Source organism: Anastrepha obliqua, chromosome 2, assembly GCF_027943255.1.
Source record: "Anastrepha obliqua isolate idAnaObli1 chromosome 2, idAnaObli1_1.0, whole genome shotgun sequence".
NCBI lineage: Eukaryota > Metazoa > Arthropoda > Insecta > Diptera > Tephritidae > Anastrepha > Anastrepha obliqua.
In genome coordinates, this window is record NC_072893.1 from 18,905,409 (window position 1) to 19,026,420 (window position 121,012).

The 121,012-nt window shown below is 35.9% G+C and overlaps 4 protein-coding genes across 6 annotated transcripts; 3 read left to right on the forward strand and 1 right to left on the reverse strand.

The window, feature by feature from the left end:
* Positions 1-3,225: 3,225 nt before the first annotated feature.
* Positions 3,226-77,858, forward strand: LOC129237919 (innexin inx1). 3 transcript variants are annotated; one of them, XM_054872907.1, is made up of 6 exons: positions 3,226-3,985; positions 48,746-49,348; positions 59,438-59,545; positions 75,229-75,384; positions 75,467-75,819; positions 76,830-77,858. In XM_054872907.1, the coding sequence occupies exons 2-6, from the start codon at positions 49,100-49,102 to the stop codon at positions 77,050-77,052; spliced, it is 1,089 nt and encodes a 362-aa protein (XP_054728882.1). In that variant the 5' UTR covers positions 3,226-3,985; positions 48,746-49,099; the 3' UTR covers positions 77,053-77,858. The 3 variants fall into 3 exon arrangements, with proteins under 3 accessions (XP_054728882.1, XP_054728881.1, XP_054728883.1); XM_054872906.1 differs by having other exon boundaries at positions 3,226-3,981; XM_054872908.1 differs by having other exon boundaries at positions 3,226-3,581.
* Positions 77,859-83,231: 5,373 nt separating this feature from the next.
* LOC129236915 (ras-related protein Rab-21) lies at positions 83,232-84,608 on the reverse strand. The gene has a single exon (XM_054871216.1). The coding sequence runs from the start codon at positions 84,391-84,393 to the stop codon at positions 83,710-83,712; it is 684 nt and encodes a 227-aa protein (XP_054727191.1). The 5' UTR covers positions 84,394-84,608; the 3' UTR covers positions 83,232-83,709.
* A 3,507-nt stretch (positions 84,609-88,115) lies between these two features.
* Positions 88,116-105,612, forward strand: LOC129237146 (zinc finger protein 236-like). The gene is made up of 9 exons (XM_054871642.1): positions 88,116-88,306; positions 90,987-92,441; positions 92,516-92,898; positions 92,961-93,239; positions 101,698-101,797; positions 101,860-102,225; positions 102,400-102,999; positions 103,063-103,433; positions 103,503-105,612. The coding sequence occupies exons 1-9, from the start codon at positions 88,190-88,192 to the stop codon at positions 104,443-104,445; spliced, it is 4,614 nt and encodes a 1,537-aa protein (XP_054727617.1). The 5' UTR covers positions 88,116-88,189; the 3' UTR covers positions 104,446-105,612.
* LOC129236917 (protein CutA homolog) lies at positions 88,395-89,529 on the forward strand. The gene has a single exon (XM_054871217.1). It carries the CDS (start codon positions 88,772-88,774, stop codon positions 89,300-89,302), a length of 531 nt encoding a protein of 176 aa, XP_054727192.1. The 5' UTR covers positions 88,395-88,771; the 3' UTR covers positions 89,303-89,529.
* Positions 105,613-121,012: the final 15,400 nt, after the last annotated feature.

Consider the following 121,012-nt stretch of genomic DNA (forward strand, 5'->3'; position numbering starts at 1 on the left):
AACCATGAATCGTCTTACAAACGAACAACGCTTGCAAATCATTGAATTTTATTATAAAAATGCGTGTTCTGTTAAGAAAATTTATCGCGCGCTTCTTCCATTTTATGGTCAGTTTAATCGACCCACTGAAGCGGCTAAATTTAGAACCAAATTTACATTATTGGACATCAAACCACCAACAGCTTACGTAGAGTGCGAACTGAAGAAAATATCGCAGCTGCAGCGGTATCGGCCAGTGTTAATGATGACCATCAATTATCGATCCGTCGCCGTTCGCAGCAATTGGGCCTCTGTTACTCAACAACGTGAAAAATCGTGCGATATAACGCCTTTAGATTATTTTTTGTGGGGCTATGTTAAAGTTCATGCCTATTCAGGCAAGCCTGCTTCAATTAACGCATTGGAAGACAACATTAAAGCATTTATATGTGAGATACTGGCCGAAACATTGGAAAAAGTATGCCAAAATTGGACTAAGCGGATGGACCATTTGAAGCGCAGTCGCGGTCAACATTTGCATGAAATAATCTTCAAACATTAAATTATATGGACTGTACTATCGATTTAAATAAAAATTGCATGCATTTTTTCAGAATTGTATTTAGCTCTTAAAAAATCACCCTTTATTTCAGCCGTCATAAAATATATTTGCCGTTCGGAGTCGGCGTAAAACTGTAGGTGCCTTAATGTTTGAAACAACATCAAGACTTACGCGACAAATAGGAGGAGGTCAAACACCTAACAGAAATGTACTCGCCAATTATTTATTTAATTAATTTTTTTTTTTATTTTAATTTAATTTTATGTTATTTAATTTTACAATAGTTTATTATTTATTTAATTAATTTTTTTTTTTATTTTAATTTAATTTTATGTTATTTAATTTTACAATAGTTTATTATTTATTTAATTAATTTTTTTTTTATTTTAATTTAATTTTATGTTATTTAATTTTACAATAGTTTATTTTGGTTTAATTTTGGTTTTATTTTATTTAGCTTAAGTCAACTTAATTTAATTTAGTTCAGTTTAATTTGAATTAAGTGAACTTTGTTTAATTTAATTTAATTTAATTTAATACAAATTAACAAATTAATTTAATATTTTTTCACTGTAATTATTATATTTTATATTAATTAATTTGTATTTTATTTTATATTATTTTATTTTTCATAGTATTTCAATTATATTTTTTTAATTATTATATAATATTTAATTAAATCTTACTGTTGTCATATTTTAGTTTATTTCTAATTTAAATTATTTTTACCTTTGCTTATTAATTTATTTTTTCTCTTTATTTTGTTTTATTAATACTCTTGTCTTTCATTTTATTTTTTTTTATGCCTTTCTTATTGTTTTTCATTTAATTTATTTTATTATTGTTTACGTTTTTATTTATTTTTTTTTTTTATATTTTAAGATAATTATTTATATTTTATTATATATATTTATATACTTATATTTTATTTTTTATAATTTTGTTTTTCGTAATATTTTATTTAAAATTTTTTACATTTAATGTTTTTTTTTGTTTTATTTAATTTCATTTTTTTCTCTCAATTTTTATTTTATTTTGTTTTTTTTTCATTTTTTATTAACTTTTCTGTTTTTCATTTTATTTTGTTTCCTTTGCTATTTTTTTCCTGTATTTTATTTTATTTTTGTTTTTATTTCACTTTAATTTTTTATATTTTATGTTTAATAAATTATGTTTAATAAATTTATTTCTTATATTATTTTTCTCTTTCTTTCTAATTTATTTTGCTCTACTTTTTATTTTTAATTTTTATAATTACTCCTTTTAATGATTATTTTATTTTTTCTCTTCCCTTTAACGTTATTTTTTTCATTTTGTTTTATTTAAAAAAATTTTTTTTATTTATTTCATATCATTTTTTAATTATTTTATTTTGTTATTTTTCTGCTGTATACTATTTTTTTATTGCCCTTTAATTTCTTATTTTAAATTCATCTAAATAATTTTTTTTTTGTTTTTAATTTATTCATTATTTTATTTTTCTCTTTTTTCTAATTTATTTAGTTTTATTTCATTTTATTTTTTTTACTTTTATTACACATTTTTTCTTTTTTTTATATTACTTTTTTCTTGGCCTTTAATTTATTTTGTTTTAATTTTTTATATTTTATCTTAATTAACTCTTATTTTATTTTTGGTTGTATTTTAATTATATATTTTTTATTTATATATAATATATAATATTATATATTAATATTTATTTATAATTTAATTTATAATTTAAAAATTTAATTTTATAATTTTACTTCATTTATCTATTTTTTTTATTTTATTTTACTTAATTATTTTTCCGTTTTTACCTTACATTTTTTAATTTATTTTTTATGTTTATTTTATTTTATACTACTTTCTGTGATATTGTTTAAATATTATTGAGTAACGTCAAATATCACTCATTGAGCGACCCATTCAACGAGCAGCTTTGTATGCTCACTTAGAGCACAGAGCGCAGTTAGCTAACGAAGAGCGGCTCAAAACGTTAGTTTGGGGTAAAATTTCGCATATTTCCAAATCTATGCACACTTCAGTATCAAAAGTTCTATCAAACAACAGATGTTGTGCTTATTTGTGCATACACTCGCATTTGTATTTATACATATATGTATGTGTGTGTGTGTAATGTGTGCGCAGCTACATGGTGTCTCAGCTGTTTCCACCCTCCATTAATCGCCAGCGACAGCAGCCATTGAGCGGCTTCTATTGCTGACAGGCGGTTGTTTGATATTTGAGCGTTTTCAAGCGCACGCATACAAACACACTTAACGCTCATACATACATACATGCATGCGTGTAAATACACCCTTATAGAAAGAGCATACAATGTTGGTCGCCGTTTGAATATACTCGCGCTCAACTTAATCCTAAATAAAAACAACAAATATTTGTAAGCATGAATTTTCGAGTTTTACGTTGCGATTACTCTTCGTCTCCGCATTTGTGTACTGTTTGGATGTATGTATATGTGTATGTATGTGTGTGTGTGTGTGTGTTTGTATGTATACATATGTATACTTAATATGTTGTGTTCTCATCACTGCATTTGGCGCTGTTTTAGTCGTCGTCGTTGTTGTTGCTTTTGTTTGTCAGCAATTTTTGTAGTACGTTTTGTGTTATTTCTCGTCTCGTTTCGAGCTTCTTCCACACCAGCCACTGTACAAGCAAATTAGTGTAGTATTTGTGTTGCACAGTACTCAGAGCTAGCCAGCACAAGACGGCGCGTGAATACACAGTGTCGAGCCAGCGTATGAAACAAGCTCACCGCAGCAGTCGTCAGACTAGCCAGCGAGACTCTAGCACAAATAGTGAACGATTACGAGATTTTTGTTTTTTTCTCATAATAAGAATGATTATATTTTAGAAAATCTTTGTACAACGAATTTACCACAAGCAAAAAACAAAAAACAAAATCTCAGTGTTTTAAAAACATTTTCAAATATTCAAATAAATAAATACGAAATATTGTGTTTTGAGGCGTAAAATGTTGCCATGGATTTTCGTGGTATTTAACGCGGCGATCAAGTGAAAGAAAAAACTATAAAAGGTGTGTATTTGTATTCATAGTTATTCACAGCAGCTGTCTTGATTAGCAGCTACGAAGTGTCAAAAATCGCAGCATGCAGCTACTTCCTTTGATCCGGAGTGAAAGAAATTGCGCCTTTTCGGCTACGAATGTTTGAGGAAGTCGCGCAACTTAATCCTTATCAGCCAAACAGCTTAGCTATCTGCCAGCTTACACACACACATACATACATATGTGGACGGTGCGTGAGTGAGTGGTTGTGTTTTGAACAACAAACATAAATACATACAAAAGTGCAAGAAGAAATAAGAAACGGTTGTGCGCGGTAAATAAATAATAATAAATTGCATAGGCAAGGATTTATAGCTGCTGTAGAAATAGGAGAATCCCAAGCGCCAATATTTGTGCGGACAGCTGTTGTGTAAGTACGTTTGCATACTATATACATATGTACATGTCGTATGTATGTATGTGTCATTGTACATTTGACAAGCACTGCATTAGATATTTTAGCACTCAAAATGAGATATTTTTTAATCGTATTTTTAATGCAACTACTAGAAAATTTTGCATTTTAAGATTTATGTCACGTTTTCACATTCTCGATTTTTGGTCCCTAAATTTTAGTACGCTTATACAAGGTGGCGCAAAATGTATCTTCCCATAGGAAGATTTACAATTTTTGTAAATGAAGTCCCACGTCAATCATATTTGACACTTGTGAAGTAGACAGTTGCAGTATACATACATACAAACAGACAAGCAATGGAGGTGGAGACATGGAGACATGGGCCTGAAGGTCAAAATAAAGATTTCCATTACTCAAAATTATTTCATTTTTTATATTCTTTTTATATTTTTTTATACATTGTTTTACTCTTTCATCGGAAGTCAAGTATCTTGGTGTAATACTTGACCCCAAGCTCCACTGGAAGCTGCACATAGAAAATCGAGTTAAGAAGGTCAGTATAGTCTTCTACGCCAGATCTCCCCTTCTTTCGCTGTTATTCGCACTGACCCCTCCATCCGCAAACTGTGCTTTGAGAGTTGTGCTAGGGCTATCTTTCCGAGCAGGCGAGACTGCAAGGAGGGGAGAGTCGGTACGGATATAGATACCTCTGTTTTCACTGATGGATCCAAAATGGAGTCTGGAGTGGGAGCGGCGGTTTACTCTAAATCAGCCATCATTTCGGTCTCCTTTAAACTGCCGGAAACGAACAGCGTTTTTCAAGAAGAGGTCTTCGCGATCCTGCAGCCATGCAAAATGCTTCGGGATCGCTGTTGGGAGTGTTGGTTGATCGGTACTCATGCGGAGAAGCTTGGAATTCCGTACAACCCCTATTGCAGAAGCTGTGGGGATCCTATAAAGAGAGAGAGAGACTGATGAAAAATTTCTCTGCAAATGTCCGGCTCTGGCGGGTAGGCGCTTGAGATTCCTTAGCGTGCGCTTTGAGGATAACTTGAAGAAATTCTCCAGCCTAGATCCCTTTTCTCTCCTCCACTGTATCAGCAGCACTGGATGGATGTAGAAGGTTTTCTTTCCCCAATAATTTTTTTTTGCACAGGTAATGGTCCACATTATGGTATCAAAACGGCACGTAAGTGCTACTTGAAGTGTACCTGGGGTACTCTTGCCATCTTACCTACCTACCTACCTTATATTTTTTTTATATTTGCTTTTTATATAAATGTTTTTTTAAATTTTCTTTTTTTAATTTTTTTTTGTTTTGTTTTTATTTTTTTTTTTATTTTTTTATTTTTTTATATTTATTTTTTTATATTTATTTTTTTATATTTATTATTTTTTTCATTTAGTTAAAACCTTTTCAAAAACAAAATTGCATGATTAATTTTACGCCACTTTGTGTTCCACATAGTTTACATTTTTTACATTTCACCCCTCGCACGTTTGCCGGCTGTCAATTTGAGCGGCTATCGATCTCTTTGTTGAGTTGCTTTAAAATGGCCGAAGAGCAATTAATTTTAATTTTTGATATTTTTTGAAAGCAAAAATTCGAATAGAAAAAACAGCTCATACGAGGTATGTTCAAAAAATAAGTTGAATTTTCAGTTTTCTCAAAAAATATTTATTTATTCATCAATTTCTATTTTATCTCCTTCAAAGTAGTCCCCCTCAGATATACCCCATGATTAGTACCGGGAATGTTTAAATAAAACAAAACAGAGTTAAATTTCTAGCAAATTTATTTTACCTCCTTTAAAATATGACCCGTCTGAAGCCACTCACATGTGGCAACGTTTAACCCAGTCCTCCATGCAGGTAAGGTAAGTTTAGAAAAGTGCGAGAACCGTGAACCGTGTTCGAACCCTCTGGGATGACAGGCTAGTGCACTTACGCTAGACTACCGAGGCCGCTCCTCGCACATGGGCTGGAAAGTCCCGGGCCTAAAAAAGAACACATTTTTTTGCTCAAAATTAGCTTTATTCATCAACGTAATTTCCATCAAGAACAATGCAATCATTCCAGCGCCGCTCTAACATTTTAATACCACTTTTCTAGAACGACTTATTTTTTGCCTCAAAATAGGGATCAGTTTCAGCGATAGCCTCTCCATTCGAGCGGAATTTCTTACCGGCAAGCAAAACTTTGTTTGGGTCTGCGAACAGCCAATAGTCGCTGGGAGTGAAATCTGGCGAATACCGGGGAGGTGGGAGCAATACGAAGTTCAATTCATGTAATTTGTTTGCCATCGTTTTGAGTGACTTGTGAAACGGTGAGTTGTTTCTTTGCCATATACAGACGTTTCTCTGCAATATCGACCTTCAAACGCTCCAATTCTTCTTCTTCTTAATTGGCGCGATAACCGCTTACGCGATTTTGGCCGAGCTTAACAAAGCGCGCCAGTCGTTTCTTTCTCGTGCTAACCGGCGCCAATTGGACACACCAAGTGAAGCCAAGTCCTTCTCCACCTGATCTTTCCAACGCAGAGGAGGCCTTCCTCTTCCTCTGCTACCACCAGCTGGTACCGCATCGAATACTTTCAAAGCCGGAGCGTTTGTATCCATTCGGACGACATGACCCAGCCAACGAAGCCGCTGGATCTTTATTCGCTGCGGTATGTCTATGTCGTCGTAAAGCTCATACAGCTCATCGTTCCATCGCCTGCGATATTCGCCGTTGCCAACGTGCTCCAATACGCTACACAATATTCACGTTGATAGTATTTCCCTTCTCAAGATGGTCGACCAATATCACACAGCGCACACCCCAAAATACCGAGGCCATAACCTTTCCAGCCGATTTTGTGCTTTCGGCCATTTTGGACGAGGTTCACCAGTTGCTGTCTACTCAGATGATGATCGTTTTGATTCTGGAAGGAAGTGATGGAACCATTTTTCATGTATTGTTACATATCGACACAAAAATTTCGGTTTATAACGTTTGAACATGGCCACACACTGCTCAAAATCATCAACACCTTCTTGTTTTTGGTCAACAGTGAGCAAACGCGGCACTCACTTTGAACAGCGCTTTCTAATGGTCAAATGCTCATGCAATATAAAGCCAGCGCCTTCTTTTGATATCTTTACGATGTCAGCCAACTCGCGCAACTTCACTTTGCGATCGCTCAAAACGAATTTTTTTTTAATATATGTTCTCTGGTGTTACCGCCTCATTTGCATCCGGTGTCTCTACGACCACTTTTGAAGTCAGCAAACCATCGTTTTATTGTTGTTTCTGATGGGGTGCAGTCCCCATAACACTTTGCAAGCCATTGCTTCGCTTGAAGGGTATTTTTCCCCATCAAGAAGCAGTGTAATGAAATACTTTTTGATCCCTTGTTTGAGAAATAACAAAAGTAGCGTAATTCTTAGCACAACAACTCACGAACTAATGAATAGAATATCATGAAATTTTTGCAACTGTCTTTTTAAGGTTAGAACTAACTAAATAAAGGTGTGTTAAAAAGAGGTGAATGCAATGCAATGCAAGTACCATCTATGTGCTAGACCTGGGACTTTTCAGCCCATGTGTTATTACGATCAAACCTGTTTTTTTTTTTTTAATTAATCTACAGCGAAGGCGAGCTCCACAATGTCTTTAATTTGCGGTCGCCAGCCACTCAGTACTCACTTTCCAGTTTTATTTTTTCCTATTTCATTTTCCACTGCCAATTCATTACATATTCAAATCTCTGTTACTCACTTCTATTATAGAATTATTTATTCACTTTAATCACCGGCAGCGAGCTATAATTAATCATCATTCCAGCTGCAGTTGTTATTATTGCATATTTATTTTTTTTAAGCCCCTTTCCAGTCATACTTGAATAACTTAAGAGTTGGAAAAACACAGGAAATCACCTGCATATTTGTGCCAAATTATTTGCCATTTTTTGTAAAATCCAAATTGGACCAAAAATTAAAGCGCTCCAATCACATTCACGAATATCTAAGATCATAAGTTTATATGTATGGGTGTATGCATGTGAAATACTAATATTTGAATGTGCATACAAGTACATATAAATTTATATTGGTTACACATACGCGCGCACAAATATTTACATATACGCCCAGTGGGAAATTGACTTCCTTAATAGATGAGGTCAGTTGAAAGAAAATTCTAACACAGCTCTGATAGTTACTCCAAACAATATTTCGTAGTCCAGAAACATGTTTCAAGCTTAAAACTTAGAGTAACTAGAATGACAGGAAATAATTTTGAAACATTTGTGTATTACAAGAAATTACGTACAGGGAAAAGGCGTGACGTAGGCGTTATACTCATATCAAAAGGGGAATCAACCAGTCTTTTCAAATTAGGCAGAGAGGTTCTACGAACCCTTATATATACTGAGTTATTAGTTATCTTACTACACTAGATTATTCAATAGGTTTTGCGATTCGATAGGAAAAACACAATGTTACAGTTTAAAATACATTTTACTATTCATTATAGTCTCCCTCAGGGCGAATCTATTAAAGGTGGTATCGGTAAATCAGCTGGTTCATTTTATTTTTTTTTTTTTCGCCGTGTCCATGTAGCTGTCAGCATAGCATGAAACAAGGCGAATTCATTCTTTGTTTTCTATGTACTTTGCCGCGACAATCAAACGTACAAAATATTGTTGTTGGTATATTGCTACCACCTTTAGTGAAAGCGTATTAGTCTCCCTGAACATCAACACTTCTGTTCCAACGGGATTGCACTTTATAAATTCCATCGCTAAAGTGAGAATCTGGAAGGGCTGCAAAATACGCTTCCACAGCTGTTGTGAGCTCATCATTGGATGAAAAACGCTGCCCATGCACGAATTTTTTTAGGTCTAGATACAGGTGGAAGTCGCTAGAGGCCAAATCTGGTAAATCTTTAATTCATGGATTTGCCAAAATGCTCTTGTGATAATGAAAAAGAATTTTTTTCTTTTGCAAACTGGGTCTTTTCCTCGAAGTTTTTCGCTTCAGCTGGTCTAAACGGTTACAATAATATTCAGCATTTATTGTTTTACAATAAAAAAATTCCTTTCGCATCCCAAAAAACTGATGCTAACACCATCTTGGCCGATTTCTGGACACGAACTCGTTTCGGAGCCGAAGAAACTGGTTTAGTCTCATTACCAAGCTCAGAACCGCAGAACCAGATTCACAGCGCTCTTTAGCCTCTTGTTTTGAATTGGGATCATTGTGATAGCCCCAAGATTCATCCATTCGATGTTGCTGAGAAAGTCGCATTCGAATGTATTTTTGTTCCATTGTTAGCGAATGCGGCAGCCATTGTGCACACAGCTTTTTGAAACCCAATACTTCAGTCAAAATATTGCTTACACTGCCCAATGAGATGTCTAGGGCTTCTACTAAATCTCTTTCAGTCACTCGACGATTTTCCCCATACCATATCCTATATTTTTCAACGATATTTGGTGTTGTTGACGTTTTTCGACCTCTTTGACGTGGATTGTCTTCAAGTCTTGTACGACCAAGCTTAAATTCAGAAATCCATATGTCTTATTAATTGATGGCGAAAAGTCCTTCTACACTTTCGACATTCATTCATAAAGTTCCTATTCTTTCAAAAGTAAAAATTCAACCTAGCACTTTTCTTGATATTTCAGTTATATGCTTTAGTTGTTGTTTTTTGATTACAGTGTGATTGAAATTTTGACAATGGAAGTGGTTGTTGTTCCCGCGAACTCACCTTCTATGGAATCGACAAAATTTGGTTACAAGGGGAAATCTTTAAATTCAGGCATCTTTGGCATCTTTTCGCAGTGTGTGGCCTATCCCCCTCCACTTCCGTAATTTTATATTGTTGCTCAATGGCTGCAAGAGAACTTTTCATCTAACTCATCTTTGCTGATGGCGTTTGGCCACCACACCTTGAGAATATGCCGGAGACATCTCTTTACAAAACTTTAAATTTTTCCGGTAGAAATCGATTTGAAGGAATCAGTTGTTTGGCTGACATCACATAGGTCATGACGGCGGTTTGTTTACGAAAAAACTGAAATTGAATTGGTGATCAAAAATCATTCATATTAGAAAAATCACTCTGGGAAATTTCATTTTATAGTATAGAATCCATCACGATTTGATTTTTAAAATGCGCTGACATTATCCGTTTAGACAAATTTTCCGATGGGAATGTAAAATACACACTATTGGTATATATTTACACTCGGCATCAGGTTTTGAATTTCCAAACAATTCCCTCATACATTTGCACCGAGTCTAAAAAATGCAGGGTAATTATTTCTATATAATTACATAATTACTCATTTAGTAGCTTATCAAAGCATAAAATCATACCAGCTATGCATATTCATATGTATGTAGATATACATATATGGACATATATTATATTCATACATATAAATCTTGGTGCAAACTAAGGCAAATAAGCAGACCTTTCCAGTGAGTTGATATGCAAACTGCAGTTGCACTAAGTTGCAATTATTTCAAAATTTGCTATTTGCGTCTTAGTTACACACACACTTTCTTGGGTATATATGCACATACATACATATATATTATATATATATATATTATATCTATCTAATAACTCTGTTGGGTGTTTGCCATTGCCTGTCGATGAGCGACTGCTATTAGAAAAAGTTTTCTATCAATTGGGGTTTCGTAACCGGGGTTTCGAACTCGGTCACTAGCGCAAAGTAGTCATTCGCGCAACGAAAAAATTTTAAGATACGCAAGTATGGCAATTATTAGCTGAAGACGCATGTCGTACCCTTGATGATATGTCCAATGAGTTGGATGTTGACAGATCAACCGTCAGTAAACGCTCGCACGCGATGGGACTGGTCCAGAAAGCAGGTAACTGGGTGCCACATTAATTGTAGGAGAGGAGTATCGAGAGACGTTTGGTGACGTGTGAGATGCGTCTTGAACGGCAGAAGAAGAAAAGAAAAGGTTTTCTGCATCGCATCGTCACTGGCGATGAAAAAAATCCGAAAAAAATATGCATGCCTCAAAGGTTATGCTGTGCATCTGGTGGAATCAGAAGGGTGCCATCTATTATGAACTCTTTCAACCATCTGAAACCGTCACTGGCGATCGTTATTGACTCCAGCGATCGTTATTGAACAGAACTCTCAAAGAAGAGCGGCCGGAATGGGACGGTAGACATGGCAAACAGATTTTGCTAAATCGATCCAGCAATATTTAGAGGGACTGAATTGGAAAATCTTGCCCCACCCGCCGTATTCCCTAGACTTTGCATCTTCGAATTATCATCTGTTCCGATCAATGCAGTCAGCCCTTAATTGAGAGCGTTTCACTACTTACGAGAGCATTGCAAACTGGCTCAATGAATGGAATAAGTCAAAAGAACTCGAATTTTTCGTCAGAGGATGAAGTCACAAGAACTCGAATATTTCGTCAGAGGAATCCGTATCCTGCCTAAAAGATGGAGTAAAGTTGCAACTTCTAATGGCACATACTTCATATAAATCATTTATTATTTAATTGTTTAAGTAATTCGTAACTTTGGCTAAGAAAGGATGGAAACTTATGGTATTCCTTACTTATTTTCTAAATTCTAAATTCCGATTTAAAAGTTTGAAATTTTGGTGAGAATTTTCCGATTTTTGAATAAATTTTTAATTTAATTTTTCTTAGTTCTAAATTCTGACTTAAAAGTTTGAAATTTTAGTGAGAATTTTTCGATTTTTGAATAACTTTTTTATTTAAGTTTTCTAAATTCTAAGATCTGACTTAAAAGTTTGAAATTTCGAGGAGCATTTTTTGATTTTTTAATAACTTTTTAAATTATTTTTTTATTTTTAAATAATTTTTTTATTTAAATTATATTTTCTAAATTCTAAATTCTGCCTTAAAAGTTTGAAATATCGATGAAATTTTTTTAATTTTTGAATAAATTTTTTATTTAATTTTTCTAAGTTCTAAATTCTGACTTTAAAGTTTGCAATTTTGATGAGAATTTTCCAATTTTTGAATATCTTTTTTAATTATTTTTTCTAAATTCTAAATTCTAAATTCTAACTATAAAGTTTGAAATTTTGATAAATATTTTTTGATTATTGAATAACTTTTTATTTAAGTTTTCTAAATTCTAAATTCTGACTTAAAAGTTTGAAAAATTTTGATGAAAAGTTTTTGATTTTTGAATAACTTTTTTAAATATTTTTTCTAAATTCTAAATCCTAACTAAAAAATTCGAAATTTTGATGAGAATTGGAGCATTTTTGGAATGAGGAGCATTTTTTGATTTTTGAATAACTTTTTAAATTATTTTTTTAGTTTTAAATATTTTTTTATTTTTAAATTATTTTTTGTAAATTCTAAATTCTGTCTTAAAAAATTTGAAATTTCGATGAAATTTTTATCAATTTTTTAAAAAAATTTTTATTTAATTTTTCTAAGCTCTAAATTCTGACTTAAAAGTTTGCAATTTTGATGAGAATTTTCCAATTTTTGAATAACTTTTTTAATTGTTTTTTTCTCTAAATTCTAAATCCTAACTGAAAAATTCGAAAATTTGATGAGAATTTTTTGGTTTTTGAATAACTTTTAAAATTTTTTCTTCATTGTAACTTTTGACTAAAAACTTTAAATATTTTATGAAAATTCTTTGAATTTTGCTAAATAAAAAAAAAATTATTTTGAATGATGGAAACCTTTATTTTCACCTTTTCGCGCTCCATTGCTTGTCTGCAGCTCTCTAGCTCACAGGTGTCTAATTTGATTGGCGTGCCATTGATTGACGCCATTCGCAAAAATTATAAGTTTTCCGATATGATGATTAATTTTGCGCCACCTTGTATATATATGTATCTATTTCTTTTTTCAACTTGACTCAGATCATTATTATCGTCTTTGAACTCTAAATTTATAATTTGCTAATAATATTTTCCCTGTTGTCACTTACCCCGCTCTTGTCAATTTGAAGAATTTCACACCTGCAAGATACCAAAAAAGTTTTATTTTTTTTAATTATTCAAATATTACAATTATAATAGTTGTTAAGCACTGCCTTTTTATATACATACATAAATATGTACTAGCTGTTGTTATAAAAAATTGTAATTAAAATTTTCTTGAAAAAAAAACAACACAGAAAAAATATTATATTACCCTAAAGATGGGTGCCAGAAAAGCCCGTCAATGCACCGCAGCAATAGGGACTGACTACCTTAGTACAGACCAAAAAAACGGAAAAAAGAACAACAAGAGAGATAGCAGTAACAACGCGAGCGCAACAACAACAGCGCAGACATTCCAAATACCAAACCAAACAGCAACCCAAACATGACTTGGAAGTGGATGTAGTGCGCGTATTAAATATCAACAGCAGCTGCTGCTGCCTTCGGTTGTTGTTTTTGTTGCTAACTTGATTTTAGTTTTCGTTGTTAACTTTACCATTAATGTTGTTCTTGTTGTTCCTATTATTAGTTGCTATGCTTCATCGCTGTTTGGCTGCTGTGCTGTCCCGCCAACATTAAATGCTACCTTTACAATTCATTTCCTTTGTTGTTGCTATTTTTGGTTTTTGTTGCTGTTGCTGTTGCTGCCGCTGTTTTCAAGCTTTTGTTATTTTCGTTTTGTTTTTCTACTTCATTTAGTGCAAGTTGGAGCAACAGCATTTGTGGTCAATTATACACAGAATTCATACAGCAACTAAAACAACACTAGCAATTGCAAAAACAAAAACAATAACCAGACAATGTAAGTTTGTATGTCCTAAAATGAAAAATGAGTGCAGCAAACTAAAAACGGAAAACAAAAAAAAATGCATCACCAAAGACACAGCATTCAAAAAATGGGCACAACAACAACAACAACACACTCGTTTTTGATAGACATGCAATACATTTCCGTTTCATTACCAAACGTTCGCTGGTGCAGCTCACAATGAGGCCAGGTGGCTTGAAAGTTGCCGAAGGCGAAGTGTAGTAGAAGAGAAAGGAATTTGAATTTATCTGCTGCAATGAATAAAATCAGTTCAAGGGGCAAATATTATACGATTTCAAAACCGCATCCTGTTTTGTGTCTGCATCCTTCGAAGCAGCCGTCAGCCGTCTAAACCACAAAAATCTTAAAAGCTATGCTGGTGTAAGCAAAATCAATAGTCGATATGAAGAAATTTCCAAAGTTTGAATAGAAAAATATTTTTCATATTTGCAAAGCTGACCAACTTCCTTGGCCCGAAGCCCGTTCTGCCACTCGCTTCTGCAGTCATCAAAGCCACGGTTAGCTAACGGGTTACTCTAACCCAGAAGCGAGCTTTGCAAGCTTAGAGAGGCTGCAGATGGACAAAACTGATGTTACCTGTCATGTCCGACCAACTGTCGCAGTTCCCCTGTCACTAAGCAGATGAAACTGCAGGCAGCTGGTTGGACTGATGACGGGCCACTTTCTATGGGCAAAGCACAGGGAAAAGGTGACCATCTCAGACAGTGCACTCTGCCCAGCATGTGGAGAGGAGGATGGGACGGCGAACCCCTTTCTGTGCCCGGCCTTCGCTCGAATCAGGCTTGAGGTCTTTGACACTGATGTGTTAAGAAGAATAGAAAATATTTCTCGGCGGAGAAATTACTAAGAGATATCCTTTCCAATATCTTTTATTCTATCATTGCTGGTTAACTGTATTCTGGCAAAATAGTAATGATGTCAGAAGCGTCAAACCCATCATGTCAGCGTCATCATTTTTAGAGTTCCAGTGTGGAGCTTAGGGCGACAACGAATTTCTTCCATTTGGGTCTGTTTGCGGCAGTCTCTTAACTTCATTCCAGCTAAGCTGCTTGGCGCGGGTTAATGGCTCAAGCAGTCGTCTCCAGGTATTTGCTGGTCTTTCACGTCTGTGACTTTCTTGGGGTTCCATTAAAGCGTGATTTGACGACATGCCGATGCACATTATTTAGTGCACTTTGCCGGAATAAATTTTTGACGCTGCGAGGAGTAAAGATAGTGCGAAATTTTCGTATTTGTCTTAAGGGGACGCAAACTTAACTCTATCCGGGGATATGAAGTATCTGGGAGTAATCCGTGATTAAACCTTGACCTGGAAAACCCCATTATCGTACATCACAAAGAAAGCTTTAAGAGCAACATGCAGGTGACAAAGGCTTTACGGTAAAACATTGGGTCTGTGGCCAAAGATGATGATGGCATGGTCTTATAAGACAATAATAGTGCCAATGATCACCCACGCCTCTTTGGTATGGTGGCCAGAAGCAGACCAAACTATGACTCAGATAGCAATTAAGTATCGTAAGATAAGATATGCAGAATAGCTTGACTGAACGTGGCGGGAGCATAACGAACTCGCCCTAAAACGGCTTTAGGAATGGTCACGGGACTCCACCTTGTAGCCAAACGGTCTGCAGTTAGTGCAGTCCTAAGGCTTACTAATCTATTTCAACTTAAAGAAGGCAATCTTACAAGTCAAGTAAGAGCATTCTGAGTTCCATCCTGAACTCTGCGTGCCTGACGACCTATGACAAGATGGAAAGAAAACTAGAATTCTCCAAGAACTTGAAGGTGGTCAGCAGTGATCGCTCAGCGTGAAAAAATAATGAAATATCTTTAATGCAGGGCACACACGTGTGGTTCACTGATGGGACCTCAAAGGAAGGCAGCAGTGCCTGGGATGAACCACATTTCAAGATTGGTCAGGGAATATTTTAAAATTCTGGAAACTCTCTAGCATCAAGAAACTTTGTTACTCTAATGTGGATACCAGGACAAAAGGGGCACTTTAAGGAAAAAGGATGCAAACACTCTCTTCATAGGTACTTTTCTGCGGGAAAAATGGGAGCTTCAAAGTACCTTTCTACCTGAGCGGGAACAACGGGCATGCGGCAATAGAAAAGACTCATCAGATCCAGAACGTATAAAGGTAGAGGCAATCTTAAACCTCTGTGATCAACATTCCTCTCGAAATCTCTTGGCATTTCACCATTCTCGGACATTTCTAAAAGTTACGCCGTCTTGAGAAAATCTGCCTCTACACGAATTTTGTAGTTTTTACAATTTAAAAAATGGATTTGAATTTGCAATAACGAATTGATATTAAATTTCGCGTTGAAAATGGATTCGATGGTGCGAGAGTCTTAGAAAAACAGTCGTTTACGGGTGGAATGAATGCTTTAGAAGAGATTGTGAGTCTATCGAGGATGACAAACGTAGTGGCAGTTCGTCGACATCGAAAACTCGATGAAAACAAAAACATAATAAAGTTGGCAAAGGACTTGAACATTCCTTATGGATCCATTCAGGGCTTTGTTTCGTAATGATTCGGTTTACGTTCATGCAAGAAATGGATCGTGTGGATATCGCCAAAGACATGATCCCCAAACCTGAATCCGCCCCAACATTCATCAAACGCATCACTACTCGAGACGAGACGTGGGATGACGTGGATTTATGAGTACAACACTCAATCCAGACATCAAGCGAGTGAGTGGAGAGCTCCAAATTGGCCAAGACCAAAAACACCACGTCGTTTTCAGTCTAAAAGGAAAGCAATACTCACGGTTTTATGGATTATAACGGTTTTATACATCAAACATTTTTGATAGAAGGTCAAACAGTTAACGTTAAGTAATTCGCCAAAAAAGAGAGGATTTGTGGGAAAACAACTCGTGGATTTTGCATGATGATCACCGAGATTGATCAGAAAATGTCTGGCTTCTCTCTTGATTGCATTCCGGTCACAGCAGCATAGAGGGAGCTGGCTAGATAGGGAACTTTGGAGACGGTCTCGTCGCAAAATGAGAGGATTGCGGTTCCCTTAAGAACCTGTGGTCTGCTCCTGGAAAGATGGGTATCGGGGCAACTCAGCAAGCGCGGAGCTTGTGCGCAAATGTGCAAGGTCGCGAGATGCTTTTGGTCACGGGTAGATCGGGGACGCTCGAGAGAACTCCTAAGGCTAATAAAGCCGCAGTCTCGAGTTTGGTGGGTATCCTTACCGGGCATTGTCCGTTAGGTGTCCATGCGATGACGCTTGTGATTGCTGTCGGAGGACGATTGCTGTCCTGAGCTATCTTAAGGTCGAGGTGGAATCATCTCAGCACCTTCTTCTCAGCTGCCCTGCTCTCAACTGACAATGATTTAGACATCTGGGCAATCACTTTTTCGCTACATCTGCGGATATAGCGGTCTTAAATATCATATATCTGATGCAGCTCATCAGTAGCTTGATGCGGGTAATAATTCAGACACCTTACGTCGACGCCAGTGCTTGGTCATCATTCCCTGATCCCAAGGCTCTTTCTTCCTTCCCTTCTCCTTTCCCCTGTATGGCATCACAACGGATGAATTTTGAATATTTGTCCAAGTGGGCCGCAAGCAAGGGCAGCCATTTAACCTAACCTAATCTAACGCACCGTCTCACGGTTCCAACATTATCCGTGAATTTTTGATCAGAAACGAAACAAGTACCACCCAGTAGGCATCGAATTCATCTAATACGACTTCCTACGATTTTTTTCTGTTTGATCGAGTCAAAAAACTACTACGGAGAACACGTTTCTGAAAGGAAGTAATGGAAAAATGAAAGACGGCTTTGACGGCTTTATTGAAAATAGAGTTTCAGAAATGTTTCGGGAGCTGAATCAAACGTTGGCTTAAATGCGCTTAAGCGCACCTCTTAGGAATCATCTTGTATTTTGAATTTTTTGTATATAATCCGGGAACTTTTTGATCAAGCTGGCATACATTCAAAAAAAAAAACTAATTGGCGCGTTCACTCCTGCTTTTATGTGTGGTGTACGTCTTGATGTGGTTCCACAAATGGAGGAACCAAAAGTTTTAAGTTGATTCCGAGCGGCAGATATTTTTTATGAGGAGCTTTTTCATGGCAGATATACACTCGGAGGTTTGCCATTGTCTGACGAGGTGCGACCGCTATTAGAAAAAACTTCTTCTTCATTTTGGTATTTCGCCGAGATTCGAACCTACCTTCTCTCTGAATCCCGAATGGTAGTCATGCACCAACCCATTCGGCTACGGCGGCCGCCAAGGGGCTACCTATGCCATATATAGAATAATCTGGGAAGTTGGAAATGGTGCCTCGTAGGCTCATAGAGAAAATCATGAACCTTTGATGAGTAGCCTACTTTGCTTACCCAAAGCAAAAGTCCAACAAAGAAACTTTTACGCAAATTTAATTGGTCACCAACAGAGTTCAAGAGACAACGATAAAACAAAAGCAATTTCCATTTTGCAAGTTCAAAAAAATTTGTTAATTAACAGTTTATAAAATTTAATTACAAATGGCACACACACACAAGTGCACTCATGTATGTGCCATAAAGAAAATAACACAAATAAAAAACAAAAATGTCACAAAAAAATCGAAATTGTTTTTCTTTGCACAACTCAACATACGACAAGAATTCCATTACATCGATGCCCATAAAATGCAACCAACTAAATTTAGCAAAAATCAATTTAAAATAAAATAAATGCATTAAAGAAGCAGCAAAGCATGCATATGTATGTATTTGTGTATGTATGTATGTATGATAGTAAAAGCGAACATAAATTGCATATTCAATTGATTTCAATTAACCTTTAGGTGAGTCACTTGACCACATCATAACCATCACTAGTCATTACTGGCCTAGCAAAGAGGGCACAGTTTTACTTTGTATGCAGCCACATAGATATTAATGAATGTTTAATAAAATAAATAAAAATAATAATATTAGTCACACGTGTGAAACGTTGGTGGTCAACATAAATTGTCAATTATGAAATAAACAAACAAATTGTCACAGGCATTTTATGATTTACCTAAAGAGTTGCATTTCATTTGTTTATAAATTAAATAACAGTAGTTCAACCGCAGGAACGAGCCATGCAAATGCCGAATCGCATGCCGGTATTGTAGTGATTAAATAAATTTTGTGGTTTGCTTCGAAGGCAATTTGCGGATATGAATTTGTAACTATGTGAGAAATAATAGACTGTGCACACTTTATCAGTTAGGGTAACGGATATATGTACATATACATACATGTTTGTATGTAAAATATATATGCATGCATAAGTAGATATGTAAGCACCTAAAACATAAGCGAAAAACAGTTCTCAGCTCACATACTAAAATGCGCTTCCCAACTTTAGCACAGCGACTTTTGGGCAAATTTTGATCATTTATTTGTTTCTTATTTAATTTTAATATTTTTGTAGATAAATATAGCTTACTCTAATACAAAAACTTTATAAATTCAAGTTCCTAAGTTTGTGTAAATTTGGAAAAAAATTCAGTTACTTTTCAGCATTCCGAACTTTAACTTCAATTTAAAAAACTATTCAACAAATTTATATAAATACTCGTATTTCAAGCTTTTTTATTAGAATTTTTTCACAACTTTCGAGTATGCAGAATTATACTCCATTGAATTTTGTTTTAATAAAATGCAAGTTTTATGTGGCTCATAAGTCGCGTTGATTTTTGGCAATTTTTTTTCTTGGCCGTGTGGCGCATTTTTTTCATATAAAAAAAATCAGCATTTCTTATTTGGAGAAAATGCACAAGACGGTGAGCAAAAAAAATTGTGAAAAATCAACACGATTTTTAAACTACTTAAAACTTGCACTTTATTATACCAAAACTTAATAGACTATAACTCTGCATACTCGAATTTTTTCTAAAAATTCGGAATAAAAAATTGTACTGCTGTTGAAAATTTTTTGAATTTTTTTTTTTCAAATTTACACAAACTTAGAACTTAGATTTATAGATTTTTGTAGTAGAAAGAACTATATTTTCATTAAAAAATTAAGATTAAATAAACAATAATTAAATGCTCAAAACTTTTCAATAACTCCCTGTTCTATAGCAATGAAGTCACATAAGAAATCTCAAATCAAAAACTCAGGCATTTGTTAAAGCGAGAAAATCCGCAAGACGATGAGCAAAAAAAATTTTGAAAACTCAACGGAACTTTTGAGCCACTTTTAACTTGCACTTTAAGTGGCTAAAAATTCTCGTTGATTTTTGGTAATTTTTTTCTTAACCGTGTGGAGCATTTTTTCCATTTAAAAAAAACTCAAGCAATCGTTACATGGAAAAAATGCCCAAAAAAAATTGTGAAAAATCAATGCGATTTTTGAGCTACTTAAAACTTGTATTTTATTATAGCAAAATTGAATAGGCTACAACTCTGCATACTCGAGAATTTTTTTTTTAATTCGGAATAAAAAATTTGGACTGCTATTGAGAGTTTGTTGAATTTTTTTCTTTTCAAATTTACACAAACTTAGGAACTTAGATTTATAGAGATTTTGTAATAGAACGAGCTATATTTCCATTAAAAAAATATTAAGATTAAATAAACAATAATTAAATGCTCAAAACTTTTCAATAACTCCCTGTTCTATAGCAATGAAGTCACATAAGAAATCTCAAATCAAAAACTCTGGCATTTGTTAAAGCGAGAAAATCCGCAAGACGATGAGCAAAAAAAATTTTGAAAACTCAACGGAACTTTTGAGCCACTTTTAACTTGCACTTTAAGTGGCTAAAAATTCTCGTTGATTTTTGGTAATTTTTTTTCTTAACCATGTGGAGCATTTTTTCCATTTAAAAAAAACTCAAGCAATCGTTACATGGAAAAAATGCCCAAGACGGTGAGCAAAAAAAATTGTGAAAAATCAATGCGATTTTTGAGCTACTTAAAACTTGTATTTTATTATAGCAAAATTGAATAGGCTACAACTCTGCATACTCGAGAATTTTTTTTTAATTCGGAATAAAAAATTTGGACTGCTATTGAGAGTTTGTTGAATTTTTTTCTTTTCAAATTTACACAAACTTAGGAACTTAGATTTATAGAGATTTTGTAATAGAACGAGCTATATTTCCATTAAAAAAATATTAAGATTAAATAAAAAATAATTAAATGCTCAAAACTTGTCAATAAGTCCCTGTTCTATAGCAATGAAGTCACATAAGAAATCTCAAATCAAAAACTCAGGCATTTGTTAAATCGAGAAAATCCGCAAGACGATGAGCAAATAAAAATTTTGAAAACCTCAATGGAACTTTTGAGCTACTTTTAACTTGCACTTTAAGTGGCTAAAAATTCTCGTTGATTTTTGGTAATTTTTTTGTGGATCGTATGGCGCAGATTTTCATTTAAAAAAATCTCAAGCAATCGTCACATGGAGAAAATGCAAAAGACAGTGAGCAAAAAAAATCGTCAAAAATCAACGCAATTTTCAGCCACGTAAAACTTGCACTTCATTGTAATAAAATTTAATAAACTACAACTCTGCGTACTCGAAATTTTTCTAAAAAATTTTTCTAAAAAATTTCGAATAAAAAATTTGGACTGCTGTTGAAAATTTGTTTTTTTTTTTCAAATTTACACAAACTTAGAAACTGAGATTTATGGAGTTTCTGTAATAGAATGAGCTATATTTTCATAAAAAATACTAAATTTAAATAAGAAACAAATAAATGGTCAAAACTTGTCAGTAAGTCGCTGTTCTTAGTAACAAATTGCACTCAAATTTCTCTTCACAACTTTTTAAATGTATGTACGTAAGCATAAAAAAATGGAACTAAAAACCCTAAAAAAATACGCACATTGCAATATATAAACCTATACATATTTGCAGATAAGTTTCAATATGCTCATACATACATATGTACAAACATACATTCATTAGCAGTTGGCATGCGATTGCGTAACCTTGACATTGATCGGCGTTTAAACCAGTTTAGCGACAGCAACGGTTGCTAATCTGTTATACATATAAACATATAATATGTTGTATAATAAAAATAATTTGTAAATTGCTGCTGTTTTTTTTTCATCATTCTCTGGCAACCTGATTGCACACCCACATAGCTGAGATAAATCAATGACATATGAAAGCTTGCACGGGGTAGATTAGCTTCTAAATGCATGCATACCATCTACAGGTGCTTAATATGTGTGTGAATATGTGTGAAAGCATATATATATATACATTGCATATTACATAAGTATTTACTTGCATTACATAGGAGCAAGTACCCTGCAGGAAATTCACAAGTACTCAACTAGTGCGTTTCTAGAAGGTTTAAATCACAGTTAGTTCCCATTTTTTCTATTTTCCTTATACGAGTAAGCGTGATTGATAAATATTTACTACTAAATTCAGCGAATGAAATCGCATAAACTTCGCAACCTCTTTTCAATAGTTGGACACCCAAGCGCTAAATTCGATAAATTTTATCCTATTACTCGTATCAAAAAACTGTCACCAAGATATTTATTTATCTAACCAGTTGTTTATTACTAGCGGTACATTGACGATTAAAAAAAAAAAATATTTTTTTTACAACTCGGTATTTATTGAATTGAGTTCTAGCAGTTCCAAAATAATCGTAAGTCCACTTATTTTTGAATCAACAATCAACTTCGCGTGGCCACAGACTTAAGAGGTTATATACAGGGTGAACGATATGAAGTGTTACCTATTCAAAACACCATAACTTTTTTGTGTGAAATTAGTTTTTATTGATTCAAAAGGCAAAAATGTTCAAAAATGATTACAATTTTAACATATATTCACTTCCGCTCGATATGACCACTTTTCGCCTTGACTGTAGCCTTCAACGGTCAAAAAATGAGTTGCATGCTGCACGAATGTGATCTTGAGGTATTTTGGCCCAATCTCGTATAATCGCTTTTTTCAGCGCTTGCTTTCCAAAATGTACCAGATGGAATAGTCCATCGGATTTGCGTCTGGCGAATTCGAAAGACATTGTGTGGACGAAATGAAGTGTGGAACATGATTTTTTAACCATTCTTGGTTCACACGAGCTTTATGAGACAGTGCCGAGTCCTGTTGGAACGTCCATGGTCTACGACCGAAATGCAGCTTCTAAAACATTTTCCCGATAATAAGTCGCATTCACTTTGACACCAGGCTCGATATAAACGATTGGAGAGCGTCCATCAGCGGTCACTGCGGCCCAAACCATTACTTGCCATGGGAAATTGCTTCGAGTGACCATACGTAGGCTCAAATTCTCGTATGAGCGTTCGGTCAAGTAAACACGATCATTTTGAGTGTTTATGAACTGCTCAATTGGGAAATTTTTTTTTATCAGAAAGCACCATGTTAGGAATTTTGCACCGAACTTTTTTTGCTGGGGGGAAAGATCGTGTGCTTTTTGGAACTTGGAAGTCTTGACCTTGAGCTCAGTTTTCAATATGCGTCGAATGCTGTCTTGCGGGATTTTCAGTTCTTTGGCCATTTTTCTTCCACTTCGAAGAACGCCGAACCATTTCTGGCGTTGTTGTGGGTTTTTTGGTCCACCTGCGTAGCGTTTTGCAATGCTACCAGTATCATTGTAACGTTTTATACGGCGATACACAAACATTTTATTCACTTTGAGGTGACTGAGCTCACGAACAATGGCTGGTTGTGATTTTCCAGCCAAATATAACGCAATCACACTGTTACGTTTGAATTCCATCACAGAAAAAAATAATTCAACAAAACTGAGACGCAAATGCTTTTGATGGCTTATAAACAATATATTGAACTTTCATTAAAACAATTTTGACGTTGATGTCATCAGCTGTTTTACAGGTACAAGCAGCGTGAAGTTGGTAACACTTTATATCTTTCACCCTGTACAGTTAGAAAGCCGAAAAAAGCTAATTTTGCGGATTTTTTTCTGAGAAAACTTTTAAATTTATTGCGCTAAAAATTTGTACACATATTATGTTATCTTTTATCTGTATTTTAAGACTTAGTATTAGTAAAAATATTTATTTGGAAAGGAGCTACAGCTGATCTCCGGGAACTTCTCTCAAAGAAGACGTTTTGCGGTGGCGGCGACTATATCTCAGAATTGGATCCTCTGATATTAAAAAACCAAACAGATTTCCTTAAAGTTATGTTAAATCTAGTAATTAATCGAAAGAATAAGAAAAATATTTTTTTTAGAAAAAATGGCGGTTCCTAAAAAAATCGATTTTTGACCAATATTTCGGCCTTAAATTGCTTATAAAAAAAAAATTTTCGGTGAGAATTACTAAAAAATATATTCATTTATTTTTGGTCACCGACTGTGAAAACTCCATTTTGAGAAAATCGCGCTGCCGCTCCGGCTTTGTACTTTCAAGCACTCTGAAGCGCCTTTCCAACTTCGAAAATATTCACCGAAACGGTATTAAATTTTCTGTGTGCATTCATAATGTGCATCTTAATATGTAATTACATTAAGAAAATAAAATACAAAAAATCGATTTTTTGAAGATTCTAACTGTATATAATCCCTTAATGCGCGAAAAACGCAATTTTATATCTACACTTTTTGGTTCTGACACTGGCTCAATCTGGGCGAAGTTTGGCTTCTTCAAGTTTTTTCGGCAGGGAATGTTTGACACAACCTGGTGCTTGCATTATCATACCGAAATTGTAAAATCCACTCATAACATTATTTTTTGCTATTGAATACAGTATGAGGGTCATTCAATAAGTCCTTAAAAAATCGGTGAGATGTTAAAAGCATCGAGAACGGTTAGTAATTAATATGCGCCATCCTTCACTAGAGAGCTGTTTCAATTTGGGTTATATTGTTGTAATAATACAAATAAAAACCCTTGTTATTTTTATTATCGGTTGAAGCAGAAACTTTTGCTTATTTATAGGAATGAAAAGAGTGAGGTCAAAATCATGTAACTTTAGTTTGAACTAACATAGGTATATCGTAATCACCAAGTTTGGCCCCTAACGACGATTTTTATTTCCACACTTGTAAAAATTGCTCAGCCTACAACGGCTCACGGTCAAATGTGGAGATCATCACCGAAACAAATACCAATTTCGAGTACCTTTCGAAGTATCTTTCAAAGGTTCTTGGGTTAAGGGAAGCTTGCAAGATAATCAGAAATCATGCGCAACAACTACGGCAGTATATATTTTTTCAATTAGTCAAGCAGCCATCTTAGCTTTAAAGTCACCTGAAATAAATTCAAAAATCGTCAGACAATGCAAAGAAGTGTTAAATGCCTTAGTACGAACGACAGACATCACCCTCATCTGGGTACTTGACCATAGGAACATCGAAGGAAATGAGAAAGCTGATGAGCTGGCAAGACAGGGGGCTCTACAGGCTCTAGAGTATCCGAAGTGGGGGCAGCCCACTGCTTCCCAGCGCGTAAAAAGATGGAGTGGCCGTATAACGATAGATGTATAAGCTGCAATCAAGAAGATTCTGGCGAGACAGTCTTCCACCATCTCTGTGTGAGTGCCCAAGTCTGGATGCTCTACGTCAAAGGATGCCGGGGGAATTCTCACTGGGCAACTTTGTTGAAATTGCAGGAAAGAAAATAGATGGCATAGGCAGATTTATACTCAAATCAAATTGGTTTGACATAATAACGGCAGTGGTTCTACTAGTGGTGTCCCAAAATGGTACATGTTGTGCTAATTGAGTCTGGGTTGTGTCACTCAGGCAGCATCTCTACCAACCAACCAACCAACCAACCAATCTTCCGAAGTCTTACTTTTGGAAACATGTTTGGAGAAGTGTACAGAGCTTAAAAGAGATTATATTGAAAAATATAAAAAAAAATTCTAAAATAATATTATAAATAAATAAAAAATTCTAAAATAATAAATTAATAAAAAATTCAAAAATATATAATTTTTTTTCAAATTTTTAAAATAATGTTTTGTTTTTACCTTTTTCTATAAACTTATTGAACCGCCCGCGTACTTAAACATTTAATATATATGCAAACATATTATCGCACTCCCGGCTCAGAATTCGCTCTAACACCTATTACATACACACATACATACAAATATGCCGTGGATGTGTGTACTCGTACTTGCAAAATGCAACGCTGTCAGCACGCCATACCCTATAACAATAGAATTTATATTATAATTAGCCTGTCTTCACTAACGTCACGCCTCATGCTTGGGCAGCATCACTTCAAAGCTGCAATTACTTAAATTTATACTCATACAGTGAAGCCTCGATATAACGAGAAACTAAATATAAAAAAAATTTTGGCGAGTTCCTTGGTAAAACTCGTTATTACGAAATTTCCGAAATAAAAATTCTATATTAAAACGGCGATATTTTGAACATGAAGACCTTTGGAATATATTGACAGTTAAAGTTCCGTTAGCAAAAGCCTCTACATGACGAAGTTTAGTGCGTTTTTTCTTTAGTTTTGGCAAGCTTCTGTCAAATGAGGGTAAGAACGAAAAACCCCCTCAATAAACCATAAACAGTTCTCATCCGAGGCTTTGTTGTGTCTTTCATTGGAGAAAGATTTTTACGTGGCGGATCCCAAACCGAGCGCACAAGCAGAATCCTGGGTTTATTCGCATTCTCACATTAGATCGCTCCGAAACGGAAGTTTAGGAGCTATACAGAGGATGCTTGGGTGAAGCCCGGAAGTTGTGAGATGTTTGGACGGTATGCAGTATAATCGTCCTCGTCGTGGCCATACCTAAGTGAATGGCAATGAGGTACTCTCCCCACTTGCGGGGATTTCTACACACGGAATCATCCTATGTAAAGCGCAGAAGCTTGGACGATAACAATATCCGATGAGGTGAGGGGTGTTTAAAAAAAAGATTCTGCGGAACATTTTTGGGCATTCGCCCTTTGGCGACGGCGAGTATCGCAGGCGATGGAACGATGAGCTGTATGAGCTTTACGACGACATAGACATAGCGCAGGAAATAAAGATCCAACAGCAACGTTGGCTGGGTCATGTCGTCCGACTGGAAACAAACGCTCCGGGTCTAAAAGTATTCGATGCGGTACCAGCTGGTGGTAGCAGAGGAAGAGGAAGACCTTCTCTGCATTGGAAAAATCAGGTGAAGAAGGACTTGGCTTCACTTGGTGTTTCCAACTGGCGCCGGTTAGCACGAAACGACTGGCTTTGCTGAACTCGGCCAAAATCGCGTAAGCGGTTATCGCGTCAATCAAGAAGAAAAATACCCTAAACAACCTAGAAGCACTGAAACACACAAACACAATTTCTTATCTGAAATAAAGCATAAAAGTTATTTGTTTTTATTTATTCCTAATTTTAGTTCCTCTTCTTCTTACACAAACCAGTTGGAAATTTAATTTGACAATTTCCACAAACTCATCCGAACTATTTCTTGGTGTCCTCGAGCCAGTGAGAAAAACAAATTAGTTGCTATTTTGAGAAACTATTCTGAGTAGAGAATATCCACGGAGAACGAACAAAAGAAACACAAAATGGGCAGTTTCGGACAAGGATGATAGATTACCACGGTTGACCTTCAGCTAGGGTGAACAACTGAGCGAGTAACTTCGGCTACTACATCATCAGGTAGTCGGCAGCAGAATACCGCACGCTCATTTCTCACGTATTCACAGCCTGGTCCAATCAGCCATTGTTCAGACGACAACAAACCAACGAGAGAGCGAGGACTGTATTAATTTGTTTCGTACATCATCAATACAAGCTCAGTTTATTCGTAAACAAACTGTCGTCAAAAGATGATAGAATACAAGGTTGCGTCTTCCGAGTTCGCTGTGTCGTCAGGGTCCATGTCGAAATTGCGAAAAATAAAGTAAGTATTTTGCGAAGACACCACTTTCGGTGATCAATTCCTCTATGGTTACGTCAGCCAATCAGCTGATTCCTTCAAATTCGCTGAGACCCGGTTAACAGTCTGATATTGGCCACACCTTCTAAATTTTATCACTGTGGTTTCAGGAACCTGCGGGCATTATATTTTTCCTTATAGTTTTATATGGAAATAAAAACCAAAAAACTATTGTAATTATAACCGTAATACACCTGAGGTAAATGAAACTATGTATCATATTTTCAGTTTTCGTTTTATCGAGGGGTTGATATTCTTTAAATATAACGGCACTATAGTTAGATAAAAGGAAGCATTTCTCCAACTCCTTCGAGGTTTTACTGTACTACTACATTTTATACTATACCGGCGCAATTGCCTCAACTACAAGCGTTAGAGTGTGCATACAAGGTGGCGCAAAATTAATCATCCAATTTTGTTTTTGAAAAGTTTTTATTAAATAAAAAAAAATATTTTGAGTGATGGAAATCTTTATTTTGATCTTTACTCGCTCTGTTTGTACACTTTTTTTGTCAGCGGAGGTTAAAATCGAAAATGTCAGAAGTATCATCAAAGGTGCCGTCACACCACTCCCACTAACACTATAACATTCCTACTTCTCGGCTGATTCCAGCCTGGGACTTCTGAAAGCAGTTTGTACTTTTCAAACACACCAGGTACCTACGTCCAGGTACCTCTTCTAGTTGCGTATAGGGATTATACGCTATCAAAAGCCTCCAATACTAATTTGTGACCAATGAGGCATCGGAAATTCGCAATATCGTTGCTCGATTTCGACTCGGCGTTTGTTTCGGTTCGTCTTGAGATTTGCCTCAGGCGTTCGCGCTTGTCGTCTGTTCGTAAATACAGTCACCCCCGCAGGAGGCCTGCCTCAACATAGCTTGTCTATATGACGCATCTGTTAGATGTTCTCACTCGGTCGCTTTTGCCTAGCGCAAAGCGGAAGCGCTCCCATTCTCTGTTTCGAAGTTTTATTACGGTCCTTGCTGCAAACTCTTTTACTGCTTCCCATTTCCCATTCGAACTCAGCATTTGCGTTATCTGGTGTGCAGACGACACCGAGGACATTTGAGAGCTCGGAGCGCTCTTCGTAAAATCTAGCACAGAGAAAAGTCTTATGTGCTGCACTCTCATCTTCGCTGAAATTCTATGCAGATCGAATTATTTGCTAGATTAATACGGTAGAGGTACACAAAAAATCCACCATGTCCGCTAAGAATCTGGGTTAGACAGAAATCTGTTTCGCCATGTTTCCTACTTATCCATTCCTCTAAATTACAAAATTTCAAATATTTTAGTCAGAATTTGTTGTAGAATTAAGAAAAATTAAATAAAAAAGTTAAGAATTTAGAAAAAATAAATAAGAAAGGCATTCAAAAACCAAAAAATTTCACACTTTTCAGTCAGAATTTAATATATTGCAGAATTTAGAAAAATTAAACGAAAAAGTTATTCAAAAATAAAAAACTGTCCACCAAAATTTATAATTTTTTTTGTCAGAATTTAGAAAAAATATATAAAAAAAAACACTATTCTCATCAAAATTTCAAACTTTTTATTCAAAATTTAGAATTTGAAAAAAAAAAAATTATTCAAAAATTAAAAAAAATCTATCAAAATTTAAAACTTTTTATTCACAATTTAGAATTAAAAAAAATAAAAAAGTTCTTGAAAAATCAAAAAATCTTCATCAAAATTTTAAATTTTTTATTCAAAATTTAGAATTACAAAAAAATAAAAAAGTTATCCAAAAATCAAAAAATCTTCATCAAAAATCAAAAATAAAAAAATCTTGATCAAAATTTCAATTTTTTTATTTAGAATTTAGAAAAAAAAAATCATTTAAAAATAAAAAAATCATAATCAAAATTTCAAATTTTTTATTCAGAATTTAGAACTTAGAAAAATTAAATAAAAAAGTTATTCAAAAATCAAAAAATTTTCATCGAAATTTCAAACTTCTTAAGCCAGAATTTAGAATTTAATTAGAAAAAATAATTAAAAAAGTCATTCAATAATCAAAAATTTCTCATCAAAATTTCAAACTTTTTAGTCAGAATTTATTATTTAGAAAAATTCTGGGTATGCAAGCAATGGAATGCGTAAAGAAAAACCAAAAAAAAATATCCATCACTAAGAACTTTTTTCATTTAATAAAACAGTTATTCAAAAACATAATTGGCTGAATAGTTTTGCGCCACCTTGCATAATATTGTGGCGGTTTAAAGTAACACAAAGTGCGTGCTGGAATTTTAGAACTTTTTTGGAAAATTGTTTGTTGTTGGCGACTTTTTGCATTTTCTCCATATAAAAATATGTTTTTCTAAAAATCTCACAAAAAGTTTGAAATTTTTATAAAAATTTATTGATTTTTTATTTTGTGCAAAATTCGAAACTTATTTATTTGGTGATATGATTTTTGTTGTGGCATGGCCTATATTTGCATAAAAACACAAAAACAAAGATAAATTAATTAAAAAATTAACAAAAATAAAATTTTTTTATAAATTTTGCAATAAGTCGAGATTAGAGATTAACGAACGAGGAGCCCATTCTTAGCCAAATCAATAGCAGAAAGTGGTGATGGATAGGTCCCACATTGAGAAAACCACCAGACAGCATCACGAGAATGGCACTGGACTGGAACCCGCAAGGGAGCAGAGGTCGCAGTCAACCAAAACAAAAAAAAACACTTGGAGAAGGTCGATGCTGCCCGAACTAGCAGATGCCGATATCTCATGGGACGGTGCGAAAACAACAGCACAGAGCCGTGTACGATGGAAGAGTCTTGTCGAGGCTCTATGCTCCCGAGAAGAGTGAACAAGGACAACAAAAGATATTGTGCGCACAGGTGTTTATTTGTATGTCGTCAGCATCAACGTTTTCATGTGTTGTTGGCAGGGCCAATATAATTTGTCGTGCAATATCTGGTTTCGGCTGTTGTCGATTAAGAATTAAATAAAAGAAAAAATAGTTCTCGTTTCGTTTTGTTAATTCCTATAAAAAATTCCCCACATTCATGAATTACCCAAACATCTTCTTCCGCGTCATATCTATTTCTTGTTTGTGACTACTTTCGATTTTCCAAAAAGAACATTTTTGGAATTTACAGAACATTTTTTTCTAATGACTCAATATCTCTACATATTTTAAGCTGCATAACTGTTTAGGTTTTCTAACAAAATTAAATTAACACATGCCGTCAAATTTGTTCAATCAGCGTGAGTAATAACGCGCCAACGCTTCATCGCCTTATTTGCATAAATCATTAACAGCTGGTGTCTGTGGGATTTTCTCAATCACTTTCAGCATCGATTTTTTGTCACTTTCAACACAGATTTTTTGTCACTTTGAGCACAGATTTTTTGTCATTTTTAGGTCTGCAATGGCACTCAGGTCCGCGAGTTCAAGTTCTGTTTTCCCTGAAATTGTTTTTGCTTTTCGTTTTTATGATTAATAAACTTTCTTATTATGCATACATACATACGTACAAGTTAAGCAAAAATAACTGCTGATCATCTACATACGTAAACGAACATGGTCTCTACTGTCTAACTAGCGAACATCATACACATACAACTCTAAAGCATCCCATGCAGTAACAGTGCAAGTGTGAGTCGGCTGCTGTGAGAGCCAGTGCAGTTAACACCAAAGATCATTTGCATGGCTTGCATTTACTAGGCAAGTGTGAGTGGACTGCTGTAAGAGCGAACAGAACAGTTAACAGTAAAGAGCAATTAAGTGTGAAGTCCACCTTCATCCGATTAGAAGTAGTTAATGGGAGTTCTTTTCAAATGGACCAGCTTGGAGATGACTACGTTTGCTAGCTTTGCTGAGCTTACAAGATTATTGTAAATTCTTTTGTTAAGAAATAAATATTTTATAATTTACATACTTACAAACATTATCCGAAACTTTCATTCTACTGTGCCTTTGCTTACTACTATTTCTTGGAGATTAAATGATGTATATTTGTGGGATTGTAACTAAACAGCCTATTTGACTTTAGCAGGTTTTGATTTTAGATAAATAAATCACTTTCTTTCACAGACATTTTTCATATTTTTATTAAATTTTATTGCAAATGATTTTCAACCTGGAACTATGAATAACAAATACTTTAAATATTGCATAAGAACCCATTAAAGCAGTGCTTATTGGGTAGAAAATACTAAGTTGACTTAAGGGTTATTCTAGTGTAGAATTTAAAAAAAATCCAATTTTTTTTTTACATACTTTCAAAGTTTAGACATTTAAAAATATGTCATTAAGAGGATTTTTTAAAATTCCTATTGTTTCATGAGTTATAGCCATGACATGGCATCGGTTCCGATCTGCCCGCTTTAACTCAACAAACGCGTTTTTCTCAAAACTCTCTTTTCGAGCTGGCGGTAAGGATATCTCAAGGTCTAATAGACCGATTCACTTCAAACTTCGGGAGAATGTTCTTTAAAGATTTCTTCTTCGGATGACAATAGCACGAAACTATAACTTTTCATTAGGATTTTCAAAAAAAAAAAATCGGAATTGTCAAAAAAATGGAATATTCAAAAAAACAAACCTTTTTTTCAAACAGCCGCCATATTGTGAAATTTTTTTTTTTAACTTGTCCAAGGCTCTTTCGATAGCGGCATCTATAACAAATAAGGATCCGTTTCGTTTTTATTTTTCAGATCACCAGGAGGGTTGAAATCATGCACGCCAGGACACCCTCTTTCTTTTTGGAACCCTACTTTGCGGATGAATATAGAATAGTTTATAAAAAAAATCGTATCTGTATCAAATAAGGTGTGAGTGACTGTAAGTTGTTTGTCTAGTGGTTGTTGTAACAGTTTTGCGAATACTCATTACAAAACTTCTTTACGCACAGACTGTAATTAGTTTTTACACAGCCGATCTATTTGTATGTATCGGGAGATCAGATTGGAGGTAATTTTTCCGATAGGGTACTTTTAATAGATCACGCGTGACTACTGTCACACTAAATACCTACTTTTTTCCGTATATATATTGTGGCCGTAAAAGAGAGTTTTGCCGAAGATTCGGAAGAGTCGATTCGGTGCCGATCTCAACAACTTGTCCTATCTTATGGCACTACTTGGGCGATTTTCTATAAAGGCATTGGTTTGAAAGCGTAAAACATCCAGCTAGTCTAAGATTTGAAACCAGCCGATCTTCCAAAGCGTCATAATTACAGTCGCGGGCACTGAATAACTCGCCGAAGATCCGCATTTTGGTACTCGAATTTCGTTCCGCGATTAGGCCCATTTTTGGCTTCATGGCTACGTCAATAAGCAAAATAGCCGTAATTGGGCTGAAGAGCAAGCCGGAGTCATTTAAGAACAGCTATTACACCATGGAAAACAACCTTTTGGTGTGACCTGTGAGCTGGAGGAATCATCGGCACATATTTCTTCAAAGACGAGGGGGGCGCCAATGTAACAGTGAATGGCGAACGATACCGCGTCATGATAAATGACTTTTTGATAGCAAAAATTGAATCCCGTAATCTCAACTTTTGGTATTTGGCTCCAACAAAACGGCGCTACCTTTCATACAGCCCGTGAAAAAATTTATTTACTGCGTCGTCGTTTCGATGAGGAATTTATCTCACATCTCGGAGCAGTAGATTCGCCACTAAGAACGTGTGATATCACACCTTTGGACTTTTATTTGTGTGGGTATCTAAAGTCTAAATGCTTTGTGGGTAAACCAGCTTCGATTGAGGCATTGGAAGCCAACATTTCTAAACGAGATACCGATCGAAGTCCTCCAGCGAGTTGCGAGTCATTCAAAATTTGTGTCTACAGATAACCGAACTACGGCGCAGTTGCGGTCAACATTTGAAAGAGATTATCTTTAAAAACTAAATTTCATGAATGGTTCCAAACAAAAATAATAAAGATTGAATCTTCAATTTCAATTTGAATTTTCGTTGCTTTAGTTCAATTTAAAATCCGGTAACTCTAAATTGATCACCCTTTATCAGCAAATTTCTAATAACCTTGTGCACAAGTAAGTGGGTAAAAAAATTCACGGATATGCACCCTCGCCCAAGAGTTTAAAACCACTGGGTCCTCCACTGGTATAACTACAACCTGACGCACAGCAGCAATTGGAGCAGAAGCTCTTTCAAACTCTTAAGAAAAGGATATATGAACCTCCGTGTGTATGTATGTGCCTGCATATGTATGTATGCATGTGTGACATACACATGTTATCCAAATTTCTTTGAATTTCTTCCGCAACTCATGAGAAGCCGCAGCAGCCAATTAATTTAAGACAGTTTTTCATATGCAATCATTGATTACTCAGACAAAAATTTTCCATTTTTCACACATGCACTGATAAAAAGCGACTTTAAAAAAATAATAAATATTAAATTAACTGCAATTTGTGCAGAAAACGCAAAAGTAAAAAACAAAAAAATAAAAAAATTAAAAAAAACAAAGTACCAGACGCGCTAAATTAATAAATTCATCCGAAAAAGGTGGAAAAAAACACGAAATTCTGATTCAATTTCCAATTCAGTTATGCGCAATCGCAACAATTCACTCTCGCCTGCCATTTCATGACAACAAAGTGCAATGCACTTTCGACTGAGACGCTACTGGAATTTTAGGCGCGCGAGTAAATTAAAAATGTTTAACGCGTTCCGCGTTTTTCTCTTCTTCTTCTTCTCAATTCAATCATTCATTATTTATTTGCCGCATTGTTGTTGTTGTTTTTTTATGAAGTAATAAGTGCGAATTGCGGCAATAGAGCAGTCAAGTCGATCATAGCCGGCTGATTTGCATAGGAAAAAAGCCGGCAGTTGTTGTAGTAATAATTTTAATTGAATTCAGTTCGTATTTTCCAGTGAATTTCGCAAAAACACAGCGAAACGTGTCAGCCGTACGGCTTCGACTTTGACTTTGTCAACTGCTGCTTTTTGCATGGCGACCCACATATGTGTGTGTGTATGTATGTATGTACAATAAGTATGTGAGTGACTAAGTCGTACAATAATATTTTTAGTGTCATAATGACTTGCAGGTTTTTCTTTTTTAATTTTATAAGAGTACTCATTTTTGCCATTATTACAGTATTACATGCATAGGTACGTGCATACATACATACATACATACATATATATATACAGTGAAACCTCCCTTAGGCGGACACTCACCGTCGGCTGATTTTTGTCCGGCCAAGAGAGGTGTCCGGTTATGGGAGTGGGTAGCGATTTTATGAAGTTTTGAATTTTTAACTAATATAATTAAATGCTTACCAATTGCTCATTTAAATAAAATATATTCATTAGATTGCTCACACAAGATTTGTGTTTATTAATTCCAAAATTCATACACATGCATACATATCTCATATAAAGTAATAACAAAAATAAAAATAAATATTTCACTTAGAACAAAGCATTTTTGTTTGATTATTTAAAAACTGGGAAATTGTCGATTGACGTAAATTTTGTTGTTTATTTACAAGGAAAATATTTTGCACATGGCTCTCTAATTCTTGCAGCAATTCAAAAGCAACCAGGTCTTCGCTGCAAAATCTTTTCAAATTTGAAATAGCCCCCAAAGCAGTTTCGTTTGAGTTAATTGGGTAAGCTTCTTCGTGAACGCTCACAGTATCAGTATCATTAATCGTTTCAAAACTTTCAGCCATTACAACGTCCAGCTCTAACTCAGAGCTCTCGGTCCATACATTATTATCAATTGCTACGAAGTCATCGCAACTTGAGTGACTAGACTCTCCAAGGGTTTTTGATAATTCCCAAATAGAAGCAATCGTTGCTAACAGCAAATCAGCTTCGGGCTCGAATTCAGCTGGAACATTTTTATTTTTGTCAAAACCTGCTTTCTGGAAGCAATTTTTCACGGTTTCCGGTTGAACCTTCGCCCATGATTCTTTTATAAAATGTATTGCTTCTAAAACATTAATATTTTTGTTTGACGAACCTGCCTCCATGCTAACCAAGATATTTTTTACTTGAAACTTTCGATAATGAATTTTAAAATTTTGGATAATTCCTTGATCCAAAGGTTGGCAAACTGACGTCGCGTTACTGGGAAGAAAAATTAACTTAACATTTTTCAAACTCATATCACGTGGATGAGATGCCGCATTGTCAAGAAATAATAGTACTTTTCTATTTTGCAACTCCATTTTTTTGTTAAAATCTGTCAACCACTGTGACATCACCATCCATCCTTTCTTATTTGAATACCAATGTACTGGCAGTTTTTTAATATCAATTGATGCAAACGCTCTCGGCCGTGCAGCTTTCCCAATAACAAGTGGTGTTTCTTTCTCTCCTTCCATATTAGCACAAAATATGACAGTCAGACGCTCTTTCGAAAGTTTGCCTCCTCGACATTCCTCATTTTTTAGAGCCAACGTTTTGTTTGGCAAAGCTCTAAAGAAAAGGCCTGTCTCATCAGCGTTATAAATATCCCTGGGGCCATATCCAATTAGCATTGATGGTAGTTTTTCCAAAAATTGCTTGACATCTTGCATATCAACAGCAGCACTTTCACCACAAATGCACCGAACAGTTATGTTATGTCTGGTTCGCCATTTTGGTAACCAGCCATTAGAGGCCACAAAATTATTGACACCCTGTTTTAAAGCGATATTTCTAGCCTTTTCCTGAATTATTGGCCCGATTATTGGAACATTTTGGCTTCGGGCCCTACAAAACCACTCGTAACACATCTCGTCAATTTTTTTTCCCACCTACTTTCATAGAGGACCTTTTGCTTTGAATATTGTTTCCATCCATCCATTTCGCTCGGATATCTTCTTTATTTTTAACGATGTGCGCAGCCTGGGTTTTTCCAATTTTGAACCTTAAAACAGATAATATAAGGATTCTGTACATAATTAAGTTGATTTTCTTTTTCATTGAAAACTGTTTTTACCTTCCGAATTTAAATTAGAACGATGTTTTTTTTAGTAAAACTTAGCTTTTGGCTAATGCTCGTGCGGACATATTGTTTTCCTCACTAGCGATTATGATTGCAATTTTCTTTTTCTGATTTATTATGAAACGAAATCTCTTTGTCCGTTGACAGGAGGTTCGCGTCCGCTTAATAGAGGTTTTTAGTCTAATTTTATGACAAATCACTGTCCGCGTCCGGCCAAGAGAGTGTCCGGATAAGAGAGGGGCATTTGTTCTGAAAAATGCACTTAAAACTTGGTGCATGAAAAAATGTCCGCCCAAGGGAGGTGTCCGGTTATTAGAGGTGTCCGTTACGAGAGGTTTCTCTGTATATGTATTAGGCTAGTGTATTTCTCAAAAATATAATAAATGTAATATAAATATAAAAGCACATACAGTTTGTCAAGAATATCTTTGCATAGTGAAGAAAAATTTTAATTTTTAGCTTTGATCGAGAATTCCAACAACAAATAAAAAAGCAAACAAAGAATTTATACACACATTCCATTAATGTACTTGTCTACGAGTATTAGGCGCCAACAGTTCTTAAATAAACACACACATTACAAAAACAACAACAAAACAAGATGTTTACTCTTTTTAAAAAGTGTCAAAAAAATCTTTGCATAACTGATGTGAAAACAACAAAAAATGCAGTCTTTTGGGGTTAATAAAGGGTGGTTAAATTTTAAGGGCCGATGTTGAATGTGAACCACTCCTAAACGTCAAGTTTTTTTCTGCAATTCATTTGACATTTTTCAATTTCAGACTAACAGAATTTGAACCATGGAAAGATACACAATCGAGCAACGCGTTAAAGTTATTTAGGCTTATTATGAAAACAGGCGTTCGAATCAAAATGCATATCGCGCACTTCATCTTCAGTGATGAGGCACATTTTCACCTCAGTGGATTCGTCAATAAGCAGAATTGCCGCATTTGGGCGAATGGTAATCCAAGAGTGATTTCCGAAAAACCAATGCACCCACAAAGAGGCCGGTCAGGCAGTTACTGTGAATAGTGTTCGCTATCGTGAGATGATAACGAACTTTTTATGGCTCGAATTGGAAGATATGGATGTGGACGATATGTGGTTTCAACAGGACGGTGCCACTTGTCACACAGCTAACGAAACAATGGCTCTTTTGCGCGAAAAATTTGATGTCCGAATAATCTCACGTCGCGGCAATGTCAATTGGCCGCCAAGATCATGTGGTTTGACACCGTTGGACTTCTTTTTTTGGGGTTATTTGAAAGAAAAGGTGTACGTCGATAAGCCAGCAACAATTCAAGAGCTAAAGGATGAGATAATTCGCCACATTAACAGCATAGAACCTCAATTATGCCTCAGCGTCATCGAAAATTTAGACCATCGGACGGAGGTGTGCCGCCGAGGCCGCGGCGGGCATTTGGCCAATATTTTATTCTATACGTAGTTCAGCCATATCAATATTATCATAATAAAGAGAAATTACACTAATTTTCTAAAAAATTGTATTTTATTCAAAATTATTACCGGCTCTTGAAACTCAACCATCCTTCATTTTGTATGTCCTCCTTGGGCATCAATTACCGCTTGAAGACGACTTCGCATTGATTTAATTAGTTTCGGAATATCATATTCCAATGCTATTTTTCCCCCACTCTTCTCTGATGAATCTAATTAATTCAGTTTTATTAGTTGGCGATCGTTTTCCTACCTTTCTTTTTAAATGAACCCACAAATTTTCGATTGAGTTAATGGCGGGACTTTGGGCGGGAGTATCAATAACTTTGGTGCAGTTGTAGAGTAACCAGGACCTGCATAAATAAAATTTATGTTTGGGATCATTATCTTGATAATATTTGTATTTAAATTTGTTCGAGTTTTCCGGGTCAACAAAGCCGAATTATCTAATACTGGAAGTTAATTCGTTTTTTAAAATATCAAAATATACTTCCTTGGTCATTATTTCGTCTAAAATTTTGATTTCATCCACTCCCATTGTTGATATACAACCCCAAACCATTACTGAGAGTTTTCCAAACTTTACGGTAGGGATAAGATTTTTGTTTTGTAGTGCTGTTAGAGGCTTACGCCAAACTCTCTGGGATCCATCATGTTAGTAGAGCATCATTTTCGTCTCACCTGAGAAAATATCGTCATCCCAATACTCTGTGGGAAGTGATATGTGCTCGGTGGCAAATCGCAATCTTTTATTAACGTTTTGTGCTGATAACAGGGGTTTTTTCCTAACCACTCTTGAAGACTATTTGTGTTTTTGCAACACTTTTCGAACAGTTTCATGAGAAACTCTTAACCCGTAGTCTTTTTCAACTTGAAGAGCTCATCCTCTTGTACTGCTTTGCGGGCTATTATAAATAGTTTTAATAAATAGCACATCCTAAACAATTCCAAATAAAAGCAAAAATAGTTAACAAATTAGATAGTTAAGTAATAATATTGTTTTACCAGATTAGTATTTTTTACTATATCAACCGTTTTTGATTACTACTTCAAGCAGTCGCTCCATGCTTTCTAAAAGCTGGTGACATCTTTCCTTTGGAATCGAGTGCCAAGCCTCCTCAACTGCGGCCAACAAATCATCAAAATTTTTAAAACTTTTGTTAGCGATTTTGACCTTAACGTCATTCCATAAATTTTCTATTGGATTAGGATCAGGGCTCTGCGCCAGCCAATCTAGTACATTAATTTTTTCTCTTCTGAGCCATTGCTTCACTGTCTTTGCAGTATGCTTAGGATCATTGTCCTGCATAAATGTCCAATTTAGTGGCATAAACTCAAACACAAATGGCTCCATTTTATTGTGGAGTGCTGGAAAGCGTAATTTTACGATGTACGAGTATTTAGTCCATCGCGCTCGAGCTTAGACTATCTATTCATCTTCCTACTAGAAGACAACAGAGGACACATTTAATCTAGTATATCCACTCCACCTTTAGTTTGATTACGATATAAAACCATCTCTGATTTTCTGATCATTTCATGCCCACTGACATCTTTAGCGCAAAATGATAACAAGTGAACCATTTTAGCTGGCTTCGGCTTATAAGGTGCAAGTGCAAGGAGTCCGTCAAAACAAAACATAGGTGTTCCCATTGGCCTAGAGCGACAGTTTTTCATCTCTTCAGGTATCTCGCGTTTGTTTGATCGCATCCTTCCTACAGTCGTCAGTTTATAAAGTTCCTGAAGTAAGGCTTTTGCCAAAGTGATAGAAGCAAACCCATTTTCGCATGTAACATTACGACAGCTATCCTGTAGGGGCTTTGATAACTCTCTCACGTGATATGAGCGTGATTGGCGGGAGTGTATTCTAAAGGCGTTATATCTCTTCAGTGCTGCGAAAAAGATATTAAAATAGCGGTTAAAATGTACCAGAAGGGTGGTTTAGAAGGCGGGGTGAAGTAGTTGAGCAGTACTTCTGCAATGGAAAGCATTGAATATTCCAGAAAGACTCCGCTCCAGCCCATAAGGAAAAAACCACCCAGCGGTGGTTAAAATCAATGGGTTCCAAGCCGCAGAAGATTGGACGCTCGCGAAAACCAAGTAATTATTCATGGAAGAAGCTTCTCAAAGCAAATGGTTGCTTGTTTTTTTCGGAAAATCTAGTCATATTACAACTGTACCACTAAAAGCCTTCCCCCAGCGGTGCAGGTGTTAGAATATGCCCGAGGTAAGGTATGCCTGTCGTAAAAGGCGACTAAAAGCTAGGTTTACCAGTACCTGAGTAGTATGGGTGCTCAACTGGCAGTGTCTTCGGGTACGATGTCTTACCGGAGACCATAACTCGGTACCACGGGGAACAGGAGCCCTCAGAGTACGCTCTGACCTGTTCTTGGGAATGGCCCTTCGGGGAGGTTTTCGTGGTGGCTGTGATTGAGACCTAAAGCGCGGTTAGAGCCTTTGGCTCGATGTAGAGTTGCATTGTAACCAGGTGCCGGGACCTTCAGAACGGCAGAGGTTTGGGTAGGCCTCGAGCCCCACCAAGGCGGTTAGTGTGTACATGCCACACTGCCAATTGGTACCTTAAGTGCTTTTTGCATTTTTGGGGCGCTGATCAACGCATTTTTTTGATCCGTGTGCCCTTGGGTACCGTAGGTTTGAGCTGTCGCCAGCAGGTACTCACGTTAAAAACACTAGACGCTTTACCACTAAAGGCACTTAAGTTTGCCAGTTTGCCTTCGCCAAGACAATGTGAGCTCTCACGTATCGGCTCACACAAGAGAGTTTTTGACCACTCAAAAGCTCGAATTAATGGGTCATCCGCCTTACAGCCCTAATTTAGCAGCTAATGATTTCTTTTTGTTCACGAACATTAAAAATAAAATTCGAGATCTACGTTTTTCAACGCCTAAAGAAGCTATTGAAAGCTTTAAACCCACTTCTGAGTTATCATTATTAGGCGCAAAATATAAAAGGCGACCCTTGTATTCATTTGAAAAAGTGACGGAAGCGCTTCGCTTGCAAAGGAAGTGTCGCAATCCGACAGGTGCAATCGAGGACAACATTTATTACAATACCAAGGAACTTTCCTTAATTATATTTATATTCCTGACTTCAATATGAGACCAAATTTTACTTACGTATTTCTGGTAATTTTAACAACGTGAAAGCGCTAAATTGTGCTTGATATATGAGTCCAGGTAGCTGCCAAATCAGCTCTTAGATGAAATAAACTCAGTCAGAAAGACACATAAAAGTCACTCGACCATATTGGAGAAATTCACAGACACTCCTTGAAAAACATACTTTTTTAATACCACAGATTAGGTAATAAAGTTGGTGGAAGAGTCTACCCCGAAAAACTGGAGATAAAGCAATCATTCCGCCTACTCGATAACTGTAGTGTATTTCAAGCGGTTACTATAGAACTAAGGAAAGATTTACAGCGATAAGCACGAGAGTATTATCCACCAGGAATGTCGTCATTTATCCAAACAGCCAGACAGCAATAAAAGTGCTAGAGTCCAAAATGCCCTTGTCAAAAACAGCCATAGAATCTTATAAACTCCTAAACGACTTATCCCAGTATTTCAATGTAGACCTCATTTGGGTGCCAGGACATAGAAATATAGCAGGAAACTGTATAGCGAATGAACTTGTCAGGAAAGGCACAACCCAAACTATTGGATAAAGCATTGATACCCATGCCCATAGCCACTTGTAAATTACTGATAGACAGAGAAACTTTTAAATTAGTAAATTAAAAATGGTAAAACCTAACAAATTGACATGACCGAAGGTTAACAGTGGTCGTTCAAAATGCCTGCTAAAACTCAACAGAGAGAATACAAGAACTTTTATAGGTGTATTAAGCGGTCACCAAGCTAGAAAGCTGAGAGTTCCATACCACGATTATTGTAGAAGTTGTAGAAGACACCTCTTTTGTGGGTGTGAAGGGTTAGCTAGAAGAAGACTTTACATGCTTGGTAGTACATTTAGCGAATATAAAGCATCTTAAACTAATGAAGTTAAGCTCGTTTATAAAAGCCAGTGTAAGGAAAAGTTACAGTGGTATCGCAATGGGCCTACGACAGGTATAAGAGTGTGAAGACCTACCCTACCTACCAACCAGAGTAAATACTTAGAAAAGCATCATATTTCAGACTCTATTTCATAACTGAGGAAATACGAGTACACTATTTTCTAACACTTTTTTGAGCTCATAATGATGGTTAGAAGTCAGAATTATTGTACTCTTAAATGAGCTAGAATATTTACAGTGGCGTCTGTTTCTTCTTACGCTAGTATTCCACGTGGAACTGTATGGAAATTTTTCAATTTCTGGCAGACAAACAAATTTTAGATTGTATGTTTTTTCATATATATGTATGTATATGTATATGTGTATATATATGTGTAATACATTGTGTATGCGATATGTAGTTGGAGCGTCACATTTAGTAGCTGTGCCATCCATGCATATCTCTGTAAGTGGTAATGGCGCCGAAGACATAAGAATGTGATTCATTGTACTTAATCTGCTGAAAATATTTATTTTCGAAATGACGGCAGTGTGACTTAAATTCTTTGGAAATGTCTCACAAACCTGGCTTTACACATAGATAGGTGCTGGAATTTTTATTACTTAATTGTAAAATATTTTTTATTTTTTTCTTATCTACTTCATCGGATGTACGCATTTGTCTGAAGGGGCAGCCTTCAAGTACTTTGAAGACGTGAAACGCAAGCATAGAGTCTTTTTCTGCTGCCACCACCAGCAGGCGCCACATCGAGTGCTTGCAGAGCTGCAGCGTTTGTTGTCATTCCGAGTTTCAACTAGATTTGTAATATTTATGTAAAATCAGCTTTATAGCTCATCAGAATATTAGAAAATCCACCTATGTATCTCTCAAACACTCTAAGGGTCAATTTATAAGATGTTGGCCGACGATAAGTTTTTGCGCGATGAAGGACTTCTATAATGAAGGAATAAAGTCATCTTACCAAGAACAAAACCACCATTGCCCACTTAGCCAAAGGTGTAAAATACTGGTCTAGCGAAGCGCTCGTATATTACGTCCAGAGTTGGGCATTTTGCACTACCGCGAACTTGCACTCTCACTATTTTTTTGTGGTAGTTAAAATAAGGGATGAAATCCTATCACTTAGTCCTCAGTTTTTCAGTGTTTTAACTATCCGCTTATTGCATTAAATATTTAGTGCTCTATGCCCAACCTTGATTACGTCCCTTTGCAAATCAATCAAAGCGTTCGTAAGTACATTAGCGAGCAGATGCAAGGTATTTTCACTGGTTCGCTGCGCGCATTTAAGTATAACTGAGAAAGTTATGGGAATCCTGATATGCAACTTTCAGGGATTACCGAGCATAGCCTCAGCTATTAATAAAAAAAATAAGAGCAAATCTGAGAAGCGGTGTTTTTCAGAATTAACTAAAAAAAATTTTCCTACAAATTTTAAGCAAGAACATAAAATTTGTTTCTAAAAATTTTTTTTAAGTATATTTTAATTAATAAGAAATTAAAAAAAATGTTAATAATTTTTTTTTTTTTGGAAAATTTTTTTCTAAAGCTATTTTTTATCCTAAAAAATTCCAAAACAAAAATTAACTACACTTTAAATTTTATACTGATATTGGGGGTGTGGGTATTTTACAAAAATGACTAGCAAAATATTTGTTTTCCAAAAATTATTAACGATAACAAAAAATTTTGTCCAAAAAAATGTTTTGAAAAACTATTTCTTATCCTCAAAAATAAAAGAAAAAACTTATCAAAATATTTTTTTTGAAAAAAATTTGTAGATTTCCAAAAGTGTTACAAAAAAAAATGTAAAAGTTATTTTTATTCTAAAAAATTAAAAAAAAAATTAAACTAATTGTAAACAATAACATAAAATATTTTTCCAAAAAAAATCTTCTCAAAAAGTATTTTATATCCTAAAAATTAAAAAAAAACACTTATAAAAATATTATTTTTTGGAAAAAAAATTTTAAATTTCTGAAAAATAACAAAAAACTTACAAAAGAATTAAAAACAATCGAAGATATTTCACTTTAAAAAACCCCTATACTAAAATGAGAAGTGTAAATATTTTTTAAAAATGGGAAACAAAATATTTGTTCTCCAACAATTTTGAACAATAACATAAAATATAGGATTTTTCAGAAATGAAAAATGACAAACAAAATATTTGTATTCCAAAAATTTTTAACAATAGCATACAATTTTTTCCAAAAAAAATGTTTCAAAAAGTATTTCTTTTCGTAAAAAGTAAAAAAAAAGCTTATTTTGTGAAAAAAATGTTGTAGATATCCAAAACTGTTGCAAAAAAAATTTTAAAGTTATTCTTATCCTAAAAAATTAAAAAAGAAATTAAACTACCAAAAATTGTAAACAATAACACAAAATATTTTCCAAAAAAGATCTTTCCAAAAAGTATTTTTTATCCTAAAAATTAAAAGAAACAAAAAACTTTTATAAAAATATTTTTTTTGGAAAAGAATTTTTAAATTTCTGAAAAATAACAAAAAAACTTAAAAAAGTATTAAAAACAATCGAAAATATAGTATTTCACTTTAAAAAATTCTATACTAAAATGGGAGGTGTAGGGATTTTTCAAAAATGAAAAATGACAAACAAAATATTTGTTCTCTTAAAATTTTGAACAGTAGCATACAATTTTTTTCCAAAAAAAAACCTTTTAAAAGCATTTTTTATCCCAAAAAATGAAAACAAAAAAAAATTTTAAAAGGTTTTTTTATCCTAAAAAATTACAAAAAAGACAAACAAATAATATTTTTTTGGAAAAAAAATTTGTAAAAGGTTTTTTTATCCTAAAAATTTACAAAAAACAAACAAAAAATATTTTTTTGGAAACAAATTTTTAAACGGTTCTTTTTAATTCTAAAATATTACAAACAAAACTTATGGAAGTATTAAAAAAAACCGAAGATATTTCATTTACTCGAAGCCCAAGAGTAAATCAATTTTCAAAAAAATCACTCGTGATATGGAATCGTTGAGGAGTTTAAGATATTGTAGTTTCCAAGTAAAATAAATTCTACGAGTATACTACTTCAAAATTATAATAGTGGCAAACGCAGCTGAAGAGTGCGAAAGAACTAAGAAAAATAATGTAAAAATGGCGAAGATTTGCAAACAAAAAATTAAAAGTTAGGTTAGGTTCATGTAAACAAGGCAGATAATAGAAAATGCAGTAAAAAGAAGACTTTTGTTGCAAACGAAAAATTAATGAAAAGTCTCTGCATTTACAGCAGTTCAGCCTCTGATGCTGAAGTAACAGGAACAGAGTCGAGTAACAGCAGCACAGAGGGGCACTGCGCAACCGTCTCTGTTTTCTCAACCAAGTATTTTTGGTAGTTTGAAACGGAGTTAGGAATGACCAAAGCTTGTTAATTTTATATATATATATTTATTAAATAGAATATTCAAGAATATCTAAAATGTGAATATAAAGTTGCATTATAAGCTCACCCAAGGCGTATCTATAGAAGGTGGTGTTATTAGAGTAGTTGATTTCTTCTTCTTCAACTCGCCTTTAACTTAGAAATGCCAGTAAAACGGAATGACATAAAGTTATTTTTGTATTGTGAGTGCGCGACAAACTAATTTTATATATTTGTCATTCATTCTTCCCCTTGACAGTTCTAATTTAAAAAATTAGATGTTGTTGCTCGAAGTCCACCATCTCGCATAGATTTGCCTTGATCCCACTTTGGCTTATACTTTATGTTAACTCTCGGAGTAGAAGATTCATTCTTTACATACAGAGATTTCCTAATGTTAATACTTACCTTTCTTGCATTCATACTTTCTTCTCTTAATGTTACTACCAAATCTAACATAACAATAACATACCTTTGTTGCTGCTAATGATTATTTATACTCACACATATACACACATACCTGTATCTTTCCTAATGTTAATCGATACTTGCTTACATAAATCTGTAATTGCCTTCCCTCTGGGACCTATGTTGCTCAAGTTGATCTCTGTTTTTAAGTGAGAGTTTGTATTTGGATACTGACGAATAAAGTAGTTTCATGCAAAATATCTCCTACTTCGTTGCAAAATCTTATACATAGCTTATATTTGTTTAAGTAAGTAATAGTGCGGATCAAAAGAAGCAAAAGAACCTTAAAAGTCTTGTGAATATTAAAAAAAAAGTTGTCTATGATATTCCCGCAGAGCCACAGCTACAAATTAATCAAAAATGCGAGCCAAAACTATGCGACGGAGAGGGTTTGGAAATGTCTCTAAAAATTACAACTTCTCATATCTCCAAAGCCGTTAATTAGCGAATCCATGTTTATTAAGACTTTTCTGTTTCTTTTAGCTCATACGGCCTATTACCTAAGTAAATCTTTTACTTTCTTTGTTTAACACCCTGTACAGTTGTATACTTGTCCTAACCTCTATTGATACGAACCCCTACGATTTCTTTTCATAGAGACTCGTAGCAAAATTATAATCACACCTCTATTTATTTTATATATTAGATTATGTTAAGTTAGGTTAGGTTATACTGACTGGCCAAAGCCACGCAGAGGTCATTTTGATCCCTAGCGATACCAGATTAGAGTCCTATTTTAGCGAAAATATGCATCACTTTTTTTGCAATACAATATACACAGTTTCAAAAGAAGTACACAATTTTTAAAAATTTTATCTTAACTTTCAAATTTTCAACCAAAATTTTGGAATTTCATTTGCCATAGAATGAACCTTTCATTTTTGCCAATTTTTTATATTTTTTTTGCAGTGCTAGGCTTTTTTTTCTCATATAAAAAAATCAAGCTTGTACTTTGTATGAAAGGCGTGACACCTCAGCGAGAAAAAATATTCAAAAATCAACGGTATTTTGTAATCGCTTGAAACTTGCACTTTGTTATACTAAAACTCATAGACTATAAAACTGCATGCCAAAAAAAAATTCCAAGGCGAATCTATTAAAGGTGGTGTTGGGCAAAAAGTAAGGTGAATTTGGTTGTAAAATGAAAAATCTTTATATATTCTTGTAAATCAATTTCATCCCCTTCAAAATAATCCCCTCTCGATGCAATACTTTTATGCCAACGATTTTTCCCATCCCCGAAACATGCCAAATAGTCCATTTCCGGTATAGCCATCAACACCTTCTTCGATTCAGCTTTTATCTCCTCAATCGACTCGAAACGCGTTCCCCGGAGTGGTCTCTTGGGTTTTGGGAATAGCCAGAAGTCACACGGACCCAAATCAGGCGAATACGGTGGTTGCGGAACGATATGCATGGAATATTTGGCGAAATGGTCACGAAGAACGAGTGCAGTGTGAGACGGTGCATTATCGTGATGCAAAACCCAAGAGTTGTTGGCCCATAATTCTGGTCTTTTTAGACGAATTGCTTCACGTAAACGACGCATAACGCTCAAATAATATTCCTTACAGTTTGGCCAGGTGGAAGGAATTCATAGTGCACCACACCACGAAAATCGAAAAAAACTGTCATCATGACCTTTATTTTTGAACGACTTTGACGTGTTCTCTTCGGTCTGTCCTCACGTTTAGCACGATATTCGCTTGATTGGTCGGTTGTTTCAGGGTCGTAAGCATAAATCCAAGTCTAATCTCCCGTAATGATGCATTTGAGCTTGTCCTGATAGTCTGAAAGCATTGTTTCACACACATCAGCGCGACGACTTTTTTCCAAGAAATTGAGAGTTTTCGGTACCAAACGAGATTTGACTTTTCGTAGGCCCAAATGGTCTTTCAAAATGGTTTTCACAGATCCTTCTGATATTCCGATCATATCAGTGAGGTCTTTAACAGTCAACCGACGATTTTTGAGCACTAACTCCTTCACTTTATTGACGTGTTGGTCATCTGTTGACGTCGATGGTCGTCCGGAGCGCTCCAAGTCATCAACACGTTCTCGACACTCTTTGAAGTCTTTGTACCACTTATAAACATTTTTCTGCGACATGGTCGAATCACCAAATCCCTTCTGCAACATGCTAAACGTTTCCGCAGCCGAAATTTCATTCCGCAAACAAAATTTGATGGCACTTCTCTGCTCAACCAAATCAGACATTGTAAAAATCGAAAAATGCACTCTTGGTCGTTTGGTAAACACAAGCGTAAATATATTACTGATAATGACATTCACATCAAAGTTGGCCCAGATGATATTAACAGTGCTGCCAACTCATGAAAAAAATAACTAGAGCGAAATTTTAATCCCGCGAAGTTTGACAAATAAATTCCCCTTACTTTTTGCACACAGAGTTGTTTTTTTTCTTTCGCCGTGTCCATGTTGCTGTCAGCTCAAAATGAAACAGGGCGAGTTTATTATTTGTTTTCTAGTTTCTCAATACTTTGCTTTGCCAATCAAACGTACAGAACAGTGTTGTTGGTCTAGTGCCACCACCTTTAATGAATGCGCCTTGAAAAATTCTAAAAAGTCTGGTTAAAATGTTGAAATATTTGAAAATTTTGTGCAAAGTTTGAAACTTTGCGTTTTGTGGTTTTTGTTTTATTTTTACAAAAATTACGTAGGCCAGTGGCACGAATTATTGGTGATTAGGGCAATAATAAATACTTCTAAGTACTCATTTATGCATTTAAGAAAATCATTTGCAAAACAAATCAATTAGTCATTGTTTCCGAGATTATTTTTCCGCTTCATGCAAATTAATTATTTATTTTCTTCTTTCACAGCTGATATGAATTTGCAAGAGCGTTTGATGTTTCTACGTCTGCCTACATACAACCATACTTCGATAGTGACTCATTTAACATTCGACTCATACAACAACAACGATTGACCTTCGGAATATTGCACTTAGAAACGAGGAAATTCATTACTTTGATTTATTTAGTTACTCACTGCCATTTGGATTGGCGCTGCTGATTACAAGGACAAATATTCCAAGGATTTGCATTTACACACTGCCAATTTGCTATTCTATTTTATACCTAATCTACATTGCGAGAGAGCGAGAGACAGCTAGCGAGAGAGAGCGAGAGAGATCGCAGAATATTACGTCACTAAATTGAAATTAATGCAACAAAATGTATAAGTTACTGGTCGGTTTGAAATCTTATCTGAAATGGCAGCCCGTTCAGACGGACAATGCCATCTTTCGACTGCACAACTCATTTACGACCGTGTTGTTGCTCACCTGCAGTATGATCATTACGGCCACACAATTTGTAGGTCAGCCGATTAGTTGCATTGTGAGCGGCATACCGACGCACGTGGTGAATACGTTCTGTTGGATTCACAGCACGTTTACGATGCCAGACGCATTCAAGCGACAGGTGAGTGCGAACAATTTTAAGTTGCATAAATGCTTATCTATCCACTTATTTCTATATATTTTTATTTGCTTTTGTGTGTGTATGTTTGCGGGTGGTTAGTAAGCACCGCGACGATATTAAATTACCGTCACTCATAACAAACTTCTCGAATTTAAACATAAAATTCGTATGCATTTCATAATACACACAGAGGGATTGAGTTGCATGTATGTGTGTGTGTGTCTTCACTCAAAAGTACATATATATAATATATAAATAAAATATATATGTATAAAAGGGTGCTTTTATGATTTACAGAGCTTTTTCTTTCAGCTTATGAAGGAAGTTCTTCTAGCATTGGCATCACTAGTACCAAAAGAACAGTGTAATTACTCTTGACTTAAACGGAACTTTAAAAACTTAATCCTTTTGCACTACTAAGGCCATTCCATGACTTTTTTATATAGAATGGTCTGTACCTCCAAAATGACAAGCACTATTAAAATATAATATATTAGTTTGGAGAAAAAGAAATACATTCATTTCCCGGTAGATGGCTGTGGTGATCGATATTTCATAAAAAATCGATCAAACAATTTAAAGTTTTTGCTCGTTGCCTCCGTGACATATCGCACTAAAACATTCGTTTGCTGTTTTTTGGTTTGGTTCATTGAGTTGTGAGTTACAGGGTGTTAACAATGGAAGTCAACAATGAGAAAATTGTATGCATTTAAAGTTTTTCTTTGATAGAGGCGAAAATGCATGTCAGGCTGCTGATATTGTGAATGGGGTTCATGGCGCCTATAAAGGGTTGCCCATATTCGACGGACCCATCTGGCAACCCTGTATCTTTTGACAGAGACGTCAAATCGCTTAATAATATACCGCGTTGGAAGCGTCAGTCCAAGCAGATTTTTACCATGGAACAGTACACGCCACGCGAGCGCTCCCAAATTGTTGAAATTTACATTAAACAAAAGAAGTCAAAAGAAGAAGAAGAAGAACAAAATCATCATGTCCGATGAGGCTCATTTCTTTTTGAATGGGACGGTAAACAAGCAAAATTGCCGTATTTACGCCACTGAAAATCCTCACAAAATTCAAGAGGTACCTCTTTACGACGAAAAAGTCACTGTTTGGTGCGGCGTTAGTGCGAAAACGATTATTGGGCCGTTTTTCTTCGAAAATGAAGATGGTCAAGCTGTTACCGTCAATCAGGAGCGTTATCGCGATATGATAACCACTTTTGTGATGCCAATTATTCGTCGAAAGCGTATGAGGCAGTTCTGGTTTCAACAAGACGGCGCTCCACCACACACAGCTCGCACCACAATCGATTTTTTGAAGAAATTGTTTCCTCGTCGTTTTGAAGTCGAAAAATGGCGATTTTGACTGGCCACCGCGTTCGCCCGATTTAACGCCACCCGACTTCTTCTTGTGGGAATATTTAAAATCAAAGGTTTATATTAATAAGCCAAAGACCATAGAAGAGCTCAAGAACAACATCCGTGAGGAAATAGCCGCTATTCCAGCCGAAATGTTAGCTAAAACTATGGAAAATGCTGCAAAACGGGCACAATACGCCGTACAGGCTCAAGGCGGCCATTTGAGAGATATCATATTCAAAAAGTGATGTCAACAAATCTACTTGAACCAAATAATATGATTATTATCGTTAACATCAAAAAAATTGTGTTTCTCTTTTATTTAAAAAAAATACATGGGTCTGTCGTATATGGGCACCCCGCTACTGTAACAGCTAATTACGTGCAATTTTGGTTTCGTGAATTCCGTGCATGTATTTTTGATTTCTTTTCCACAAATTACAACAATATTTTTAACATATACTACTAAATTCTATGATTTCGCATTTAAATAAAGAAAATAACAATTTTTTTTAGGTTAGGTAAGCCAAGTTGCTTGTCTAAAACAAGACAATTGTTGGCCGTAAGGCCCATTGTGATACCTACATTTGATTTTCATCCCCTAACTAAGTTGCTTAAACCACTTAGATCTTTTTAAGAAGGCAACTAGCCCCTCCAGTGAGACATTTTGCAAATTTTCCAGATCTTCAAAGAAATAAACAGCAAGATATTTGGCTTTCAAAATATTTGGCTTTCAAGATATTTGGCTTTCAAGATATTTGACTTGTTTGAAAACTTGGATATTCCACCATTAAGGTCATCCGATGGCGAGCAGCAAGCCATGCATTGTACGAATAGTGCGTAATAAATACTTAAAAGCAAGGCAAGCATTGAAGCAACCGAAGCATTTTGAATCGTCGTTCATAATTGCAACTTGGTGGCTTCCGTATGTGAAATTTTCATTTCGGTGCACAGACGGTGCAGATGAAACATCGATGAATGCAGTGACGACAATCATGAGAGCTTCGTTGTCGAAGAATTTCCGGAAGATACTTAATCATTTTCTATCTGTTAATTGTCGTTACAATTAAAATTTTCCCAACACTGGCAAGCATATTTGCATATTGCATATTCCATTGAAAAAAAATCCCAAAAAGTTTCTCCGCCGCTCAGCGGTGGCTTATAATAGGACTCTTCCATTTTGTAAAAAAAATTAACAAAACTCGACCACAAATTTGGGAGAAGTTTATAAACATCCTTATAAAAACCATTTGCCGTTCGGAGTCGGCTTAAAACTGTAGGTCCCTCTAATTTTGGAACAACATCAAAACGAATGTCACAAATAGGCCAAACACCCAACAGAAGTTTAAAATAATAAAATAAATTACGATAGGGTTTTCCAATAAGAGGTGTTATTTTGATATTCAAATATGTCCGCGATAGCCTCACGAATACATCTTTGAGGTCTTGAATCGACCCTGGCTGTTAGCGTAGACCTTCTCTTTCACGTAGCCCCAATGAAAAAAGTTACAAGATCTCGGTAGCCAATTGTGATTACCTCTTCGAGAGATAACACGGTCCGGAAACTTATCTCGTAAAAGATCAATGGTGTCGTTGCTTGTGTGGCACGTAGCGCCGTTTTGTTGAAAAAAAAAACGTTGTCCAGATCAATACCATCCAATTCCGGCCATAGAAAATCGTTAGATAACACCTGTTACTCGAAAACCCTTTACTACTAAAACATTCCTGTTCTTATTACTAATACTAAACAGTAAAGTAAGGATTAGGCAAATTTTTGGTTGCTTAGTTTTCTGCTAATCTCCACATCCTTGACGTTATAAAATCCTATCGCAATTCCAGTATTACCCTGCCTCATGCGTACAAGTAGCTCTAGTTGCCTCTTGTTGTTAACTTTTGGCTTAGAATTTGGCAATTTTTACCATTTTATTCCATTGAAATGTTTAAATTCTTACACTTTTATGGACTGCTTCCTCACACTTTGCTGACGGAAAATTCCTTTAAAAATGCCATCAGATTCTCTCACACTATATCCCTTTTTCACAGCTCGTTTGTGATAAGAGTAAAGAGAAGATGGAGAAATTTCTATAAGAATTTTTATTTATGAAAAGTAGAAAAGATAGAGAAAAATCTAGCATGAAGTCTCTATTCAGAGTCGGCTAATAAGTTGAATATAGCATAATTTCTAATTCCTTTATAGTTTAGTCACAAGGCAATGAGGTGGTACTTGACAGCTAAAACTTTACCTCAATGATTTAGAAGTCAAAAATAGTTTCTTTCTTCAAGCCATCCAGAAAAATGTAACCAAAAATTTCTTTCATTAATTGTTTATAAATAAAGCGGTGGCATTAATATTTATGAATTATTAAAAACACGTCGTCATAGTCCACTGGTCAAGCACCGCGCACACTTAGATACTTAGTATGTACGTATGAATGCATGCAAGAATATTTATAAATATATTCACTTAAGTATCGCTAGACGGAAACGAGCTGAATTCAAAACCGCCACAGCGGCATGCCCCATGAATGCGCCGCCGATAAAAACAGTCGCTTGGTTAGGAGGCCGATTTTCGCCAACTATTCATGATTTTTTCCACAACGTCAGAAGTGCGCATACATACATACATACTCATGTAAATATATATGTATACAATAAATGTAGTAAAGAAACATGTGCAGCAGAAACATGAGAAGAAGAAAATATGAAAAGAGAGTTGTAGGCGGGTCGACATAAAAGCATTAATTTAAATTTCGCACGGCGCGCATTGTGTGCCGGCACACAGCTACTGCGCATGCGCAATGATTCGTTTTGCAAAAAGTCGGTTCACTTGTTTTGTGCCTCTTTTTTTTACTTTACTTTAATAAATCGAAGAAGTTTGCAAAAATACTTACACATAAAAAAATGTATAAAGCATTGCGAGTACAAACATATAAATATTCTTTTCAGCAACTTGGTTTTTTTTTATTCAATGTCTGCAAGAGGAAACGTTAAACCGACAAGCAGAGGCCAGAATCGTAGGTTGTAGCAGTGAGTGCTTCGCAGAATAGGAAATTGGAGAACTTTCAAACGTGCTTTTGTGGCGCGCATGCGTCTGGGGTTTAGAGGAACATAACGTTTTTTTTTGTATGTACAACTGTGTGCAAAATAATAGCAATGGCATGCATGTGAAAATTTTATTAAAAAAAATATATACAGGGTGAACGATATGAAGTGTTACCTATTCAAAACACCATAACTTTTTTGTGTGAAATTAGTTTTTATTGATTTCAAAGACAAAATTGTTCAAAAATGATTACAATTTTAACATATATTCACTTTAGCTCGATATGACCACCTTTTGCCTTGACTATAGCCTTCAAACGGTCAAACAATGAGTTGCATGCTGTACGAATGTAATCTTGAGGTATTTTGGCCCATTCTCGTATAATCGCTTTTTTCAGAGCATCCATACTGACATATTTTTTTGTCCTCACCTTGCCCTCCAAAATGGACCAGATGGAATAGCCGGACCAGACGAAATCAAGTGTGGAACCTGAATTTGTAACCATTCTTGGTTCACACGAGCTTTATGAGACGGAGCCGAGTCCTGTTGGAACGTCAATGGTCTACGACCGGAATGTTTGCATGTCCACGGCTCTAAAGCAGCTTCTAAAACATTTTCCCGATAATAAGTCGCATTTACTTTGACACCAGGCTCGATAAAAACGATTGGAGAGCGTCCATCAGCGGTCACTGCGCACAGTGGTCAAGTAGCCCGACGTTTTGGTCAGAAAACAATAAGTCAAAGAGAAATAGTACGATTTTGATGAAATTTTTATATTACATATAAGGTTTTTTGTGTCGCTGATTCTGAAAATGAAATCAGAATTTCAAAATTCAAAATGGCGGACAGTTTTTGCGAAAAGTTTTCAGTTTTTACTGAAGTTCACATTACAAAGGTTTTTGGAGTCTTTGATTTCGACAGTAGACGTACGATTTTCAAAAGAATATGCCACATTAAAATATGTCGTGAAAAATAATACACTTGAACTGAAAGCGACTATCATACATTTATTTATGAAATGAACTTAAATTTTAATAGGAAGAACATACATTTATTCATATCTCCTCGTCATTGTTCACATCAAGGATGCTGTCTGAAAACTTCATTAATGTATATAAATTAATATAAATATATTTATATTAATGTAAATTTATGTACACTATTCACCGTTACGCTCGTTGAATCGTCCAACCAGCTTTTATTATTCTCCAGGAAACGATTTTTCGTACTGCGAGCATTTTTCCATTTCTTTTTCAAAACAGAAATAACTTTTATCAAAGCCATTTTTGATTTTTCTTCGATAACATATGAAGGTGTTGCGTCGTCCACTAGTTTATTACAGATAATTTGTATTAAATTATCAAATTTTTTTGACAGAAAAACATCATGGATGGCATCGAATATTTTCCTCCTTGTCCATGAAAAAATTTTTCTCTTGAATCTTATTAAAAAAAAAAATTACTTTAAAATAATAATTTAATTACCATTTAAAAATACTTATTATATTAATTATTTTCTTATTATTATTATATGATTTTTTAATATTATCAAAACATGATTTTTACCACTCTTTTGCATTTATTAATAATTATTTATTGTTTTAATAACAATATTCACTATAGAAATTGAGATAAAAGTAGAAATAAACACTCTGCATTCCTAACATTTCCCAGGCATACACACAAATAAAACCAGTTTCGATCGCCCCCCTCGGCTCAAATGCCCCAACACGCGCTTCAAGCTCGGGAGCGACCTTCTGCAAAGAAAGCGTATTTTTGACGAACGGGGATAGCGCGGGAGCAAGATCTAAACGGATTCGAAATCTGTATACTTTTCTGCACTAGGAAACGTAAATATCTCCGTGGCAATTCGTGGCAATAAAAATAATTATCTACGAGAAGAAGTGCAATTGAAAAAAAAGGGAAAAAAGGCTTGTACTGCGTCATTAATATTGCCTCTAAAAATACAGCAATATGGTTACAGTAAAGTATTTTCGTAATGTACATACCTTTCCGAACAACATCCATTTTAGTTTGCCCCTTTTTCGTTGAAAAATGGTGAATCTGCAACTATTTTTGTGTGGCGCTCTAAAACGTGCATGCGTACTGTCTCGCGCGAGTCCCGACAAACGGCACTTTTGAGCGTTCACCACGGAACATCTGTTCAATGTAAACATCTGTCCCTTTGGATTTTAATGCTCCAGTGCCATCTGTTGACGAATATATGAAGCTTTACCTCAAATGGTAACTTTCGATTTTGGGATTTTTGGCCAAAACGTCGGGCTACTTGACCACTGTGCTGCGGCCCAAACCATTACTTGCGATGGGAAATTGCTTCGAGTGGCCATACGTAGGCTCAAATTCTCGTACGACCGTTCGGTCAAGTAAACTCGATCTTTTGAGTGTTTATGAACTGCTCAATTGGGAAATTTGTTTCATCAGAAAACACAATGTTAGGAGATTCGCCACGTTCGTGCAAGCGCAACAACTCCTTTGCTCTTTCACACCGAACTTTTTTGTACGCTTTTACGTCAGGCCGTTTTTGAGCCGACGTTTTATGGTTACAATAAAATTATTTTTGCTAAGTTTGTGAAGCAACTCGTTGAAGCTCAATTTTGCAAAAAAAAAAACAAATTATTTCTAAATTATTGATAATTTGCAGAGTTTTTTATGCAAATCGCACATTATTTGTTTGTTATTTGCCCGCTGTTGCTTGTAAACAAAGAAATTGTCATTAATTAAACAGAAATCGCGTGGGTTAGTGCCACCCAAAAATATGATAAATATTAAATAAGGCAGTGGATTTTTCAATAATTATTAGTTGGTTCCTTTATACAAATATTGACGGTACACGCAGTGAAAAAAAGGGAATTTAATTTAGTTTTAAAAGTTTTTAAATTTGCATTACTTAAATGAGTAAGTTTGTGTTTTATTATTTTAAATAAAAATGTAGTGAAAGTGATGAAGTGAAGTTTGATGAATCGTAAAATCTCGAAATACTGATTTCAAGAAAAAAAAAATAGTTCGGCAACCCTGTACACATACAGTGCCGGTGAAAATAATAGCACCAAAACAAGCAGCTCACTTTATTTCACAGTAAAACTTGACTAAAAGGAGTTTGGTTTGCAGATACTTTTCTCTTGTCTTACTGACAGTCTCTGTGATTTGGGAGAGCAAAAAACAGAACTAAAATGATAACGGCTCTTTTCAAAAAAAGCAAAGCAGCCTCTTTCGTTGAGGGCTGTTGCCGGCCAATGCTTATCTGATTTCATGGAAAGTGAGAAACCATCAGCAAGCTGAATGTCTCACTTTGCTTCTCCGTGAAGGAGTCATCAGATTTCCACAGCTTTGCGGTTGAATCCCTTTTCAGGATCCTAACCAATTTTGCCGTGTCAATCAGAGATTCAATACCGCCGCAGAATTCCCTAAAAGAAGCCCTTTTCGACTCACGAATGTAGTTCCTCTTTTTGTAGTTCCTCTGAATATGACAGTATCGCTCCCAGTCCTCAGCAAGATTAGTCTTGAGGACCCGGTTTAGAAGTTTTCTCAACTCACGCCTCAATGTTTGGAGCTCTCGGTTCTTGGACAGGCTGACTCAAAACATTCAACTAAGGCAGCGCTGAGTTTCTCAACTGCCACCTTAATCCCCTATTCTTTCCGAAGTCTTGGTTGTGTCACGTCAAAGCACCGCAACGCCTCCCTAAACTTCTGCGAGTCTGTTTTCCTGGGGTTTCTGGATGGCAATGGCATTTGTGCCTCCTCGCCACACTGAAACTCAATATACCTGTGGTCCGAGCACAAATCTTCGGCAAGGACTCTTCAGTTCCTGATTGAACACCCAAATTTTGAATTTGATAAGGTGAGATCAATCACCTACTGCCTTCTAGCAGTAAAAAACGTGAGCTGTCTGCCCTTGTTGTGTATGTTTAGGTAAGAGGAAGCGATAAACTCGAATAGCCGAGAGCCCCGCTCATTGCATGTGCTGCTGCTCCAGATTGGATGCTGGGCATTAGCATCGCAGCAGAGAACGAGGCCCAGACTGCGCCGCTCACAGAACCTTACGAGACTGGTGGCCTTCCCAGGTGGTGGCATCGTAAAGAAAATAAGCAGATGCAATCACAAATCTCAGCCATCCGCTTCTAGCCTTATAACACACCTCAGCAGTACCAGGTCCTGACAACAGAATTGTTCAAGACTCGTCACAGTGAGATGGGACGTTCCTAGGTCTACTCGAACTCCTGTCATATAATACCGTGGCCCCTTTCAACGCGCTAAAGCCACAGAGGTGGCCCCTAAAGACCCAGGGCTCTATCTAATAAAGGATACTCAACAAAGTATGGATTAAAAGTACTATTGTTTTACATTTTTAAGTTAATTTTTTGTTTTCGTCATTTGTTACCGCCTTATTTTGAATGAAATAACTTATTAATTGAATATATTTTGAAATATGGGGTTTTTTTTATTCAAAATATGTTCATAGATTAATTAATTAAGTAAAATTATTTTATGTTCAAAAAATTTAGTTCTTTTCAAACTTTTTAAAGTTTGAATTTCGCAACACCCTGTGGTACTATTATTTTCACCGCAGCTGTATGTACATGAAGTACCATAAATGTACTTGCAAAGACTTGTATTTCACTTGAATTTGCGCAGTTGACAGCTGTAAGTGCCTGCTTTCCTTATGTTAAATGACTTGTAATTTTTTATGCTTAGCTTTATTGTTCATCTCATACCTAGAAATTATTTCTAAAGTACAAGCATTCATATTTTATAGGTTTCTTTGTGCTTCGCTCTAAAAAATTTCTGTTTGCCGCTAAGCACACGCAGACTTTTGCGATTCTAATAAAAATAATAAATAAAAAGAAATGATCTGCTTGCTTTTGATATACTTTAAACTAAAAAAAAAAACTTTTATTTATTGGGATTTTGATGTCGGGTATAGAACCTCACCCTAAAAATCGCTTCAGCAAAACAGAATGCAGTCGATGTATTGCATGCGGAGTCACGAAATAAACAAAAAATGTGTGCGCCCTAATTAAAGACGAGGCGCGCATGCGTAACTGATTGCGCGTATATAGAAAAAAAAAACGAAAAATAAAAAAGAAGACCAACGGGGATAGGCATGTCAATGCAAGGGAACCAGCAGACTAGTAATTATTATGCTACACAACAAATTCCCGCTGTCAAACAAACACACAAGCAAATAAAGCCTTATATATTAATTTCCCCTACGATGCGCAAGTCATAGTATTTTTTTTTTATATTTTTTTTTAACTTTTTTTTATTTTTATTTTTTTTTTTAATTTTTGTTTTAATTTGTTGTTTTTTATCTTTTTTTTAATTTTTTTTTTTTTTAATTTTTTTTTAATTTTTTGTTTTTAATTTTTTTATTTTTAATTTTTTTTTAATTTTCTTTTAATTTTGTTTTTAATTTTCTTTTAATTTTTTTTTTTAATTTTTGTTTTTTTTTTTTGATTTTTTGTTTTTAATTTTTTTTTAATTTTTTTTTTTATTTTCTTTTATATATTATTTTTTTTTATAATTTTTGTTTTTTTGTATTTATTTATTTATTTAAATTTTTTTTTTTTTGATTTCACACAAAATAGATTGCCCAAACTTCTAAGTCTCTAAATCACTTATTTACAAAATAAAATCTCATAAATTTCCTTCCTCTCACCAACAGGTCGGCCGCGAAGTTGCTCATCCCGGTGTTGCCAACGATTTCAACGACGAGGATGCCAAGAAATATTACACGTACTACCAATGGGTCTGCTTCGTACTCTTCTTCCAGGTAAGCGAGTGCAAAAAAAAACTTAACAAAATAAATAAAGCAATGAAGTGAAGTGAACTGCGTCCAACAATGCCCCAAATGCTGCATACAACATCTCTAGTAGCCAAACCACATCAGCTGCATCATCAAGAGATTTTACCTTTTAAAGCTCTGGAAATTTTGTGTGCCCACAAGCTAAGTAAGACGCCTCGTCCACCTCCTCAGTCACATTTTGTCTATCGAGAAAGCGCAACGAAACGATCTTGCCACAATAATGGCCTGTCAAGTGGTCTGGTTGATTAGTTGAAGCGCTTGTTGTTGCCTTTTGTGGCTATTTGAAATAAAAATATATTGCATGTCAGTGCTGTTGTTGCTGCTGGCCATTTACTTACTTTGCTGTCACTGGTGAGTTGTTAGAAAATATCATCGGCATATTTGGTTAGCGTACACCAGCTGTGCATGTGCCACAAGTCGTGTTGATCAGGAGAAATGTGGTTGGCGTAGTACATAAATTATTTATGGTTTGGCTGGAGGCAGTGCTGGAGGCAACTGGCCAATGACTTACTTGCTTAAAAAAAGCTAAAAAAAAGTTATGGAATTTTTTATGAATAAATATTCAATCTTTTTTCTGTGAATTCGTGAGCGATCGCGTCAGAGAAAGCAAATGAAAGTTTTGGAATCAAATCGTATTCAAATTCCATTCAAATGGTAACTTTTAGATGGAATAATCACATCCTTGATACATTTGTTGCACCTGCATATTCAAAAATAAGGCTTGACTTTCGAAAACTACAAATTTTCTAAATCATACGAAGAATTAAAATCAGAGACTTCTCTCTTTAGTCGGTTGTTAAGACAATTCCTCCCTATCTCGGTCTGCCATGATTTATTTTTTCCTCTTCTAAACTAGTTTTTCTCTGATTATATAAAGACGGCAAAAATTATGAGCGTTGCCTTTTAAATTTTGCGTCTAATAATGAAAAATTATCATAAAACCATTATGAAAATGGGCTTAGGTTAAGTTAGATTAGGTTGACCTGGCTGGCTGAAAGCCATCACATAGACCTATTGGTTCTTAGTGTTACCAAGTGGTGCTAGACCTTTACATTTTTTTGTAGTAGACATCTTGTAATACGTGTGCGTCTCTTGCGAATCTAAGTAAACTCTGAAGCTCTAACCCTGAGACACATTCTAACCTCTCGTATTGTAGAGCTCCTAAACATTTAAATCGGGTTCTAGCTAATGCAGGGCAAGAACATAGAAGGTGTTCAAGAGTTTCCCTCTTTTCTAGTTCATTGCAAAATCTGCAGCTCTGAAAAAGGGTTTATTGCTTTTCAAAATATTCTCCTTGGAAGCCTCTAAACTTTTCCATTAGCTTGAACGAAATTGCAATTCACTTTTGCCACTCAGACGAGGATACCTCAAAAACGAGTAGTATGAAGGCTTACGCGTTGAAAAATGTTGACTTTGCATTTTATCTGTGATGATTGGGAATAAAAAAAATCATTAAGTACCAAATCAGCGCTGTGAAGTGGATAAACCATTAATTCAAACTTTTGAGTGCTCAAAGAATCTCTTGTGTGAGCCGATACGTAGGAGCTCGCATTGTTTGTTCCCACGGCAGTTGGTACATTACCGGAACGACACGAATTTATATCAGGCAAAAGACTGTCACTCCAGCAGCATTCCTCATTCATGTATGGACAAAGTTTATGGCTGCTCTAACAAGAACAACAAGTTCGCTTTGTTTTGGTGAAAGATGACTCGTTTTTGGCGGTTGATTATCCTACTAATTCTCTAAAAACTTCAGGCAAACACACACAAACAAAACAGATGTTTCGAAAAAATAGGCGAGCATTTGATTTGAAGTGCTTCACTGCTTCCGCGATCAAATTTTGTATTAGTTTCACATGAGACCCTATCCGGCGCTTTCATGTGACACTGCGTGCTATTTTTTATATTTTTAGAGAAGCCTGATATTTAAAAAATTATGTTTGGTCCTGTGTTTATAGCCTTATGATTTTTACAATTTCGATTCCGCCATACAGCGCCCTGCCGTACAAAAACATGAGCCATACAAATATCTGCTTCGCCTGCAGTGAATATTTTCATTAAATCCGCTTGATAGTCAATGTCTTAAAAAGATTATTCGATTACAAAAATCTCAATAGTGATTCGAATGTAGTAGATTGTGCCAGTATAATTCCTTTAGAGCTTCTTCCTATTCTTTTGATAGGGTAGATGGTGCCGGTTTACCCACATACGTCACAGAAAAGCTCTCCACCGATAAAGTACAATAAATTGATGATGCTTTCTTTGCTAGTTCATCAATCTCATTTCCTTCAATGCCCATGTGACTTGGTACCCAGAGAGTAAATGTTTGGCTGATAATGCCAAATGTGTTGAACTTGCTAAGACACTTCATCTCAAGTTTAAAGATTGTCTGATGGAATCTGAGAGTCTGAATAGCTGTCAAAAAAAATTAATCCTTAATAGGAAACCAGTTCAGATAATGACCTCTAAAATGTTTCGGATCTTAGTCCTGGAAAAACTGAGCACCTGAACAGGTGGAAATGTAATCATTTTCCATGATACTATGCTGTATGAAGATTCCACACCTAAATTGAAAGTTGCCTTGAAAGCTTTACTGCAGTTAGCTAATTGTCGATCAAAAGACATCTTGCAACTTTAAATCTACCAGTATTACTTCAGAGGTAGATTGAAAAACCTATAATAAATATATTAGGTTAAGTTAGGCTCGACGAGATTCAATGCCCGAGTAACAATTAAGTGCGATTTTAGTACAGCACAGTCTCCAGATGAGTTTCGTGAGTTCTCGTGCTATCCGACGCCAGTTGGACACACCAAGTGAAGCTAGGTCCTTCTTCACCTGATCTTTCCAACGCAGAGGAGAACTTCCTCTTCCTCTACTACCACCAGCTAGTATCGCATCAAATACTTTCAGAGTCAGACCGCTCGTATCCATTTGAACGACATGACCCAGCTAACGAAGCCGCTGGATTTTTACTCGCGAAACTTTGTCTATGTTGCCGTAAAGCTCATACAGCACATACTCGCCGTTGCTAACGTGCAAAGGTCCAAAAATCTTCCACAGAATCTTTCTCTCAAAACCTCTAAGGGGCGCTTAATCGGAGGTTGTCATCGTCTAAGCTTCTGCGCCATACGTTAGGACGGGCATGATGAGAGCCATGTAGAGTCCTAGTCCCGAGATGCGAGTGCGCCAACCGTTTGTTTGATGACAGGAGGTACTTCGTTTTGTTTTCATGCACCATCAGACCCGTTCGTATTGCTTCTTTATCCAGTTTGGAAAAGGCAGAACTAACAGCGTGGTTATGGGATGTGTATTTGATGAAGACACCCGAACGATGGCTGACTTAAGATGGTATTAGACGCTTCGTACAACTGATGAAATTCATCAGACTTTTAATATCATACTCGTATTAGCAAGCGTAGCAAGAAGAGGAGAGCCAAGATACTAGCTTCCACCGGGCAGTTAAGGAGAAACTGCTAAAATGATTCCACCTCATCTTCCGCACAACTGACGCAAAAAGGGCTCACAGCGTGTATGCCACGCGACCAATGTCCCGTAAAGGTACCCACGAACTTTAAGAGCTCAGATTTTGTTAACCTCAGAAGATCTCTCTAGCACCTCCGATCCACTCGTGGCCAGAATTCGCGTCGTTACAAGTTTGTGTACTTGCCCAGCGTGCGCTGAGTTGACACTAAGCACACCTCCACAGGGGCAGACCGTAAATAGGCAACGGGATTCCGATCCTCTCGTTTCGTGGATTAACTACTTCACAGGTTCCCTGTCTAGCCAGCTCATCCGCCTTGCACTTTACTGCAATGTCGCTATGACCAAGTACCTCGATGAGCCTTATATCAAAGAATTCTGATGCATTCGGCAGTGAAGTCAGACGTTCCCTAACCAGTTTTCCCGTGACAGTTTTTACAAAAGTGGGCAGCCAATTAACAGCCTCTTTAAGGCCCTCGCCTCATATGAAATGGTGTTTTTTGAGTGTTTTTTTTTTAAGTGTGTAAAACGGAAACGAAAACATATTTTTTATTTTTGGTTTCAGTAGTTTATTTTTTTATTCATTGTTAAAAAATAAAAATTTTTGTTTGGTCGTACGAGGTTCGTTCAAAAAGTTGTCAGCCTTCAAAAAATGGTCTTCCAAAAACAGGTATGTCGCTGGCGATACGAATTACGGGACTCACAGAATAAACACCATTTCAAATGAGACGAGGGCCATAATTGTGGCTATTTTTGCTTGGAATAGACTACAGTGGTCCGATAACCTGAACTTGAGTCTGATGAGGAGCTCCTTTCAGAATATTCCTTCCCCACCCCTTCCCCTGTTCGGTTCTTCTCACTCCGTTTTTTTTTCTCCGTATGGTATCGCAGTGGATGAATTGAATGATCAGCCATTTACCCTACCCTAACCTATAGGGACGCTGAAAGTCCTCAAAAATTTAGAATTGAAAAATTAAAAATAAAATAAAAAAAATTCTCCTTTTTTATTTTTGATCTAAGCATTTTTTTATAATAAAGTATAGTAATGTTGTTTAAACAATTGAACAAATTTAGAAGGTACCACACATTTTTTTTTGGAGCCAACCTAATGTGTCACGCACGTGTTTGAAGAAAATTTAAATCAAATTAATATTTCTGTATTGATTTTTTTCTGATTTTCCTGAAGCCTGTTGGACGATATTTTCGGTGTCTGATGATCGTGGCGTTGACCGCTAAATACACTTTGTAGAAAAATAATAGTCAGCATTTTGCGCACAAGTACTCGTAGCTATCACGCTGACAGCAACACTTTAGCAGGCAAATGAAGTACGCGAAGAAATCAGAGTAACAAAAAAAAAAGTTAAAAAAAATAGGGCACGAGCGCGGCATTTTTTTTTTCATTTTTTTGGTTATGAAGACTTTTTAATTTTAATTTCCAAAATGAAAAAAAAATTAAGAGATGAGAAGAATGCGCATAAGGTTAATAGACAAAAAGTAATTCAAATAAAAAATAGAAAAGACATTTAAAAAGCTCAACTTTTTCTATAATTTTATATAAGTAGGTGATCCACCGCTTACAATTCATTCCTCTTCCATGGTAGCTTTCAAATGTCTGTCAAATTTTTCATTTTTGATTGATCACGCATAAAAAATACGCCACAATCATTTGGTAATAAAGAAGCAAAAGAAGGTAGAAAAAAAGGAAAAAATTAAAATGAAATAAATTGAAATTTAATTTGAAAGTAGCGTTCGCGACTCTTTTAACTACCCACGATTGTTCGTAAGTAGTCAGAGGTGAACGCTGATCATTGCTGTGAATATATTAAATCAAATTAAAAAAATTTAAATCAAAAAATTTAGAACGCACCCATACATACAAGCTCACCGATACATGGACCGACATTTGGACAATAGTTTGATTATTTTGCTTAAAAGGTAATCATTTTTGCATGATCCACTAACGACCGCAGATTGGCGATTTTTATAGAGGACCTGGTTGATGATTTAGCAGCACACACACACATACGAGTACATGAATTTGAAATACATGCATATGTATGTTAAGTTGCTTTCATAGCTCGTACTTTGCTGGTTGTCTGTAGAGTACAAAAGCAACTCAAGCGTCTGATTTAAAAAAAGAAAAAAGTTTCAATTTCATATCAATTGAATTTAATTGAGTGCGTACAGTGACTCCGAATCTTTGTCAGTCAAAAGACCATATACATGCACACATGCATGTGTACACACACAATACAATACGTGAATGTCTTTGGGTGTGCACCCAACAAACCTTTTTGTTTGATATCTACCTGAGATGCATTTGAAGTGAAATGACCTTTTCAAAACTCCAAAGAGCGACTCAAGAATTGGAATTTTTTTACATGAAAATTTCTTAGTTATCAAGTTGAGAAACTAGTAATTCTCCACTCGCCCTCAAAGGGATTTCTCCCATTGGCAGGTTAGGTTAGCTTAGGATAAATGGCTGCCCTTACAAGGGGCCCACTTGGACAAATATACAAAATTCGTCGTCAGGTAGTGGGGAAAGGGAAGGAACGGAACCAAGCAGGTGAAAAAAAGGAAGAAGGCGCTTTGGATTAGAGGATGACGGACAACGGTGGCGATTTACGTTCTTATTAATCGCCCCAAGCTAGTGATGAATTCCATCATATGTCTGATACTTAAACCCGCAATATCCGCAGGCGCAGCGAAAATGTGAAAGCCCAGATGTCTAAATATTTGCCCGACGAGAGCAGGGCAGCTGAGAAAAAGGTTCCGAGATGATTCCACTTCGTCCTCAAGACAGCTTCTGCAGAAAAGACTAGAAGCAACCGCAAGCCTCAGCGCTTGGACACCTCACCTAACGGGCAATGTGCAGTAAGGATACCTACCGAATTCGAGAGTTGCAGATTTTTTAGCCTTGGAAGTTCCCTCGAGCGCCTCCGATCTACCCATGGCCAGACGGATCTCGCGACTTTGGACGTTTGCTCACTAGCCCAGCGATCGCTGAGTTGACACAAGGCTCATATTTCCAGTAGCATACCACAGGTAATCCCTTTTGCGATGAAACCGTCTCTAGAGTCCCCTGTCTAGCCAGCTCATCAGTCCAGCACATCAGCCCTCTATGCCGCTGTGAACGGGAATCCAAATGAGCCTAATATCGAAGTATCATCCGATTAGATGTCTCTTTCGTCCAACTTCGACCGATCCGTAAACATATTTGCCATGCCCTGCCTCCAAATGTTGCACACCGTCCACTCCTCCCAAATGAAATATTTTAAGATCAGCAGGAAACAGGTCGCATCCCCGCCGAAATTCTCAAAAAAGCTACCTCCTCACCCTATAATTGGATTACTCATTTGTGCAATGCCAGCTTAACCAGAAATATCTTCCGAGCTCAATGAAAAATGACAGAAACAGCGCTCGACCAAAAGCAAATTTGTTCAGCAGTGAATTCTGCATTCTCCAACAAATTAAAGCTGGGGTCCAACAGGGCAGCATATTAGGTTCAATCCTGTACCTAATCTAATACACGATCTGCCAGCCACACGATCTGTCAACTGCAACAGAAGCCTTAGAAGAAGCTCCAAATCGGCATAAATAAAATCTTCAAATAGCTCCGAAGTAGGCGCTTGAAAGTGAACGAAAAAAATTCTCCACATGAGGCCTTTAACCCACAAGCTTTACCACCTGCCCATAAATCAACTTAAATCTTATCACAACCAAGTAAGGAAATGCAATTGCCGCTCATTTAACCAATGGCGGATCAGCTATTAACCCACAGGGAGTAGATTAGATTAGATTTGTGGGGGACTGGACAAGTCCAACCACTCAGTCCGTACCATTGTACTACACCCGGATAGATATATGTAGAAAGAATAGAGACAGGAAAGATAAAAAGTGGATGGTCCCCACAGGGACCAGAGCCAATAATCGGAATCAGTTCTATAGGAATCATGAATTGGATCAGCGATAATGTATGCAATTTACATAAAGAGCGATGGTCCAGTCTAGAAGGCTACAGAACTGCAAAGTGTTTTGTGACAAGCCCGAACAGAAAACTGTCGAACTTTCTTCTAAAACTTGGGAGAAAAGACGTTCGGTTGATGGTCGTTATTATAACAGGACACAACCGATGGGGTCAGCATTTGACCACCATTGGAATCATTGATGGCCCAGCGTTCTTGTCGTGCTTGGAGGAGGCGGATAACGCTGAGCCTTTTCTCTGTGAGTGTCCTGCCTTTACTAGAGCAAGGCTACGAATTTTGGGTTTTGATGCCAAGAGAATGAGTAAAATTCGTTCTCTCAAACTGGAGGATATTTTCAGATTTGCCAAAGAATCTGGAAAATTCTCAGAGGACTCGCTGTCTATATTCTATCCTATCTCTCTGTCTCTGTCACTTCTCTTCTTTCCTCCTCGACTATCCATCCTTTTACTTTTCAGAGCTTTGAATACAATAGGATTTTCTACCTGAGTGTCTTAGGAGTTACTATTCTCTCGATGCTTCTTGGCTCGCCTTTCTCAAATTTCAATTTCAATTGGATTAATATTTCTAAGACCCTTATTCGACCAATCCTAACGTATGATTGTGAGGTATCGACTCTTAAGGTTGATGACTGCGAAACACTTATTGGCTGTTAAACCGTGAATACCCCCCTCTCAATGGACAACTAGCTTGTCCTGTACAAATCTGTGCTCAAACCAGTCTGAACTTATGGACTCCATCCAACTGTTTGGCACAGCATTAAACTCAAATTTGGAAATTCTGCAAAGTTTTCAGTCCAAGACTCTACGCACCCTGGTAAACGTTCGCTGGTACGTGACGAATGCCCAAATTCATTGAGACTTAAAAATTCCTCAATAAAAGAGGAAATAAAAAATGTGATCAGCAAATTCCGAGATCGTCGTCAATCATACCCAAATGAACTGTCTTTTTCAAGTGGAAAAGGAAAACACCGATCGAACTTATCGAGCTACCTATAAAATGTTAAATTTATTTACTTGAACGGAAATTTCACGGGGCACAGGAAATATGCCTTCAATACTTAAATCAAGGACACTTTTTAAATGAATTCAAAGATTAGAAAACAATCTTCTATGCATTAAAAGTATAGACAGGATAAAAAAAAAAAAAATAGCAAAAAACTCTTTTATATAAAATAAAATTAATTGCAAAGAAAACTTAAGTATTGTCGTAGAGTTGTTAAAGATTTAATCACATCAAATGATAAGAAATACTGAAGTTCATCTTATCTTCAGCACTGAAGGTTAATCAAACGCTAGAGCATATTTTCTCGTGTGTTTGCTGGGCATCTACGTGATTTTTATTTTTACTATTTTTATTTTTTTCTTATTCTTTTGAGGTAGGTACATATATGCTTGCGCGTGGTACGGCGTACAGAATTTTGTGTGCCTTTCTGTTCATTTGACACAATAATAAAATTTTACTAAGTAACCAAGTTGAAGAAAATGCCATTGTAGTTACTTACCCGTACACACATTTCACAAAAACCAAAAACAAAAATACAACATAATGAGGCTATCATCCGGATGAAATGAAATGAAGTAAAGTGCTCGCAGACCACAAAAAAAGGCAAGCAACCCCCGCAGGAAAAGCCTGAGCAAGTTTAACAAGCTTCTATTTATCCTCCTCACCTCCTGAAGAGGACTCTACTATTGCGTGCTACATCACTATTGGGCTATAGCAGTGCATATCCGCTAGTATAGCCATAGATGCCACGAAAGTTTTATACTATTCTGCTCAGAGTGAATTTTACAGAATCAAATGTTGAACTGGCATAATTATAGAGTTTCGTTTACAAGCAACTTTTACCTTATGGCAGTGGGAGGTGTTAGGCCATTTGGAGGCAGAGCCTGGCGAACCTATTCGCGGATGGCTCAAAATTGGATGGAAGGGTTGGCGAAGGAGTATTATACAAGGAGCTCCCCATCAGACTCAAGTTCAGTTTACTGAATCACTGCATTGGCCAAGCAGAGGTAGCCGCAATTGAGGCCCTCGCCTCATTTGAAATGGTGTTTGTCCTGTGAATCCCGGAATCTGTATCGCCAGTGACATATCTGTTTTTGGAAGAATATTGTTTTAAGGCCGACAACTTTTTGAACGAACCTCGCATTGCCAAAAAAAATTTTTATTTTTTAACAATGGATCAAAAACTAAAACAAAACACTGAAATCAAAAATTATTTTTTTTCTTTTCCGTTTTACACACTTTGTAAGAAACACTCAAAAAACCGTTTTAAATGAGGCGAGGGCCTTAAAGAAGCTGCTGATTGGCTGCTCATTTGTGTAATAACTATCACGGAGGTTGGGAAGAGTGGGTACGGGACGATGTAAGACAGGGCGAGTCTATCCATGTATACATAGATGGCTCCAAGCTCGAGGAAAGGGTGGGCGGAGGTGTACAGGGTGTACCTGTACACTCCGAGCATCTGGAGATCTCCTTCAGTTTTTGGCTCCCCGACTACTGTAGTGTCTTTCAGGCCAAGCCGTGACACTGCTACAGTGTGATGCTATACCGGAAGATGATATCTACATCTGCACTGATGACCAGGCGGTGATAAAATCCCTCACAAAGCAGTCGACAACCTCTGAGGTAGCCACGAAATGCCATACATCTCTTAACGGGATGGCTGAGTCATTTCATTTAAAGGTAACATGGGTCCCTGGCCATTGTGACATTGAGCGTAACTGCAGAGCCGATGAACTAGCGAGACTGGGCACCAATTTGACCGATGAGTACATAGACTATGACATAGGCATACCCTTACAAATATGCAAGCAACTTATCCTTGAAGAAATCGTAAGGAAAGCAAACGAAAGATGGCGTAATGAAGCCACCTGCAAAATCGCCCATCAACTGTGGCCGACTCTCAATGCTAAACGCACAGAATCTTTGTTAAACCAAAATAAGCACAGTCTTGGCACACTGGTTTCAGTCATAACGGGGCATTGTCTAATAGGTAGGCACGCCCAAAGAATGGGTGCAAGCGCATGACTTCTGATGAAGTTGTCTTGATGAGGAAGAGGAGGAGACAATCTTACACCTTCTGTGCCATTGTCCTGCTCTATCCAGATGGAAATTTGCTATTCTAGGCAGACAATTTTTTAACAAATTGGAAGATCTCAGTTCTGCAGAAATAGGAGGTATTCTAAAATTTTTGAAAAGCACACAAATTGGTTTTAGGAGAAATAGAGAAAAGCTCCCCACGCGGCATCACAATGGGCTATGACCCTGAGTGTGTCCCACAGGACAACCGCTTCAACCTAACCTAACGTAACCTTGAATGCCTGTGGTCTGTTCCTGAAGAGGTGGGCCTCCAGTCCAGTCCGCTTCTAAGGCCGCGAAATCTGGCCTCGAGTGGATCGGAGGCACTAAAGAGATCTCCTGAGATTAACAAAATCTCAGCTCTCAAAGTACGTGGGTGCCTTTACAAGACATTGGCCGCGACGTATACATGCTGTGAGACTCGGTATTACTAAGAGCCATTTCTACGTCAGTTGTACAGAAGTAGAGGTGGGATCATCTCTGCACTTTCTCCTTAACTATCCTGCTTTATCAGGGCTAAGATTTAAGTATCTTGGCTCTCATCTCCTTGCTCCAGCTGCTGATATAGCAGTCATTGATATTAAAAACCTGATGAAGGTTTACGAAGTGGTTAATACCCCCTTAAATCAGTCGCCGTTCGAGTGTATTCACCAAATACAATAGGGCATCGACAACTGGAAGGGCTCTAAGTTCATTCCAAGTCTTATAACAAAGACCTCATTTCCACCTCCATTGAACGGCGCCAGGTGGTTCGTGGTCTGCCTATATTTCGTCCTATCTATCATATTTCCCTACTGGGTAGATATGCTTATGTAATTCTATATTACATATATGAATATTATACTTAATTTGATCACACGTTTCTTTCCTCATTTATTTTCGAAAATTAGATTTTGTGTAGCTTTATGTAGTTGGCAAATTAAATGATCTTTATGTCATAAAGCGAAAATGAATTCATTAAGGTGCAGTGGCAGCCAAATAAAAATTGGCCGTTTCACAGATTGGAGATCTAAAGAGTTTGCTATTTCTAAGGAATTCATTTTGGGCGATAAATAATGTTAACTACTCTCATCGTATTTTAGCGTACAATTACCTCGTTAATTAATTGACATACAAATTGACAGGCCTTGAAATCAGTCGAGTCTTTGAGCAGATAATTTAAGTTAAATAGTTGTGCCAATATTCCCTGCAGCTTTCTTATAAAATTTGAGACTTAGTTGGGTTGAAGTCCCGGCCATAGGCTTTTGATGCTTCCCCACAAAAAAAAATTGCTGAATGGACTGTTCCAAAAGCAACAGTCATATTTAGGTCCCATTGTTAACAAATCGAATGTCTTCAAACCGAGACCTCTTCAGCATCAACACAATGAAATTGCGACACTTGTGCCCAATTCTAAATTCCAAGCAGGTTAATTGGAGGAAAAAAGAATCCAGCAAAATAACCGCGATATAGACAAATAAGAGACACCGAAAATAGAAATAAGTTTAATTAAATTACTAGCTAATCAAAACGAATTAACAAATAAGAAAAAAATCACAACCAAATAAATTTTATATTCATGCGCTCACGAAGTCGAGACGTTAGTTGAATTTTTTATTAGTTATTCGTTGGCGGGATGTGGCCAGTTGCGTGTATATCGAAAACAGACAAACTCTGGTGAGGCAGTCAAGTGAGTGGACGGACAGATGTGTGGCGAGACATTCAATGCATGTTTGATTTTAATTGCTCCAAAAACAAGGCAAACCGAAAATCACGAAATCAGTGCCATAACAGCAGCGGCAACATGTGAAAAAGTAACACTGGCCAAGCCATTCACATCCCATAGATGGCCAGATCAATGACCACATTTGGGGCACAATGGTGTTGTCATGTGTCAAATGCAGGACAGCACCACTATTCATGGCATGCGTCCATTGGAAGTCAGCGCAACGAAGTGATTAACAAGCGTGGCAATGGCATGTGGGAAATGTTGCCTTCGGTTGTTGATAAACGGCAACGATCAGTTGAGTAGTGAGAGACTATCTTTTACGAGCGACGAGAGGAGTTGAATTTAAGCGTATGTGACATGAATTTACAAGGTGTTCTAGAGGAATCATGAATTGGCAGAACTGTAAAGTGTTTTGTGACAAGCCCGAAGAGAAAACTGTCGAACTTTCTTATCAAACTTAGTAGAAAAGGCGTTCGGTAGATGGTCGGTTTATTACAGGACACAACCCACGGGGTCAGCATACATATGACCACAATTGGAATCATTGAGGACCCAAGCCCTCCTCTTGCTTAGAGGACGCGGATAGAGAATTTTATCTGTGACTGTTCTGCCTTTACTAGAGCAAGGCTACGAATTTTGGGTTCCGTGGTGCAAAATTAATCATCCTATCTGGAAATATAGTCGTAAGTCAGTCATATTTGAGACTTGTGACCTAGACCGCTGACTACTGCAGTATACAAACAGACAAGCAAAGGGGCGCGTAATAGCCTAGACACACACTGACGTTAACGACTAAATTAGGAATTTTCTCAGAAATTAAGTGCAACTAATGCGGATTGAATGATGGGCTTCGCGCCAACTCAACGAGCGCTGGGTAGTACACAAACTTGTAAGGTCACGAAATCCTTCTGCCCACGTGTGGATCGGGGGCGCTCGAGCGAGCTTCTGAGGTTGACGAAATCTCACAACTCGAATTTCGTGGGTTTTCTTACAGGACACTATCCGCGAGGTGTGCATGCTGTGAGACTTGAAACTACCTCGAGTCCTTATTGAGTCGGATGTATGAAGATCTTCCCCTGCTCTTTCTTGGCTAAGTTTTAAGCATCTTTGATCTTACTTCTTTGCTACGCCTACTGATATAGCTGACCTTGACATTAAAAATCTGATGAACTTCATCAGCAACACAAAGCGATTAGCGTAGCACAGTCATCGTTCATAATTCACACACACTAAGCCGATCTTCCTAACCACCTCACCCGCACCTCTCTCCGCCCTCTCCAGTTTTCCTAACTTCGTTCACAATGGTACCATAAAGGACGAATTTGTTTTTTTTTTTTTGTCCAAGTATGCCCATTCATTGGACAATCTTTTTAACCTAACTTAATGCGGATTGACAACTAGGCTTAATTCTCATAATTTAAACGGGTTAGGGAAGTTTTCGTTGGCAACATTGCCGAAAAATGGCAGTCAGTATCTAGGGTGAACGAGAAATAATGAATCTTTTAACGAGAAGAACAGAAAGACTGGGTGCAATGTTAGTTTGCACTTCCGCACGCGAGGTGCATCAAAGCTTTTGCTTCGTAGTTACATATTCCCAAATCTTTGAGATCGTTTTACACTGCGTCTATCCATCGGTTTTTCGCTCTGCCTTCGGCCTTTACGCCCATTAGCTTTCCAGTCATAGCGTTCTTCACGATCCTTCCCTTTGTTTGTTTATTAATGGACTCTTACGACACGGCGAATTCGAAAGGCGCAATCTCTCTCTCTCTATCATTCTTGGATGGTATTGGTAAATCACCTGAGATGTTTATTTTTTCTTTCGTCGTGTCCATGTAGCTGTCAGCACAGAATGAAAAACGGCGAATTCATTATTTGTTTTCTACTTTGCTCATATTTTTCCCTGACAATCAAACGTACAAAATATTTTTGTTGGTCTAATGCCACCACCCTTAATGAATGCGTATGAGTATCAGGGCAGCTCATACCCGGTTTCGTTGCCTGCGGTTCATTTGTTACTGACAAAACTAACCAATAAGAAAATCAGCTGTTCACTAATCCGCATAACAACCGCCGCCTGTCACACTACTATTTTAATCAGAACTAACTGCGCCGGTAATACCGATTAACATTGCCGTCTATCTAAGCTATAAGGATCAAAATAAAGATTTCCATCACAAATAATTGTAAATAATTGTTATTTAGTAAAAATGTGTAATTGTGACAAATAGTGGCAATTAAGTTTTGGTGTTCATGTACTAAAAAAAACTTGCTAGTAGGGGCAAGTGAGAAAGCAAAATTACATTTAATTTTGAGGGGAAGTTGCAAGTTTTTACTAAAGAAATTTTTACTTGTAAGGTCTCGCAAGTGAGAGAAACAGCTGAACGCAAAGTAAAAATAAGAGGTTAGGGGCAGTCAGAGACCCGAAAAAATTATGATTTTCAATAATTTTTTTTTGCTAGTCGATTACTTTATTTTTCAAAAATAAAAACATAGCATTAATACATCATGTTTTGACTTGACTTAGACAAAATTTTTCAAAAATAAATTTATAATTTAAATTTAAATTTTTAACTTTTACTCTGGACCGCCCGAGCGCCATCTGTTAATTGTTGAATAACTCGAAAAGTATTTGTCGGATTCACTTCAAATTTTCACACAATATTTCTAAGATATTATACTTTAAGAAAATGTGAAATAAATCCAATTTTTTGAAAGTTCTGACTACCTATAATCCCATAAGTACGAACTAAAATTGAATCAAAATCTAAATACAAATACAAATGGTGATTAAAATTGAAAATGTAGGTAAATATATTTCAGATAAAATTTATAAAGTTTATTTGAAGTCATACATATATCAAATAGGAATCGGCCAGTGGTATGCCCTTCTCTCTAAAACACAGCCTTTAGTCACCGTTGCTACAGTTTCCGAAATACAAATCAAAGCATTGAAGGTATTTAGAAAGTTGTGATTGCGACAACAATACAATTCCTAGCGGAATATTCTTCATCTGATCGCGATGATAAAATGGAAAAAATTATTGTGGACAATATAAAATCTTGTGATGCTAAGCTCCTTATTTTGCATTTTATTTGCTTTATTTTCTTTAAATTTTTACGAGGTAGCTCAACTTTTTTTCATTTTTGTGATTTTTTCCACCAACAACTTAATCAGCTGTTTGTATAAATTGCAAATTATTACTAGTTTTGCGTTCATGTTTTTTTTTTTATTTTTTTTTTTATTTTTCTCTTTGAGAGCGAGTTCACGGAAATTAAGTTACGGGCAAGTTATTGGATCATTTTTACATGAACAGACCTTTTTTGTAATACAAGTAATTTTCATAACGGTTTTCAATCACCCATTAACGCGCTTATAATTCTCTTTGCATATTTTTAGGCCATTGCTTGCTACACGCCCAAGTTCTTGTGGGACAAATTCGAAGGCGGACTCATGCGCATGATCGTAATGGGTTTAAATCTGACGATTTGCACGCGCAAGGAGAAGGAAGCCAAACGTGACGCATTACTGGACTATTTAATCAAGCACGTGAAGGTAATTTGAATGCACTTTTCCATAAGTTTACAACATTTACTGAATGTTTGTGTTTTTTTTTTGTATTTACTCCCAACTCTAGCGTCACAAGCTATACGCTATCCGCTACTGGGCCTGCGAGGCACTGTGCTTCATCAATATTATCATTCAAATGTATTTGATGAATCGTTTCTTCGATGGCGAATTCATGTCGTACGGCACTCGCATTATGCAGCTATCCGATGTGCCACAGGAACAGCGCGTCGATCCCATGGTTTACATATTCCCACGTGTCACCAAGTGCATCTTCCATAAATATGGTGCTTCCGGCTCGCTGCAGAAGCACGATTCACTCTGCATACTGCCGCTGAATATTGTTAATGAAAAGACTTATGTATTCATTTGGTTCTGGTATATGATTCTGCTGGGGCTGCTAATCGGCCTAATGATATTCCGGTGAGTGCGAATATTTTTTTATTATTTTTATTTTATATTTTTTATTATTTTTATTTTTTTTTATTTTTTTTATCTTTTATTTTTATAATATATAATATTATTAATATTATTTTTATTTTTTATTTTTTTATTATTTTTATTTATTTTTTTATTTTTTTTTTTATCTTTTATTTTTATATTATTTTTATTTTATATTTTTTTATTTTATATTTTTTTATTTTATATTTTTTTATTTTATATTTTTTTTATTTTACATTCTTTTATTTTTTTATATTTTTTTATCTTTTATTTTTATATATTATTATTTTTATTTTATATTTTTTTATTATTTTTTATTTTATATTTTTTATTTTTTATTTTTTTATTACTTTTATTTCATATTTTTTATTATTTTTATTTATTTTTTTATTTTTTTATTATCTTTTATTTTTATATTATTTTTATTTTATATTTTTTATTATTTTTTATTTTATATTTTTTTATTATTTTTATTTTATATTTTTTTATTTTTTTTATTTTATATTTTTTTATTATTTTTATTTTATATTTTTTTAATTTTTTTTATTTTATATTTTAGTATTATTTTTATTTTATATTCTTTTATTTTTTTATTTTATATTTTTTTGTTTTTATTTTATATTTTTTTATTATTTTATATTTTTATATTATTTTTATTTTATATTTTTTATTATTTTTATTTTTTTTTTTATTTTTTTTTTATCTTTTATTTTTATATTATTTTTATTTTATATTTTTTTATTATTTTTTATTTTTTTATTATTTTTATTTTATATTATTTTTATTTTATATTTTTTTTTATTTTTTTTATTTTATTTTTTTTTTTTTATTTTTTTATTATTATTATTTTTATTTTATATTTTTTTATTTTATATATATTTTTTATTTTATATATATTTTTTATTTTTATATTTTTTATTATTTTTATTTAATATTTTACTATTATTTTATATTTTAACAATTATTTAACATGCACTTTTTTTTTTCTTTAGCGCCTGCATCATCTTCTTGCCCAAATTCCGACCTCGCCTACTCAATGCTCGCAATCGTATGGTACCTATGGAGATCTGCCGATCGCTCTCGCGCAAACTGGACATCGGCGATTGGTGGCTCATCTACATGCTGGGTCGCAATTTGGATCCCGCCATCTACAAGGACGTGATGAGTGAATTTGCCAAGCAGGTCGAACCTTCGAAACATGATCGCACCAAATAAGGTGTGAGTTCAAGGAATTTGCGAGCAGTCAGGAGGAGGAGTAGTAGTGTTAATTAAGCGACTCTGTCAAAGTGGAAAATCTGCCTGAACCCCAATACGGAATATATTGATGGTCTAGTTTTTTTTTCAATTACATACATACATACGTATATAGAGATGTGTATTGCAATGGCAACGAAGGATGATAGATTTCTTTTGATTAGATTGATAAACATCTTTTCACCATGAATGGCACCTAATGAACCCAAAAAAAATGACAATCTGATGTAGTTCTGTGATTAAGATATTTTCTACAATTCTAATTAGTAATTTATAGAGAAAAAATGAATTTTATGAAAACCATGAAAGCAGTAAAACCGTTAAAAACCCAATGATCACAACTCGCATCATTAGCAAAAACAAAAACTATGAACTTTATGTACAAGTGTGAAAAACAAAAAGCATTGCAAATTAGCTTATGACCTGATATATGAAAACAGTATATGTAGGTATGTATGTATATCGTACATAAATAAAACATATATAAGTATGTAATTACTTGTAAGATTTGAAATTTAGTGCATCTTTACTTTATTCAAATGTTCGCTTTTGAGTCTTTAAATTTTTATATACTTATAATATAAAAGTTGGCGTAAATACGAAGATGTTTTGCATAATATTAAGCGTAGTTAAGTAATAAAAGAAAGAATTTACATATTTTTTATAATATGCAATAAATATTGTTTTAAGAAAAATCGGTGAATTTGATAATCAAATTGGATTTTATAAGCCTGTATACTAAAATGCATAAACGATATTTTTGTAGACTCTGCTAAACATGTGTTTTATTTGAATTTGAACAAAAGAATAAGTCAAAAAAAATACTGCTGCATATACCCGTACACTGGTGGAAAAAATAATAGCAATAAGAGCGATTTGCAGCTCTTTGTTTTTTCCTTGTTCACTCCTCTCGGGAGCATAGGGCCTCGACAAGACTCTTCCGTCGTACACGGTTCTGTGCTGTTGTTTTCGCACCGTCCGCTGAGATGTCGGTATCTGCTAGTTCGCACAGCATCGACCTTCTCCAAGTGTTTTTTGGCCGTCCGCAACCTCTGCTCCATTGGGGAGTTCCAGTGCAGTGCAGTGCTGTTCTCGTGATGCTATCTGGTGGTTTTCTAAGCGTGTGACCTTTCCATCGGTACTTTCTGCGTTTGATTTGTCCAACGATGGGTTCCTCGTTTGTTAATCTCCACAGTGCGCCGTTACTGATGGTGTTTGGCCAGAATATTCTGCAAATGATGCGGAGGCAATTGTTGATGAAGGATTGTAGCCTCTGTGTGATGGTGTTAGAGACCAGCCATGTTTCGCTTCCATACAACAATTCGTAGTTTAGTACCCCAGGACATTTGCAAACTCGCCCACGCTGCTTGCATTCACCAGCACGCCGACTTTGCTTTGTTTAGCCTACAGTTGACATCTTAATCTGCTCTGCCGTCTGTTGTGATACTGCAGGCGAGGTAGTAGAAGATTTCAACGAATTCCACCGGGCCTCCGTAAGCCATTATATGTCTTTCTTTATTGTGGTTGACTCTTATAGCCTTCGTCTTGGCGATGTTGACCTCCAGCCCGACAGTGCGTGCCAACGCGACTAGTTTGTCCGCCTTCGCTTGCATGTCAGAGAGTTTGTGAGAGAGGAGGCAGATGTCATCGGCGAAGGCCAGGTCCTTAAGATGTCTGGTCAAACTCCATGTGATGCCTTTTTTGTGCAAGGTCAATTGGCTCATGACGTCATCAAGGTCAATGGCGAAGAGAGGGGCGACAGGAGACAACCTTGCCGTACACCTGCGTTGGTAATGAATGGACCATTGATATCGCTTTTGTGAAGCACTGCCAGTTCGGAGTTCTCGTAGAGCAGAACAGCATGTAGAGCGGAGAGCGTCACTCAACTGATTGTTCTACTGATGGTCAAAAAAGCTTCGATGAGGGCGAAACCACTTTACTCGTCTCTTAAGGAACGTTCGATACGTGCAAATATTTTTCAACTGATCGCTCAATCGAAGTCGCCTTTACTGTAAAGTACCGTTGTCTAACGCTGCAAATCTTGACAAATTGATTTCATTGTCTGTTCAGCTTCTCAATGTTTTTTGCACATTAAACTAAGCCATACGTGTATTTTTGTGAAAAAAAGAAACAAATCAAATAAATTTTGCATTTTTCATTTGACATGGAAGTAAGTTATTAGATCTGTTCATGAAGCAAATAGTTTGCAACAGTCGGTTCAACGTAACCGGAACGACCCGGATTCATATCCGGCCAAGAACTGTCACTTCAGCAACATTCCCCGTATATGTATGGAGAATGTTTAAGCTGCTGCAACAACAACAACAACAATTGTTATAAATTATCACGTTTTAGTGTTCATATACCCAAAAGACTAGCAAAGTAGGGGAAAGTGAGAGAGCAAAATGGCATTTCATTTTGAAGGGGAAGTTGGAAGTTTTTACTGTAAGAATTTGCAAGTAAGAAAAACAGCTGATCGCAAAGTAAATTAAAAATTAAAATTTACGAATTGAATCAAAATTCTAAATTCAAATAAAAGTGGTGATTAAAATGCAAAATATAAACAAATATTTTTTAGATAAAATGTATAATATAAAGTTTATTTAAAGTTATATATGAAATAGGAATCGGTCAATGATATATGTAGAGTTATGTACTTCTGAACCACAGCCTCCAGTCACCGTTGCTGCAGTTTGCGAAATACAAATCGAAAGCATTGTAGGTATCTTTTGTGTTTTATGCTTGCACTTCTAGGTTATTTACCAGGTAGGTAGGTGGGGTGGCTAACGCTATGACACACTTAGATCTTTCATAGGTCCATTACAATACCACAGGAACTTATCCGTACCCTATGGGTTCCTTTTAAAACCATCCGGTAGCTTTAATAAACGAGCAAAGCTTCGTTAGTTTTAGATGCGCTATGTCCGCTACATCAGTTAAAACTGACATTTCAAGAGTGCGGAGCCTCCTTTTCGCTAAGCTTCCTCACTCACATAAAAGGTGCCTGACGGTTTCCTCTTCTTCTGTGTTAAGACAGCTTCTGCAGAAATCGAAGTATGGGAGTCCTAACCTTCTAGCGTGGCTGCCTATCAGAAAATGACCGGTTAATACCCCTATCATTTTTCTTATAGTTTCTCTGTTAAATCTTAGCAAGCTTTTTGATCGACCGCTGTTCCCTTTCGGCCATGTCTGTCTGCTTAGTTCGCATGTTGAGAGGTTTTGTATTTACCTTTTTGATGGTTTCCCTGTCTATCAGTAGTTTACAAATGGCTAAACGCATGGGTATCAGCGTCTTATCCACTTGGAGGTTGAGCGTTGTACCGATTCGAGTAAGTTTGTCTGCCTTGCAGTTCCTTGCTATATTCCTGTGGCTTGGCACCCAAATAAGGTGTACTTTGTAGTATTTTGATACGACATTTAGAAGTTTAAAACACTCTATGACTGTTCTTGACGAGTGCGTTTTAGATTCTAGCGCTTCTTCAGCTGCTTGACTGTCCGAGTATATGAAGATTTATTTATGGATAATACTCTCGCTTTTATTACCGTAAGTCCCTCTTTTATGGCAATGACTTCCGCCTGAAATACACTGCAATGATCAGGTAGGCGAAAAGATTGGCTCACTATCTTTTCGCCTACCTGATCAGATCAATTTATCGGAGTAAACCCCTCCACCTACTTTGTTGTCTTGTTTTGAGCCATCTCTATAGATGTTATGTCATTTTCCTTAAGGGGGGATTCTACTGTAAAAATCAAATTTTCATGGATTTTGTTTTCATACTTGTATTAATTTAATTAGTAAAAAAAAGTTTAGGGTTACATAAACACAGGTCTTGAGTGTGCAAAAAAATTTTTTAAATTTATTTTCATTTCAAAATGGCAGCTGTACAGCCGCTCCCCCGAAACGCCTTTTGAAATCTGCCCACACTGTCGCGCATTTAAAAAAAATCTGAAATGAAAAAAACCAAATTTTTTTTATTATATATCATTATTTTTAGTTGTTAAGCCTATTACTTGCAAAAAAAAAATTTTTTTCAGTGCAGGGTATATCACCGGTCGTCTCCGTCTGGCTCATCTAAGGGTAGGCCCAGGAAACAAACTGTTTCTACGGCTTTGGTCCAGAGGGGGAGGGGTGTTAGATGAGTGGGTTTAAAGGGACATGTGAAAAGGTGGTTAGTGTCGTGCGGGGTGCCTTCAACTGCAGGACATGCATTTAGTATGTCGAGGTCAATTCTGGATAAGTAGGAGTTTAACCTGCTGCAGTATCCAGAACGTAGTTGTGCCAAGGTTACGCGGGACTCTCGGCGAAGTTGGAGCTCTCCATCTGTTGGTGGTGAGCTCCGATGACGGCTTTGGATGGTAGTTGGACTCCAATGACGGCATTCGGTGGTCGGGAACTTAAAAAGGTGGTGATGGTCTCCCGATGAATGTCGTTTATTGTTTGTCTTAACAATGTCTGGTCCAGTAGGGGTATGTTCGTTTTGTCCTGGATCTCGCCGACATAATTGAGGAGGCGTTGTTGTTGTTGTAGCAGCATAAACATTCCCCATACATATACTGGGGAATGCTGCTGAAGTGACAGTCCTTGCCCGGATATAAATCCGGGTCGTTCCAGTAACGTAGAAACGACTGTCGTGGGGGGTGTCTCTTGACGTGCCTGGGAGGCTGCTCTGGCTCAAGCAGGTATCTGCAAGGGTGAAACCTGCAGCAGCACCCGAGTGGAAACTGTTTGCTGAGTAGTTTATTGTGAACTCCTGAGCTTCGCCTTGATGGTGTTTTGTCCCTTGGGACCTATGTATTAAAGGTGAGGCCATAGCATCTCTCGCCAATGCGTGCGCTACTTCGTTGCCAGTTATACCCCTGTTCCGAGGACCCAAATTAGCGAGATGCAATTGTGCATTATCCTAAAAATGAATACTTTCTCTTTAAGTTGTTTATATTATTTTTTGGTTTTTTCAATTTTGAATCATTAATGCGTTCATAATCAACGGCTCATATTAATTGTTTTGAAAAAATAAGAAATAAAAAAAATGCTAAACATTTCTTTGTCTCTTATTATTTTTTCCACCACTGTATATTAAGGGGGGAAGCTGGTCTAGAATTTTGAAAAAATCGAAAAATTTTTTTTTGTCTTAAAAGGTGCTTTAGGGTCTTAGAAATAATATACCAAATGAGGGATGCCAGCAAAAATGTCTAAATGCCCAAATTTTTCATTCGACGGCAGTGCCTCGCAGGTATGCTCCGAACGCTACTTAGAACTTTAAACGCGTTTTTCGCGAAATCACTTTTTTTAAACTGGCCGAAGACATAACTCGAACAAATCTTTACCGATTCTTACGAAATTTTGACAATACATTCGAAATACCTTTCTCCGAAGACGTACGTAGGATTTTTTATTTATATTACATAGTTTTTTTTTAATCAACAATTTTATGTCGTTCTTTATAGTGAAAATTGTAACTTTTTGTTCAAACGTGCACCATTTCGCGAAAAAACAAAATATCGAAAAAATCCTACGTACGTCTCTTTCTGTTGTTATATAGAAACGAAAAAAATTTTATTTTTTGATCCACGACAAAAATTAAAAAAAAAGGCGCCTTAGGAGAACTGCTGGACAGCGGCCATTTTGAAATTAATTCAGACGAAAAATTTTGTATTTGTACCATGAAAGCTATATTATTAAACCTATTTCACAGATTTTCGATTGATTCCTTTGTTGAGTCAAAATAAATTCATAAAATATGCCCATTTTTTGCGCTCTAGACCAGCTTCCCCCCTTAAGTATAAGTATTTATATTCATATGAACTGGCTGTTTGTAAAGGTAAACAATACTTGTAGCGTTCATTTTGGGCAGAGTTATTGAATATTGTTTTTATAATTTCCACTTAACGCACATAAACAAAAAAAATAATAATAAATCGACTTGCCCAAAAGCTTCACAATCACTTAGACCGACAATGTTGTGCTGCTCATGCAGATATCTATACTCCAAATACCTACCCAGTAACAGTGATAAGAATAAGATAAGCGTGCGGATATTTTTCTCAATTCAAGAGTTGCATGATTCATAGTCTTTGGTGCCTTTTTCGCAACTGCTATCCGAATATCATGTAGCAAAGTGCAAAATAAATAAAAGTATGCACTCCTTTTTAGGTCCTTTTAAACTTTAATTGCATTACAATATAACAACAAATAAAAGCGTATTAAAAATAACAAAAAAATGAATTATATTGAAGTAGGTAGGATTAGACAGCTATAGGTCTATAGCGCATAATTGAAGTAAGTTTTAGTTTTGTTCGGACAGTAGTAGAATAAATGGAATTAAATTTTAAAGTAGCATACAATATTAAAGCACTTTTATACAAAAAAGTATTTAAATTTACACGTTACAATGAGTTTATCACAATTTAATCTAGCTGCGGCTTCATCGGCGTTGGCGTTGTCGTCGTCGTCATCTTGGTTACTTCGCTACTTTCAGTATTTGCATTTTTAAACACCCAAATTCGCAAAATTTTACTACTACTACTACTACTACTACTACTAGTCTAAAACTCTCTTACCAATCTGCTCTTCTCACTTTGTTTGGATGTTTACAATGCAATTAAATTAGTAACAATTTTTTAACCAGCCCCACAGCACGACCGATTAGTTGCAGGCGCTTGTCTCCCTTCTTCATCGCCATCCTGTGAATCATCTTCAACGACCAACCGTTGTGACGTACGTCCACCCTGCATCAGTCGCAATGAACTAGTCTCTTGTTCGCGTTGCGCATGGCGCTGTATCATTAGCTGCGTTAAGGCTGTGAATAACTCTTCAATGCCCTCGTTGGCTTTGGCCGAAGTCTCAAAGTAGTGTGCCCCTACACCTTCCGTATACTCTAACGCCACATCTTGCGGTACAGTGCGTTGAGCATCCAAGTCTGTTTTGTTGCCCACAATTGTGATGACAATTTCAGCACCCAGCATACGCTTCAGTTCTTTCACCCAATTCTTGACTTTCGCAAAGGAATCTTCATCGGTTATGTCGTAGACGAGTATGGCGCCGTGTGAACCGCGATAGTAGATGGGCCCAAGTGCATGGAAACGTTCCTGGCCAGCAGTGTCCCAAATGTTGAGATGTGCTCGGTTGCCATCTTCTAAAGCAAGCTTTTTTGTGAGAAATGATGCTTGCAAGGTGCTTATATGTTGGGGATTGAATTTGTCTTCAACGTAGCGCAGAACTATTGATGTTTTGCCAACACAGCCTTCGCCTAGTAGAACCACTTTGAAAGTCTTAAAATTTGAACTGGTGTTATTCACAGGCATTTTTTAGCCTTGGATGCTTCTACGTAGCACAGCTACGTAATTAACTAAATGTTAAAGTCACCCCTAGCACTTCGTTAAATTAATTAAATTGCTTTGTCAACAAATTGGATTCCGATATCGGACACCTCCTTTTTAGTATTGTACTTTCTTTTCTCGTCCACCAAGTATATTTCCATCTGTTTTATTTATTTTCCTATTTCAGGCTTCGACTGTTCAAAAAATGACAAATGTAATAGAATCATTGTTGCCATCTCCTGGAATTTTATCAAAATGAGTTGATTTATTTTTGTCGCAGTACTGCGGCAAATTGATAGACAGTTTATGCACTGCTAAATTTGAAATATGAAAACTAATTTCAATTACTTGAAGCAGTAGAGTGAATTTTGCTTTAAAACCAATAAACCAGTCCACAGGTGTCTACAGTTAATGGACTGTAGAAGCTATAATATTGGGAATTTCCGCATCAAAATTTCACAGTGTATTCTAAAGATACAATAATTTTGAAATATCGAAAAAACAAAAACTCGATTTTTTGAAATTTCTAGTCCACCGGGTCCCCTTAACTGTAAAACTAAATACACACCAGGCAACCGTTGCAGCATATTGAAGCAACCGTTGCCTCGTGTGTAGCTGTGTTGCCAATTGATTTTCGTGTTGCTGCAACCGTTGCCTGAAATATCAAATAAATTAGATTTTTGGGATAGGTTGCTGCAACCGTTGCTTCGTGTGTATCATTGTTTACTGCTTTTACTCGTTCAGTTCGTTGAAAACAAGCGAAGAAGAAGGTTCGTGCGGAGTAAAATAAAGTGAAAAAGGAAAAAATGGCAATTGAAAATAATGAAAATTATGTTAATTTTATTAACGAATATAAAAATTTGAGAGAGCTGTGGGATATAAGTAGTGAAATATATACAATAAAAACAAAAATTTTAGAAAAAAAGCATACGAACAATTAAAAAATGAATACAATAAAATTGATAAAAATTTCAAGTCCGCAAAAGAGTTTCTTTTTGCAAGATACCGCAAAGTTATTGCCAGTCTAATTTCTGCTGATATTGCTTCTCTCATTATGGTATCTTGTTTCGTTATTTTGGCCTTTACGAAGTCCAACAATTTTGTAAACAGGGCTTTGTCCATCCTCATGTAATTTTTATAGTCCGCTGGCTCATTTTCCTTCAGTTCTTTCAGCAGCCTCTCATTCGAAAATTCGATTTTTTTTTTTCAATTTTTGGACCAAATTTTCTTTCTCTTCTCTTGTTGCATCTCTTCTCCTCATTTTCGTACTAAAGTTCGTCAATTATAATAAGAAAAGTAATTTTACGTATTTCGTCGATCATTTAAAAAATTTAATTTTACGTATCTTCCGCTTGTACCTTTCCTGCACCACAGTTATACACAATACTGAGATTGAAGCAACGGTCGCAACGTGTTTCTTAAACAAAGGCAACCGTTGCTGCAACACGTTGCTTCAACGGTTGCCTCGTGTATATCTAGCTTAATATTAATATGCAAATGAGGTACAAAATGTAATCAGCTGTTTGTAACCACAACATCTGAAGTGTTGTTGTTTTCCATACAAAATTGTTATATCACGGCGTCATAATTTTACAACACTCCAAAGCATCATAATTTTCTAACAACATGACAGAGTTGCATTAGGCAACATCTTTGAAATTTTCGAAATCCGTAGAAAAAAAAAATGAAATGAAAAGCTTAAGCTAAGCTTAGTGTTTATTTGTATTACATATTTATTTAACAAAATTCAAATTAGAAAGCATTCAATAGTCGGTGGTTCAGAGCAAAGTGCGGGAAACTTGCTTAAAAGCAAAATCATAGAAAAACTCCATAGCTGGTGTAGCTAACGAAGGAACTATCCGCCGTTGGTACTACATATAAATATTATTTTTATTTTATTGTAAACCATATTTTACTATTACAACAGATCCGATTACGCATTGAATGACGAGCTATAGAGGGCATATTTAGTTACAGTGAGTTTGCAACGTTTCAAGGTATCATCGAAACCGAGAACAGATATCAATACTTATTTCAATCAATTATTAATAAATCTTATTTAAAATCGCAAATATTTCATTTCGGCGACCCCGGTGCCCGATTGGGTTGGAAGTGTGTAGGTTCAAATGTCCGTGCATGAAACAGCAAAATGATAAAAAAAAAAGGTTTTTCTAATAGCGTTCACCCTCGGCAGGCAATGGCAAACCTACGAGTGTATTTCTGCCATGAAAAAGCTCCTCATCAAAAATATCTGTTGTTCGGAGTTGGCTTAATACTGCAGGTCCCTACATTGGCGGAGCAACACCAAGACGCACATCACAAATAAGAGGAGGAGCTCGGCCAAACATGCAAAAAGGGTATAAGCGCCAATTATATATATGTAGATATAGATATATATACCTAAATATTTCATATATTCGCATCATAAATTGATGCTACGCAAGTAAAGTTTTGAAATGATTTTACAACGCCACCTGGAATTGACTGGTTTTATAAAATGTTGAAGTCATTGTAACAACTCCAAAAAAAACAATAGTGAGTAATACTTTGAATATTACGAATATTATTTAACTAATTTCTGGAAAAACCGAAAATATACCGAAATTATCTCTAAAATTTAGTTTTTTATAAAAGTTGCTGTACAAAAAGAGAAACAGATTTTCAACGGAGTTATCGATTTTCATTGATTTACCTGAACAGTTCGGTAACAGTTAAGATATTTAAAATTTTGACGTGATAACGTCTTATAATTCGATTTAGCCGGCTGCACGCACGAAAAAATGTGTCGTTACCTTGCTCATTCGTCGTTATCTTGCTCAATCGTCGTTATCTTGCTCAATCGCCGTTATCTTGCTCGTGCGTCGTTACCTTGCTTGAACTGCAAGCGAAAGCGCGGAACGAACGACAAAGAGCACAATCGGTCCCCGCATTCGGCAACGTTCGACATCTGCACACCTACTTGAGTGAGCATATGTATGTATGTATATGTATATATATGCGCATTTGTATATAAATTCACATATTTGTATTTGCATATGCCTTCTTCCTGTGTGCATGCTAATGAAGCATTTCTCTGTTGAGAATAGGACGATGATAGAAAAAGTAGGAAATGAAAGGGAGTGTTTCGAGTGTAAAGTGTCTTGAAAAAGGCAAATCGATGATGTTGTCTCTTAGTGTTGTTGACTTATTAACGTCTGATGCACAATCGAAATTGAACATATCTTTCATGAATTTGATAAATGTTTCGTCATTTTTCACGTTTGTGTAAATGTAACTTGACCTATTCCATTGCGATTCCATTTAACTCCTTCTCTATATCCATACAAAATATCTATCAAATAAATAAAATTAAAATTTTGTTTTGAAAATTGCAACCATTACATCAGTATTTTCTTATGACGTTGTCACGTTAAACTATCGTCAGTAAACCGACTTTACAGACAACCTCTTTTTTTCCAACTTTTTTACATAAGTAGTCTACATGTTCATTAAATTTGAACTCAATATCCATTATTATTATTATTATATTTGATATTTAGTATTAATTCAATAGTGATTGGTTCAATGTGCTTCGATTCATCGAATGTTTTAGGGAATTTATGTTATTTGCTAGCCGTTGGTCATAAATTTAGATAGACAAGCATTTTCTGATCTGGCAACACTAAGAACAGTGTTGTCAACCCTGTGGTTAGTTGTTGTTTGGGGCGCTGTCACTTTGAGTGTTCAAGATCAACCAGAATAGTTTTTTCTGAATCGATTGCTTGAAATATTGATTGGTGTGATGAATTTTCGCGTAAATATTAATATTTGTCGTGTTTGTATGAAGACGAATGATGGCACATCGCTCCTGGAGAATAAGGAATTGGGCGAGATGTTTGTGTTTACAACGGGCTTGAAGGTAAATATTTTGTTTATTTACTGCGCCTATTCTAGTACATGAAATCGAAGCTGTACTAGAGAAGATGGCCGCAGCCGATACTCTTTTACTTGTTACGTCAGTGCTGATTAAATTGCTACATACTTGCACGTATTCGGTACAATTTTTTTAAGTGAATTCAGGCAAATTATAAACAAATAATTAACAAAACAATTATATTCTGCCTACGCGGAAATAGGTTTTATGTACATTCATCATAGTGTACAACAACACAGAGTACAAGAGCACGTTGTACACTCCTGTCATTGACACTAATTTGAGTATAAACTCAAACATATTCAATTGTTCTGCTACAAAAAACTGTATTTCCAAATAAACGAAGAATCAGCAAAAGCAATCTAGTAAACATAAACAAAAGCACCGGTGATAATAAAAGCTATTTAAGGGATTGCTCTAAGTTGGACTTGTTTAATAGCTGAACCGCAAATGCAAATATTTAGACATTGCACTGTGTGTTTCCGATATTTGCCATTGCATTTTACTACTCGTAAATTGCTTGTGACTTTTGTAGCTGCTGTGAATATTTTAAACTCTGCTGCTTCGATAGAAGGCATAGGCGACAAAACCTGCAGTCGTAGCTTATCTTCCAATTGCAAAGACATGAGTACTGCCTCTGAAGAGTCTTATACTGCGGGTAGCAGCTCGGTGGCATTCGTAACAACACCAGATGAAAAGTTGGCTAAGAAATTAGCACAAGGCTTGGTGGAAAAGCAATTGGCCGCTTGTGTTAACATAATTCCACAAATACAATCCATCTACATGTGGGAGGGCAAGGTGAATGAGGATAATGAATATCTAATGATGATTAAGACGCGGACAAGCCGTTTGGACGATTTGATAAAGTTCGTACGTGAGAATCATTCGTACAGTGTAGCTGAGGTTATAACCTTGCCCATTGAAAAGGGCAATGCACCATATTTGAGTTGGATTGCGCAGACTGTGCCAGATAAGAAATGAATTGCTGCGAATGAGAAAAAAAGTGCATGGCAATTTTTAGAACGCATTAAGATTTGTATGATGCAAATTAAGAAATAAATCAAACTTACTTCATTGTTATCTGTGTGTGTTTGTCTTACAAATTCGTTGTCGAAATGTATCAGAGGTCAAGTCAATTTCTTATCGATGATATAGTCGTCACCTGAACTAAGCGATGTTAATATTGAGAAATAAAGTTTTTAATTGGATGCCGGCTTATTAATATAAAGCGGAATCGGCAATCAGGGGTATGGCAGATATGCGTTAATTAAAGAATACACAACAATGGAATTTTTTTTTTTATTACATATTTCCGGCCGCCGCCGTAGCCGAATGGCTTGGTGTGTGACTACCATTCGGGAGTGTGTATGTTCGAAATTCCGTGTGTGAAACAGCAAAATGATAGAACGATTTTTTTCAGATTTTCAATTTTCACCACCTGGACAAAGGAGGTCAAACTGCAACTGAAGGTAAAAGTCAATGACATACCAATTCCGACTGTTAACAGACCCAAAATCCTGGGAGTTACCTTCGACGGTTTGCTCTCCTTCTCAGCGCATACAACCGCTATTGCCACTAAAATACAAAATCGCAACAAGGTCCTCAAATCGCTTGCCGGCAGCACTTGGGGCAAATACAAAGAAATGTTGCTATCGACATTTAAGGCAATAGGCCAGCCGGTTTTAAACTATGCTGCGCCTGTCTGGTCGCCTGGAATCAGTGACTCCCAGTCGAAGACGAAGCTACAGACTTGTCAAAACACTGCCATTAGAACTGCGACAGGATGTCTTCTGATGGTCCCACTACAATATCTACATGACGAGGCCCATATGCTGCCTGTGAAGGAGCATAACAAACTGCTCAGCAAGCAGTTCCTGTTAGGGTGTTACCGCAGGTCGCACTCATGTACACACCTGCTTGAGCCTAAGCCGCCTTCCAGGCACATCAGCAGGCACCTCCTCAACTACGCGGACGCGATCCAGGACAAAACAGATCGACATTTACTGGATCGGACAGTGTACAGATAGACGATTAACGACTTTCATCGGGAGATTTTTACCACCTTCTTAAACACCGTCATCGGACCTCACCACCAACAGATGGATAGCTCCAACTTCCCCGAGAGTTCCGCGTAACCTTGGCACAATTACGTTCTGGATACTGTAGCAGGTTAAACTCCTACCTATCCAGAAACATACTAAACATATGTCCGGCATCTGAAGGCACTGACCACTCTCACATGCCCTATAAAACCCACTCATCTAACACCCCTCTCCCTCTGTACCCAACCTGTCGAAACAGCAAGTTTCCTGGGCCTACCGTTAGATGAGCTAGACGAAGACGACTGGTGGTTTGCACTACATTGACAGGGCTCCTGCTACCAAAACAATTTTTTTCAAATAGCGGTCGCGCCTCGGCAACCAATGGCACACCTCCGAGTGTATTTCTGCCATGAAAAAGCTCCTCATAAAAAATATCTGCCATTCGTAGACGGTTTAAAACTGTAGGTCCCTCCATTTGCGGAACAACATCAAGACGCACTCCACAAATAGGAGGAGGAGCTCGTCCAAACTCCTAACAGAAGTGTACGCGCCAATTATTTAATAATATTTTCACATTAAGTTGGACTACCCTAATTATGTAATCAAAATTATTTACTTTACAGCTGAACGGGAGTGATGACATGCCCGCCCTAATATGTAGCAAATGCTCAAAGCGTCTCCACATAGCCAATGATTTTGTAAAGTTGGCTCATGAGACAGAGAAAAATTTGAAAGCATTTCTCTCGAAGATTAGTAAAGATTTTCAATTGGTTACAAACAACATTTCTGATAAAAGTAAAATCAACGAAGAAGACGAAGATGACGATTTGTTGTCAGCGATTCTTGAAGACGAAAGTATCAATAAAACACCCGAAGAATCAAAACAGACCTTCTCAAAGTGTGTGCTTGTGCAAAAGACTAACGGTGCTGTTTGCGCTTCCCAGGTATCCAGTAACAGAAAAATAACTATCAGGGATAAGTCAAAAAATGAGATGCAAGAAAGCCAACTGCTACCAGAATTAAAGAATGCAAAACGTGCTGCTGGAAATATGTCACCGGAGGGCGGCGTAGATATGGACAGTAACTTGATAGGAGTAAACGCTAAAACAGTAGATACAAATATTGGCATACAACAATTTAAATTATACAAACCCGATGTGCAAATGAAAATAGAGTCACAGGAGGTGGGGAACACATCAAATTTGAATATTAAATGCAGCATAGATTTCAGTGGAGCTGGGAATGGGCAGCCTGCTGCGAGTGATGAACTTCAAAATGAAGATTCTCCAAGTCATGAAATACCAATTCTTGAATACACCGATGAAGAATCTCAAACAGAATTGGAAATTTTAGAAGAGAATCTACAACCAAGTGACGATACACGCAGTTGTTCCAGTGCAGTGGAAGAGCAAGCGGCTAGAAGTGATGGTTATTTCAAGGAATATCAAGCGATGCTACAGGAGGGTGACGAGTACTTAGAAGATAACAGTTCAGAGCATAGCAAAGCGACAACATCCAATGACTTACATTTGGATGATGACACTGACGAATTATCGGACAATGGATATCTCGCTGTGAAAAACGTTGAGGAGGCGCACATTGATGAAGAACATCTTGTCGATTCGCCATCACATACGCAGCCAGTAACCGAAAATATTACAATCGCTGAAAAGGAAGTAAAGCTCAAACCGCGCAAAACTCAAAGTAGAACAAATGGCCGTGGTGCAAGTTCCAGGTCAGCGAAACAAGATGACGGATTAAGTACTTCAAAGCGCTTCCTCTGTTTTAAATGTAATCGCGACTTCAGCACCAAAACCAATCTTACACGGCATATGGCAACACATGAAGGCAATCGGCCATTTCAGTGCAATGTGTGCAATAAGAGTTTCACGCAGAATGTATCACTCAAACAGCACATGTACACGCACACTGGTGAGAAGCCATACCGGTGCGAGGTTTGTAATCGCGGCTTTACGCAATGCAAGAGCCTGGTGTTCCACATTCGTAGACACACAGGCGAAAAACCGTTTCCTTGTGAAAAGTGCGGAGCACTCTTTAGACAAAAGGATGGTCTAAAGGTAAGATTATATACCATCTATGGCATTTTGCACTGCAAATGATAATTAATTCTTCCAATTTCTCTGCCAAACAGACTCATATACTTAAAAGGCATACGATCAAGTCACAAGACGAGCTAACTACATGCGCCATCTGTAAGGAGTTGCTTCCCGACAACACCGTTCAAGAACACATGAAAAAACATCTCAATGACTATGTGCGTGTTGACTCTGTAATGTCATGCGCGAACCGTGAGGCAAATACAGACGACGACTCGGATATGCTACTCGAGTATATAGACGATGACCCACTACATGAAAAATCCACCGTCTTTATACGAGGCGATTCTGTGGCAGAGAGTGCAGATGATATAGGTTCAGAAGCGCATGTTGTAGATTTAATGACAACGTCAGCGTTGGAACCAAGCCGTGCCAAGAAATACCAGTGCCGCAAATGCTTCAAATGCTTTGCCATCAAGTAAGTACAAATTGTATGGACAAATTCGAAGTAAGTGCTGAGTCGTATTATTTTCATTTTAGAAAAAATCTTATTCGCCATTTGACAACCCACAACGTACCGGTTAGTTTGGATATGGGCAGCAGCGACGAGTTACGTGCCCCCACGTCGAAGGAGGCCAATAGCCCCGAAGAAGTCTATCAGTGCGAACTATGTGAATTGATGTTCGACAGCACAGAAGAAATGCTTAAGCACAGTAATTTAGATCACGCTTTTAAATGCGACGAATGTCCACAATTGCAATTCACATCACGTCGGCTACTCTCCGAGCACATGATGAAGCATGGATTAAGTGGCATGCAGTAATGTATGTGCAACAACATGCATACGAGTGAATAAGTATTTATAAAAAAAAGAAACAAAATACGTAAATATTTATAAAAAAGTTACCTGCATTTTAATTCATTCAATGACAAACTAGCGGGAAAACACATAAACATCGAATGTCCAATAAGTTGAGAGATATACATATGTGCATACATATATCACTACAATATCAACATTTGTGGGTACAGTTAAAATGAGCTAATTGCATTGATTGCATCATTATAATTACTATAAATTCCAAATCAAAATTTCGATAAGTGATCACGACTCTGCAATCGCTATTTGTAAACAAAAAAACAGCTGACGAAAATATGCAGTCTATCAAAATCATAGTAATACCACTTTGACGCCAGGCAACATCTGTCACATATTTAAATACAGTTTTTTATGAACGCAATTAGTTTGACCACAGCCAACTTCAAGCTCAAAGTAAAGCTGCCACCACCATAACGCCATAAATTTTTGATCGAACCACGATATGGGCAACACTATAATCCATTAGAGATGACATGTCATAATTCCGTAGTCATAACCATAACCGTAGAGACCACCTCTGAAAGTTTAAGCTGGAAGAAAGTGAGGCCTTTGAAAAGTTCAAACGAACTTGTGAATATTTTTATAAAATATCTTACATTCTGTGAAAAAAATATAGGGAATTGTTCATTTAATAAGCGCGCATTACAGATATGTCTAGATTTTTTTTTGCTGGAATATTGGTACAACTATCCTCTATGGTGCCCCAGTGTTTGAGCGTGATCAGTCAATTAGCTTGTTTTTGGCATTTAATTATATCAGTCAATCGCAGGTGTTCTCTGCGATTTTCACTATGGAAAAAAATATCGAACAAAGGATTTGTCTTCAAATTTGTGTTTTGAACGGGATTTCGTATGCCGAATCATTGAAAATGTTGCAGAGAGTCTATGACGTGTGTGCTTTATCAAAAACACGGGTCTACGAGTTGTATAAGGCTTTTGCAGAGGGCCGAGAAGTCGTGAAAGATTTGCATCGATCTGGTCGTCCATCAACGTCTTCAATGGATGAAAACGTCGCCAAAGTCAAGGAAATGGTGCTGGAAAACCATCATTGAAGTTCGAGGGAGGTAGCTCGGGATCTTAGCGTGTCTCACAAATCAATTCGCCACATTTTACAACATCAATTGGGCATGAGACGCGTGGTTGCTCGACTCTTTCCAAAACAGTTTAATTTTTTTCAAAAAAAATCGGAGAAAGGTGGCTTGAGTAAGAGAATTCGCACCCAAAGTTTATACAGCGGTTCATAACAGGTGATGCGACGTGGGCATATGAGTTTGACATGCAAACCAGTCAGCAGGCGGCTAAATGGCGCTGTTTTCATGAGTCGAAACCCAATGTCGGTCAAAAGTGAAAGTTAAGCTACTCGTTTTCTTTGATTATCTTGCTGTTGTACATAAATAATATTATTTGGAAGCTATGCGGCGTTGAAGAGATAATGCGCGTAGGAAGCGGCCCAATTTGTGGAAAGAAAACTCATGGATCTTGCACCATGATAACGCAACGTCTCACAAGGTTCATATTGTGAACACTTTTTTTGAGCAAAAACTCGGCTCTGTGACTTTTTTCTCTTCCCAAACTTAAATTCCCACTCCGCGGACGCCGCTTTGAGTCGATAGAGGCCATTAAGGCGGATTCGTTGAGGAAGCTGAAGAAGATCTCTTCAAACGCGTTTAAAAGGTGCTTTGATGACTGGACTAATCGTTGGCGTGTGAGTATTGCTTCGAATGGAGCCCATTTTTAAGGCGGCAAGAAAAACGTTGATGATTAAACAATTATTTTGCGTTTATTGAACAATTCCTGGTACTTTTTTGACAGAATTTATTACAAATATTTTAGGATCGAACTCTATCCTGCTGAGAGCAACGCTACCAACGCGCTAATGAATTTCGCGGATGTGCTGAAGATTTTATTTAATAAGTTTTGCCGATTATATAATAAAGTAAAATCTTCCCACCATTATACACAGCAAATGATATGCCTCTTCCTTTCGTCAAGCGTTAAGCTAAATACACACCAGGCAACCGTTGCAGCAACTCGGCCATGTTGAAGCAACCGTTGCCTCGTGTGTAGCTGTGTTGCCAAATGATTTTCGTGTTGCTGCAACCGTTGCCTGAAATATCAAATAAATTTGATTTTTGGGATAGGTTGCTGCAACCGTTGCTTCGTGTGTATCATTGTTTACTGCTTTTACTCGTTCAGTTCGTTGAAAACAAGCGAAGAAGAAGGTTCGTGCGGAGTAAAATAAAGTGAAAAAGGAAAAAATGGCAATTGAAAATAATGAAAATTATGTTAATTTTATTAACGAATATAAAAATTCGAGAGAACTGTGGGATATAATAGGTCTATCGATAAGTTCGTGCGGTTTTACAACAGATGACGTAACTTGATTATTATTCCATCGATCCACATTTCCAAACATTCATTGGAGAGCTACTGTCGTAAGGCACAAACGTCAGTATAAGTTTTTTATTTGAAGCGTAAACAACAATATTTTTACCACACTTGAAAATGTCGAATTTCGTGCCAAATAATGTGTTTTTGCGGGGAATTCTTCTTCATTATTTTAATATGAAGAAAAAAGCAGCCGAAAGTCATCGTATCTTGGTGGAAGTTTATGGTGAGCATGCTCTAGCTGAGCGAACGTGCCAGAAGTGGTTTGCACGCTTTAAAAGTGGTGATTTTGGCTTGGAAGACGAAGAACGCGAGGGTGCGCCGCCAAAGTTCATGGATACCGAATTGGAGGAATTGCTCGATCAAGATCCGGCTCAAACGCAAGAAGAGGTTGCAAAAACTTTGGGAGTTGATCAATCAACCATTTCCAAACGTTTAAAAGCCATGGGAATGATCCGAAAGGTAGGCCATTGGGTGCCGTATGAATTGAAGCCAAGAGACGTTGAACGCCGTTTTATGGCATGCGAACAACTGCTTCAACGGCACAAAAGAAAGGGTTTTTTGCATCGAATTGTGACTGGCGATGAAAAGTGGGTCCATTACGACAATCCAAAACGTCGGGCAACGTATGGATACCCTGGCCATGCTTCAACATCGACGTCGGCGCAGAATATTCATGGCCTGAAGGTTATGCTGTGTATCTGGTGGGACCAGCTGGGTGTTGTGTATTATGAGCTACTGAAACCGAATGAAACGATTACGGGGGATGTCTACCGACGACAATTGATGCGTTTGAGCCGAGCACTGCGAGAAAAACGGCCGCAATACGCCGATAGACACGACAAAGTTATTTTGCAACATGACAATGCTCGGCCACATGTTGCACAAGTGGTCAAAACATACTTAGAAACGCTCAAATGGGATGTCCTACCCCACCCGCCGTATAGTCCAGACCTTGCGCCATCCGATTACTATCTCTTCCGATCGATGCAACATGGCCTGGCTGACCAGCACTTCCGTAATTACGATGAAGTCAAAAAATGGATCGATTCGTGGATTGCGGCAAAACCGACCGAATTTTTCACAAAGGGAATCCGTGAATTGCCAGAAAGATGGGAAAAAGTAGTAGTAAGCGATGGACAATACTTTGAATATTAAATTTGTAACCATTTTACGTCAATAAAGTTTCAAATTTCGAAAAAAAACCGCACGAACTTAAACATAGTCCTATTAAGTAGTGAAAAATATAAAAATAAAAATTTTAGAAAAAAAGCATACGAACAATTAAAAAATGAATACAATAAAATTGATAAAAATTTCAAGTCCGCAAAAGCGTTTCCTGTTGCAAGATACCGCAAAGTTATTGCCAGTCTAATTTCTGCTGATATTGCCTCTCTCATTATGGTATCTTGTTTCGTTATTTTGGCCTTTACGAAGTCCAACAATTTTCTAAACAGGGCTTCGTCCATCCTCATGTAATTTTTATAGTCCGCTGGCTCATTTTCCTTCAGTTCTTTCAGCAGCCTCTCGTTCGAAAATTCGATTTTTTTAAAAGCCAATTTTTGGACCAGATTTTCTTTCTCTTCTTTTGTTGCATCTCTTCTTCCTCATTTTCGTACAAAAGTTCGTCAATTATAATAAGAGAAGTAATTTTACATATTTCGTCGATCATTTAAAAAATTTAATTTTACGTATCTTCCGCTCGTACCTTTCCTGCTCCACAGTTATACACAATACTGAGATTGAAGCAACGGTCGCAACGTGTTTCTTAAACAAAGGCAACACGTTGCTGCAACCGTTGCTTCAACGGTTGCCTGGTGTGTATTTACCTTTAGGATGTGGCGAATAGATGAAGCAACTGGTATAAATAAACATATATTGGCAACGCGGGAATAGAGCTGCCTTAGGGTGCGTTCACATATAAGTAGATGATCTACTTTTTCGTGCTCAACTGCCAATCCGTAATTAAAAAACGAGATTTCCATATGAAATTTCACTCCCAAAATCTGAGATTATAAAATAATCTTAGATAATAGCCATACTTTTTGACATACAACCCTGTGTTTTTTGTGTAATAGATCGTTATTTTTATGAATGTAAAGAACAACGTCAAAATAAAAACTAAATAAAATGGATGCCGACAAAGAAAATGGTCTGTAGACATAATTCTAATAAAACGTTTGTTAGGTATTATTAACTATGTATTCATGTAACAGAAAAAAAGAGGTTGTCTGTAAAGTCGGTTTACTGACGATAGTTTAACGTGATAACGTCATAAGAAAATACTGATTGAATGGTTGCATTTTTCAAAAGAAAATTTTAATTTTATTTGTTTGATAGATATTTTGTATGGATATAGAGAATGAGTTAACATTAACATAAAATAATATACTTTAACATAACATAACATAACATAACATAACATAACATAACATAACATAACATAGCATAACATAACATAACATAACATAACATAACATAACATAACATAACATAACATAACATAACATAACATATCATAACATAACATAACATGCTGTTCAAGCAAGGTAACGACGCATGAACAAGATAACGACGCATTTTTTGGTGCGTGCAGCCGGCTACATAGAATTATAAGACGTTATCACGTCAAAAAATAATAATAACATTAAAACAACAGGTATTATTAACAAACTTGGTTTTATTTTAAATTCTTCAAGTAAATCAAATTAATAATAATCAATAAGAAGGCATATGCAAATACAAATACGTGAATTACAAATACGACACATTTTTTCGTGCGTGCAGCCTGTTAAATCGAATTATAAGATGTTATCACGTCAAAAAAGCGTGTGTCCATAAACGCTTCGTTCACTTAATACTTGTTTTAAAATGTAGTATCGAATTTTGAATACGTATTGCTGCCATACTTTTTTGAAACCTCAGTAAACGTCGTTTAAAGATTTCCTCCAACTGTTTATTATTAGCAGCCAATGTCGCAATTAAATTAGCTATTCATTCTCCTTGTTTTTTTCTCCATATCGTTAATAATAATTAAACAAATCGAAAACACCGAAATATTCCACCAAAATAATTTCTATGAAGAAAAACCTATCACAACAGTATTGACAGCCGATTGTCAATTTTGCAGGTAATCTTAGTGGTAAATAATGCATATGTGAACGTACTTTTAAATTACATGTATTTGTACGGCAGTGAGTTATACCAGTCTAATGAGGTATGGCCATGCATCTTACTCAATAGCTTTGTTGCTGCTTTCGCATGCAAATTTTTCATCAAGTTAATCGAGCATAAAGGTAGTGGGCGGGAAGGTGGCAAATAAAAGAGGAGTATTCTAGCATGGGAATTTTTGCTTGGTTCGACTAGCCATTTATGTAGTGTATATCGCGTCTCATACCGTTATATTTGGTTGTTTACATCCTTTTTCGTTGCATTGAAACTTTTTCATATTGTATTTTAATTGGTTGCGATCGGCAGAGTGAAAAGTTTTTGTCTACAGTAAATTAAATTCTATTATTTATTTTTTCCAATAATGGGTAAACAAATTTCGACTGATGTTAGAGAACTGGTACTCAAGTTTAGCAATGAAGGTAAAACCTTTCGTGAAATTGGCTCTATTGTCAACAGAAGCCATAATACTGTGAAACAAACCGTCCAAAAGTTTAAAATGAGACTCGGGTAAGGTCTATAGTGCGTGATATGAAGAAAAGTCGCTTTAAAAGTGCGGTCAAAATATCACAAAAAGTCTCAACTGCATCAGATACTAGCGTGAGTTCCAGTACAATACGTCGAGCGTTGCACGCAAATGGGTTACATGGTCGTCTCCCACGAAAAAACCGCTAATATCGACAGTTAATCAAAAAAAAACGTCTTGATTATGCATAAACATACGAAAATCGGGATGTTTCTTTCTGGAATAATGTCCTGTTAAGCGATGAAAGTAAGTTCGAGGTATTTGGGCAGAAAAATCCGGTTAAAGTCTGGAGAATCAAAAATAAAGAGTATGCCAACCAAAATTTGATAACCACAGTTAAGCACGGTGGGGGCTTAGTGATGGTATGGGGATGCATGGCGGCAAGCGGAGTTGGCAATTTGCTTTTTATTGAAAGTACCATGAACAAAACAGATTATCTGAATATTTTTCAAAATAATTTACTAATCAGTGTGCAGAAATTAGACTTGCAGGGATCTTGGATCTTTCAACAAGATAATGATCCCAAGCTCACAGCAAAAATAGTAAAAGAATGGCTGCTTTATCGTACTCCTAAGACATTGGATCATCCTCCACAGTCAGCGGACTTAAACCCTATTGAACATTTCTGGGAGCATTTAGACCGCCAAGTCAGGAAAAGGATAATCCCCAATATGGATATGTTCAAACTCGTTATAAAGGAAGAGTGGGATAAAAGTTCTTCTGACGTGAAAAAAAACGAGTTGAGTCAATGCCCCGAAGACTGTCTTCCGTTATCAAAGCAAAAGGGAAATCAACAAAATACTAAATCGATATCATTTTGACGTGATAACCTCTTATAATTCGATTTAACAGGCTGCACGCACGAAAAAATGTGTCGTTACCTTGCTCATTAGTGTTACCTTGCTCATTGCCGTTACCTTGCTCATGTGTCGTTACCTTGCTCATTGCCGTTACCTTGCTCATGTGTCGTTACCTTGCTCATTGCCGTTACCTTGAATGAACTGCAAGCGAAAGCGCGGAACGAACGACAAAGCAAACGAACGGCAACGTTCGACATCTTGCTCTCTCCTACTTAAGTGAGCGTATATGTGTATGTATATGCGCATATGTACATATATAATATAACTTCACGTATTTGTATTTGCATATGCCTTCTTATTGATTATTATTAATTTGATTTACTTGAAGAATTTAAAATAAAACCAAGTTTGTTAATAATACCTGTTGTTTTAATGTTATTATTATTTTTTGACGTGATAACGTCTTATAATTCTATGTAGCCGGCTGCACGCACCAAAAAATGCGTCGTTATCTTGCTCATGCGTCGTTACCTTGCTTGAACAGCATATTATGTTATGTTATGATATGTTATGTTATGCTATGTTATGTTATGTTATGTTATGTTATGATATGTTATGTTATGCTATGTTATGTTATGTTATGTTATGTTATGTTATGTTATGTTATGTTATGTTATGTTATGTTATGTTATGTTATGTTATGTTATGTTATGTTATGTTATGTTATGTTATGTTATGTTATGTTATGTTATGTTATGTTATGTTATGTTATGTTATGTTATGTTATTTTATGTTATGTTATGTTATGTTATGTTATGTTATGTTATGTCATGTTATGTTATGTTATGTTATGTTATGTTATGTTATGTTATGTTATGTTATGTTATGTTATGTTATGTTATGTTATGTTATGTTATGTTATGTTAATGTTAACTCATTCTCTATATCCATCAAACAAATAAAATTAAAATTTTCTTTTGAAAAATGCAACCATTCAATCAGTATTTTCTTATGACGTTATCACGTTAAACTATCGTCAGTAAACCGACTTTACAGACAACCTCTTTTTGTAAAATATATCTCTGTACACTTTATTTTGACGCGTAAAATATGCACTAAATTTTGTTTTTGTCTTAAAAATTTTGTTGTTGTAATTTTTTTTTTTTGTTGTTTTCTAGTAATTAGTAGAGAATCAAATACTAATTTGAAAAACATGAAATTAAAATATAACTTTTTGTTATAAAAGACTGAAATAAAATCCATATTATAACAAAATGTTTTGTACACTTTATTTAGACGCTCACAGTACATATTGACTTTTCACCTTTACTCAACACTGCTTTGCAGAATTGTCGTTAGCGCCACTTTGGCTTGGTTTTTCGATTATAGATGCTAATTCGAACAGCTGTTAGGTGACAGAATCAAATTATTTACAAATTGTTGGTTTATTCAATAAACAAATTTTTTGTTGCCCGATTCGGATAAAGTTAAAAAATTTACAATTACATACATAAAGTATGGATGTATGTCGTATCTGCGCAGGATCTAAGCATCTGAAATGTTTTCAAGGCAACGAGCAACTGACAGAATTATTGAAAGTTTGCGCCAACGTAACGGTATTGAAATTGTAATTTTCTTTATAAATAATCTTTTAACTAAACTATTACTTCGTTTTAAGGTAAAAGAAGATGATATCTTACCAAAGCATATCTGTGAACAGTGCGAGTTTGGATTACGTTTCTCATACAGTCTCCGGAAACAAAGTGAGGCAACGGAGAGGCGTCTACGGCAAGGAATGGTAATGCCAGCTATTAGTACCACCGCTCATGTTCAAGAAACGATTGTTTTGGATGATGATGAACCGGAACCGCCCTCATTGACTGTAAACAACAACAGCCAAGAGCGAACCGCATCCGATTTGAGTATAAATATTTGCACTTCAACAAATGAAGTGCGCGAAGATTATTCCACTGCAAATGCGGTGCCATCGGCACAGGAAATACTTGCAGCTAAACGTTTACGACTGGATATTGATGACCAGCAGGTGAGTACTTCTACAAGTGAGATTGTTGATGAAAGACGAGTGGAAGTACTGAATGAAGACGATTCGCATGAATCATTAGGCGAAGAACGTCTGCAGTTGGAGCTGCGGCAGCATGAAATATTTATGTGTACCCGAGTGGTAACCGAAAATAAGGATTTGGTATATACTCAACAGGTAATAGCCGAAAAGCGTATACAATTGGAATATGATGCGCAAGGCCTGGATGATTACACAAATGAAGAAATACAATTAGACGAAGAAGTGGCGAACGCACATTTTGATTTGAATGAAGCGATGAACGATTGCGATGATGTGATTGAACTAATCGATGATGATGATGATTCGCTTATGTTAGAGTCACCACGGGAAGAAAATCCACAAGAAAGCGACTATAACAAGTTGAATGCAAATGATGGTCAAACCCAGGACTTAATTGAAGAAATACTGTCGTCGGGTGATGACGAGACAAACCGAAATGAATTCGATGAAAATGCAACTGTAGAGTTGAAGCCTCAAGGAGATCAAGCGGATATAGTGTATGAGAATTTAGATGATGACGGTGAAGAATCAATTGATATCGACGATTGTCAAATAGATTTTACGAAAGAAGAGCGCGAAGATGACGATTGCGATACGTATTTCGAAAATGAATCGAACAAAACACAGGAAACTGAGGTCGCAATAGATGATGGCGATTCTACTTCACAAGAAAAGCAAGCGGAACAAGAAGAGGAAGTAGCTAGTGGGACAACGTTTAAAATGCACAAAGGAAAGGTACGAATTTATTATACCAGCCACATCAGTAACATTTAGTTTCATACTGCAATTCTATTTCAGGTCTTATCCTACAACTGCGACACCTGTAATTTGGATTTCGATTCACATCGAGAATATCGCGACCATGTAAAAACGCATGGTGCTAAACGTTTTTGTTGCAAGCAATGCGACAAGTGGTTCCCACACATTTCTCGACTTGAAAGACACGCCAAATCGCATCAAATGGATGGCGAGCGACTGTCGTGCCCGCACTGCGACCGCACCTATCGATCACGTTGCAACTTGACGCGACATCTGCGTAGTGCACACGACGTAAATACTGCGCTATGTCCCGTTTGCGGCGAGGCATTTGGACGCGGTGATATTCTGAAGAACCACATGGCCACTCACTCAAACGATCGCGAATATCAGTGCGATAAATGTCCCATACGGTAATTGTAAAACGAACTAATTCGTATTTGAAACACAATTTATATTATCATCCATTTTGTTTATTGCAGATTCAAAACGAAAATCTCTTTCACTAAGCACGTTCGTATGCACGCAAAAGTTGAGGATGTGGAAAAATCAAAACCTGACGATGATACGACGGCGAAAAAGTCCTTCTGCTGTCACTTTTGTGGCAAGATATCCAAACACTATTTTACCCACAAAATGCACATGCGCATACATGCGCACGAGCGGCCTCACAAGTGCGACGCATGCGGTAAATCATTTTGCACTGTGGCCGCGCTAATTACGCATGAACGCATCCATGACAACGTGCGGCCATATCAATGTGAACACTGTCTGCTCTCCTTTCGACAGCAGGCGCATCTCAAGGAGCATCGCATGATACACGAAGGTATTACGCCACATGTCTGTAGTATTTGTAAACTGGCTTTTACGAAAAAGAACAATATGCTGGTGCATATGCGCATTCACTCGGGAGAAAATCCGTACAAGTGCGTCAGTTGTGGTGAACAATTTAAGAAATCAGCACAGTTACGAAAACACAATAAATCTGTGCACAACAAAGAAGTTGATGATCAAGTTAAGGAAACCGAGAAGTTAGATAAAGCTGGGAATGACGAAGAAGTTAATGAAAAAGAAGACGAAGACGAAGAAGGAGAGGAAGAAGAGGGAGAAGAAGAAGAGGAGCACGAACAAGAAAATCAGCAAGAAAATCTGCACGAAAAAGATAATGAAAGTCGCTTTGCAGATTTAGCTTCAGAGCAGCTGTTTAGCGACAGCAATAGTCTTGAGGTAATAGAAGCGGAAAATGGGTCAGCCATACAAAAGGGCATTGCCGCAGAAATATCTGGCGTGACGAAGAGTGCTGAGCTGGTTTCATGTATTAGCAATAATTTTTCGGATGATTTTAATGTCGATGATGACAATGGTGTTGTACTGGTAGTGGACGACAACGCTAAATTCAATAGCCTGTTTATAATGGACGATTAATATTTATGTGCACATTAATTTACTATATAGGCCTCTTCTTTCCGCCAAGCGTTCGCAAGTGGCGAATAGATGCAGCAACTGGTTAAAATAAACATATCTGGGCAGTGCTGGAATAGAGCGGCCTGAAATTCCATTTGTTTGTAAAATAGAGGGTGATACTAGTTTAATGAGTTAGATCAGATTAATGAGTTATACCAGAGTAATGAGTTATACCAGTTTGATGAGTTAGACCAGTTAAATGAGTTATACCAGTTAAATGAGTTATACCAGTGTAACGAGTTATACCAGCTTAATGAGTTAGACCAGATTAATGAGTTATACCAGAGTAATGAGTTATACCAGTTTGATGAGTTAGACCAGTTTGATAAGTTACACCAGTTAAATGAGTTATACCAGTGTAACGAGTTATACCAGCTTAAAGAGTTAGACCAGCTTAATGAGTTATACCAGCTTAATGAGTTATACCAGAGTAATGAGTTATACCAGTTTGATGAGTTAGACCAGTTTAACGAGTTATACCAGTTTAATGAGTTATACCAGTTTAATGAGTTACACCAGTTGAATGTGTTAAACCAGTTTAATTAGTTACACCAATTTAAAGAGTTATACCAGTTTAATGAGTTAGACCAGTTCAATGAGTTATACCAGTTTAATGAGTTATACCAGTTAAATGAGTTATACCAGTGTAACGAGTTATACCAGCTTAATGAGTTATACCAGTTTAATGAGTTACACCAGTTGAATGGGTTATACCAGTTTAATGAGTTATACCAGTTTAATGAGTTAGACCAGTTTAATGAGTTATACCAGTTTAATGAGTTACACCAGTTTAGCGAGTTACACCAGTTTAATGAGTCAGACAAGTTAAATGAGTTATACCAGTTCAATGAGGTATAACCATTCTCGCTAGCGGCGACTCTCACTCGCGCACATGCAACTTTTTCGTCGAGTTCAGTCGAGCAGAGGGATAGCGAGCAGAGAAGTGGCGAATGGAAGGCGCCTAATATATATTATGTAAGGTACATATCGCTGTTAACATTTAGTTGGTTATTTTTTAATTTTTACTCTATCGATGGTATAAATATTAGGCTAATTCAAATGTTTACATTTTTTAACTACAAAAAAAAATTAAGAAAAAAACCATACATATTGTATATTCATATCTCCGCAATTTTATATCTAATATAATAAAAACTTTATGTAGTCCTCCATAATTGTTGTAAGTGCGTATTTTTTAAATTCATAGATTCATTTATATTGCAGTGCTTCGGCGTCTCACTGTTTGTACACAATTCACAATCGACAGTGTGGCGAAATTATGGCCATAAATAAGCAGAAATTCATGGGTAATTAACATTTTGTTCTTCTTCATCTTCAGGTCCTTAATCCCTAGTGGGACACACGGCATCAAGCACGCCTGCGTCCCATCTGGTGTGATTTTTGGCAATGTACTTCAATTGGTTCCACCTCTTTCTAGTGCTTCCAGTTTCCCTTTCAACTGTGCGTCTCCAAATTTCCCTTGGTCTACCTGGCATGCGACCAACATTCGTGAGAGAGTTCCACTGCAATGCATGCATCGTATCTCCATCTCCATCTCCATTTTTGGCTTTTTATGAGCGAGCATTTCGACTGGCTCCATTTGTGCCTTTTTCAGTAGGCCTAAAAATGCGGAAGAGGTTCCTCAGGCAGCGACTTATGAAAACCTGAAGTTTCGTAGTGATGGACTTGGTCACTTTTCATGTACAGCAACCATAAAGTAGAAGCGATTCTGCGTTGGATTTGAAAATCCTAATTTTTGTGTGAACGCTGATGTTGTTATTGCGCCACACAGAAGACAGGATACCAAAGGTGGCTCTAGCTTTATCAATGCGAGATCTGACATTTTCGTCTGTACTACAAAACAGTCCTACCTCGATGCGGTATTAGGGCAGCTTCCAAGACATCACCAAGAACAAGCAAAAACAGCACAGGCGATGGATGGGTGTATTACTTGGGGTCAGACAGTTTCCCTCTATGTAGCACGCGGCAGCAAGCATTTTCGTATGTTATATTATATATATGTATATATAGTATATATATATGAGGTTTGGACTTCCATCCCGTGGTCTTTTGCGCCCTCTACTCATCACAGTACCTCATCCAGACCCAGTTCCCTTATTAAACTCAGGATAGAGCTGGGTTGTACTGTGCCTTTCTTCTGACTGCAGTTCGCCAAGACGTCTCTACCTTCTTCGCGCTATAGCGCTGCATTCCAGGAGAAGGAGCATTGGAGCCTCCTGGGATTGGTTGCAGAAACGTCAAAAGTCAGTGGATCATATCCCGATCATGTGCAGATGACTGCGCAGTTTTTTCTAGGTTAGGGTTATGAGTCTTTTAAACAGCTTTTAGTTGTACCGTCCCAGTAGGGACTTCACCTGGCGTAGCCCCATAGTTTGGTGCCAGCAAACATCCCTTAGCCCTTGCTTTTCACTCATAAACTTCTCCTCAATGGGGTGTTGTCCCATAGCAAGGAAGGGTTCGGATTCTATTTATGGCGAGGCTGCAGTCTCTCTCACCAATGCGTCCGCTACTTCGTTCCAAGTTATATCTCAGTGTCCTGGGACCCAAATTAACCGGATGCCATTGTGCGTTCCAAGTAAATTCAGTTTCTCGATACACTCAAGGATTAGTGACGACTTAATCTCATAGGATGATAGAGCCTGAGTGCCGCCTGACTATCGCTCAGAATGGTAATTCGCTCATTACGGACATTCCTGTCTAAGTTTATCGCTCCAGCTGGCATACATCTCCGCTTGAAGATGCTTGGAAAACTATCCATCGGTACAGAGCGCTTGGTTCTGGCGTCGTAAGTTCCAGCGTCTACGCCTCCTGGGGTGTTCGAGCCATCTGTGTACCAGTGCAGGGTACATTCCTGGAGTTTCCTTTCAAATGCAGGTCTACTCCAGTTCAACTTATCGTTCAGTTCAATTCTGAACTTCTTTTCGAATTTAAGGACTTAATTGATATCATCTCTGGGTAGCTGGATAAGTGGGAGCTGCAGCCTCAGCAATTCCATGTTTTTGGTTGGCATTACTTTTCCTCACCCGCAGCCTTTCCTGGTAATATTCAACGGGGTACGTTAGGCTGATTGCTGAATAACTGTAAGAATCACCTTCGTCGCAGCTGTAGAGCAGGCTCGCATCGCCCCCGTGATGCACACGCATGCTAAGCGTTGAAGCTTAGTTAGCACTCTCCGTACTGTCGAGAGAGTTGCTCTAGATGTTCAAGTGACCGCTCCGTATGTCACTATTATTATCGTATTATCATGATGCCTATCCATATCAGGATTCTTGGGCTACAGCCCTAGGACTTTCCTGCTAGACGTTAGATCATGAGAGCCTTTGTGGGTTTGGACAAGGTTAGCCAGTTAAGCTTGGCATCCAGGACAAAGCCAAGATACTTAGCTTCGCTGACCAATCCAATAGCATCCTCGTCCATGCTGATCTCTCTCATTCCTTGTAAAACTCTCTTTCTGGTTTAAGGAATAATTTGTTTTAGGAATTTGACTGTTTTGGACCGGTTTATATCCAGACCCCCCACATCATCTTTTCGTCAGGTTTAAAGCTGTTTGTAGTATGTCGCAAAGAGAGTCCTCGAACTTGCCTCTCGCTATAATTACAACGTCATCTGCGTATCCCTGACAGCAGATTCCGTTGTTTGGCAGTAAGTTTCTCTAGGCTCCACAAGAGGGGTGAAAAGAAGCAAGAGGGCGAAACACATAGCCTCGAGTGAGAGACGTTGTCGAAAGCTTCCTCGATATCGAGAAAGGCACAGGGAACTGTTTCCTTACAGTCAAAGTCACTGTGGATCTCCGTACGTAGCTGATACACCGCCGCAGTGCCCGTAGACCTTCCTTACCGCCATTTTTTTCCTTGTTCACTCCTCTCGGGAGCATTCATCCTCGCCAAGACTTGTCTTGCGGTGGTTTCGTTAATCTATTTTATTTCTGACAGGGTAGGTAATTAGCCTGCCGCTACAGTGATTGCCTTACCGCCATTAACAATTGGAATTTCTGCCAAAAATTTTAAAAATTTTTTCTGTATTAAGGCGTTCAAAGCGGATTACCGGAATAGTGCTATGATTTGTACACAAAAGAAGAAGAAAATATGTATATCATACAGAATTTTAAGTTAAAGCCGCAACCCAAAGGAACTTCTCGGTCAGTTGCAAATACGGAAATATATGGCGAAAACAAAATAAAAAACACCAAAGAAAAGGCAATTTCTCTTTTAAAATAATTAAACCTAATAAATAAAAAATATAATTTATAAAAAAAATGATATAAAATAAATAAAAAATAAAAATAGTCCTAAGATTTTTTTATTTTTTTTTTTTTTTAATTATTTATTTTACATATTTTTTATTATTTTTCATAATTTATATATAATATTATTTTTTTATTTATTTTATATAATTTTTTTTATAAATTATAATTTTTATTTTTTATTTATTATTTTTAAAAAGAGAAATTGCTTTCTACTTTTTTATTTTTAAAAGAGTTAAAACACTTTAACAGATGAAATTCATCAAATTTCATGATTTTTTCCTGATTTCGAAGTAAATGTCACGAGTAACTCTTATTTTGAGCACTCGGAGTTGTTATTTATTAACTAATTGGTTTTAAATAGTGAATAGAAGTTAACTGTTATTTGAAAATTTTGTGTTGTCAATCAATCTTGACTATAAAAGCGAATTATTTTTATCTTGGTGTTGTTGTTGTAGCAGCTTACTAAACCCACACTCACTTTTCATACTCTAAGCCGGTGATGCTTAAATAGCTTGTAAATACCTTTTCTACGCTACTTTCCATATGCCAAAAAAGTAACTGTACTTTTAAGAGCCGCCGGTCGACAAATAGTCAACCACGCCAACGGCAGTATTTTCTGTATACTTGTTTCCACATATGGATGTGTAGTAAAAAAATGCTGCTTGCTTCAAATGGGTAGCATGCATTTAGGCGCATTCTTTCATCACCTACCCACCAACTTGGCAAATTTAAATATAATCATAAATTGACGTGGCATAAATGCAAAAATAAATTTCAGATACACACAAAACACAACAATAAACACATCAGGCGGCGATATACACACACACACACACGCATATCTACAAAAATAAGGCATACATACATATGCGTTGGTTGGAAGAGTGATTCAATAAGTCATTAAGTGAATGAAAGTCGATTTACCAATTGACTGACCAACTGTGAAAATGCGCGCAGAACAAATTCATACATATGTATATATATACATATACACATATACACAAAGGAGGAAGAAACAAATCTATTTTTTTAGCAACTATGTATTTAGATAAACATTGACGCGCTGTTGTTGTACTTTTACTTGTCCCATTTTGTTAGAATGCGATTGGCGCCAAATTCTTATCGACTTCATTGCGCGCATGCGCCAACTTACACGCCCACTTTAGGATGTTTGTTGACAAAACAAAAATCAGCTGTGCTGCATTTGTTTTGGGAAATTCTCAAACACTGTTTTGGGAATTTTTCCACTCACAACGCCAAAGCGGGGGGCTACAAAAATGTACCGCCGAAGCGGATGGCGCTCAGTTGACAACGGGCAATCGAACAAATTGTACACGAACGCAGCGGAAAACACATAAATTTAGAGTGATATGCGGAGACACGCGGTTTCAAAGTATAATTAAAAATTAAATTTTTAAATGGAAAAAATATTAATAAAAAAAAGTGTTAAAATATAGTTGAAAATAATTTTTGTAATTTTTTTTGCTATTAAAATTTAATTTTGTAGTCTCGTCTACTATACGAAAAAAGTATAATAAAAGTAAAAATTTTAATAAATAAAAATAAATAAAAATAAAATTTAAAATTATTTCTAAGTAAAAATTTCCAATTATAAGTAAAAATTCAAAATTATTTCTTAATCAAAATTCAAAGTAAAAATAATAATAAATCGACGACAAACATTTCTTATGCGATTCCCATTAAAAAAAAGTGAACTGTTTAGCGTTAGCTCTCACATAAAATATAAAAAGTGCTTACAAATTTTAGTTCAAAATAAAAATACACTCATCATAATTAAATCGCCCAAAATGATGCAGCTTATTGAGTTGCTCGAAATTGTGTTAAAGTTCTTCTGACTGCAATTCCCTTATAATTTTTCTTCATTCCACTTTATCCCTCAACTTAAGTTGACGACTTTCTTATGCTGCCAAGCGACAAAGTTTGAGTAGTTTTTTGTTAGCGCCACAAGCGGAAAGCTGCATTTTGTACGAAGTGCCAGAAAGTGTGGTTGAGTGTCTACACGAAGAAGCTGGTGCGCTGGAGATTAAGTGAAAATAGAAGCAAAAGTAAAGGCAGCAGCAGCAGGAGAAGCATTTTGCATTGCCACCAACACTTCGTTGCCTTCCTTATGAATTAATTCGATTACTTGTCAAGACAAAGTTCCGTGCAAGAGTAGTAGGAAAAATCCAAAAACAACAACATTCTACACATATTGTATTATCCACAACACACTCACAAAAAAAATAAAATAAAAATAAAACACAAAAGTCTAACTTCGCACAGGAAACTGAACTTTTTGCCCTCTTTGTCCGTCTAACTAAATCGATTCACTTCATTCAGTCATTTCGGAACTTTGGATTAGTTTGTCTGACAGTGGCTTGGGGAAATTAGTGAAAATCATAATTTAAGTGAAACTTGAGCGTCAAATGTGCTTGTGCGTGCATGCCGATTCATATAAAGTGACTACTCGCAAAATAATAATAACAACAACAGCGAAAAGCGGCATTTTTGGATTTTCCGCCTATTTGGTTGCAGAGGTTTTCAATTGACTTAAATTGTTTGCGTAAAGGTAAGTTAGAAGTTGTGGCTTGATTTGTTTGAATTTGTTAAGAAATATTCGTAGCAAGTTGTACTTGCGGCTGCACAAAATTAAAGTGATTTGCGTTGACGATGCGTATGAGCGACCTTTCATCGGTTTTGATGAGCTTCTGGGAACTTGCGCTTAGTGGCTGTTGTGTGCAATAAAATTGAATGATCGATTGATCAAAGTTTACAAATTAGTAGATTTTTTGAAAAGTGGCAGATTTTTTGAAAATTTTTCAGTTTTGGTAATTATCTAGTTTACAGTCCGAGTGCCAAAATTGATCAAATATTTTCGATATGGGTACCAGTCGACGTGTTTCGAACCCAGTATCAATATTCTGAAAACGGAGCGTAATTCTTTCAAGCCATTCAAATGTTATAAGCAAATAACCATTTCATAAAAACCATTTATACAAATTATTTTTTAAAACAAAAATGAAAAAAATTATTTTCAAAATTAAAAATTTGTTAATTATTAATTTGTTAGTTACAAAATTTGTAACGAAAATTATTTTTCAAAATCATAAAATTTATTTTCAAAATTTGTTTAAATTATAAACTTTGTTTTTCAAAACTACAAAAACTATTTTTCAAACTTATAAAAATTATTTTTGAAATTTATAGAAATTATTTTTGAAATTAAAAAAAAATTATTTTTCAAAATTATAAAAGTTATTTTTTTTTTCAAAATTATAGAAATTATTCTTCAAAATTATGAAAACTATTTTTCAAAATTATAGAAATTATTCTTCAAAATTATGAAAACTATTTTTCAAAATTATAGAAATTATTCTTCAAAATTATGAAAACTATTTTTCAAAATTATAGAAATTATTCTTCAAAATTATTTTTAAAATTTTCAAAAGTAATATATAAAAATAATTTTTTCAATCTTATAAAAATTATTTTTGAAAACTATAAAATTTTTTTTCGAAAATAAAAAAATAATTTTTCAAAATCATAAAGGCTACTTTCTCAAAATTATAAAAGTTATTTTTCAAAATTATAAAAATTATATCTCAAAATTATAAAAGATATTTTTTAAAATAACGATAAAAAATTTTTTTTTTAAAACTATAAAAATTATTTTGCAAAATTATAAAAATTATTCTTCAAAGTCTTAATTATCATTTTTCAAAATTATAAAAAAAATCATGAAAAAATATTTTTTTTTTTTAAATTATGGAACAATAACTTATAAAAATAATTTTTTAAACTTACACAAATTATTTTCTAAAATTATAAAAGTTATTTTTCAAAATTTTAAAAATAATTTTTCAAACTTATAAAAATTATTTTTCAAAATTATAGAAATTATTTTCAAAATTATAGAAACTATTTTCCAAATTAAAAAAATTATTTTTCAAAATCATAAAGGTTACTTTTTAAAAATTATAAAAATTCTTTTTTAAAATTATGAAAGTTATTTTTCAAAATTCTAAAAATTATTTTTGAAATTATAAAAACTATTCGAAATCAAAACAAAAGTTTTTTTTTTCCAAACTATAAAAAATTTTTTTAAAATTACAAAAATTAATTATCAAATTATAAAAATAATTTTATTTTTTTTAAACTATAAAAATTATTTTTCAAAATTACAAAAATTGTTTTTATAATTTCGAAATGCATTCTTCAAAATCAAAAAAATTATTTTCAAATTAAAAAAAATTTTCCTCAAAATTTTAAATATTATTTTTCAAAAATTATAGAAATTATTTTCAAAATTGTAAAAACTATTTTTCAAATTAGAAAAATTTTTCTTCAAAATTTTAAATATTATTTTTCAAAAGTTATAGAAATTATTTTCAAAATTGTAAAAACTATTTTTCAAAATTACAAAAATTCTTTTTAAAATTATAAAAGTTATTTTTCAAAATTATAAAAATTCGTTTTCAAAATTACAAAAACTATTTTTGAAATTATAAATGCTAATTTCAAAATCAAAAAGAAAAGTTTTTTTTTCAAAACTATAAAATTGTTTTTTTTTTTAATTACAAAAATTATTTTTCAAAATTGTTCTTCAAAATTATAGAAATTATTTTTCAAAATTATAGGAAGTATTTTTCAGAAGTATACAATTTCTTTTCGAAATTATAAAAACTATTTTTCAAAATCAAAAAAAAAAAATAGTTATTTATTCTTTTAAAATTATAAAAATTCTTTTTCCTTTTATTTTTTGTTCTTCGAAATTTCAAAAATTATTTTCAAAATTATAAAAATGGTTCAAGACGGATCACAAATAGGAGGATCACAATGGATCACAAATAGGAGGAGGAACTCGGCAAAACACCCAAAAAGGGTATGAGAGCCAATTATATACAGATATATACATAGAAATTGTTAAAATTTTGAAAACTATTCTTCAAAATCATAAAAAAAGTAAAAATTATTTTTGAAGTTTTCTGGCATTAAATTGTCTGAAAATAGAATCAAAGGTTTCTATTGGTTGGGTTTATCGGTCAGCGTAAGTTCGTATTGTCTCGGCCAAAATGATGTTTTTAGATGGGGACTCTTCTTTAAATTTGGACTGTTCTCTTTATAACGGGAAACATGCGTTGAACTGAACCGCATCCCGTAAAAAACCTATCCTGCATGGACAGCTGACAGAACGTCAAACAGTGTTGGCGCGTATTGTTATTTCTTCTGACTATATCGCTTTTTGGCTGCAATAATTTTGACAATTCAATCTTTTGCTGATTTGGAATGTACACTGGAGTGTTACTAGAATAAAGTAAACAATTTTCAGTGTGAGCTTCAAAATTTATATGAAATACAGCACAAGAGCGTATAGAAAAATAGTCTGAATTTTACTATTATTTACATCTCTCTTGCGCTGGCCATTAACAGTCAGTTTGGCCATAATTTTGAGTCACCAAAAAATACGAGTATACGCGCAAGAGAAATGTCTTCTGAATTCAGCTGAAATTTTTCACTCGGAGTAGATATGTACGAGTGTGTATGTGTGTATCAATACAAATAAAAGATTATCGAACATACTTATACAGATATTTTATATGGATTTAAATTTGATTGATGACTTAAAAAAATCTGGTACTTTCCAAAAACAAATACAAGTACTTAGATAAGACTACAGCGAATTTAAATCAAAGTACGTATGCATGTAGGTGTATGTGTGAATGTGTGTATGTTTGTAATGCCAGAATGTATGTACGTATGTATGTATGTATGTATATATGTGTGTATGTATGTGTGTACGTTAAAGGTCTAAGCTCTCCAGGAAGCTTACTTACTAGGTAAATATGCATATGTATGTGTGTGCGCGTGCAATAAAAATATTTTTTATCACTCAAACAAACAAGGGGAGAAAATCGGCTTTTCCATTCCTCTTGACAGAATTCCGCTTACAGAATTTTACGCTTGTTATCCCGCAATAAATTTTACTTCATGAAATAAAACCTGAAAAGCAACTGTGAAGGGATTGAGAGTTGCTCGTCTACATTTGTAGTGGCTCTGTATGCACATAAATATGTATGTATGTGTGTAAATATAACAATTTAAAAGAAGAATGAAAAAATGAAAAATTATACACACCTGATTAGCTGAGTAACTATTTAGATTTCGAAAATTTTCAAATTGCACACAAACAACATTTCAAAGGTAAGAGAGCAAATTTAACGAACTGCAATTGGAATTGACTTTAGTGTTTTAATGAACGCATTTCCACTAATGAAAGCAAAAATAGATATAACACAGCCAAGTGATTGCAAAATGCTCTCAATTTATTCTTGCTTATTTCTCTAAATGCAACACTCCCGCAGCGCTTAGTTGGGGTCTTCAGCGCAGCACTGCAAGTGCATATAAATGTTATACAGTTGCGGGCATAACAATTCGAACGACAAAAAACAGGCAAGAAATGCAGTTTTGCAGCTGAATATTTTATTATTATTATTTAATTTTTTTTTACTGAATAACTATTAAAAAATATTATATAAAATTGCTTCATACAAGGGATGACTTAATTTATTAAGCCAAGTTCAGGGGTGCGTACGGCATTTGAGAACAACTTTGGAGTAAATTTAATTAGTTTTTATTATCGAACAAAATTTAATGAAAATTCACGCATTTTTTACCCAACATTAACTTATTATATATGTATTTAAAACATAGTGAAATAAAGTTTCCATTAGCTGCAATAACCTACTCGATTCGGGTTCGGAAACGATTGTTGGTTGGGTTGGTTAGAGTGGTGATTCATCCAGAATCCAACTAGCGTTTCCGCACCATTTTGATGTGGCACATCCTCGTTATATATATATAATTGGCGCGTACACCCTTTTTTGGGTGTTTGGCCGAGCTCCTCCTCCTATTTGTGGTGTGCGTCTTGATGTTGTTCCACAAATGGAGGGACCTACAGTTTTAAGCCGACTCCGAACGGCAGATATTTTTAAGCGGAGCTTTTTCATGGCAGAAATACACTGGCAAACCATTGCCTGCCGAAGGGCGACCGCTATTAGAAAAACTTTTTTTTAATTTTGGTGTTTCATCGAGATTCGAATCTCTCTCTGAATTCTGAATGGTAGCCACGCACTAACCCATTCGGCCACGGCGGCCCATTTGGTGGCTATATATCCCTCCAACTACTACTGGCTTGCTACTTGCCAGAATTTTCATGCTTACAACTGTATATGAATAACTATAAAGAGAGCATACAATCTATGTTATGCGTTCGGCCGAGCTTCTCCTCTTATTTGTGTTGCTGTATGTTTTGATGTTCCCCTACAAACAGAAATTCCAATAGCTTTAAGCATCTTGCGAAAGAGAGATGATTTCATAAGTGTAAGTGGCTTTTTCATGACAGAAATATACCCAGAGGCTTGCCATTGCCCCGACCAACTTTTTCTTTCATATTATGTTTCTATATCCCTAGTGGGCATTGTACTCGGAACCAACCGAATGGTAGCCATACACAACTCAGTCGCCTATGGCGGCTGCTCAGCAAACTTGTAACAAATTTAAAACTTTTAGTTTAGTCAAAAAAATAAAATAAAATGCTGGGCACAAAAACATGGAAACATGGAAATTTTCATCGCAGATATTGCGAAACGAGGGCTAAAACTGTTTTGTTTCGTATTCTTTTTAGAATTTATTTCTCACTTTGTACAATTGTTTTTGTGGCTTTATTACTCCGGCCGAAGGGGAAATGAGTGAGAGAATGCATATTGAGAACTAAAAATAAAGGCACGCACTGATGCAACGTGATGAAAGCGTGTACAGTTCATAGAACAACAAACATGTGAGTATGTATATACGAGTATGTGTGTGTGTAAAAAAACGTCCTATTTGTAAAAAGTGTAAGTTTCCATTTACAGATACATGCATATGTATTTATGCATGTACACCAAAGTACAAATGATTTTAGTGACACGCTGGAAAGCTTCTGCTGGAAAAGTGAGAAATGTTGAATAAGCCGAGTGAATTAAAAAAATCATACAAGAAATAGGGCAACAAAACCAGAACTTAAACGGTTAATTGTTTCATGTCGATGGTACTTTTTTGTGAAATGAGTGCGAAACAATAAATTTGTTTTATATTCAAATATAATTATATTCAAATATAATATAATATATACATACAGAGACTAACAGTTTATTTGAAGCAGGTAATACTTTTTTAGAAAAAAGAAAATGATTCGATGTTTATTGAATTTAATAAAAAATGTATACGACTTGTAATGAGATATGTATGCACTGTTTACCACTGCTGAAAGAACAATAACAAAAACAATGCTTGCTGAAAAAATATAGGACCAAATAGTTTTCTCATCAAAATATGCTCACAACTTAAATGATGCAGTGTATTTTATATTTTCTCTGAGAATGCAATAACGAGGAAATGCATTTTTTCTGTTTAGCTAAGCGTCTTAAGTCATTCTCAAAAAATGTTTGTAAAGAAAAGTTAAAAAAATTTAAATTTTTAAAATTGGAAAACGGACCTCACTTGAAAAAAGGGAAGACGTTATTCGTCATTATAAAGAGGGCAAAAGCCAACGAAAAATTGCAGAAATTGTTGTTATTAGTTTCTCAACTGTCCAGCGCATTATAGTAAGGTTTCGCCACGAAAACAGGATAGAAGATAAGGGCAGATCTGCGCCAAATAAAATATTTAATGATGCATATAAGAGATGGATTGTTCGCAAAGTTAAAGAAAAACCCGTGTCAAGCACTCCAAAATTAGCGAACGTAGTCGAAAAAAACTTAGGCAAGATCTTCAACCCTAAAACTCTTCGTAGAGTTTTGCGCGAAGAAAGTTTTCATGGAAGGACTGCATGGAAATAAGCCGTTGATTAATGCTCGTAATAGAAAACAAAGAATAGAGTTTTGCAGACACCATTTGAACAAAGACATTTCGTTCTGGAAGTCCGTTGTTTTTGCAGATAAAAGCAAATTGAACCTTGTCAGGTCTGATGGGAAGTCCTGCGCTTGGAGAAAACCAATCACCGCGCTTCAACCATATGATTGGCGTTCTACAGTTAAACACGGCGTGGGCGGTGTGATGGTATGGAGTTGCCTGTCCTATTCAGGCGTCGGAAATTTAACATTTCTCGAAGGAAACATGAATAAAGAGATGTATCTAGATCTGTTAAAAGGTAATTTAGTCAAAAGTGCGGATAAAATGGGTTCGTTTAGGTTCTACCAAGACAACGATCCCAAGCATACGTCTTGTATTGTAAAAGCTTGGTTTATCTGGAACTGCCCACATGTAGTACAGATACCTGCACAGAGTCCAGATCTTGAGAATTCGTGGTCAGTGCTGGAAAATAAAATAAGAAACCACAATATTTCCAATGCTTCTGATCTGAAACGGGCACTACAAGAAGAATGGGATAAAATTAGTTCCGATTATACAGCAAAACTTGTAGAAGTTATGAATTCCCGAATAAAAGCTGTTCTGAATCAAAAGGTATACCCCACTAAGTATTAGCCGTGATCATGAAATCGAAATATTAATGTGTTTATTTATTTAGTGCATCATTTAAGCTGTGACCTCAAAACTGTAACTGAATTATTTTAATTTCCCATATCTTTCTTATGAAGAAACATTTTTTGTTATTAAATAAAACATGTTATTTAACAATAAAAAAGTATAAGTTTTGTTCTGTAATGGAAATAACATAAAATATATTTGATATTTTAATAATTTTTTTGGCTGCATCAAATAAGCTGTGAGTCACTTCAAAACTTTGTGAAGCATTTTAATTAAGATCATAATTTTGCTCTATCTCCGCGATTGAACAGATCAGTAACTTGATTGATTACTTTAAATAGATGGTTTACATTTTTATGCCATGCTCAGTATGCTTAACATACTTGCATAGTTAACAGATGTTCGATGTAACAGAGGCTCGATTTCTTTACATAGAGAGTAAAAATTATTATGTAATAATTTGCCACAGCAATCGCATGCCTGCATAATTAACAGACTAGTAACAGGGCCACGATTTCTTAACATAGATTGTAGACATTTTTATGCAATAATAAATGCGAGTTAGTTTATCGACGGGAATACATGCATGTGTATGTACCTATGTATATCACTGATTAATATTTTTTATTTTACATTAAACTTTTTTGACGTGATAACGTCTTATAATTTGATGTAGGCGGCTGCACGCACCAAAAAATGCGTCGTTATCTTGCTTGAACTGCATGTTATGTTGTGTTATGTTATGCTATATTGTGTCATTTTATGTTATGTTATGTTATGCTATATTGTGTTATTTTATGTTATGTTATGTTATGTTGTGTTATGTTATGTTATGTTATGTTATGTTATGTTATGTTATGTTATGTTATGTTATGTTATGTTATGTTATGTTATGTTATGTTATGTTATGTTATGTTATGTTATGTTATGTTATGTTATGTTATGTTATGTTATGTTATGTTATGTTATGTTATGTTATGTTATGTTATGTTATGTTATGTTACGTTTGTGTAAATGTAACTTGATCAATTCTATTGCGATTTACCTCCTTCCTATATCCATACAAAATATCTATCAAAGAAAAAAAATTTAAATTTTCTTTTAAAAAAATGCAACCATTCCATCAGTATTTTCTTATGACGTTGTCACGTTAAACTATCGTCAGTAAACCGACTTTACAGACAACCTCTTTTTTGTTTATTTAGATATCTGTTAACTGCTTGAAAATGTTAAAATGGCTGTATGAAATACTAAGCGGTCCTGGTGGTCTAGAGCTCGAAAATTTAGGGTATTTTCAGGAATTTTTTCACAATAAAGAACCGCTACTTAAATTTTTTAGGCTTTTTATTTAACTTCTTTACATACTACAATATGTAAAATGAAATTTTTTTTCTTAAGTTTAATAATTTAAAAAATGGCACTCAAGTTGACTCTCCCGAAAAATTGGACCTGGACGGTGTTGTCCATTTTGGCTCTTTTATTTATGTGAAACACAAAAACAAAAAATTTTCAATCAGTATGACTGTAGCTATGTCCCGTACTAGAATAAAAAAAAAATTGACAAAATGGCTCAAGCAGGTGTCTGCAAGGGTGAAACCTGCGGTAGCACCCAAGCAGAAACTGTTTGCTGAGTAGTTTATTGCGCTCCTTTACTTAGAGCATCTATGCCATGTTGTGAAGGTGTTGAAGAGGGTACAAAAGGAGGCAACCCATCGCTGTCCGAATAGAAGTTCCAGGCGACCAGACAGGCGTAGCATAGTTTAAAACCGGTCGGCCATCTGCCTTAAATGTCGATAGCAACAATTCTTTGCCATTGCCCCAAGTGCTGCCGGCAAGCGATTTGAGGGCCTTGTTGCGATTTTGGACTTCATTGGCAATTGCGGTTGTGTGCGCAGAGAAGGAGAGCAAACTGTCAAAGGTTACACCCAAAATTTTGGGATTGTTAACAATCAGAATTGGTGTGTTATAGACTTTTACCTTGAGCTGCAGTTTGACCTCCTCTGTGCAGGTGGTAAAGAGGGTCGCCGTGGACTTTGTGGGGGAAAGTTGGAGATTCTTCGCGGTGAAAAAGCGAGAAACATCGGTGAGGTAGAAGTTCACAGTAAGGAAACTATCATTGTTTTAACCCAAGGACAACGCAAATTATACTATTATTCCCTTCCAATCGTTACGAAGTCGCACTCTATCGAAAGATTTATAAATTTTGCATATCGCGTCGTACGTCAATCAAATTTGACACTTGCGAAGTACACAGCTGTGTAAAGATCAAAATAAAGATTTCCACCATTCGAAATAATATTTTTATATTAAAAAAGAAAAGTGAATAAAAAAAAACGGATGATTAATTTTGCGCCAGCTTGTAATTAGTCTCCAAGTAAATTGTGAATTATCCAAAGCTGTCAATAATTATTATTAGGCGCCTACGAGTCGTCACTTCTCTTCTCGCCATTTATGGGCTTTGCTCACATGACGAAAAATTGGCATGTGAAAGCAACAACACAGTTATCGAGCAAGATTCACACCTAGCGAGTATGGCTTTAAATGCTGCCCACTCCATTTCAAGAGAGTTTATTTAGATCGCGGTTAGGCAGACAGATTTTTGTTGCTTCAACATTGCGAATTATCTTTTGGTGTTTCCCGTCGTGTTCACACTCCTTGCAATTGTTAGTTTTTATTTCTAAAGTCAACAACACATTGAGCAGAACGAGAACACAAACGGTGTTGGCAGAGCAC

What these genes read in the sequence shown, in the direction of transcription:
- LOC129236915 (XM_054871216.1), bottom strand. Translation starts at nt 84,393, where the DNA reads ATGCCTGTGAATAACACCAGTTCAAATTTTAAGACTTTCAAAGTGGTT.
- LOC129237146 (XM_054871642.1), top strand. Translation starts at nt 88,190, where the DNA reads ATGAATTTTCGCGTAAATATTAATATTTGTCGTGTTTGTATGAAGACG. An exon ending in TGTTTACAACGGGCTTGAAG is followed by an intron (nt 88,307 to 90,986) that starts GTAAATATTTTG and finishes TTTACTTTACAG; the next exon opens with CTGAACGGGAGTGATGACAT. An exon ending in TTCAAATGCTTTGCCATCAA is followed by an intron (nt 92,899 to 92,960) that starts GTAAGTACAAAT and finishes TTTTCATTTTAG; the next exon opens with AAAAAATCTTATTCGCCATT.
- LOC129236917 (XM_054871217.1), top strand. Translation starts at nt 88,772, where the DNA reads ATGCAAATATTTAGACATTGCACTGTGTGTTTCCGATATTTGCCATTG.
- LOC129237919 (XM_054872907.1), top strand. Translation starts at nt 49,100, where the DNA reads ATGTATAAGTTACTGGTCGGTTTGAAATCTTATCTGAAATGGCAGCCC. An exon ending in CAGACGCATTCAAGCGACAG is followed by an intron (nt 49,349 to 59,437) that starts GTGAGTGCGAAC and finishes TCTCACCAACAG; the next exon opens with GTCGGCCGCGAAGTTGCTCA. An exon ending in GCTTCGTACTCTTCTTCCAG is followed by an intron (nt 59,546 to 75,228) that starts GTAAGCGAGTGC and finishes GCATATTTTTAG; the next exon opens with GCCATTGCTTGCTACACGCC.